Source organism: Pelecanus crispus, chromosome 14, assembly GCF_030463565.1.
Source record: "Pelecanus crispus isolate bPelCri1 chromosome 14, bPelCri1.pri, whole genome shotgun sequence".
Lineage (NCBI taxonomy): Eukaryota > Metazoa > Chordata > Aves > Pelecaniformes > Pelecanidae > Pelecanus > Pelecanus crispus.
The window spans coordinates 12,657,234-12,796,171 of record NC_134656.1 but is presented as its reverse complement, the minus strand read 5'-3'; the positions used below and the strand labels follow the sequence as shown (position 1 = coordinate 12,796,171).

The following is a 138,938-nucleotide window of genomic DNA, read 5'->3' as shown; positions in this document are numbered from 1 at the left end:
CATGGCATCCTCTGGCCCCAAAACCATATCTTCCTGCCTGCCTGGGCCAGCAGCCAGGTGACATGGGCAAAGCTGGCTCTGTCTCAGGGCAGGGGGAGGGACCTGTCCAGGCCATCACATGGAGATCTGCAGGCCCCAGGCAGCAGTTTTTGGGAGGATGAACCCCTCCTTGCCCTTGTCTCCACAGAGGAGCTGCTGCACTGGGCACAGAAGCCATCAGGTTGTGCAGGGCCATGACCGCTACCAGCTGAGAGGCACTCCATGCCTGGAGTTCTGTGCTTAATCAAGCCAATTAGCAATTTAATCATGTTAACAAACCAAGATAATTGCAGCATTATCAAATTAGCCAGCTGTATGGAAATGCCTGCTTAATAGCTGATAATAGCTGGTCCTGATGGAGGAGGGAGGGCTGTGATCTGTGACTAATGACCAGCGGGAGGTGTAATCAGGTTTCTCTGCCACCACACCAGCCCGGGCTGCCTTGGTGTGGGGATGGCTGGAGGAGTGCTGGGGCTCTGCCCCTGTCACCCCATGGCTTGTGTGGCACAGTGCTTCCTGCTCAGAGGGGTGGGTTGCTGTAAGGGTGGCAGAGATATTTTTTTGCAGGAGGACACTGCACTGGTCAGAAGTAATGTCTGATTTTACACTGCATTTGGCTGATGAGCTCCCAGCCCCTGTTCTGCCTGTCCCTGCTGGATCACCTGGTGTTTCCAGCCTCCCCTGGCACTTCATGAGCTCTCCAGTTATCTCTGTCCTCCCTTGGCTGAGCTGAGCAGAGAGGTAGCCTTTCACCATAGGACTTCTTCCTTCTCAGTGAATAATTTCCTTCTCACTGAATAATTTCCAAGTCTTTGCCTCCCTCCCTCCAGTTCCTCCATGGGGATGACCATGGAAGGACTTGTTCCAGCAGATGCTCTCCCCAGACTTGGCCTGGGAGTTTCCAGTGTCTGCTTTGGGTCATGTGAGATGTCAATCCCACAGCCAGAGGTTTCATCCTTCTATATTTCTGGGTGGTTTAAACATCTGATCAGTTCATGCTGCTCTCCAGATTGCCTTGCTGGTGCCCAGCAGTGGGGATCATTAGCTCAGCCCTTAAGCAGCAGCAGTGCCTGCACCAGATCCCTTTTGGGGAGTGCCTACAGGATGCTCCTCCTGGGTAGGGAGGTGCGAGGGCCTGGGAGCTGGGCTGCTTGTGGGGGTCTGCCTGGCTGGCAGCTGCAGGTCAAAGGAGATGGAGGCAAAGTGCCTCCTCCCAGCCAGCCACCCAAATGCTCATTTTCCCCTGTCATCCAGCGCTCACTAATTTTCCTCTCTGATCTCTCTAGTGCATGCAGAGAGACCAGACTCCTTTCCCAGTCTGGGCTGGGTCTGCTTGTTGAGAAGATGATGATGGGACATTGCAAGCCTGGCATCAGCTCCATGTAATGAGGTTGGGGAGGGGCTGGTGGGCACTGTTTGGCTGGGCATCAGCACAGACTGGTGATGCTCTGCCCCTGCTGTGTGCGGTGGCAATGCCTGGCTCTGCTATTGCACTGGGCAGATGCTGGGCAGGTCCCTCAGGCTGTGCACACTTCCTCCTGCTGATGTTTCTCAGTATTTCCTGGATTTTTGGCCCTGGCACTCAGCTGTACAAAAGTTACAAGAACCGCTTCGAGCTGTGTTTTTGTGCCCTGGCTCAAGGCTTTCCCAGGCAATTCTCTTCAGCTGAATTTCTCCCCCTGCCCCCCAGCTCAGGTTTGGTGAGGGGCTCAGCACCACTTGGGGTTTGGGTCTATGTAACCCATGTCCTCTGCCATCCAGATGTGACCCAAGTGGGGTACCCACAGGGAGGCTCTGCCTCCTGCATCCCCCGGGCAGGCAGGGTCAGTCCCCTTCCCACAGCGCTGCCCATCTCAGGGTGTGCCTGGGGACACACGCTGCTCTCCAGGGTCCCTCGCAGCCTGCCAGGAGAGTCCCCTAAGTTGTCCCATCATGTTTTATTCCAGCCCCGTCCCATCACCCTCTCCTCCTGGGGTTTGTATGCCTCTGGATGGATTTGCTCCCCTGAGCCAGCCCCTCACCACACTCTGGGTGTGCAGCCAGACTGTTTTCGTCATCTTCCCCAGGCAGAAATTCTGGAGTGAAAGCAGCAGTGGGAGCCTGGAGAGCAGGAGGAGGTGGGGAAAGGAGTGGCACATCATGAGCATCCCTGAGACAAGCTCCTTTATTTGTTAAAACAGCAGTGGGGAAGCAGAGGGAGAGGGCATGCAGGCAGCATGTAGCACTGTGCAGCAGCTGCCAGTGGGGTAGGCCTGGAGCCAAGGTGGTCTCTGAGCGTGGGCTGGTGGCCGTCCCCATCCTCCCAGGAGCTGGCATTGGGCAGGACAAGCTTTAGCAGAGGCATGGGCAGTTGGCTGGTGCCGGGGTGGCACGGGGATGCTAAGAAGGCCCTCGGTCTGTCCTGGGAGCAGGAGCTCACACTGGGGAAAGGGAGAGAAAGCAACAGGTTGGGTCTGGTGCTCAGAGTAACCCCAGCCCACATGTCTGGCCATCAATCACCCCACCAGCCTGACACTGGAAGGCTGTGGCAGCTGGACACAGCTCCCTGCCCAGAGCCACCATCACCATATACCCCCTCTGCTACCTTTGGAGGTGGGCACAGGAGGGTGGGGCTCCTGAGACCCTACCGTAGGAGATGGGGAGGGAAGGTGGGCGTGAGATGCACTTCCTCCCACAGAAGGTTTGGCAGCACTTCTTGTACCGTGGACAGTGCCGGTCGATGTAGCATTGGTTCGGTGGGTTGGCCATTGCGCAGGTGATCTGGACACGAGGGCAGGACCAGGCACTGCCTGCAAGAAGAGCAAGTTGTTTGCTCCAGGCTGCTGGCAGCTGAGGGGCCCTGGGGAGACGCTCCCCAGTAAATGCCCCCCTCCTCTCCTCTCCCATCCCCCATGATCCCTGCAAACACAGCTCCTTCCCAGCCCCTGTGCTTTTCCTCCCTGTACCTTATCCTAGGACATCTTGTACCTGTTGGCAGCTCTGTCCAGAATATGAGCATCCCCACCAGGAGGAGGGCGGCCACTGACTTCATGCTGCTGTGTCCCTGAGAGGTGTGAGTGTGGAGAGCTGGGGGACATTGACATTTAAACCCTTGGGGAAGATGGGGGTGGGGAATGGGGCTGGGCATGTGCCGATGTTTGTACTTTTTTTCCTCTGCCATTGCATTTTTTTCCGGAAGCCTTTTGCACAAGATAGAAATGGGATTGTTCAGTTGCTCAAAAAGCAGTTATTCCATTGCACAACTGTCCCCTGCAGCCACACCTGGGGCTGAAGGACAAGCCAAGGGGAGATGGTCCAGGGCATCATCCCCTAAGCAGGCTGGAGGCAGTGGAGCTGCTCTCTCCTGGGCATGCATGCTTCACCAGGAGAAACCATCATGGTGACCATGCTGTGTTGCCTTCTGGGGGCCTGTTATGTGGGTTTTCCTCAGTACCTGCTTCCATGTGGACCCATAAACCAAACCCGACAGCACGATCCAGATCAGCAATGGTCCAGCATGGGGCTGCCTGTGTCTTCCCGGGGATGATCCTCTGAGGTTTTCCCAGAAGAAACCTGCCACAGTGCCAAACCCTCCTGGCTCCTGCCCTGCTGGTGGTGTAAGCTAGTGTGGGGAAAGCAGCTTTGGCTAGGCCAAGGGTGAGCTTTCCCAAGCTCTGCGGGGGTCGCCTGAACCCTGGCATCTTCTCTGGGTGGCCGCTGCAATGTGGGAAGCAGGTTGGTGCTGGAAGAAAGTGTGTGGCCTCACTGGTGTAGGAGCATTTGCTCCATGCATCCCTGTTACTGGCCAAACATCCCTGGTGTGACTGAGCCCTAACCCTTTGATAGCTGTAGGGATAAGGGGCTGTAGTCCTTGCTCAGAGGACAAAGATCTCACTAGCCTTCAGGCCTCCATCTTCTCCCTCACAAGGAGATTGCACCCCCCTCTGGGCAAAGCTCTTTTCTTTAGGTGCTCTTGGGCAATGGGAAATTACTCCATTTCCCACCAATGGGTCAATGTCCCCCTCAACTTGTGCAACAGGTTCCTGGAGCCTTTCCTTGTGCTTTCTGGGGCTGGCAGGAACCCAAGCTGTGCTGGAAACAGGTGCTGGGAATGCCCCAGGAGGGGAAGTCACCCTGCAGCCAAACATACCGTGTTCCTGGAGAGGGCAGGTTGGGACAGCCCCTGATTTTGCAACTGGGCAGGGCAAGGAGCAATGAAAGCCCAGGCATCACCCCTATGTACTCCATGCAGCCCCCGAGCCCCCTGCCATTGCTCTGCCCCAGCCCTTGGAGCCCCCACTTTCCATCCAGAGCATGGTGGGCATCTCACCATAGCCCTCCCTGCTCTTACTTCCCTTCTCATGTCTCTATGTGCCACGTTAACGGGACCTTAACTTACTGGGTATCTGTTCATTATTGTCCAGTTTCCCTAATGATTTTGTGGCTGCATTTAGCTCTTTGTAAAATCATTTGGTAAATAACCAGCAGAGTATTTAGCCAACCCCAGTAGACTTTCTGGGCTGTGCACCAACAATTTAGCACTTTAATGAGAAATACAAGCATTGGACTAATTTTTAAGCAATCCTTTGGTGTTCAGCTGCTGCCAGGGCTGGAAAGCACAGTGCTGTGCTCCCAGCTGGTGCCAGGATCCAGCCAAGGTGGTGCTTGGGGCTGTACTTCCAAGAGAGGAGAAAACACCAAGGAGCAAGGCTTGGATTCAGCTGCAGAGAATGTGGTGGTGGGGGAGAAATCCATCTGAAGAACTTTTGACTTTTGCTTTATCCATAGCAAGTCCATAGGGGAAAAGTCTAAAATCTTCTGTTGCAAACTCCCACGGCATAACCCAGACCACAGCATTTCTGTGCACAGGACTGCCTGCAGTCCCCATCTTGCACTCTGCCACGTGTGCAGCACCCATTGCCCCAGGGTCCCACAGAGCCATCCCACACTGCTCATATTCTCCTCCTTGAAAAGCACTTTGTGAACCTCCTCCCCAGGCAGCAAGGCCTGAGCTGTGCAACGCCGAGGATGCTGCCGGCGGATGCTGCAAATTCCCAGCTGGACCAGGGCTCTCTGGTTTGTTTTACCCAGGAATGGTAAGGAGGGAGGCCAGCAGCTCCCAGTCCCCTGGCTCAGGGCTTGACCATGGCCAAGCCCCAGCCTTAGCAGGCTGCACAAAGCACCTGAGGGACAGCTTGTGCCCCATGAAGCAGCCTTCATCCTGTACCAGGTGATGCAATGCTTTCAGCCCAACGCCAAGCTCCATCCATCCATCCATCCGCAGCTCATGGCTGAGGATGCTTTGCTTGCCCCCGGACCCAGTCCACTGCCTCCGGGTGCCTGGGAGAAGGGGGTGCCCTCAGCCCAGCACACCCTCATTAGCGCTGGTGTCTGGTGCCATCTAGTGAAAAGCCATTAATGAGGTTCTGCAGGACTGCGCAGGACCAGATGTGATCCCGGGGATGCTTTCCCGAAAATCCCACCTCCGCCGTTGCCCAGCTCCTGCTGCGCTTCCCTCTGCCTCCCACCTCCTCTCTTGCATCACACCAATGATTTTCCATCCCCAAGGCCACACCATACTGCCAGTCCTCGTCAAGCCTCTCCATCTCACTGTCAGCCCAGCTCCACTTTGTCTAGAATCTCCCTTAATATTTGCCAAAATTACATTGGGCCAACTGAGTCTTATTCATGCCCTCATGCACCCGTGGGAGATGGGTTCCCAGGTGCCTCAGCACCCCTCCCCATGCAGCCAGCCAGGGAGCTCGGTGGCTCTCCCCCTTGAGCAGACGTATACTGGCACCAGGGCCACGTCCCCTGCGCCACTGACTTGGCATGTTCACACCCCCATAAAGCAGGTGCTGAGCTCCCCATGTTCCGACAAGTGCAGGCTCCAAAGCAAACACTGGGGACAAGTGATACAGTGCCTATGCCACACTGGCTCCCTCCAGCCAAGGCTGGTCTGCAGCATCCTGGGGTGCCCATGGAGCAAGGATTTTCCTGAAGGATTTTTGGAGCCCAAGGACAGCGGGCCTTTGAAAAAGCCCATTCTGACACAGAGATGCCTCCATGGCCCTGCAGCCCAGGCGACAGGAGAGGGACGTGTCATACCAATCTTCAGGGTGTTTATTGTCAGGATAGGAATTTCCATATTTAAAAGAAGTGTTTAAAAACAGCACTATCCTGCACTCAAAGTGAAATATATATACACACAAGTAGATATTTATAGAAAGAATTATTACCATTTTGCTATGTGATAAAAAAAATCAAACAAGATAATAACCAATTCCCAAACAATTCTGCCAAAACAGGGGCAAGGGGATCTGCCAATTCCTGCCGCCTGCTTTCCCACGGGTGCACACCTGGGCACCGTGTCAGGAGCCGGATGGGTGAGCTGGATGGCACGCATCCCCATGCACTGCTCGCAGAGCCGACCTCTCCCTGCCCCACCACTTGGCAGCAGATACTGAGATGGCAGAAGCTCTCAGGGTGTGATCACTGCAGGTTTTTTCTCTTGCAATGCAGCTTGTTGGGGGATGGGGGATGGGGGGGGGGGGGGGGGCTGTGCAGGGGCTGGTTCATCCCAGCCACTTTGGGAAAAGGCTGGGTGTCACATCTCCTTGTTCAAAGCCCAGCCTGCCCATGAAGACATCCCACCTCATCCCGGACCTGCCAGTTCAGAGGAATGAGGCAACAGCAGAGGCTGAACATCTTGGTTTTTGCAGCAGGGGTTTTTTGCTCAAGTTCTTTTTTGGTTTCTTTTTTAGGATTTTTTTTTTTTTTAAATACACTCTGCATCCTCCTTGGGATTTTGCAATACAAGAACAAACACCGATGCTTTATAATAACCTAGCAATAACAATACCACGTAGCTACTGCACATCCCCGTGCCCCATCTGAGCACTGCAGCACTGTGCAAGGATCACTTCTTGTTGGCAATCTCCTTTTCCAGGTCTTCAAGTCTGGCCGTCATCTGAGCAAGTGAACATGCTAAGGAAACAGCGTGAGCCGGATGGTCTGGTGCTGGTGGGCAAAGGGCTTTTTCCCCTTGAAGGAGCCTAAAATTTTCCCTGCTCCCGCTTATCCATCCCTTCCTTCCCTGTGTGCAGTCTGTCCCCAGGCTGCCCTGTACCCTGGCAAGTCCAGGCATCACCCCAAAGGATATTCTTCTCAGTCAGGCTCTGCAGGATGGCCACGGTGTTAGTCTGGAACTGCACCAGCGCCTCACACTCACACGGGCTGCGGATCTCCGTCTCCCCTTTGCCCTCCTCTGTGACCATGGGGGTTTGGGTGCAGTCAGAGGCACAGCCTTGTGGTGCCTGGCTCTCCCCTGCTCCCGCACAGCATGAGTCCCTTGTCCCTACAGCCACCCGCTGTAGGGCTGGGGGCTGGACCTGAGCCTCAGGGCTCTCCCATTTTCACCTCTTTTTCCAGCCTGCCTCCTTTTTCACCAGGCTGCATCCCTGCTAGCCCAGCGAGCTCACTGCCAGGCATCCCACCAGACATCCTGCAGAGCTGCTGCGCATGTGATCACAGAGTGCTGAGGACAGCCAGTGTGGAGCTTTGGTTTGCCTTCGAGCCTGCATGGGGGGGGGGGGGGGGGGGGGGGGGCTGACCCCATGTCTGCAGCCCCACAGGAGCCCCTGGGGGTCCCAAGAGCATTGGAGAACCCCAGCCTGCCCCAGGGCAGGGAGACCTTCACAGTAGCCCATTGTGGTCCTCCTGCACCCAGCAGCAGCAGAAGCACAGGTGTGGACAAGGAGACAGGCCATCCTCGGAGCTGGGGCAGCGTCCGTCAAGGCAGGGTGCGACCCCAGACTCTGCCCGTGCAATGGCAATGGGGCAGCCACTCACACGCCATCCCTTTTGCATTGAACCCCCCCCCACCACCACCTCCACCTTCTCCTTTTCCAATCCCTCCCTGAGATCCATCTCTATACCCACAACAGCCTGGTGAGATCAAGACACCCTAGGCTCACATCAGCCCAGCTCAGCCCTGGGGCACAAGACACAGGGTGACAGACACACAAACCACCCCACCAGCTCTGCAGGGAGAGGAGGGCTCCCCCGGCTCAGGGCTGAGCCCCCCGGTGTGGCCAGGGGCACCCACCTGGGCAGATGTTCAGCTTGAAGTTCTCCACAAGGTGGGTCATGGTGGTGAAGTCTGCTGAGTAAGAGAAGTGCTGCTCCACTGGCTCAGAGGCGATTGCTCTCAGCTCCTCTTCCACAGCCTTGCCAACACCCACGGCAAACATGACAATTCCTGCATGGCAAGGACAGAGCCTGAGCACTATGCCAGCCACCCCACATCAAGCAGCCCCAAACCCAGAGGGAGCAAAGCCAAGGACACAGGATTTCCCCTGTGCTTCCCAAATACACTGCAGGAATTTGGGAAGGAGAGGCAGGAGTGTGGCACCACCACTATGGTGCAGGCTGCTGCATGAAGAATGCTGCTCAGAGCACCCTGCAACCATGACAGAAGCATGTCTGCCCCTGCAGAGCCAGGCGGTGCAGCACCCCAAGGCTGGATGCTGCAGCCTCCCCCAGAGCCAGCCACCTTGAGGAACTATCTTGAGATTCCCAAAGCACTGCAATTTGCGGTTCCCTGGCCTCCCGCACCTGACTCCTTTGCTCTCCTGGCCCATTCGGAGATGTCGTCCTGGGAGCGCCCATCCGTGAAGATGAGCCCAATTCTGGGCACGCTGTGGGATAGAGGCCTGGCACCTTCCAGCTCAGAGAAGCTGTGCTCCACCATGTGTTTGAGGGCAAGGCCTGTCATGGTGCCTTTCTCCATGTACTCCACCTCCATCACCGCCTTCTTGATCTCGTCCGCGCTGTGGTACTTGTTGAGGGGGAACTCGGTGCGGACACGGCTGGAGTACTGCACCAGCCCCACCTGTGTGCCGTGGGTGGACACCTCCAGCAGGTCCACGATGCGGTTCACAAACTGCTTCACCAGTTCGAAATTTTGGGGCCGGACGCTCTTGGAGCCATCGATCACCATCACCAGGTCGACGTGCCCGGCCCTGCACTCTGCAGGCACAGTGGGGAGGTGAAAAGGGACTGGCTTGGCTGTGGGCACCGTCAGGGTGAAGATGCCCAGGGCTGGGGCACCACGTGGACTCCCTGGACCTGCAGCTGGAGTCAGGCTGGGAAGTGGGGCAAAGTGTGCCCAAGGGTCTCAGCCCAAAAACATCTACTGCTACTCCAGTGTCCCCTGAAAGTCCCTCCTAGGTATCCCTTTTCCTGAAACTTTCCTCAAAGCTCCTGTCTTCTGGGCCATGTCTCTGAGGACATGAGCCTGCCCCATCCCCACAGCAGACAGCTCTCCATCCTCTTCCAACCCAGCTCAGACAAAGTCCCATTTAGAACCCCAGCCTAGTCAGGTAAGCCCCTGCCAGGATCACAGAGCCCAGATGAGGAGGATGCCAAGAGCCGCGTCCCAGTACTCACTGCTGCACGCCTTGCCATCAGCCTGGAGCTGCTGGCCCTCGGGGCACACACAGTGGTAAGAGCCCTCGGTGCTCATGCACTTGAACTCGCAGCCATGATCCACACCATTGCAGAGGTTGGTGGCTGAAAGACAAGCCAAGGGCATAGTTATCCCCACCCAGGCAGGGTGCCCCAGGAGCAGCCCTTCCCCTGGGGACCAGGCAGGACAAGGTATCTGCTGTACACCGCAGCCTGTGCCACGCCGCCGCACTGGGACATACCCATGCAGGACCTGCTGTCGGGTTGCAGTGTGTACCCGCTGTGGCAGCGGCAGTAGTGCCCATTGGGGATGCTCACACACTCGTGCTGGCAGCTGTGGTTTCCAAAGCTGCAGTAATCGATTACTGGTGAGAAAAGGAGAAGGGTGGGCAGAAAGGGAAAGACAAGAGAAGAAGAGGAAGAGTGAGAAGCAAATGAAGAAGGGACAGGAAAGGAGAGGGACACTTACTAGTGCAGCTCCTCTTGTCCTGGTTGAGGTAGTAACCCACAGGGCAGCGGCACAAGTACGACCCACGAGTGCTAACGCATTGGTGCTGACAGCCGTGTCTCCCATCTGCACAGGCATCGATGACTGCAGGGGAACAGGACACCCATCACCCTCCTGTCCTGGTCTCCCTGGGGCAGCCGAGCAGGGACTGCTCCAGGGCTTCAAGGAAGCTCCCAACACCCTGAGACAAGTGGGAAAAATCCCGGGGTGGTGGCCAGAACCAACTAACACAGCTTTGCACTCAAAATACAGGGCCAAAACACTATGCACTTGGGCTGGGACATGCATCCTCTGGTACCCACTGCCTGAATCTCCCTCAAGTGACAGGCAGTTGTTTGTGCCCACGTGAGCCCCAAGTGTCCCATCCCAGAGAGGTGACCAGGATTTAGCAATTCTGAGCACCATCCACAGCCATTACAGACCCAGGAGGCAGTGTGCCCAGTGAATGGAGCACCCAGGCTGCTCCTGGCCTTGCAGGGTCCTCTGCTGCATTTCAGCTTCTTTTCATGAGACCTGTAACTACAAGTCCTCTACAAGAGTCAGGATAAAAAAAGGGTTTTTACGGGAACAGGTCTTTCCGTCCATGTTGAGCCTGTAGCCCGGGTTGCATTCACAGTAGAAGGAGCCAGGGGTGCTGACACAGCTGTGCTGGCAGCCATGTTCCTGCTCCACGCACATGTCCATCCCTGCAAGACAGAAAGGGCATCAGAATGGCCCACAGGCACGCTGGATGCGCAGGGACTCCAGCTCCAGCATGCACCCTGTCACTGTAGCTGAAGCCACCAGGATGATCTGCATGGCCCCGGCCCTTCCAGCCCCAACACTCACCCACTGATTTCCAGTGCACTGACACAGACACTGCACAGGGCAGGTTTCTGAACTGCCTCAGCTTTCAGATCTACCTTGGCACTAAATCAATGCTCAATATTAATTGATACTGTTGACAGCTTGAGCTAAGTAAGTGAAAGCTTGAGCTCAGCTGGAACATGCTGAAGGAGCCAGGTCTGTGTGTCTGTGGGGCCAGGAGCCTGCAGAGCTGGGCAGGAAGTGGGCAGCAGGGCAGGCAGGTGACAGGCAGGGTGTTGTAAGGAAAGGCATCAGGCACAGGAACACATCAGGGCCCTGGGGGGCAATATGTGGTCAGCCCTGGACCCCTGCCCCAGCAAGTAGGGACACACCATGACACTAATGCAGCCCTGCAGGCACGCACGTGCCCCTGGCTAGGAAACACTGCCTGAAAGAGGCTGGCAGCTGCCTTCTGCTCTTCAACAGATGCTAGAGAGCATGAGCAAGGTCTTGCCAGCCCACTGCAGTGCCAGGTGTCCGGCAAAGCCCACTAGCATTTGGCGGGGGGGCAGACAGGTACCACCAGCCTGTGAGCTCCCAACCCACATCAGCACGGCCACCGCATGAACCAGCCTCCTGGCTCCCAGCTGAGACCAGCCGGATGCTCCAGAGCAGCACCACACGGCCAGGGATTTATTAAACACAAATGTGCATGCAGCAGATGCCACACACGTGTCTGCGTAGGAGGAGACCCTGCTAGAGCCCTGTTGAAATGTATACAGGGCTCTGGGATGTGTCAGCCATCCCGGTCACACCCAGGGAAACCAGCTCCACATTGCCTGCTCTTCAATATTCCCATCACTGCTGCCGCAACATCCTGGCTTGGGGCAGAGCTACTGGGCACAGGCAAAGAAAAGTGCTTGCTTGCAATACTTTTGAAGCTCTCCTTATCTCACCCCAGCAGAGGAAAGGTGATCAAGAGGAAAGGCCATCTGTCCTGGCACCCCATCAGGGAGGTTGCTTCCCTGTCCACGCTGTTCCTAGCAAGGGCAGCAACCCCAAACACCCCTCTGAAGGTCATCTTCTAGCCTGGATGAGGAGCAGGCACCAGGGCAACCCCTGCCACCCCACAGCCCTGGGTCTCACCCACCACAGAGCTTGTCCTGGAACTGCTTTCCGAACTGCTGGATGAGCTCAAAGGACTCCACCAGGAAGACGTGCTCCTCCAGCGGCGGTGAGGCCATGGCCCGCAGTGAGTTCATGTCTGCTCGCTGGATGCCCACGGCATAGATCTCAATGCCAGCGTTCCGGGCCTGGGTGGCCACCTCGGTGACACGGTCCTGGGGCCGGCCATCCGTCACGATGATGGCGATGCGGGGGATCTTCTTGTGCAGAGGGCGTGCACCCTCCTGTGTGGTGAAGGCCACGTTCATGGCATACTGGATGGCCAGCCCCGTCATGGTGCCCTGGGCCAGTGGCACAATGCTGTTGATGGCCTTCTCCATGTCCGCCCGTGTAAAGAAGGTCTTGAGGGAGAAGATGTTCTGCACCTGGCTGGAGTACTGGATCACCCCCACCCGCGTGGCATTGGGGCCCACGTCCAGGCTGCTGATGATGTCCATCATGAACCGCCGCATGGTCTCAAACTCAAAGGGGCGGACGCTGCGGGAGCTGTCAACCACAAACACGATGTCCAGGGGACCTGTCCTGCACTTCAGGGCTGGAAGAGGGAAAAGAGATGGTTCAGCCTCATGGCTGCCTGTGGGGAGCAGGGCTGGGAGTGAAGACATCCACTGGGTGGCTGGAGGGGTGCTCAGTGGGGGATGGAGAGGCCAGGTCTGGGCAGCCCCCACAGACCAGCACCTTCCCAATGCCAAATAAACCCATGGAGGGTACTGGCAGAGTGGGGCAGGGGAGACATGCCCTGGCCATGGGGCTGTGGGGAAATGGCAGTGTCCCCTCCTCCCCGACACTGTCCCTGCAGCCAGACCCAGCTCCTGCTCCCTGCATTTTCTCAGCTGACAGCCCCAGAGGCTGCAGAAACACCTCTCTGTTGGCATCTGCCCTGGCAAGGTTTAGGCACAGGTTTAGGCAGCGGCAAATCAGAGCATTAAAGTGTAAAACAGCCCAGTGCCTCATGCTGTCCTCAGCAAGCTGCAGCTCCTATTCCAGACCTCTGCACCGCATGGGCTCCTGCTGCTGCGGTGCCAAGCATGAAAATACTGCTTTGGACAATTCTGTTCCCCCTGCAGCTCCAGCTTCCCCTGTTTTTTTACTGCATTTTTGCCAGTTTCTGCCTAAAACGAGGGCTTCCTTTGTTGGTTTTTTTTAAGGGCAGAAAATGAGACAGTGAAAAGCACAGCTAAGGGCATGCACATGGTGGGGATCGAGCCAAAGAGCCTCTCTTGGATGTATGGGTGCTATTTCCAGTGCAAACCAGGAGAGTGTTTAGCAAGTGAAATGCCAATGAATATATTTTGCTTGGCTTGTGTGTACCCAAGCCTGGGAGAATTTGGCCCTGATGGTAAGCAAACACTTTGAGTCCCCTTGGGATGATGCCCAGACCTGGGCTGTCATCTCAACTGCTCCAAAGGTGTCTGAGACATACCCACTCCTTTCTCCACTCAGTGCCTTCACTGTTTTTAAACTGGAATTGATTTAGCTCCCTCTGCCCCAGGAGGAGAGGCTGGTGCCCCTGGGTTTGCTTTGTCTCCATCAGGAGACCCATGGAGGGAGGGGGTTCCCCCTCATGCCTGTGCCTGCTGCCGAGGTCAGAGGCTGTGGGAAGGACAGTGACAAGTCCTGAGGCTCAGCTGTGCCAAGGCTGAGGATGTGCCTGGAGCACATGGCACCAGACCCACCGTGCTGGGGCCAGGCTTGGGCTCCCGTTCCCCTGGGCAGCACTGGGAAGTTCAGGTCCCAATGCCTGGGGGGATCCTCCATCCTCCTGGGGATGCCCACCAAGAAGCAGCATCAGGTCCCCCCACCTCAAGCAGCAAGTCATCCTCCAAGGGCTTCACTGCCCTGACTCACTTCTCTCTCCTGCAGGCAATTCCTACCAGCCAGGGCTCACCTGCAGGATTTGGTCTAGCTTCCAGTGTTGTCAGGAGAAGCAGGAGAGGGGCAACGGGCAGGAGCTTCATCATGGCTCTGCGAGACCACACGGCTCCGGGGCTGGGGGGACTCACTGCAGGGAGAAGATGATGTTGCAATCAGTGCTGAGGGTGCGCTGAGCCACAGGGCCATGCTCACCTGTGGTGGCTGTCCCCACACAGTGCCAAAGACCCTGAGCAGCAGCAGTTGTGACAGATCCATCCCCAAACTTCTCTGAACCCACATGGGAATTTTCCCATTCAAGGATTGGCAGTCTCAGCACAGCTAAATTTCATTACAGTAGCAATGATCTGCCAAAGGGTCTGATTTTCTGCTCTGGGTGGAGCTGGCCATCCAACAAGCCTTATTTTCACTTGCAAACCAGGCAGATGGGATGTTCAGCCAAATGTTTTCTCACTGGCAGTGCGGCTGCTCTCCACAGCCAGCCGGAGAGTGGGAAAGCTGCACCCGGGGATGTGGAGCACCAGCCCTCCTGACACTCCCTCCGCATGGCAATGTGCTGGGAAGAGAAGCCCCCAGATGAAATGCCGGCACAGACAAAACCTGCTCAGAAGATTCTCAAAGTCACTGGCAAAGACCATTTTCCAAGAAGCTCCATAAATTTATTCTCTGCCTTCTTCCAAACTACCTTTGGAGAGCAGGGAGCAGAAGCCTCTGCAGACACAGGGTGTAATGGTGCCTGTGCAGATGGGCTTGCACCTGTTCCTTCTGGGCACGGTTCTGGGTGAAGCACTGCCAGCCTGCTGCTCTCTTTCTTTGCATTGCCCCAGGGGACCCCGCTGCTCTGTTACCAGCGCTTTGCAGCTCTCTGCATCCTGCTGGCTTTTCTGAGGCATGCTCTGCACCCAGCAGTTTTTTCATGCATTTGAGGTGGGATAGTTGGGGGACAGATATTTAGACCAGTTACCCAAAAGCTCAGCTTGTCACTTGTCTCCCTCCCTGCCCACCTGTGTGTTGCCTTGCCTTTCCCTGCCCTTGCCTGGCTCCTGCAGGGACACGGATTTATTTGGTTTATTTTTATTCCAGCTCTGATTGGAAACCCATGTGCCCAAGGGGGGCACATGCCACAGTTAACACTGCTTCCCCTCGGAGACATGCAGTGTCATGACCAGGCACAGATACTGGAAGTGTGCTTTTAAAAAAAAGCACACGGAAATTCATTTTATTGGTAGTTATCAGCTGATATTTATTTAGCCCCAGGAGGTCTCACTTGTAATTCATCACCAGGGTTGCCATTTAATTGCTCAGTGGTTACGTGCAGCCCTGAACCTCATGTATTTGACAGCAGTAATGCCGATAATAGGTTTCACAGCTGCATCTTAAAATTGTCTCCAGACTCAGTGTTCACACCTGAAAAACAATATTGAAGAATTAGAAGGACAGAAGAGAGCTACAGGAGGAAACTGAGATCCAGGATACCAGTCTTAATGTGGGAGACACGGCCTTTTCCTGGGAAGCACGAGCAGCCCAGCCAGCCTGGGACATGGCAACATCACAGCGAGCATCGGGAGCTCCTGCAGAGCCACGCGGTGCAGGGGCCGGCAGGATCACTCCAGGCTATGGGGCTGAGGCAAGCATCATTTTGTGGCCCACTGGCAATGGCACCAGCCAGGAGCATGCAAGGTGCCTGTGGCCCCTCACAAGAGCACCATGTGCAAGCAGAGGAGCAAACAGCCCCTCCTATCCCAGCTTCATTTCCCCATTTATTTAGCAGATTCTTTTTCCAGCAATGCTTTTATTTTGGGAAAAAGCACTCACTAACCACTAAATATTCTGGGGACAGCTATGCCACCTATAACATTTGTGCAGCTCTCTGCTCTCCAAGCCTTCCTGCAATGGCAGGCTGGCATGCAGCCTGTGTCTCGCAGCATCCAGATAGCTTCAAAGCCAGCCCAGAGAGAGGAATGAGCTCTCGGGCCAGGAACCAAGGAGGAGAAAACCAGTTCAATACTGATCTATTTTTAACAGCATCTCAGCTTTGGATGAAGTCTTGGCACTCCCTGCGGCTGGAGGGGCTGATGCTGCCTGGACAGGGCAGGGCATGGCGGCTCAGCCATGTATCCAGCACCAGGCCTGGCAGCAGAGACCCAGGCTGGGACAGTGCCCTGGTCCCTGATTCAAGATAACACCCAGCTCAAGGAAGCAAAGTTGATGGGACAGATGCCCCCGAGTATCTCTCCCACCATCCTGTGCTGGGCAACTTGCTGTGCTACTCACTGTTCTCACTCCTCCAGGGCTGGCAGCACTGGGGCTGACTTGTAGCCCTGTGGGGATTTCCCCCACCCTGAGGGCTCCCTCTCCCTCCCAAGGCCCATGTCACCACCCAGGACCGGGAGGGAGACAGGTGGGAAGCAACCGGCTGGCAGGCAGGTGCTGCAAGGCAAGGCAAACACAGCACTGGCTGCAACGCCAGAGACCTTGAGATAACGCTGAGCTATAAAGGAAAAAAGGTCCAGGTGGGGTGAGCACTGCTGGCTGGGCAGGCTCAGCCAAACCCCGTGCAGCTGAGCCGAGAGGGACACTTGGACCATCTCCTGACCTTTCTGAGCAACACAAGAAGAAAACCAGCCATTGCTTGTCCCTGCTGAAAGAGATGCTCAGTACATGGCACAAAGAGGCTGACCAACGGAAGAGCCACATGTAAGGTCAGAAGGGTCAGCAATGATCCCAGCCTCCTCTTGACTCTCCTTGTGATCTCAGACAAGGAGGACATGGAGATGAATCCCCAGAGGCAAACAGGTAAGCGACCATGCCTTCCCTGGGCACCTTCCAGGGCGCTTGCATCCCTCCCTGCTCTGCCACTTGTCCGTCTGCTCTCCCTGCCAAGTGCTGAGTCTTGGGAAAAACAGCCGCTTCGGGTTTCAGCACAGCCTCCTTGGCAGCTCTCTCCTGGCTACAGGTTAACAGAAACTCTCTGAATATTACCCCTCTCATTCATCCACGCAGGTCGAAGCTGGGCGCATCCTCCCTTGGGCAAGCCCAAAGGACAGGGCATGGCAGGGAGCAGGGTGAGGGATGCAGTCAGCTCCGTACCCTCCTTGTTGTTACAGGGGTGGCAGCTTTATATACTGAATTGCAGAGGGGATGAAGCAGATGGAGAAAGAAAGGGTGAAAAGCTCATGAGATGTCAGTGCATTGACAGGCCAGGAAAAGCCCCAACCATATTGTCACAAGGAGGAAAGCAGGTTGTGGACCATGGCTATGGAGTCATGAGCCAGGTCTCAGGTACAACCACATGCAAGATTTCATACATCTGGGCACATCAGCTGTTAGCTGAGATTTTTTGTTTACGGCAAAAGCCACACAACTCCAGCCACCTGCCTGGGCTTGGCAGACCTTTGGCACGTTGTGGGAGCAGCAGCAGCAGCTCTGCGCTGGCTCCAGACCCCACAAGAAGCCAGGACAAGGGATCGCCATGCATTGCAAGGAGTGGGGCACAGCCAGGGGCCTCTGACTGAGCACACCGTTACACAACATGAGAAAAGTCGGAGGGCTGTCCCATGCAGTGTGCCCGTGCGCAGGAGGGGCATGCACGGCAGGGGTGCCTGGCACTGATGCCACATGTGCTACCAGCTAATAGCACGTATTTGTGCTGGAAACCTTGGCTGATGGTAGAGTAGATGTTCCTGAGACTCACCTGCCCTGCCTGCCCCTCCAGGTACCCTGTTATGTTGTGCAGGGCTTTTCTTTGCAGAGACCCAACCAGGCAGTTTTGGCAGGCAATAATTCAATTCCCACATCAGTGTTATTTGACAAAAGTGTCAAACAAACCCCAAAATAGGCTCAGGAGCCTGGACACAGACTCCTAGGACACCAGAGTCCTGCCAGGACAACAGCAGAAAGACAGCAAGGGCTGGCCTCAGGCTGGAGGATGGGGAGACAAATTTTCATGTCCTCAGCAGGACAGCAAGTCATCCTTCAGGTCCATGCCCGAAAGGCTGCCCAAAAAGTGCACGTGGGACCAAGAGAGGATGACCAAAGTGTGTCTTGCCCCAGGCACGGGGGACAATGAAGCAACCAGAGCTACCTGGAGAGATGCAGACAACTTACATCAACCTGGAGGGACATCTTGATGTCAGATTTTGCTGTGGAAACCCCCAATGGACTGCTGGCATGTTGTCCATATATTTGCAAGACCCTCAAGCTGTGTGAATGGATGAGGCCCGGGACAGCCCTGGAGCTGGATCCACGCTCTCCTGGAAGGTTGCCCAAAGGTTGGTTTCTCCTAACACAATCCACAATCTCAAGGTGCTCCCTGCCTGCAGGTGCACAGCTCTCAGCAGTGCCTCTGCTGCCTGTGGGCACTGAATTCAGGACCATTTTACAGGCAGCGTTGACCTTGTACTCAATCACAGATCCAGCAGCTCAATGCTTATCCTCCACAGCAGCTGGGTGATGAGTTGCAAATCCCACAAGAGAGGACAGCAATGCAGTTTTCAGAGCAAGGAAGAGTCAGGGAGAATAAGCACATCAAGACCAGGGAAATGGCAAGAATTTCCAGCCCAAAATGGTTTTATCCCCCCTTTTAAGGACTGATGTGTCCTTGGTTCTTCCTAAACACATGTGAGGGAGAACAAGAGCAGACTCTTTCCAGGACATCACAGTACTCTCCGGTTACAATGCTATGGCAGCTATACTGGGCCAAGTGCCACCTGGAAGGACTCATTGTTTGAAAAATAAGGCTGTATTTCTCAAACAGCTCATCATGGCTCCAAACCCAACAGGAGCAAATCGGCAGGAGTGCTGTAACAGGAAAACCTTGCTGGATGCAGACGAGACTTCTCATTCTCTCCCCTTGCTCCCCCAAAAAGCCAATTCTCCATTTTATGGGGCCCACTCCTGCACTCACTACGACTAGCATATTCACAGGGAGGGCAGGAGGAAGTCCAGTTTCTTGTCCAGGTCCATTTGCAGGCTGAGTGACTGACATCTTTGTCTTACAGCACAGGGACTTAACATCATACAAGTCCCAACAGGCTTATATTATGAGATGACATTTGAAGTCCCCTTGGGAGGGAAATGCTGTGTGTAGCAATGGACAGAGCATCCCCTTTTAGATGTTCTCCATGACAGCACATGTAGTCTTCCTCTGCCACCAATGTTTCTCTAAAAGACCTCCCAGTGCTCTGCAACTCAGCTAGGAGGAAAGCCTCTTACCCAGCCAGCCTCTGCACTGAAACACGCTATACCTGGGCTGCTGCGGCAACAGCTGGCAAGAATAAATGACACATTCACTTGCAAAACAAGTTAAAATAATCAATATGTCATTTAAATGCTTGCTCTGTTTAAACACGGCCTTTCGAAGCACGTATTAAAGATCTAGCCAAGAGGAAAACATGGTCAGCCAATTCCCCTTGTTCAACTAATCATGTCAAGAGATGGCTCCTGTTTCAGGACTGCTGGTGGCATTTCTCTGTTCTTCTCTGTCCCACTCAAGACCTTAGGCTGCATTTGTCTCCTGAGCTGCATGACAGTCAAACTCAGCCCTGCTCCTAACTGGTATTTTAAGCGAAACTGGAGGGATCTTGGAATACGTTTAGATTTTTGATGAAGAGTGATGAACAGGGGAAAGGCCCACCTTACTGACTCTCTTTAAAAAGCAAATGCTCTTCTGCAAACAGGCCCCTGGAGGACAGCTCAACTGGGCCAAGAGACTTCAAACTTTGGAGAGAAGGAGGTCTGGGCCATCCAGAAGCTGAGGCAGCAATCCATTGCCCAAGTTCTTGTTCTAGAAGGAAGGTGTTAGAGAGCATTTTTTCCCCAGAAATATGCATGTTCAACCACAAAGGAAAGAGAAATGTCCCAGAGCAGCTCCTGGGCTGGTGCAGAGTTTGTCAGCTGAGGTCCTGATGCAGCAGAGCCGGTATCTCTAAGCAATGAGATTGACAGTTACCAGCAGGACGTCTGTCTCCTGAATCTGCTAGGACCAATATCCCCAGCTGACCTCCAGCAAGCTTACACAGCACAGACAACCACAGAGAGTGCCTGCTATTTCAGCCCCGCAATCATACATTCATTGCCTGACCTCCTTCTCTAAATCTTTATATCATATTTCTCACTCTGGAGACGTGACTCAATGTGTTGGCATAAGGAAATATGCCAGGAGAATATTCTTGTGTCTCTCCCCTTTATCCTACCCATCCTGCTACGTATTTAATTGAAATAGCAGAAAGCAAGGAGCTTTTGGCAGCTGCAGAAAAGCACACAGAGACTTTTTGGCCCTCCTCAAGACACAAAAGCAAGCCGGTTGAATTCTTTGTTTAGGTACTTTTCACAGGGAGAACACCAAAGGTAGCACAGGAAACTTCTCCCACCTAACTTCACAGCTGCCACGTCCCTCTGACAGCAGGATGGCAGGAGAACTGCTGTTCCAGGGCCAGGATGCCATCAGCCCATAGGAGATGCACCAGAGAAGAACTTCCACCAGCGTCACAGTGGCCTGTGGCCTCACTTCTGCCCACACTGACGAGCAGGTGCCTTGGGGACCCTTGTGCTTCAGCATCATCCTGTTGTTGTCAGCACACACAGATGCTGTGTGGAAACCTCCTGCAAGACCTCCCCAGGGACTCAAAGCAGCATTTGAGGCCATGGCTGAGGACCATTTGACCTCAGCCTCACCCCTATGTGAAGTTAGCCCTTTCTGGTCAACCTGTGAGCAACTAGATGAAATCATCTAATTCCGTTGCCTTTACCGAGTTCTTGCCAAAGGTGCCTACAAGGTCTTTGCTTCCAGGACAGATCAGGGAACAGTCCAAGTTTGCTTCACTGAGGCTTTCAAGCCTTATGAGGCTGTCCAAGGAGAGTCCTACAGCATGGCATGAGAAATCAGAGACCAGGAGTGTCAAAGCCTCTTTCTCAAGTCTGTGGGAAGCCTGTGGCAGAGCCAGGACCTGGGCTGGCTCTCCCACCTGCATCCTGGGATGACGGCACAGACCCAGCCAGGGTGAAACAAGGGCACTTCAGACAGTCAAGAGAATGTCCAGATGTGCTTTAGGGAACCAGGCATGGGGTGGCCACTCTCAGCCTGTCATCTGCCTCAACAACTTGACATGAGAGGTTCAGCAGATGACAGGAAGAGCAAAATGGAGGAGTGGTAGTGAGATTGCTGCCTGGCATTTGAGTGCAGACTGAAATGTTTTGTGTCACTCTCATCCTGGCTGGTACTGTTAAAGCCAAAGCAAGATGCTGTGAAAACAGAAAAAGAACAAGGGGGATGTCTAACGTGACGCTTTGGGGAAGCCATCCAAGTCCAGCTGCAAGTGTAGGAGCTGTGAATACCCAAAGGCAGGGGGTTTTTCCACCTTTTTCAGCTTGTGGACCCTGCTAATTTTCCAGCCAAGACACAGACTCTTGTACAGTGGGTTACCGCTGCTGTCAACAGATCTGCTCCTGCTGATTCCTGCCATAGACCATGGACTCCTGCAGGTCTGCAGACTGCAACTCAAAGACTCCCGAACTTATACGTTGGCAATCAACCAGCAAAGCAGCATGACACAGCCCAGAGACTGGAAGGCTGAAGTCTGGAGAGAAACCAAGTTACTGCCACCTCTCTGCAAGGGACCACAGCTGATCCCTATAGATTTCCCTGATGGGCACCAGAGGGACCAGGTTAGTGATGGATTCATGTGTGCAACCAAGGGCTTGCAAGGCGAGAGATCAGAAATTTGTGGACAAAGAGACACAGGCAAAGGCAGAAAGTTGCTAGGGAAGGAGTAATCTAGCCTCCAGTAAAAAAACACCAGGAAGGACAAGCTGCTTGAGAACCAGAAAAGCTTCAGACACAGGATCAGGCACAGCAGCCTGGGGACTTTCCATGTGGAAACACTGCCATAGCTGTGCACCAGTCTCTGGAGTCTCCTGAGCACCTGCCTGTACCCTCTCCTGCTTTAACAGAGCTGTTTTTAAACCCTTTACATTTAGCCAGGACTGGAGAGAGAACCAAAGCCTTCTAAGTGCTAAAAGTGTTACTTGACACCTAAAGGTACATCTGTGCTGCAAGCACCTACAGAAGGGTGACTCTTGCCAGCCCGCAGCAGGTAACAGAAAGCGCAAAGTACAGGTCCCTATGCCCAGCTGCTCAATGGAGCCCTTATGGCAGCTGCGTGAGCTTCCTTCCAGCCAACGGAGCCAAAGTGATCAATTTGCTACTGTTTGGGCCCAAAGTGGAGAAAACATGATTACTGAGAGGTAATGACAAGTGGCAGGAGCCGCTCAGCCTCTCAGCACGGCTGGAGGAGATGTGTGTGACATCTAGCACAAAGAGTGACTGACTGGTTCTGGGGGAGTAGCTGATTTTTATAAGTTTTTTTATAAGTTTCTTTATAAGCACCACTCAATCTTTTTTTTCCTGTGCTGCTTCTAGGTTCCATTTATTCACTCACAGTAGGGCTTGTCTGTAATTCACATGTGCATGTAGATACAAACACTACCTATCTCCCCCTCCATGTTCCAGCCCTATTCATCAAGCATTTGTAAAGGCATTTTATGAGGGCTGAGTTTTTAAGGAGGCAGGCACACTGCTCAGAAAGCAAACAAAGGGGCCCCTATTGGAAACTTTAAAGATGTTTAAACAAAGGCTTCTCTTGAAAACCTTTAACCCCTAATGCCAACCTCAAGGGAAATGCTATGTTATGAGCAATTGGAGCACAAACATCTTCTGTGACCACACATTGCCTACAACGGGCTGCCTTGTTGGCTTCATCTTTTCTGTTTGCTACCATTGCCAACAAGGGCAGCTCCCAAGGCCATCTTGTACTAATACTGTAAAATTTCTTTAATTTCTTCAAGAAAAAAGGAAGTTACAACTTCCACAAAAATTAACAACCGCTTTTTCCAGTTGGATGCAGCAATACTGCCTGCTTCGATGGAAAATGTTGGTTTACTACAAGCACCAAGATCTCTTGCATGCCTTCCAGATCGGAATTTGTATTTTGGATGAGGCCAAATTTATCCATATCCTGGTGGCAAATATCAGGGCCAAGATCCAAGAGCAGATTTCCCCACACACTTTTTGCTGATATCAAATGCCAATCTACTGAATCCCTGAAGAGGTCACAAGAATCTGCTTGTGAAATTCAGTTTCTACCTGTTACTGAGAACCTGCACGCTCACTGCCTGTGATTAATTGTTCCTGTTCTTGGAAAAAGGAGAAACAAAACCCCTTTACTATCAAGAGATGCTACAGAGGGTCCCACAGGGAGGACTTCATAGTAACTTTATAAATAAACTGGGGTTTAACTGAAGCAAAAATCCTATGGGTTTAAGCAGAACAGGTAAAGTTGTGTGCCTTGTCTCAGGGTCTGGGCTTTGAACAGGCTCCTCTCTTAGTATCCTCCCCCCTCCCAGTCCCACCGCACACATGTGGTGGCTTCCTTCAAAGTGGGACAGTCCCATTTCCCTGCCAGCCTCCTCACCAACACCAGTGCCTGCTCTGGAGCCCTGCCTCCCAGATGGATTCGGCAGCTCTCTGCACCACAGCGAAGGCTGTCCTCGCAGAACGAGGGGAAAAAACCCCAGTGGCTCGCATACCACCACATCATGTATCTGCTCAGCTCCACTTATCTCGGATGGCTGCATGTTAGCACAAATACGATGAGTGCAGAATAATGTGATTTTCCAAACAAGTTTTCCCATGTAATTGCTTGGAACAGAAGTGCCCAAAGCTAATTTTCCCCTGTGAACTGGTTGGAATTACAAGCCAAAGGTGGGTGATTGCTTGTGCGAACATATTTATGAGTATGCACAGACCCAGTTTTCCAGTCGTGCAGAAACAGTGCATAATGAACTTAGGGCACAATTTTAAGCTTATCTTTTTGCAGGATCTCGATCTCCTATTGCTCAATACGCCTTGCCCAGGTGTATCAGACCTTATTATCCTCTGCTAAAAGAAATCCTCGATTGTATAAGCAGGAACCTGCCCGAAAGCTAGGCAAAAGGTGAGCAGAGCAGGCAGACTGCAAACTGAGCCATCCTGACAGTGGAAAAGAGTTCACACCAAGAGACAGAGCAGGGTACCATGCCCTCTTACAGCCCCACCAAAACGTACTCCCCAGCGCAGCATGCTCGGGAGGGCAACCGCTGGCACCGCTGCAGAACAAGACGGTACAGAGGAGGGCTTCAGGAGCGCTCCAGCCGACAGCTTTTGGGAATAAAACTCATGACAAAGGCTCTGCTCTTCCTCCCCAGGCTTTGCTTTCTGCTCTTCATGCCCAGGATCGCTGCTCCCCTCGCTGCCAGCCCCATTCCAAGGAAAAGCCCCCCCGGAGGCTGCCAACCCGCCGCGGCAGTGCTCGGCGCTGCGCATAGCATCGCGGCTGAGCCCCGCCGGGCTGGGGCCGGGCTCACCCTCACCCTCCTCCTCTCCCTTCCCTTCCCGCAGGGGCGGCGGCACCCGCGGAGCCCCTCACTCACCCGTGCCAGCCGCCGAGCCGCTCTCCGCCGCGCTACTGGGTCAGGTACGGCGGGCGCGGAGCTGCGCGTGGCGGGGCGCAGCGGTGCGCGGTTCGGTGCGCGGTTCAGTGCGCGGAGCGGTGCGCGGAGCGGTGCGCGGCGGCAGCAGCGCTGGAGGGCGGCGGGGCCCCGCGCGGGATTTAACGGGGCGGGGGGAGGGGGGGGAGGGGGAGGAGGAGGGGGGCGGCGGGGCGGGCACGGCCGCCGCGCCCCGGCCCGGCCCCGGGGCAGCGCTGAGGGGGGGTCCAGCCGCCCGCCCAGCGCGGGGGTGCCCGCGGGCTCCCACCTCTCCCCGCCCCGCGAGTCGTGTCCGTGCAGGTGCCCACGGGAAGCGGGAGCTGCACGCGGGTGGAAACGGCGATCGCGGAGGTGTGCGGCGGCATCGGCATCGGCATCGAGCTGCTCTCAGGCCGGGATTATTCACAGCCCTTGCCTGCGAGGAACTCATCAGCCAGGGAGAGGCTTGCTTTCTTTTTTTTTTCTTTTTTTTTCTTTTTTCCCTTTTTTCTCTTTTTCTTTCTTTTCTTTTTTTCTTTTTTCTTTTTTCTCTTTTTCTTTTTTCTTTTTTTCTTTTCTCTTTGTTATATTTTTCTGTTTCTTTTTTTCTTTTTTTCCTTCCCCCCCCCCCCCCCCCCCCCTTTTTTTCCCCTTCTTTCATATTTCCCCACTGTGGGAGTGCACCTGGGAGGCCTGTAAACTCAGAAAGTCCTGGAAAAAGGAGAGTCCAACCTTAATATCCTGTAGTGGCTGCAGTGTGGGCAGGTGGGTTTGAACCAGGGAGCTGCAGACCAGAGCTCTTGAGGGCTCTAGAGCCTCAGGTTGAGCTTCCAGCAAGAAGGTCAACTGATGTGCTTGACTGTAGTGATGGACATCATCAGCAGAGGCTTCTTAGACACCCTGGAATAGACCTTCCCAGCCCTACACCTCTTTTCAGCACTAACATCGGTCTAGTGGTGGTAGGAACCACCTTTAGTGCTTTATAGGACTGCATTTTAGTGCTTTAACAGCACTTTCCCTCCTCTTGGCACTAACATCAATGGCTACATGAACAGCACAAGGAGACTACAGTATATCTCTCACACTATCTGAATTTTCTAGCAGATGAGCCAATACTGCATTATCAAACTTGGGCATTTTGAGGGCGTTGGTGCTGCTGGGGCAGGCACAGGGCAGGCGGGAACAAGCCTGGGGTGACCACCCCAGCTGGCCCCCAGTCCCTGACAGAGCTCACCACCGCAGGGTTTTTGTGCTTCCTGTTCTCAGCTGGTATTTGCCTTTGGTGTGGTCGATAAATCCCCCAAGTCCTGAAAAGGCTGAATTTCACTTGTGTGTGCAGTGAGGAAATACAGGATTTATAAATACCCATGCATATACAAGGGCTTGTGGGTTGGGTTGGTCTGGATTAAAGGAGGTATTGAAAAATGAGGGAAGCCAGAAACTACAGGCTTCTCATTTCTGCGATTTCTAATGGCTTTTCCTTTTGCATAAACATTGCATTGACTCCATACCCAAGAGCATTGCAGGCATTTTCTCCCCTGCTCTGTACAAAATATAACCCAGACCTCTAAAATGGGTATTTTTTATTAGGATGTTTGGTTTCCCCAAGCCCAGGAAAGAACAATTGCCCTCTATGGCAGCAAGTCCCCAGCAAGCTGCAGGGCAGCCATCTCCTGAGCAAGTCAAATGGCAACTCCTTTGTGGGGGAAAAGCAGCAAATTAAATCTCAGCACTTGAATTCAGTTATCTGCACTCAAGGACAGCGTGACCATGAGTTACAGTTCTTGTATAAAGAGCTAATTTGAAGACCCAGTTCCTAAACAATAGCTGACGGGATTGTATTTTGGTCTCCTGAGTTGGGTACTTTCATTCCCAGGGGACCAAAAGAATTGGATCCCTTCCTCCACAGACTGAACCAGTGAATGTCAGCGAACTGGAAAGCAGCAGTGCAGAAGGCAGTTTGCTTCTCCTGGTGCCCATAAAGTGGTTTTTCTGCTCCTGTGGTCACACAAGGGTGACACACGGTGTTGTGGGATTTCCCAGCCTGATCTGCCCTCACAGAGCAGTGATGTGGGGACTAGGTTACATCCCACACCATGAGCATGGCTGTCTCAACGGGGACATGCAACCCAGTTCAAGGGAAGGCTGAGCTGAAAAGGCCCCTTGCTTGGGTTCTGCCCTGTTTGCGACACAGGCAGGAGCTGTGCCTGCAGCAGGGTGGTCACCCAGGGCGGCAGCCTGAGCAGAAAGGCAGGATGCCGCGAGTTGCAGTGCTCTGCTGTGGGAGGTAGCCGGCGATGCACAGCCCTGCCCAATGCACCAGGACCGAGGAAGGAGAAAATGCATTTCCCGGCTGGAGGCAGGACAAAGCATTGATTGAGGCCTCCCACACTTCCTGCTGGGAAGGCAAGGGCTAATTTTCAGCTGTGGTGTTAAACATCAACTCTCCTAAAATCAGCAATGTGACTGCAGGGTCCAACCCTACCAAAGCCTCTCAGCACCTGCCTGGTTTGGTTCCCCTGCATGCCCACATAAAACAGCCTTTCACAAGATGGTCCAGCTGTGTGTCTCCTGTGAAAAGCACACAGGGCACTCCTCCTTTTCTGCTTTGTTCCCCATGGATGAGGGTGCAGCAACACAGCTGCAGCTTGCAAATACGCATGGGTGCCCTGGGTCTGTCCCACCTCCAACACCAAGGCAGAGCCACCTCAGAGATGCATCTCTGCACCTCAAAGCACATTCACACCCTCTCCCGAGGCACATCCTGACCTAAAGAGAGGGAAAAGCCTTGGTGGTAAGCGATGCCAGGCCAAGCAGGGAAGGGGAGAGGCTTACAAAACTCAGTGTGGGAGAAAGGTGGTGGCTCGCCCCTTGCTCTCAGCCCTGCTTCCACATAATGCCTAACTGTGTGCAAGAGCAGTTGAGTCCCAGCTGAGACCTCAGGCTCTGAAAAGGAGGCTGTTAGCGTGAGCTCTAAGAGCCTGGCCCATGCAGTGCTGCTAACATGACACTGAACTAACACTGCACTACAATCAAAGCATTTTAATAATTTAATATAATAAATGTCAGAAGGAGTGAATAATTCTCTGTAACCCTGAGGAGGCTGTAGGTGCCAGAAGGAGCCAAGTGGGTATATTGAGCTGCTTTAGCAATAGCCCTTTGACTCTCTGAAGGTAAATTTAAACCAGATGATGGATGCTGGGTGGTCGCCTCAGTGGGCAGAATGGGGAGCACTGTTCAAAAATGTGTCACTGAAACAATTTAGCCCCAAAATTTGGAAGGCAATGGCTGCAGAGAACAGACAAAGAAAAAAAAAGTTTCTCAGTAGACGTTCCTCCAGCTAGACATCAAATCTGAAGAACTGTGGTCTGTTTACCTGCCTTTGGCATGTATGTTCTCACTTTAAGCAGTAAATAGCATGTGGATAATTATTCCAGAAGGCTCTTTAATAAAGCTCTGGGCAGTAACCCACGTGCCTCTGGTATTATGTACGGATGGCAGGGAGCAGTGATAACCCACGTGCCTCTGGTATTACATACGGATGGCAGGGAGCAGTGATACCGGCACAAGCCTGGCCCTGCCCTGAGCTGGTGCTGCAGGAGGCTCAGCAGAGCAGGCATTGCTGCTGGCCATGCTGTCAGCACATGTCTTAATTCACAGGTTTGGGCAATTTGCTCCTGAACACTCCCTGCCGCTGCCTGGCCTTGGTACCAGGCTGTTCCTTACTCTGCTGATGGGTTAATGGGAGAGGCTCCCTCCAGCAGTGCCCAGGACAGCAGCTCCGTGGGGATCAGTGCTTCCCAGGCAGACCCCAAGCTATACGGATGGGCACTGGTGAGCATGTCAGTGCTGGTGGGTGACACTGACAGGGATGGAGCATGTGTCCCTGCAGGTGAGACATGAGCAAGGACCCAAAACTACACTCCTCATTTTGCACTGAATACTGAACGATAAGACTCACCAAGAAAAAATTCACACACACAACCTGGTTCTCCCCTGCTCTGTGCCCATTATCTCTGACAAACTGAGGGCAAAATGCTATTGAACAGAGCCAGGAAGGTTTAGTACTCATTTTTCACCATGTTGTATTAGCATAAAAGAATTGCCAAGGTCAGGCCAATGGATAGCCTTTTCCATATTTATCCTGATCACAATTACTAGTTCCTTAAAAAATAGACTTTTGCAGAGAGATTGCCAAATGGTGCTTTTAGATGAAGGGAAAAATAGCAAAGGCGGATCAAAGTTGAAATCACAGTATTGCTTGGCAGCGAAGGAGTGAGACAGCTGCAGATTGCCATTATGGAAAAAGATTAAATAACTTTCTTACAGGATCTCTTTGGCTGTGCAAAGATACAAACCAGTCAGTAGATAGTCCTGCTGAAAAGCTTCACTCCAGCCTTTCTAAGTAACTCAGAGAGGGCACTGGTGGGATACTGGTTGGTAAAGCTCAACTTCAGCATGCTGGAGCAGGAGTCTCCCAGCCCCGCAATGGAGGGTGGGAGGGAACAGATCCAGCCTTGGCAGGGAAGCCATTAAGGGTGATCCGAGGGTCTGTCTGGCAAAGGAGCTATGGCTGGCTTGCTGTGAGTGCTGACTGGGGCGAGCCGTGGCTCATCCCAGAGCTGTGTGCTGGCAGCAGTGCTGGGGCTGCCACAGGGAGAAGAGCTCGGTAGCAGTGCGTGCAGTGCAAGCCATGCTCTGCAGTCAGGAACAGGCTTGCCGTGGCCATAAAACATTCATTTCTCAGACACAGAATGGCAGCTAATGATGTGAGTGACACTGGCACCAGCTGTAAATCTGATTTTGGCAGAGCTCTGTTCATTTATGCTTGCTGGTGATCTGGCTAACACATCCAGGATGAAGAACTAAGAACAAGGAGGGCAGGAGATTATATTGCCCATCTAAGAACCAAACACAGCAGTGATGGGAAAACCTGTGAAGTGCAAAGCATTAGTTCCCATGGGGCTACCAAGAGGAGACGCTGGATAAATATTTGATTGTATGGGAGACATGTTTGTCTTCCACACACAAACAGGAGAGCATCAGCTCAATCCACAATGTGGGAAAGCTGGAAGTGAAGGCATATAAGTTTAAGGCTAATTGTAACATGGGTCCTAGAAGCTGTAAAGGACACAGCCTCTTTAAAATACACGTGTTGCCCTGGGAAGAGCAAAACTGGCTGATGAACTCTTCTAAAAGGCTGCTTGGGTTGGCAGTCATTCTGCTTCTCTCCCTGGGAGCTTTCTTTGGCCTCTGAGCCCAGCACGAGCTCACCATAGCCTGCCTTGGGGTGCTTGGCAGGACCAGATTTACCTCTCTTCACACATCTGATCATTTATGCCCTCAATTGTTCTCCATTTCTAGCCCATTTAAGAGGAAGAGAGACTGTTTTTAATGGGGATGCTCCACTGCATACCTCTTGCAAGAATTTCACTGGGTGGCCATGGCTGATGCCCCCCATCCTCACCGCTTCTCCTCCGAGCAATCCCCCTGGCACTGCTTGCAGTCCCTGGCCACTTTCTCTTGGTGGTTCAGCAGTGTGTTTGCAGCTGTGGTTGGGGCTTTCCAGCCTTCTCTGGACACTGCTGTTTCTGTCTGTCTCCGATGCAAGGCCATCGCTGTATGGAGAGGTCATGAGTGACCCCAGCAGCCTTGGGAGAGTCAAGAGCCAGAGCGTAAGCTAGTTTCCATGCAGCTTGCTTTCTCCTGAAGATGCTGGATCTGGTTTGGGTCTGCTGCTCATCCAAGTGGGTTCAAAATCATCCCCTGAGCATGCAGAGCAGAAACACAGAGCTTTTGTCCAAATATCAGCAGGCACAAACACCCCTTTGGAGCAAGTCAAGGGAGCTCAGCACATGGAATAAGTAAGCTCAGGCTTAAGTCAAGTCCTTTTCATAAGCAGCCAGGCTGGGTCCCCTTGGTAGGAGCAATTTCTCCTGAGTGTGCCCAGCTGCCATATCCCAAACATGGGCAGATGTGCCAGTGGGTGAGCATGTCAGTGCTGGTGGGTGACACTGACAGGGATGGAGCATGTGTCCCTGCAGGTGAGACATGAGCAAGGACCCAAAACTACACTCCTCATTTTGCACTGAATACTGAACGATAAGACTCACCAAGAAAAAATTCACACACACAACCTGGTTCTCCCCTGCTCTGTGCCCATTATCTCTGACAAACTGAGGGCAAAATGCTATTGAACAGAGCCAGGAAGGTTTAGTACTCATTTTTCACCATGTTGTATTAGCATAAAAGAATTGCCAAGGTCATTATTCCTTGTCCTGTCACAGCAGGCCTCACTAAAAAGATTCTCCCCATCCTTCCTATAGGCCCCCTTGAAGTACTGAAAGGCTGCAATAAGGTCTTCCCGCAGCCTTCTCTTCTCCAGGCTGAACAACCCCAACTCTCTCAGCCTGTCCTCATAGGAGAGTTGCTCCAGCCTTCAGATCATTTTTGTGGCCCTCCTCTGGAGCTGCTCCAAACAGTTCCATGTCCTTCTTGTACTGAGGGATCCAGAGCTAGACGCAGGGCTCCAGGTGAGGTCTCACCAGAGCAGAGTAGAGGGGCAGAATCATAGAATCATAGAATCGTTTAGGTTGGAAAAGACCTTTAAGATCATCCAGTCCAACCATTACGCTAACATTACCAAGTCCATACTAAACCAATTAAACCAATTAAGGGTAGACTAAACCATGTCCCAAAATGCCATGTCTACCCATTTTTTGAACACCTCCAGGGATGGTGACTCCACCACCTCTCTGGGCAGCCTGTTCCAATGCTTGACTACCCTTTCCGTGAAGAATTTTTTCCTAATATCCAACCTAATCCTCCCCTGGCACAGCTCTTGTTCTATCACTAACTACTTGGGAGAAGAGACCAACACCCACCTCACTACAACATCCTTTCAGGTAGTTGTAGAGAGCAATAAGGTCTCCCCTCAGCCTCCGCTTCTCCAGGCTAAACAACCCCAGTTCCCTCAGCCACTCCTCATAAGGCCTGTGCTCCAGACCCTTCACCAGCTTCGTTGCCCTTCTCTGGACATGCTCCAGCACCTCAATGTCTTTCTTGTATTGAGGGGCCCAAAACTGAACACAGTATTCCAGGTGTGGCCTCACCAGCGCCGAGTACAGGGGGACAATCACCTCCCTGCTCCTGCTGGCCACACTATTCCTGATACAAGCCAGGATGCTGTTGGCCTTCTTGGCCACCTGGGCACGCTGCTGGCTCGTGTTCAGCCGGCTGTTGACCAACACCCCCATGTCCTTTTCGGCCAGGCAGCTTTCCAGCCACTCTTCCCCAAGGCTGTAGCATTGCATGGGGTTGTTGTGACCGAAGTGCAGGACGCGGCACTTGGCCTTGTTGAACCTCGTACAGTTGGCCTTGGCCCATTGGTCCAGCCTGTCCAGATCCCTCTGCAGGGCCATCCTATCCTCGAGCAGATCTACAATCCCACCCAATTTGGTGTCATCTGCAAACTAACTGAGAGTGCACTCAATCCCCTCGTCTAGATCATTGATAAAGATATTATCACCTCCCTCCACCTGCTGGCCATGCAGCTTTTGATGCAGCCCAGGATGTGGTTGACTTTCTGGGCTGCAAGCGGCACACATTGTTGGCTCATGTCCAACTTTTCATCCACCAATACCCCCAAGTCCTTCTCCGCAGGGCTGCTCTCAATCCCTTCATCCCCCCCAGCCTGTACTGATATCGGGGGTTGCCCTGTCCCAGGTGCAGGACCTTGCACTTGGCCTTGTTGAACCTCATGAGGTTCACAGAGGCCCACCTCTCCAGCTTGTCCAGGTCCCTTTAGATGACATCTCGTCCTTCTGGTGTGTCAGCTGCACCACTCAGCTTGGTGTCGTCTGCAAACTTGCTGAGGGTGCACTCAATCCCACTATGTCATTGATGAAGATGTTAAACAGCACTGGTCCCAGTATGGACCCCTGAGGGACTCCACTTGTCACTGGTCTCCATGTGGGCATCGAGCCATTGACCACGACCCTCTGGACAAGACCATCCAGCCAATTCTTTATCCACTGAACAGTCCACCCCTCAAATCCATATCTCCCCAATTTAGAGAGAAGGATGTTGTGGGGGACTGTGTCGAACACTTTACAGAAGTCCAAACAGATGACATCCATTGCTTTTCCCTTGTCCACTGATGCAGTCACTCCTTCATAGAAAGCCACTAGGTTGGTCAGGCAGGACTTGTCCTTGGTGAATCCATGCTGTCTGTCTCGAATCACCTCCCTGTCTTCCATGTGCTTGAGCATAGCTTCTAGGAGGATCTGCTCCACGATCTTCCCAGGCACAGAGGTGAGGCTGACAGGGCGGTACTTCCCAGGGTCCTCCTTTCTTCCCTTTTTAAAAATGGGTACAACATTCCCTTCTTCCAGTCACCAGGGACTTCACCTGACTGCCATGACTTTTCAAATATCATGGAGAGTGGCTTGGCAACTACATCAGCCAGTTCCCTCAGGACTCTGGGATGCATCTCATCAGGTCCCATAGGCTTGTGCACATTCAGGTTCCTCAGATGGTCTCAAACCTGATCTTCCCTTACAGTGGGAGGGGCTTTACCCCCCTGGTCCCCATCTTGCAGTCCATCAACTCGGGAGGGGTGAGGAGAGGGGTTGCCAGTGAAGACTGAGGCAAAAACTTTATTGAGTACCTCAGCCTTCTCCTCGTCTGTTGATACTAGGTCACCATTCTTATTCATCGGGGAGGGGGGCGGGGTGTGCTTTCTTTAACCTTCCTTTTCTGGTTGTTATACCTGTAGATGCCCTTGTTATTCTTTACATCCCTTGCCAAATTCAGCTCCAGCTGCACCTTGGCCTTCCTGACCCCCTCCCTACACAACCAGGCAGCTTCTCTGTACTCTTCCCAGGACACCTGTCCCTGCTTCCACTGCCTATGCAGTTCCCTCTTACTCTTTAGTTTGACCAGCATGTCTCGACTCAGCCATGCTGGTCTCTTCCCTTCCTTGCCTGATTTCTTACACCTGGGGACTGAGAGCTCTTGCACTCCATGGAAGGTGTCCTTAAATATGTGCCAGCTCTGTTCCATTCCCCTGTCCCTGAGGACCGTTTCCCAGGGGTCCTTCTGACTAACTCCTTGAAGAGCTGGAAGTTTGCTAAAATTTAGGGTCCTGACTGTACTCCTCACTTTTCCCATGGAGTGTGAACTCCACCAACGCATGATCGTCGCAGCCCAGGCTGCCTCCAGTCTTGGCATCACCGATGAGCTCACTTGCACTGGTGACCATCAGGTCCAGCATTGCATCCCCTCGGGTAGGGGTGTCTATTACGTGGCTTAGGAAGTTATCCTCAGTGCATTCCAGGAATCTCCTGGATTGCCTACAGCTCACCGTGTTGCTTTTCCAGCAAATGTCGGGGTGGTTGAAGTCCCCCAGCAGGATGAGAGTCTGCAACCGCGAAGCCTTCCGGAGCTGGAGGAATAAGGCTTTGTCAGTAGGCTCCCCTTGATCAGGTGGCCTGTAGTAGATACCAACCACAAGGTTCCCTTTGTTGCCTCTGTCTCTGATTCTTACCCATAAGCTTTCGACCTGCTTATGGCTATTCTTCAGGGACAGCTCTTCACACTGTATTGATTTCTTTATGTAGAGGGCAACGCTTCCACCCCTCCTTCCTCACCTGTCCCTTCTGAACAGCCTGTGGGCATCGATAGCCACTTTCCAGTCATGGGATTCGTCCCACCAACTTTCAGTTATGGCAATCAGGTCGTAGCTTTCTAGTAGCACAGTAGCTTCCAACTCCTCCTGTTTGTTCCCCATGCTGTGTGCATTCATGTAGAGGCATCTCATCTAGGCTGTTGGCCGTGTTGCCTTCTTAGTGGAACATCCCTTGTTTCCCTTGAGGTGTTTCATGGAGGTTTCCTTTGTTAGCTCCTACTACCTTAGGAGTGCCCAGCTCACCTCTGCAAGACTTCAACTGTGCTACAGTGTCCTCAGCACGCCTCTTGGCAACAGGTTGAGGGCTTATAGTAGCACGCCGTCCCTCTAACCATTGTGTACCATCCCATAGCTTGTCACAGGCAAGCCTGGTATGTTCCCCTTCCCCCTTAACATCTAGTTTAAAGTCCTGTCAATGAGTCCCACAAGCTCCTGAGCAAAGACCCTCTTTCCCCTTTGAGAAAGGTGGCTCCCATTTGACGCCAGCACGCCTGGTGCTGTGTAGGCCATCCCATTGTCAAAAAACCCAAAGTTATGATGGTGGCACCAGCCACAGAGCCATGTATTAAGAGATTGGGTCCGCCTGTTCCTTCCAATGTCACCTCCCACAACTGGAAGGAGGGAGGAAAAGATAACCTGTGCCCCAGATTCCCTCACTAACCGTCCCAAGGCCCTGAAGTCTCTTTTAATCACCCTTGGGCTACACACTGCAACTTCGTCACCACCCACGTGGAAGAGCAGTAATGGGTAGTAGTCCGAGGGCCATAGCAGGCTGGGAAGTCTCCTGGTAGTATCTCTGACCTGGGCTCCTGGGAGGCAGCAGACTTCCCTATGAGGAGGGTCCCCCCAGCATATTGGACCCTCTGTTCCCCTCAGAAGGGAGTTTCCTACAACTATGACCCTTCTTTTCTTCCTTGTGAAGGTGGTAGTAATATGGGGGGTAGGTCTTTGTGGTCTTGGCGACTCCTCTGGTGTAGATGGATCGACACCCACATCATCCATGGACTGGTCCTCCACATCTAGAGCCTCATACCTATTGTGCAGAGGCACCTGGGGAGTCATTGTGGGCAAGGAAAGGGTTCGCTTGTTGCCCCAGTTGTGGACTTGTTTCCACTTGTTGCTTCCCTTTAAGACTCTGCCTACATCCTGGTGGGGGGAGGATACTAGAACCCTTTGGTCCCAGGCTTTCTCTGGTGGCTGTTGCCTGTTCAGGTTTCTAGGAGGTCAGAGCGTGGTTCCACCAGCCTATCTCCTGCTCAGACTCCCTGATGCTTCATAGCCTGTCTACTTCCTCTCTTAGCTCTGCCACCAGGCCAAGTAGATAGTCCACCTGGTCACAGCATACACAGCTGTTCCCTCCACTGCCATCTGTTCCCAGTGCAAGCTGGTGGCAGTCCCTGCAGCCGGAGACCTGGACAGCTGTGTGTTTCCCTGGGAGCTCAGTCTGGGTAAATACATCCTTTCTGGCTAGTGCAGAGGATATAGCCTTCCACTGGCTTCTTCAGATAGGCAGTCTCACCTCTTCTGAAAGCAAGTCAGCACCACAAAAGGTCTCCCCAGTAGACACCCCATAACTCTCCCCTGTCTCATTCCCCAGTTCTTGCACATGTGTCCCAGGTGTCCCTCAGGCTTGGACCCACCTCATCTCTCTCCAGCCAGTTAATGCCCAACCTACTAAGTTAGTAGAGTTAAATGCTGGGTGCATGGGAACTCCTTCTAGTTAATAGAGCAGAAAGAATCAGCAAAACCACCCACCTCTTATGTCTCAGAGAAAAATGCAGCTATTTTCACCCAACAGCCCTTGCAGAAGCCAACAAGCAGCTCCTCCTTGCATGACAGCTCCCCAGCTGCACTCACGGCTCAGCAGCATCATTTCCCAACTCACCAAAAAGCCATACAGCAACAAGCACATCAGGTGGAAAAACAAATTAATAATTGGGGCACTGCCAGCATTGTGTGGGACTGGAAGTCTTAGAAATGCGCGTTTCAGAGCTATAAACGTAGTGCCCTGTGTGTGTTTGATTGAAAACTGATGAAGCAGTTATTCAGTTATCCAAACTTCATATTTTTCAGTGCCAATCCCAGTCTTACAGCAGCTGGGATGCTCTCTGAGCTCCAGTGCTTTCCAGTGGGAAAGCCTCTCCACCTTCCCCACCCATCAGGCTGGACATGGAGGGTGCTCCAGGCTCCCTGCTCGGCATAGAGCTGGTAGGGCAAGGCAAGGAGCCTGGTTCTAGTGTTACAGTGCTGGGGGACCGCTGTCTTGTAGATCCAACCCGTACCAAACCAACCTGCTTCGAGACAGTGTGCGGAGGTACCTGCAACTGCCGGCAGACCAGACAGTATTGATACTGCATGCCAAAGTTGCACAGAAGTCATACGGCAATGAAAAAAGGTAGGACATGGCTCAGGCTTCTCTGATAGCACTTCCAAACCCAGCTACCTAAAGCTCAATTTCTCTTTCTACCTCGCTAGATTTCTCTGATTTAAGCTGGTGAAGCAAATGATTTTACATATCCCCTCTCCATCCATTCATGACCTCTTTGCATCTAAAACTTCTGTTTAGTCTTGAACTAAGGATATTAACCCCCCACCTGCATCCATCCCAGTTAGATATTCCCAATGGTTAAGTTCCACCCGTGATGTAATGGAGATCAGAAAGATGAAGTAAAAGAAGGAAATAAGCTATTCAAGAAGAAAAAGAAGAAAGGTTAGTGTTGTAAGTGCTCTGGAAATGTTGTCTTAAAATCTAAATGGCCACAGCAGGGACTGGGGCTTTTCCATCAATGCCCAATGGTCTACAAAAAGCTGCTATTTTTGAAAATCTTTCCCACACTGCAAAAACACCTTGAGGTTCTGGCTTGAATCTCCAAAATTGCTACTCCTGGGCAGTGACATCAGACTGTGGTAGTGTAATATAATTAATACTCCATTAATCCCTGTGATATAAATAATCGTCCGTTATTACCAAACGTGGAGTAGCTATGAGGGGACAAGCTCTACCTCTAAGGCATAACCACACCCAGACCCCAGTGACCCCAGGAGACAGCTCTAATCTGGGCTGGCTGTGCCTGCAAAGTCCTCATCACATCCAGCCTCCTGCCAGGGGCTGCTGGTCCACAGGTAAAGGTTTTATTTCAGGATGGGTTCTCCCAGCCAGGAGGGAAGCCCCCGTATTGCTGAGCTTTCAGAAAGAACAGCCTCCTCCCCCTGCTCCAGACCCCATGCAAGGGATGAGCATGAATATCAGATGCCAGATCTGGAGAGGGAGAGAAAACCAGCACAGAGCTCTCAGCTTAATGTTTAAAGGTGCTGATGCTGTTTTCCTTGATGGTGGGAGCCAGGGGCCTGTGCTGTAGATGACTTGTTTAAATAAACCTGTACCCAGGACTTTATGGCTCTGAAATATCCACCTCCATGCACCGGTGTTTTCTCGGCTGGCACTTTACCTAGTATCAATAGGGGATGAATTTGCACCATTCACACAAGTGCAAAGACAGTGGAAACCCAAATAAAACACAGGAAAATAGGTTTCCAAAACCCTGGCTATAAATTTATTTGCATTGGGCTCCAAATCTGGCTGTGAATGCAAACTCTGTTCCTGACCTGCTGAAACTCCCACATGGCAGGCAGGCAGAGGCAGGGGGTCTGATCCACCCTTGGTTCTGGGCAGTAGGGGGCTGAGGCACCCTGTCTTCCCCTCCTGGGGCTGTCCCATGGCCAATGGGCCCATGGCCACTGATAGATGTAGCAGACACCCGGATGCTGCGGCTGGAGGCAGCCAGTGCAGGGCAGAGAGGCTGAGACAGCTTCTTCAGCAGACCCCAATTCCTCCAGCCAGCCCTGCCCGCAATACCCAGCTGGGGGGTCCCCAGCCGCTTGCTGCAGCACCACGTACTTCCCAGGGTGCAGGGTTGCTCCTGGCACCAGCGAGCCCTGAGTGAAGGTCTCTACTCTCAGCACAGTCATCCTGTCACCCCTGAGCACCTTTTCTGGGTGCTGAAGTGCAGTAAGAAAATGTCGTCTCTGCAGGTTTTTCTGCCCCCCACCTTGCGTTTACCTGAGTGGGCCAGGATGGAAGTTAAAACAGGAGCAGATAAAAGGTAAGCACTGGGTGGCAGCCCTGGACCTCTCCTCCCTCCCTTCCCATGCCACAGAGAGCTGCCCTCCACCTCCACAAAGGGGAGAGTGACCCAGTTGATTTTTTCTTTGCCCCCCAAACTCCTCTTTCCCCCTTGAGGCTGAGCCCTCTGCGGTCCAGACTCAGGGAGGGCTGGAGCCTGGGCCAACCCACCATCCCAGGAAGAGCTGAGCCCACACCTATGCCTGTGTGGGGGATGGAGGGTGCTTCTCCCCATGTCTTCCAGCCAGGGACCTGGGAGAGGACAGTTTTCAGGTGTGCGGGTATATGGGGCTGGACAGCATGGGAAGCAGCCTGATGGAGACCCAGAAGCTCAGCTTCGAGGAGCAGCCAGATGCGAAGGTAGAGCCTGATGCTCCCCAGGGCTGTGCAGTGGCACCCCATGGGGACCCTGATAATGCACAGGCTGGGCTGTCCCTGGTGTCACCCCAAGCACTGGGATGTCACATCATCCCCTTCCTCGGGATGTCATAGTCCTTCCTTCCTAGCCACTGGTCCCCACTCTGCTCTGCCATCCTGTTGTGGTACGGGTGGCAGCCCAAGCAGCCAGGCAGGCTCTCCTGCCTTGCAAAGAGTCCCATCTTTCTTTGGCTTCATCTTTTCAGGTCGACAGCCCTGTGGCAGGCAAGCTGCCCAAATTTGCACAGCCCTGGTACCTTCTCCTGATGACCAGCACTACTGCTTATCGCAAAATGAAAGCCCAGTCTTTCCTGTGCAGATAAACAGCTAAAAAAACCCCTGATCGATCCCAAAGTTCAGAAGCTTCAGCAGACCTCTGGCATTTTTTGATAGTGGGAAAAAAGAAGGAAAAGCATTATCTGGGGTCCCTGAAGAGCACAGGGTCTGAGTCGGGCCAGAAACCTTACAAAAAGAGCCTTTGTTGGCAGTGCTTGTATTGCTGCTAAGGCACAGCGTATCAGCCAGGATGGCAGGAAACCATAAACCCAGGGTGATTTTTCATGTTATGTGGGATAAATCACATGTGAACATTCATTTCCATGAGGAATTCTGTGCCCCCTGTATAAGTAAAGCCTCTGCTGATCCCCAGCTCTTCATTCCACCTGTAATAACATCTCTGGTCGTTTCCCCCTTTAAATGGACCTGGGGCTCTTTGAAAGGGCACTATTATGTCCTTGCGGGGCAGTGAGGAGGGTGAGGAGGGCAAGGAAAGCTGGCAGGGCTGGGCTGGAGCTGCTAGCAGCCTCTCTTTGCCGTTGGCAGGGGTTCGGCTGCGCCAAGGCGCTGTACATCTCGGATGCAGACAAGCGCAAGCATTTCCGCCTGGTCCTGAAGCTCTTCTTCAGCAATGGGCAGGAGATTGGCACTTTCCACAGCAAGCTGATCAAGGTCATCTCCAAGCCCTCGCAGAAGAAGCAGTCGCTGAAGAACACGGACCGTGTGTACAGGGATGGCTCTGTGGGGAGGAAGGTGGGCATAAGCCCAGGGTGGGATGCTGTCTGAGCGCTCACAGACAGCTCACAAACTTGGCTCTGGAGTGGTCCAGGCTGGACCCAAAGCCCATGGGCATCCCCAAAAGAGGGGGAATGTATCTGGGTATATTGATGTGTCTTTTCTGAAGGGTTCACCCACCACAATGTGTAATGCCCTGATGCCAACATGCTCCTCACTCTGCAGGCTTCACTTCTGAAAAGCCCAGCTGGGCTGGCACTCACATACAGAGAAAGGCAGCCAGGGGGGTGCTGGTTCCTGTTGGGCTGGTTACACCCATAACCAGGACTTGTCCTCCCTTGGCTTGACAAAAGCCATAGTTCAAGCCACATGTGGACCTGGCAAGCACTAACATAACCACCTCTCCCAACAGTCTGCATCTCCTCGGGCTCCAAAGTCTCCCTCTTCAACCGCCTGCGCTCCCAGACCGTCAGCACCCGCTACCTCTCTGTCGAAGGGGGAGCCTTCATCGCCAGTGCCAGGCAGTGGGCAGCCTTCACCCTCCACCTGGGTAAGAAGCCTTGTGGGGCCACTGATGCCAGCCATACCCAGGGCTGGCTGCCTCCAGCCCTGGCTCTCCCTCCATGCAAACCCAGTTCTTGGGGGTGAAAGGGGTGGGAATTAGCCTGGGGATGCGGGAACCTGGCTCAGATCTCACCTCTGCCTGGTGGTCCTGGTGTATCTCTGGAGCCGATGGCTGTTTCCCACTGGCCTTGAGGGTTGGCATCATGTCCTGAGAGCACACAGGCTGTACCAGTCTGAATGCTCACAAATCCAAGCAAGTAACTTGCCTGGAAGAGGCCAGAGCCCAGAGCATCCCTGCCCATGCTGTCTCCAGTGGTGTCCCTGCAAGGTACCGCATCCCAGTCCCACTCTCCCATGCTGGGCTCCCAGGGAGCGGTGGTCTCTGCAAGCAGCAAGCACCTGCAGAGCAGAGAAAGCAGTAAGAAAGCACCAGGAGCATGGCCAGACTATCACGTAGCAAGGCAGTGCAGGTTGGCCTGCTCCCTGGCTGCTCAGGGCGGTGACTCTGCCTGTCTCCTTCCCGGCAAGCCGATGAGTGCTGCACCTGGAGTGAGTTCTCCCTGCAGGAAGGGTATATCCGCTACGGCTCTGTGGTCCAGCTTGTCTGCACAGCCACCGGCGTCACCCTGCCTCCCCTGGTAAGCCTCCATCCCTGCAGGTGTCAGGCACATAGACCTGGCTGCTCTGTGCCTCTGGGTGACAGGTACCATCCCTGGGATGATGCTGCCGCCCTGCAGATCATCCGGAAGGTGACGAAGCAGTGCGCCATGCTGGACGTGGACGAGCCCATCTCCCAGCTCCACAAATGTGCCTTCCAGTTCCAGGGCAGCGACCGCATGTACCTGTGTCTCTCCATGGAGAAAGTGATCCAGTTCCAGGTACAGCAGCGTGAGGAGGAGTGAGGACTCCTGGGATCCTCCTTGTTATCTCTCCAGCCTCCTCTGCGTTGCTGGTGTCTGGGGAACATGTCACCAGGAGGGGTCTTCCAGCAAAGGGGGGTTTCATCCAAATTAAAGACAGAATCACTGCAAAGCCATCTGCCTCTGGCTTGCATGCTTTGGAGGGGACATAGTCATCAAGGTCTTTGCAAAGGCATCATGATCCCCATTTCCCAGCAAGCAAAGTGGAGGCACTGTGTCACTTGCTGGAACTGAGATACCAGGGGCAGAAGCCAGGTGTCCTGGCCCTGGTCCCCTGCCATGCGTACTGCGGTGTGTTTGGAGCTGTGACACTCTCCGCAGGCATCTCCCTGCCCAAAGGAAGCCAACCGGGAGCTGCTGAACGACGGCTCCTGCTGGACCATCATTGGCACCGAGACAGTGGAGTACACCTTCAGTGAGAGCCTGTCCTGCATCCACGAGCCCGTCAGCCCTGTGCCACTCATCACTGCCCTGCAGGTAGGCATAGTGCCAGCCACCAGCCACCCTGGCCTGCCTCTGTCATGGCTCCTGCTGCGGAGCCCTTGCACCCGCAGTCAGCATCTCCTGGTTTTGGGATGCTGTGGGAATGCCCAGGTCTGGACTGCTGCTATGGGGATGGGACACACAGGCAGAGCATCCTGCAGCAGAAGGAGTCTGGCTCATTCTACCACCTAACACACTGCCATGCACTCTGCTCATCACAGCTCACAGGTGGCGGGGATGTGGCCATGCTGGAGGTGCAGGGGGAGTATTTCCATGCACACCTCAAAGTCTGGTTCGGAGATGTGGAATCAGAGACTATGTACAGGTAATGTGGCTGAGGGGGCCAGGGAGCAGGCAGGGAATGGCAGCTGGGTTTGGGCAGTGCTGGGCAGCTCTGGGAGGGATGTGACTGCCGACCTTGGGGACAGGGGCACTTGCACTGCCCATTCTGTGGGACCAAGCATGAACATTGCAAGGAGAGGCAGGGATGAGTCTGGCTGGTGCCTGCAGGCTCTAGATGCAGTCTGGGGATAGCAGTGGGGAAGGGACATGGGAACCTTGGGGGCTGCAAGCAACCCTGGCAGAGAGGAATGGAACACTGGGGAGGAGAGGGGAAACTGGCTGGAGGCTTCACGCTGAGCTCCAGGCTGGAGGAGACATGCAGGCACTCACTGCTGGCTGCTCCTGCACCAGGCCCTCCTGGGTTAATGCATGTTAATTCATCCTGAGTACGCTCAACGGGCATGTGCAGGTCAACCAGGGGATCAGGCCCAGCCAGCATGGGTTCATGAAAGGCAGGTCCTGTCTGACCAACCTGATTTCCTTCTATGACCTGGTGACCCACCTAGTAGATGAGGGAAAGGCTGTGGATGTCATCTACCTGGACTTCAGTAAAGCCTTTGACACCATCTCCCATAGCATTCTCCTTAGGAAGCTAGTAACTGATGGCTTGGACGGGCATACCCTTCGCTGGGTAAAAAACTGGCTGGGTGGCTGAGCCCAGAGAGTTGTGGTGAATGGAGTTAAGTCCAGTTGGCGACCGGTCACAAGCAGTGTTCCCCACAGCTCTGTTTTGGGGCCAGTCTTATTTAATATCTTTATCAATGATCTAGATGAGGGGATTGAGTGCGCCCTCAGTAAATTTGCAGATGACACCAAATTGGGTGGCAGTGTCGATCTGCTCGAGGGTAGAATGGCGCTGCAGAAGGATCTGGACAGGCTGGACCAATGGGCCAAGGCCAACTGTACGAGGTTTAACAAGGCCAAGTGCCGCGTCCTGCACTTCAACAACCCCATGCAACGCTACAGGCTTGGGGAAGAGTGGCTGGAAAGCTGCCTGGCCGAAAAGGACCTGGGGGTGCTGGTTGACAGCTGGCTGAACACGAGCCAGCAGTGTGCCCAGGTGGCCAAGAAGGCCAACAGCATCCTGGCTTGTATCAGGAATAGTGTGGCCAGCAGGAGCAGGGAGGTGATTGTCCCCCTGTACTCGGCGCTGGTGAGGCCACACCTGGAATACTGTGTCCAGTTTTGGGCCCCTCAATACAAGAAAGACATTGAGGTACTGGAGCGTGTCCAGAGAAGGGCAACGAAGCTGGTGAAGGGTCCGGAACACAGGCCTTATGAGGAGTGGCTGAGGGAACTGGAATTGTTTAGCCTGGAGAAGAGGAGGCTGAAGGGAGACCTTATCGCTCTCAACAACTCTCTGAAAGGATGTTGTAGTGAGGTGGGTGTTGGTCTCTTCTCCCATGTGGTTAGTGATAGGATGAGAAGAAATGGGCTCAAGCTGTGCCAGGGGAGGATTAGGTTGGATATTAGGAAAAAATTCTTCATGGAAAGGGTAGTCAAGCATTGGAACAGGCTGCCCAGAGAGGTGGTGGAGTCACCATCCCTGGAGGTGTTCAAAAAACGGGTAGACGTGGCACTTTGGGACATGGTTTAATGGGCATGGTGGTGTTGGGTTGATGGTTGGACTGATGATCTTAGAGGTCCTTTCCAACCTTAATAATTCCTAGTTTTTACTTTCATTAAAAAATAATCCAGCCCCCAAGCCAGGAAACATGAAATTATTACTCTACCCTTAATTGGCGTAGTGGTGGACTTGGTAGTGTTAGGTTAATGGTTGGACTGGATGATCTTAAAGGTCTTTACCAATCTAAATGATTCTATGATTCTATGTTTTCCTCTCCTGCGCTGTTCCCAGGAGCCCCAAGTCCCTCATGTGTGTTGTCCCTGACGTCTCTGCCTTTGGCAGTAACTGGAGGTGGCTACGGTACCCCATCACGGTCCCGCTCTTGCTGATCAGGGATGATGGCCTCATCTACTCCAGCTCATTCACATTCACCTACACCCCAGAGCAGAGCTTCATGCCAGGGCAGCAGGTCCTCTCGGATGTCCCCCAGGACTCAGACAAATTACTTGACAGCATCCATCAGGAGTTCACCAGGACCAACTTCCACCTCTTCATGCAGAGCTAGCAAGCTGGGTGGGCAGAGGCTCAGCCTCACTGCTGGCCCTGGGGAAGGGGAGCAGCCTTGAGCCGTGCCAAGGACCCCCGTCCAGGGCTTGGGGTGGCCCCACCGAAGGGTCCTCCTCATGCATGGAATGCCCACCATGTTACTGTGATTTGCTGACTTGTCTCTTCTTCATGGCAGCATCTCACCCTGCTGAGATCTCACATGAGCACATCAATAAATCAGGCTTCAAGGACTCCTTACTGATTCAATTGCTTCACAGTTTACCTCCCACACTGACACAGAGCATCACAGCTCCCTTAATGTCTTCAGGCCATATATCCAAAGGCCAGGAGGGACAGGGATGATGAACAAATGTGACCTTAAATGTTATTGACCTATACCAGGAATCCCTGCATTGCTTCTGTGCTTTTCAGTAATGAGGAGCTGATTTCCAGCAGCCAAATACTCAGTACCAGATGGTTTGGTTTTTTATTAGAGGCCCAAATGGGGTTATTTCAAATGTAAAAGGGAAAAAGAGAGAAAGAAAAACTTCAGTATGAAACACAGTCCCTTCCTATCTGGTGTGGCTCTGCCAAACTCTGTTGCTTTACACACTTACACACACACACAAACACACACACAGAAATTGCAGTGCTGGCATCAGCAGGAAACTGCTGATCTAAAGATGCCATAAAAAGAAGCTGGGTTTCTTGGAGCTGGACCCGAGCGTTACGCAGAGTGGGTCTTACAGCTTTATTTAGTCTTCAGATCTCCGTGGCATCAAAAGGCCTGTGGTGTACCTGGAAACCTGCTGGTTTGGCAGTTCTGAGCTGGGTTTTGAAACAACCCAACTGCCAAACCCACAGAGTTGTTTAACACACACTGAAGTCGGTGGCAGGGGAGTAGGGGAAGCATGGTGCACCACAACTCACAGCATCCCAGGAGCATGGGGCACCTAGCCCCCCACAAGGGCATCCCTGGCTCACCACCTGCCTTACCTGCATGTTTTGTGCCATCCACCGTGTTTCAGACACTGGCACCGCACAGACCAACAGCCCCAGCATGCAGCTTGTCCTTGGTCTGGCCATGTGCATCCCCTGCCATGCTGCAGCTCAGGATGCTGAATTCGGGGCTGCAGGGGACCAACAGCCTCACACCACCCAGCATGAAGACGCATGGTGATGCCTAGTGTCTTGGCGCTCCTCCCTCTGCAGCTTGTGCATGGTCCCAGCTTCCATGGGACCAAAAGAGCTTGGGTCTCTGGGGTCCTAACCTGGGCCTTCCCAGGGGGCAGCACCTCCCTAAACTCCACCAGGAGATGGGGTTCCTTCTTCCCCAAACCAGGAACCTCACAGAAGGCAAAAAGCTCTTGGCAGATACATCTGTGTGCATCTGGAGCTGCAGCTACTGGAGGAAAAACTCAGGGAGAATATTAGAGTGCATGGCAACAGCCAAGGGCTGGTGGAGGAAAGGGCTGGAGGACAGAGGAAGCATAACCACGTGAAGATCCACAGGGGGTTTCAAAAGGAAGCAAGTCCCTCGAGCAGGAGGCAGGTCCCTGTGCGCTCATTAGGTGTTGGGAGCAGCGGTACAAGACCTTACTGCTCCCATTCTTGACAAATGCTCGAGCATCTTATAGAGGTGCTGGGGGCAGCTGGGGCTTCCCCTGTGTGACAGCCACTTGGGCCACCCCATCAGCCCATGCTTACCAACCTTTATGCTCACCTCCCCAGCAAATCCACCCTGGCCCTAACGTAACTGACGATGAGATGCAAGAAAAATCCTTTAATCAACCTGAACAGAGGATCCCTCATATCTCCCCCAAAAGCATTTCCCCCCATCTCATTGGGGAAGGGCTGGAAAGCAGTGAAATGATGGGCCTTTCAGTTTCTGTCTGCATCCCACACAGGCACGTCTGCAGCCCGCGGGCTCCTCAACCTGCTCCCCTCCCTCAGAGGCCAGGGCATAATTCATATTTTATGAATGGAAAGCACCCTCTGCTATATTTAGCAGCAGCCCGGTCCTGAAGGGCAGAAAGAGCATTGCTTACTGACTTCAAGGGCTTGGAACAAGCCTGCCTTGTTATGTTTACAGTGCAGTGCTTTGCTGGAGAGGCCAAGAAAGCACCGAGTGGCTCATTCTTGAAGTCTGATGGATTAAGAAAACAGCTGCAGTAATTCAAGTCACATGGGGAAAGGGGAGAGGCAGCGGCAGGCAGGCTGGGGGGCCTCAAGAGGCTCCTGCCTTCCCCCAACCAGCCATGGGCTGCATTTAATCTGCTTTTCACAGCAGGTCCTGCAAATGGAAACGAGGAGCTTTGCAGCTCCTGGAGGAGGCACTTCGCTGCCACAGGGAACATATGCTCTGCATCACGGTGGAGGAGCTGGTAGCATTGGCAGAGCTGTTTATTTGCATAATCACTGATTAACACAAATGTCTCGGACAGGTGCCAAGCTATCCAGCTGTATGTTCTCACTCACTTGTGAGTTGGCAGTGCCTGTCTCTGCCAGATCCTATAATAACCCAATGCATATTGGGGAAACACCGTCCCACCGGCTCCAGTGAGCCAGGCTGCATGCTCAGAGCTGGGCTGCCTATTGGAGCCCGTCTGGCAGCTCTTTTCTGTGCTCCTGAGCTGTGCACGGAGCTTTTCCCCGTCCCCAAGGCAGCCAGAAGCATGGTTATAAAATGAAGCATGAAGAAAAACCTTCACATGACTCCAAGAGCTGGGGATTTAGGAAAAGTATCAAATGCTGTGGGGATGCTTACATTGCGTTGCATGAGCATCCCTGGGCAATGGCGAGGCTTGAAGGCAATGGGGGTCCCCTGCTCCTGCCGGGCCAGGGTGCAGCTGGGGCTGCCCAGAGCCCCACCATACCAAGGAGCCATTTCAGGTCCCCGAGGTGAGCATACCTTCAAAAACATCAAGAAGAAAATAAAATCCTGGCTTTCCCTCTGTGAAACTATATCCCAGAGGAACAGGAAGTCTAGTCTTGGCCTGTCTCCCTTTCTGCCTGGGCTGCGCGGCACTGTCCTAGCCATTTGGAAGCAGAATTGCTGCCATCTAGTGAGCCCAGCCACCAGCACCCTGCCTGCTGAGCACCGCCACATTCATCACACTGCCTGTGCCCATACTGCCCAGAGGCTCAGGCCAGCTTGGGAGCTGCACTGGGTGCTGAGGATCGCCTGGGCATCTCTGGCCATCCCCAGGGGACATTTTCTGCCCAGCTCAGAGGATTTGGCTGGTTTTTTTAAACAGCCATTGCATTGCATTTTGCCCCAGACCATACAGCAGGTTTCCCGATGAGTTGGTTGAGTGTTTATCGGAGAGCAGAGGTCAGCCGTGGCACACAGGACTGCAGGGAATGTCTCTTCCCTGCTAACCCAGCCCAAATCCAGCCCGGTGACACCGTTTTTTGGCACTGAGGCAGCCAGTGGGATGGCTTGCTTGTAGGGCAATTTGCAACCACAACTGCAGAAAGACCAGAAAAACTCTGGTTACAGGGGGGTTTTGCATCCCCCTGAGCATGAGGGGTGGGCGGAGAGGGGCAGCTGGCCAGGGGGCTGTAAGGAACCAGGCTGTCCCATGCCAGGGCAGCTCAGCACCAGCAGGCTCACTGCCAGGCCTGGATACTCTTCCCCAGCTCATGTGATCCAATGAGGTGTTTGCCTTGGCAAGGGCAGCCCAGGGCAGGTCCCTCTGTTGCGCTGTGGTTTCATAACCTCCCCAACACAAGCATGGTCAGGGCAGTGGCAGCACTCCCACGTTCCTACCCATCCCATGTGGAGGAGCACTGCATGGCAGGTGAGCATCACCAGGGACCTGGCATCAGGATGAGCTGCTGCAACCAGCACCAGAGACACAGGGCAAGCAGGGCCTTCCCACCGGAGCAGCCTGTCACCCGCAGCCCTAAGTCCTTTGCCTGAGGCTGTCCGTGTCCCATGCCCCCACGCAGAGCCTCCAGGTGGTCCAGCAGGGGCCCATGGCCCAAGCTGCTTGGTGTAAATATCTGTATCACCAGCCCATGAGAGCAGGGAATGCGGGGATGCTGCTCTGTCCACCAGCCAGGGGAAAGGTACAGAGCAAAACCTCTTTCCTGGAAACTTGGTTCCCCTGGGGCTGATGCCCAGGGCTGGTGCAGTGCGTGAACAAGACTTGGCCAACAAGATTGATCCAAGGGGCCAGTTACTGCATCATAAGCCAAAAAATCCCCCTCCCTACCGATCCCTTGCAGTGGTCCGAGCCCGACCTGCAGACCCCAGTGTGGTCCTATTACCCTGAGCATGCCTCCAAGGGCACCCCTGGCCTCAGCCCAGTGCAGTCCTGTGTATGGGGCCATAGGTTTGGGCAGTGCCCAGAGAACCTGTGCTGACTCTATCCTTTTTCTGATAGGGCTATAAATAACCCAGCTGGGCGGCAGGATGTAAAACAATGCCAGGGCCAAAATAAGCTGAGTTGGGTCACTGAGGAATTACAATTATCTGCTCAAGAGACTCCAAGTGCATCAGGAACTGCCCAGGCGTGTGGCCCTGCTTGCCAGACTCTGAAAAAAAACCCAAATTGCGTTAAGGATGGAGCGAGTCAGAGACACTCACGGGTACCTGCATTGCCAGCAATGCCAGGAACGGGTATTACTAGCCCCTGTCCCAAGATGGGCTGTTCAGGTGCAGAGACCGCCACACTTCTGTGCCCACAGCTCCAGGTGCTCAGCCCTTCCCATGCAGCCAAAAAGTCTGTGGAAAATTTGGTTTCCTTTTTTTGTTTGTTTGGGTTTTTTTTCCTTTAAAACAAGCTGAAAACAAGCTCACTCCTGGCAAGCTCTGGACTCCCTGCAGCCCAGGGAAGGACTGAGCCTGGGGGCCAGCAGCATCCTGCTGGGATGCAGGGCTGGACCACTGCCCCAGGGCTGCAGCCGGGACTTGGTGGCCAGATTAGGGGTGCAGGGTCAGCACTGGACACAACTCCCCACTGCCAGCCCCATGCTGCAGCACTGTCGGGGGGCCCAGGGAGCTTGGTTAGCAGGGACAGGATGGAGGGAGCTGGTAACCTGCTTTCATTCCCCTTTCAAAAGAAACACACAGATAGTTTTCTCAAGGTTCACTGGGGAAGGAAAGTGTATGTTTAAACAGCTAAAATAAACAACTGGGCTTGAAAAACACAGGCCTGATTTCCATACACCGTTGCTGTAATTAGGCATGCAAACCAGGCAGACAGTTACAGTTGTTAGGATCAACCCTGAGAAAGAACCAACTGGGTGCAGCTCCCTCCCCATGAGCCCAGTGAGGACTCGGTGTCCATGGAGCCGCTGGCAGAGGAGCTGAGCAGCACCCCTGGGTGCTCCTCCGCAGCCCCAGAGCTGTTGGGCTCAGTGCCACCCCAGCGTGGCTTTGCTTGGAGCACTGTAGGGAGCAGGCAGCACCATGCAGTGTGCCAGCACCCCGGTTGCATGGTCATGCTGGCTACAAGCGCCCCTGTGCCCCCTCCCCTGCTAAATCTGGCCTCCTGCCCTGGCTGGCTTGCATTGGGACAGCTTGGGGATGAAGCCCCAAACTCCCCGACTAGTGCCCCTCACCTCTGCGTCAGGCCTGGCCCGGAGAGCCCGGTCTGGCAGGTCTCTGCAAAGGGACCAGGGCGTCAGGATAGGCAACAGGCTCTGCCAGGAGCAGCAGCTAGGAGGAGAAGCAGCAGCTGGAGGGCTTCAACCTCACAGTGATGTGTCCTTGCTCCCTACAACTAGAACAGGGACCTGGCCCCGGCTGCAGCCCCAGGAAGCACTGGGATTTCAGGGTGTGGGCTGAGCGGCAGACACAGGCTGGAAAAAAAAGACAGAGGGAATGAATTGCTACAGCTTCGATGTGTCAGCACAGTTCAGTCCAGTACAAAGAGAGAGGGAGCCTGGCCCTGGGAACCTCCCCAGGGAGCGGGGCTGCTGCAGCCAGACCCTGATTGCCTCCACTGCTGCCTGACAGTCCCTGACTGAGCTGGGCTGCAGCAAGTCCCTACGAATAGGGCTCAGCCCTGCCACAGGGCCAGGCACCACAGTACAGGGGAGCAGTACAGTGGCTTTAGCCCTTCGCACATCCACTCCCCGTGGGGACGCTTGGCATGGTCTCCTCCGCCACACCTGTGTGGGACCAACAGGGGGCCCTCAACATGCTGCTCATGGGGGGCCATCTGTCCTGACCCCGCACGGAGGGGCTGCCAGGAGCCGTCTGCCTGAAAGGGAGCTCGCAGGGGCTCCTACATGTGGGACAAGACATCAAAGGGGCAGAAGAAAAGGCGCTTTATTAAACCCACTCTGGCTTGCAGCTACATTAACAGCAGCAGATCAGTGCTGAGAGGCAGGGGGAGATTTGCTCTTTGCTTTCTGCCCTGGGGTGCACAACCAGGAGCATGGCTCCAGGTGAGGAGCCCTCCCACCCTGGCCATGGCTCCCAGGAGAGCTGGGGGTGCACCCAGGGTTTGTCCCCATGCCACTACCTAGCATCACTGGGCCCACTGGCCTGCCTTTGCTGCTGTGCATGGTCACCATCCCCTCACACCCCGCTGAGAGCCAACATGCGTGCATGCGTGCAGCCCCCTGGGGGCTGTGCTGGGCGGAGCAGGCAGGTTTGAAGGACTCTGTTCCCCTGTGTAATTATACCTGAGTGGGGGAAGAGAAATGTGATGAAAATCCCTCGCTGGATCTTTCTGACAGGAGCCAGGGCATTCAGCCACACAGTGGCCCCACTGTTCCCTCACGTGTGCCTGGAGCTGTCAGCCCACCTCCTGCACCCCCCCACTTCCCCAGAATAACTAGCCCATGATTAAAAACTGGGTCTTCTCCCTCCACAATGTCAACACTCGGCAAAATGCCCCAAACCTCCCTCCTGCCTGGGGCTGGCAGGGTGATGCGGCAGTGGTAAGGGCAGCGCCCATGGGTGAGCTGGTGCCTTTTGGCACTGGGAGCACCCCCAGCACCCTGAGCCCTCACACCAGCCCAGCTGGGCAGAGCCATGGCAACATCTGCACTTGTGTCCATCCCTGCCCATGGAGGTCTGGGGACATCCAGCCCTTGCCCTGCCCCACATGGCAATGCTCCTGCCCTTGGGATGCAGAGCAGCAATGGACTTGCAGCTGCAGCAAACTGGTTTCCAACAAGGAACTGGTGGTACGGCTGCTTGACAGGGCAGCAGCAGGGGAGAGCATGCCAGCCTGCCCCTCATACTGGTCCCAGCAGGTTGCCTTCAAAAGTAGGCAGTCCCAAGCTCTGGCTCTGCATTCAGCGCTGTGCGTCTTCCCGAGACCATGCAAGGAGACGTGCACGAAGGAGCCCCAGCCATCACCTTCCTGGAAGCCCCAGGAAAGGCTGAAGGGGAGGACCAGGGTTCTGGATCACCTTTGCCAAGGATGGACTTGCAAAACAAACCTGCAATGAGCCCAACAACCTCAGCAGCCTTGGTGGCCAGATCCTGCATAAGCACTGCCCGGGCTAAAGACACACAGGGACTGGCTGCTGGCAGACACTCAGCAACCCACACATCTGGCTGTCTTGGCCATGCAGGCAAGCACCCGGGATGAGGGGCCACCAGCCCTAGGCGAGCTTCCCATCCCTGCAACCAAAGGGAGACACACCCACAGAGCTCAGGATGGCCCGACTCAGCTTCTCTCCTGCAGCAAAGCACACAACAGGGATGCTGAGCCAAGCCAGCATCCCTGCCCTGGAGATCCCCAGGAGTTTGGGCTCAGCACCGAGCCATCACCTCCTCCTGCCCTGAGGCTGGGGGTCCTGGCTGGGAGCCAGGCTGGCTCCACCACACCCTCTATGATGCTTAGCACAGCCCTCGCCCTGGGCTTGCTGGTGGCTCTGGGGACATGGCTCCTGGAGCTGTGAATGCAGCAGCTCATTGCAGCACACTGACCCCAGGCTGGGACAAGCAGGGGGTCCCACTGAGCACAGGGTGGGCCTGGGGGAGCTGCTGGGGCTGCCAGCACCTGCTGTCCCTGCAGCCCAGCAGGACCCCCATGCTGGGTGGTGGGTTCCTCCATGAAGCAGGCTGGCTGGCACCCTCCAAGCCCCCTTTCTGAGCAGGGCAGCCCTGGCTGCCCCGCGCTCGGCACAGCTGCAGGTGGATTTTTCTTGGGTGAGCTCCCAACACCATGGGGTCACACCAGGCATACAGGAGCTGCTCTCCCAGGGTTCATTCCCCACCATCAAGCTCTGCCTCATCTCACTGCACTGATCAGATACACCTCCACTGCAGTGACCCTGCGTTATTAAGTTTAATCTGTTCCCAGGATGAATGTATCATTACAGCTTTTCCCACCTACACTTTTCCCAAGCCATCAGTATTTTAGGATGGCAGGAGAAATCCCTGCCCCTTCTGGTTTCCATGTGGGGCAGGGGATTTGCATCTCCCTCTGCTCTGCTGGGGAAAGGGAGAGGGGAGGGCACATCCCCACGGTGCTGGCGTGGGAGGAGGGTGCTGGTGAGCCTGGGTGCTCTCCCTGCATGGGCTGCAGTATGAAGCATAGCACAGTCTGATCATCTCCAGATGCAAAACAAAGTGGGTCCTTACATCGGGGGGTCAGGGAGTGCTGTCAGGGAGGTGCTGCCTGTCCCAGCCTGGCTCATCCACCATGGCTCAGCAGTGACTCGGGCACAAGGTAAGCTCCCAGGATGCTGTCCTGAGCTCCTGAAACACATAGCCCACGCACCCACAGGGAAAGCCATGTCAGCACCTCGCTGGCCCTTGCTCAGCCTGAGCACCTCCTGCCACACAGCCACTCTGGGGGTCCCCCTTTCCCCCGGGCTCACACTGCAACTCCCCTTCCTCCCCAGGTAACCAGCTGCTATGGATGACCATCCTCCATCTGCTGCAGTGTCCAGCTGTGTGCTGCTCCCCCCCCTCCCGCAGCAAAGCCCCACAAAGGCTCTTTTAATGCCTTTTGCAGGGGACTGCTATTTCCCTGTGGGTCCCAGATGCCTTTCAGAGCCCAGGCCACCTCTATAAAGCTGCCCATGAGCTTTGGCTGCAATAGCTGGGACAAAAAGTGATATAGCTAATGCCTCGATAACGCTTTCTCTGAATCATTCCCATAAGGAGCACAAGCCTGGGCTGGGGAGCACCCCAGGAAGTGCTCACTCTGGTCTGAGGAGTCAGGAGCTGATGGCACCTCCAGGTGAGAAACTGTTTCAGTCCCTCCTCCCCATTCCTGCCAAGAGCTCAGGGCCTTTAGCTGCACTGAGCCTCTTGCAATGCACTAGAGAAAAAGAAAAAAAGAAAAAAGAAAAAAAAAAGAAAGAAAACAAGAAAAAAAAAAAAGAGGACAAACCTCTTAGCATCTGGCCAGACTTCCTACAGCATTAGCATCATTGCAATTCTCAGTCCCGCGTCCGAGATCGCTGCCTGCCGAGGAATTCCCACCCGCGCCGGGGTGCCACGGCCGTGCAGCCTGGAATTAGCAGAGAAGCCCCCGCCCCTCCCAAAAAAAAAAAAAATCTGCTCCCCGGTGGGAGCCGAGGGGAAGCGAGGGCGGAGCACCGCCAGGCAGCGGGGGCCCGGCCGTGGCGGGAGAGGTTTGCCCAGGAGATGGCAGCAGACACAGGGCGAGCGGGAGGGAACGGGCCCCGGGAGCCGTGCCGGGGGCGGGGGGGATATCACGGGTGGGCCCGGGGTGCTCGGCCGCGGGGCTCTGCGAGGGCTCCCGGGAAAACGGAGCTGGTGAGCAGGCAAGGGGGCACGGGTAGGGAAACCAGGCAGGCAGCGGCAGTCCAGAGTTTGCAGTCGAAAGCCAGAGCAGTGCTGCTACCCGCCCAAGTGCAACTGCTGGTGCAAAAAAGCCACCCTCCTCATCCATGGGGTGTTTCTTGATAGCCTGCATGGGCAATGCTACTCCATCCCATGGCAGCGAGCATCCCTGCTTCCCTGTTCCTCAGAGTCTGTCCAAAACACAAGCCTCGAGGAACCACTTTGGTGTGCGTGATGGGCTCAGCACCCCAAAGACACCAGACCTTTGGGCAGCACAGCCTGCACCAGAGCTGGCACCGAGCAAGATAGGACAGAGGAAGGCGAAGGAGGAGCTGGAAGGTTTTAGCCCCCAATGGTAGGAACATCCCTGCAGCGAAGGGTCAGCCGCACCCAGCAGTAACGAAGGAGGAAGGTTTTCACCCAGCAGGCCCCAGCCCAGAGGACAACCTGCCCTGTTACCTCCTGCACAGCCTCGGCTCACCCAGCCGACCAGGGACTCCAGTGACCCCCACCAGTGCCCTCCAGCCCCAGAGGGCAGGGGAGGGCTGTACTGGGACCTGCGTCCCCTGGGCTCTCCCTGCTTGCCCTGTCCCCTGCCTGCAGCCACGGGGAACCCAGCTGTGCACCCTGCTCAGCACCCAGCTGGTGGGGGCATACTCATGGGAAACACTGTGTCTCTGAGGACCAGGAATTGTCCCTCACAGACTCCATGGTCTCTGCAGGCAGCCTGGGTGTCCTGCCTGGAGAGGTGGCTGCCCTGTGCTCTGACCAGAGGGTTAGAGGTGGTGGGGACAGGCACTGCAAACACCAACACCATTGCACACCATCTCTGTGACCCATTTTGGCACCTCTCTGGCACACAGCGTGGCACAGCGCTACAGCTCACCCTGCAAAACAAGGGACCCAAACACCCATGAACTCCACCTCAAAACCCCCCTGGAAGCCATAAAGTAAAGGGGATCAGCAAGGTCACGCTTCACCTTCCAGCTCCTCTGCTCATTCCCCCCAAGCCTCTCATGCCAGGCAGCGTTTGGGAAGAGCTGAGCTGCCCCTGGCCACTCATCAGTATCCAGGAGGGTTCCAGCTATATTCAGGCCAGGTGGAGAAGGTCCTCAGGGTTTTGATTTTAAAACCAGAGCAGCACTAGGAGGAAAAACAACTGAGTGTCATCGCAGGGGGCAGAGCTGAAGACCAGGAATTCACAAGGTGTAAGTGCCAGTCACCCCTCAGCTAACACCAGATACAGGCAAGCTCGCTGCAGAGGGCAGAAAGGCAGACGGACAGAATGGTGACAAATCCATCCCAGGAGCCATGGCTCTGCAAGCACAGGCAGGCAGCCAGGCTCACGCTCCGGGGATTTGCAGAGAATCCGTCCAGATTGCTTTGCAAAAACAAGGCACTTTTACACCGAGGGTGGTTTTGGAAAGTACACGGGATTCTTGCAACCCACAGATTAAGCCGAGGAGAGAAAGAAAGGAGAGAAAAAAAAAAAAAACCAAGAAAGAAAAAAACCCCCAAACATACATTGCTCCAAGAAGCAGATCCGAGAACCTGTCACAGCCACATGAGGCGTAAGAACATGAAGATCACAGGCATATGTCACTGGTCACTGACAAACAGCAGCTCCCACAGAGCAAAGATCAGCCCTGCGAGCACATGGTTTATTCTTGGTACCAGAAGCAGATTCTCAGAGGACCTTCAAGAGCACACTGGTGACGGACCAAAGAACAAGTCGCAGAGCAAGTGTCTTCTACTCCCTCACCCCCAAGGGAGCCTGTGTACTAGTCCTAATTTGTTTCCTCCATCCCTGCTAATCCTAACCATGCACAGCAGGAGTTCCCACCAGGGAGAAGGGAATTAGATTTTCTCGAGGACAATAAACCATTTAAATACAGCACTTCTTAGGAGACTCAGCACTTTTCCTAGTGAGCAGCCCTGCTCTCCAAAGAGCGTACCCTCTCCCACACGCCCGGGGAGACAGAGATGGGTCCCATCCCTTAAGAGCACCAAGCTGTTACAGCAGAGGGGCTTGGAGAAGCAGCAGCTTCCTCCAGGTCTTGCTTAAGAGCTGCGGTAGTCCAAAATGGCATGAAGTCACCTGCGGACTTGCTCCCATAGTAGTTGATCCCAGGGAAGCTGAAACAGCTCTACTCCCACTTGAAGGCCCACACGTCAGTTAAACAGGGTTGGCTTGAAACTTGGTAGAGCAAGACTCTCTGCACGATTCTATGACATTGTACCCCTGTGTTTGAGGGTACAGGAATGTGCTGCTGTCATCAGGGGACATGCACAATCCCATCTCTTACCCCCCTCTGTCCCTCCTGGCTGCAAGGGGACAGCCCTCTCTAAGTGTCTTCACAAAACTGATCACCAGAGAAAGGATGGACTCACCTCCTTGTGTCATGCTGTATCTGCTTTACTTGCCTGGAGGAGCTTCAGTAGCTCCAGAAACCCAGTGACACTGGTCCTACAGGAGGTGGGTCAGATGCTGAAGATGGTTCGGGAGCAGCTAACAAAGCCCCTTTGAGCTGCAGGCCACCACCAAGGCAGATCCCAGCATGCTTTCCCCCTTTGGTAAACCAAGGAGTTACACAAAAATGAGCTCCCTGTTATGCAGCTCCCAAAAGCAATTTCAGATCAGAAACAGCCCAAAAAGCCAGTTTTAGAAAGTACCAGTTTATTGGGGGGGTGGGGGGGTGGATAAAAATCACTAACAGTGGAAAATCCCCAAGAGCAATTACACAAGAGAATCTAAATATCCCAAGAAGCAGATACCACTCCTGCCTTCCTGGTAGTGCTGTCCATAGGCAATAAAATCTTCCCTCTCCTTCCCAGTCTACAGTGAACTCTGTGCAGTTTTTAGAGCCTCCCAGAACTTGCAGTTTCCCTCAACACACTTGTACTGAGACCAAGTGAGTGAGTCAGCCTGGAGGAGGAGCCTTGGGAAAAGTTCTCTCACACCCTCTCACACATGGCTCCCCTGTGATCTCCACTTCTCCTGCCTAGCTCTGAGAAGCTGGCTGAAGCTGAATTTCTTCGTTCTATCACTTCTACCAATTTAGCCTCAAGCCTACAACAAAGCCTCAGTAAGGAGGCTTCAGGAGTCGATGAGATTTCTAAACAGCCTTTGCAACTGTCTAGTTTTGTGCTGCCTACCCAGTTACACAGTTTAGGGACCCATACTCAGATTAAGAGAGCTGAATTTATCTTTTTGTCTTAAACCACACCAGATTCAGAGAGCTGCAGTAGGACACGACTTGCACATAGTTCTGTAATGCCTTCCTGAAACAGCGGCACTGGACATGCACATTACCCTTTGCTCTAGGAGCACTGGGGGAATTGGTCTAACTCTTAGTAGAGGTAGGAGCTATGTACATGATGTATTAAGAAAAGCCCACCACAGGAGGTTCAGTGCTAGCCGTCTATGAAACCTCAGTGGTCACAGCCGGGAGCTGCTGCCAAGGCAGACTTCTAGCTACCAAAGCCAGCCTTCTGCAAGAGGCAGGTACTTGGCAGAGTACTGCAGGGGACTCTGCAGCACAGCCAGCCCCCAAAACAAAGCGTTATTTTCTCCATACTGCGAGCTTCCAATGCTTGCTTCACAAAGCAAGCCAGAACAGAGATGGGGACCTCTGCTCCAACTCAGAGGATCAAATCTGGCACATGACCTACTGCAGCCTGCTTCCAGGCATGGCCTGGGACACAGCTCAGGCCGTCCCCAGCTGCCTTTCCTAGCACAAGCCCAATTGCACTCTAGACAAGCCACTGGACAAACAGCAGTACAAATAAGATCAAGCCTCTTACACACAGTAAAGCTGCTGAAGAATTAACTCCATCCTTTTCACTCTTAACTGTATATTTCTCAGTAATATTTATAATATATAGCTCTATAGGACTGATTATAATACATTACAGGCTAGAAGTACTCTCGTCTTTTGCCTACTTCAATCATATTATGCAAAATTGCATTCATACAGAATAATCCTATAAGTTAGTGCCTTGAATTTATAATTAAAATTCACAGAATAAAGCTTAAATAGTTTTCACAGAGACTCATTATATTAGTGTTTTGCATAAGAAGGATAAAAGTTACCAAATGAGAAAAGCAGACATTTCAGAAACTATAAATAATTCTTTTAAAAAAAAATCCTAAAAAATTTACAGGAAAACCATAAATATCTTTTACCCTCTACAGTAGCTGCTACAGAATTAGGAGAAACCTGTAACACACTAGCTAACTCTGCTTCGGTTCAGAATATGAATCATATAAAACAACATCTCTAGTGAAATGCCCAGCCAAAGGAAACACAAAGGGATTGAAAAAATAAATCTGAGGAAATTAAAAAAGTAGATTTTTTTATTATTTCAAAACAATTTCTACAAACTTTATATAAACATTAGGCTATTTTCTTTAAATTTTTTTTATAACAAAATCCTACAAGCAATCCTTAAAAAAAGGTAAGATACTGAAGGCAAGGAAAGGGTGTCATCACAGCCGAACAAAACTGGCTGTCCTGATTTCATGGACTAATGACCCTTGCCTGGGGCCAACAGGAAGAGACAGAAGCCTCCTGGGGAAGACATTCCCATAGGCCCTTTATGGCATTCAGGGATTTTAAGCCCCCACAGGCCTTTTACTCCCCGATAAGGCAACATTATCTGTAGTGTAAGAGATTCATAAATAGTTCTCCACAAAAATGCTTCACATCAACAGCCTGCTGCAAGACATCTATTAGCAAGGTTTATAAAAAAAGCCATCTTCTATAGAAGCAGCCAATCTGAGCACAGCACACTGGATGCAAACACACGGTGTTTGCTTCCATACAGTCTGTTTTGTGTTTATATAATCTCTATAAAACCAAGCAGAAAATTTGGCATCTTTATTCTTTTTACACTGACTTAGGGGTGGGGAATATATACACTGAGGGGGTTTTTTCAGACTCTTTGTATTTCATTGGGCCCTTGTTAGCTGAGCAGGATGGGAAGGGTCATGTAGGAAGTTTGTTTTTTCTTGAAGTCACTTTGAAATTTAATCCAAAAAGAGCATTTGTTCAGCACATCTCATCTGAGGGCACAGTGTTGCCAAACAGTCTGTTTGTCCCTTGATGGGCACAAGGTGCTGCTGAGGTTTAAGCATAGAACTCATTTGTAGGGGCTTTCTTGTAGATTGGTTTCTTCCCAAGGTCGTAACTGCCTTCATCTTTTTTCTTCATGCGATAGACTAAGAGGAGGATCAGGAAGACAGCAAACAGGAGGCCCACCGCCCCTACTGCAATGAGAGCTGGGGAAGAAAAAAAGAAGAGCATGAAGTCTAAACTCCTGTCCAACTCCAAACCATCAGCTACATCTCAAAATCTGCTTCAAGAGTATCAGAGTCAGTGCTGTCCATGTGCCGGTCATCATACGCGCTGGCATTTCCAGCAACAGCAGATGTTATTGGAAAAGGCCAGAAATTGCTTTCAATCCGACCACAGAAAACCGTCTCCCATAATATTCTCCTTGGGAAGCTGGCAGCTCATGGCTTGGATGGGCATAGCCTTCGCTGGGTAAAACCTGGTTGGGTGGCCAAGCCCAGAGAGTTGTAAATGGAGTTAAGTCCAGTTGGCGGCCAGTCACGAGTGGTGTTCCCCAGGTCTCTGTTTTGGGGCCAGCCTTGTTTAATATCTTTATCAATGATCTAGACGAGGGGATTGAGTGCACTCTCAGTAAGTTTGCAGATGACACCAAGTTGGGTGGGAGTGTCGATCTGCTGGAGGGTAGGAAGGCCCTGCAGAGGGACCTGGACAGGCTGGACCGATGGGCCAAGGCCAACTGTATGAGGTTCAACAAGGCCAAGTGCCGCGTCCTGCACTTCGGTCACAACAACCCCATGCAATGCTACAGCCTTGGGGAAGAGTGGCTGGAAAGCTGCCTGGCCGAAAAGGACATGGGGGTGTTGGTCAACAGCCGGCTGAACACGAGCCAGCAGCGTGCCCAGGTGGCCAAGAAGGCCAACAGCATCCTGGCTTGTATCAGGAATAGTGTGGCCAGCAGGAGCAGGGAGGTGATTGTTCCCCTGTACTCGGCGCTGGTGAGGCCACACCTGGAATACTGTGTCCAGTTTTGGGCCCCTCAATACAAGAAAGACATTGAGGTACTGGAGCGTGTCCAGAGAAGGGCAACAAAGCTGGTGAAGGGTCTGGAGCACAGGCCTTATGAGGAGTGGCTGAGGGAACTGGGGTTGTTTAGCCTAGAGAAGAGGAGGCTGAGGGGAGACCTTACAGCTCTCTACAACTACCTGAAAGGAGGTTGTAGTGAGGTGGGTGTTGGTCTCTTCTCCCACGTAGTTAGTGATAGGATGAGAGGAAATGGGCTCAAGCTGCCCCAGGGGAGGTTTAGGTTGGAAATTAGGAAAAATTTCTTTACGGAAAGGGTAGTCAAGCATTGGAACAGGCTGCCCAGAGAGGTGGTGGAGTCACCATCCCTGGAGGTGTTCAAAAAACGGGTAGATGTGGCACTTCAGGACATGGTTTAGTCTAGTCTACCCTTGACTGGTTTAGTGGTGGACTTGGTAGTGTAGGTTAATGGTTGGACTGGATGATCTTAAAGGTCTTTTCCAACCTAAATGATTCTATGATTCTATATGTTCCACATTAACCAGTTTGTGTTAATTTTTTCAGTTTAGTGCAAGAAAGAAATTTTGACAGAAAGACATCCTCCCTGCATGGAGACAAAACAAAAAAAACCCACCCAAAAAAGCCCACCACAACCCACAAACAGCATCAACTCCCAGAAAATGGTATAGCTCTGATTTGAATGCTTTGTTAACTACCTGTGTGAGCACACTCTGGGGACTCTCTATTTCAATTATACAGAACATCCCACTACCAGCACCACATCCCTCCAAAAACCACCCCAACAACCAAAAACCACAAACCCACAAAAAAACACCAAGATTTTCTCTCTCCTCACACCAAGGGTGGCCACAAGACTTCTGTGAAGTTTATCCTTTGCTGTGACACCTACTCATCACACTAAATCAGCTTCTTTGTTAGGTGGCCTTGGAATCCACTCTTTCAGTCACTCCTGCAACTGGGAGGATGGCTGCAGGTCAGCAAGATGTGCCGAGATTTGTACTCCAACCATCAGGCCAAGTGCTTAATGAAGCATACCTCGAGACAGATCTGTCCCACATGCTGAGGGGAAGCCCGTCGCTTGGTTTTGCTCTAGACAGAGGTACTTGGATTCATATCAGTTGACTAGGTGTTCAAATCCCTTAGAGGGGTTGTTTGGTTCCTGGCAAGGCTCAGGAAAGGCAGGACTTGGGCAGAGGTTAGAAGGAAAATACCTGCATTTGATATGAAAGTCTGACGTCATTGATTTATGGCTAGATATGCCTCTTGTTGAGGAAGTATCTGGGTGCAGAGCAGCTGCCACATGACTTGTGTGGGCACTTAAGCCAACAGTCAGCTGGCAGGCTCAAAACCAAGCTGTTTACCCCAGCAAGGCAAGCAGTAGGCTCTTCTGCTGTTTAAGGACTAGAAGGCAGAAGTGACCCGCTACAGGTAGTCACAGGGTACTGCATCTCACTCCCCTCTGTCAGCAGGAACTGCTCCCCAGAGAAACAGGGAGCAATAGAAGCCATTTTGATTCACAGTATTAATGATTTATCAGGACAAGGTGGAGTATTACCTGTAAGGACTTCTGTTCTTTCAAAGATGCTGCTGTTGGCTGTGCTTGCCATGGAGATCTTGTTGGACAGGTTCTCTTCAACAGGTACGGCTTTGTCTGGAATTATTTCATTGTCCACCATTGTGTTTTTCTTCTCACCTTCTATCTTTCTCTCAGTATCTCCAGGGATATAGTTGTCAGATATCTACAGAATATAGACAAACCACACCCATGAGTAAGCAGCACGCAGCCTACCTGGGTGTACAGAGAAAAGAAAGTTTGCTTAGTGCATTACAAGTACACTGTTCCTGCTCATGCGGGTAGATTCATCTTGATGCCACATCTTGCAGGGGGAAGGGTATTCAGAAAGCTTCACAGACAGACCAGAGTAGCTACATGTTACTTAAAACATCCAGAGGCAATACTTACCACAGGAGTATCCATGGTGGTCAGATATATGGCATCTTCAGAGTCTGAGTAGTCTGCAGGGGGGTAAAAAAAAAAAGAGATGATGACACTAAGCCTTCCTCTCATTACATGCCATTTTTAAAGAATTTGGACACTTCCCACAATACCAGCAACTGCAGACAAATTAAGACTCTTGTTCTCTGCTGACTACAATTCCCTCTTATCTGTTAGTACTTTTGCCATTTAATGGCTTTGATCGCACAAGACCATGAGACGGTAATCTTAAAACAAACACCTCTCACATGGGAGGGGTCTTCAGCTGGATCCACTGGCCCCTGCTGCAAAGTATCAGGAGCTGCCCTGCAAAGCCGGTCTGCTATAGCTTGCTAAGCTAATGCCAGTGGAGGGCAATGCTCACACCACCCATCCCTAAAGGATAGTTCGCCACCCTCTAGTTACCAGATCTGCCCAAACACGTCAGGCACTTATTTCAGCACTTGTTCTTTCCTTTTTAGAGAACAAATGTGCACATAAAGGGGACATCGAGCTACAGAAACTCGTTTGGGCAGGGAACTTTGCATGTCACACAGAGTTCACTTGAACACCAGTTAGTCCTTTACTTTGTTTGGCCTCAGCTGAGATACTAACTTTAAGCCTTTTAACACTGCCTCAACAACAGATATTTTCTTTTAATTATTATTTTTATTTTTTAAAGTTTATTGGAAGTTCTTTGGAGTTCAACAGGAAAGGGATCCAGCTAGTGCAATGCCTTTTCATTTGCAGTAAGACAAGCTTGGCTGGACTCCATCTGTCCTCCCTGAGTGATTCAACATCATGGTACAACCACTTTCACTGTTCTCATCTGTGAGTGTCTATGATTCACACAGCTTTCTCATCTCCACCTGACACTGTAGTTCCCTCTGGAGCTCTGGCTGTCCACTTAGCCCATCACTCATGGGCTGGTGCTGGAAGAAATTTCACAGGATCAACTGAGGCAGATCCATTTACCCCCTTCCCTGCTTACCTCCAGATCCAGATGACTCATCTATATCTAACCCATCAGAAGTTAAGTGAGGCCTGAATTCACCAATGTCTTCATCATCTGGCAAGTCTCCAGAGGCAGGGTAGCCAAGCCATTGGGCATCTATGGTCTCAGTTTCTCTCACCTGTAAACAGGGGTGGAAAAGTGTTAAGTATCAGGCAACTCCTCAGAAGCATTTTGCACAAGGTCAGGAGTTCAGAGCCTGTGCTGAGCACATCACTTCCATCAGAAGAACATTAAATGCTGAACTTCCTCTCCACCAAACGCATTATCTTTATCATCCTAGAAATAGCTGAATTCCCCTAGAATTTCTCGGAACAGAAGTGAAAGCCAGCCTGGGAGGGGAATTTCCTGAGGGCTACAGATTCAGGAGGTTCATTTGAACCCACAGGGTGAAAATAAGACAAGATCTTGGTCAGGAGTTTATAGCAAAAGCATTTGGAAAAGCAGTACCTTCAAGTTTGTGGTAAGGGGGGATTTGGGAGGACTTGCTATTCCCAGAGAAAAAGCCTGGCACCTACAGGTCAGTTTTTTTGCATAGCACCGAAGTCTCACGCCCAGGCAATTTGTTGCTTCTTATATTGAAAACAAACCTATTTTATCACCCAAGGGTTAAAAACCGGTCTGTCAGTTCAGCTGAATTGCAGTGCAATATAGTGTGATGTTCAAGAGAATTTAGTATCAAATAATGACTTGCCTGAAGGAAGAGCTTTCCCTGCCTCACCTCTTAAAACACATGTAAACAAACAAGTCTGTAAAATGAAGTCCCAGTCCCATGGCCCAATGACTGCAGTTACAGACCCACATTAGCAAAGTGGCAGGCCAGCCTCCCAGAGAATCAGCTGTTTAGCCAGAACAGCAATTTACACCCCAGAACTCATTTGCGCTTGGACCTTCAAGGAGCCACAAACTCAAACGTCCTATCCTCACCAAGGTTATGCAATTTCCCCAGAACTATTTGTCCTCACCCCACAGCCCTGGGGCAAGCCCCAGTGAGGGTACCACAGGTATGAGCTCTCCCGTTGCTCAACACCAGCCCACAGATTCCAGCAGCTCCAGACGCTTCCACAGCCATGAAGTCATCGCCATGGTGGGGGACTCGACCCCTTCCCCCACAGCAAGAAGCACAATGCAGACTGATGGGTCCCATAGGTGGGGGCTAAACTGTCAACATTTTTTCATGCTGTCCCCACAGAAAGACTGGGAACATGTTCCCTGGGTGTCTCCTAGGACTTGGGCTCAAGTCCTGAAGTTTTAACTACCCAGAAGTGCATTTTTAGTGTGTTCCACAGTCCTGCACATCTGAGGGCATGGTACAGGTTTACCATGAGCTACAGGCTCACCGGGGGTGAAGATCAGAGACTCACAGGGACAGTTAGAGCTGGGTGGCACCACCCAAGCCCCAGTGCTTGCTGCTTCACTAGGGCAGCAGCGAGATCCTGAGCAGCTGGGATCCGCCCTCCTGCTCACCCAGCCAAGTGTGACCCATCCCACAGTCCAGAGGTGACACCAACTGACAAATCATATCCGCTATTGATCTCACAAGCAAAGGCCAACAATCAGCCACAAGCCATGTGTCAGCTTCCTCTATCCACAGCCCCAGCCCTGCTTCCAGCCTAGATTTCCCTGCCCATTAGCATACTGGATTTGCCACAAACAGGGCCTTGTGGTCAGGACAAGATGATTCTCATTTTGCATAAGGAGCAGTGGCTACTAGATGTGCTTTTCATTAGCTTATTGAAGCATCTTTGGTTTTCTCATCACCTCTGCTGGAGGATAACCAAATGAACAGCCCAGAGGGCATGAAGTGCTGAGGCCAGCTCTCCTCCCAGACCCGCTGCCTCCACTCTGCCTGAGCCTGGCATTAGCTGATAGGAAGGGGGCTGGGGACGAAGACCAGCTGGGAAGAAATCTCCTCCCGGCCTCGAACCAGGCGTTCCTAATGTTATGGATCACTCGCTCCAAGGCAAATTCATTTCAAGATATGCAAAACCCACCCAAAGCCAGAACCTGCGACAGAAACTGCTGCCAGCACGCAGTAGCTGTTCTCATGAGAGCTTCTGACCATTTCATCAAGGGGCAGGAAGAGCCCGATTCCCGTCTGCTCAAGCTAGGGCACCAGGGCTGGGAAGCACATTTGCTGCAGATCCGTATAACCCAGCTGCCGTGCCAGGGTAGATCAATGTTGGCAAGAGCACTCCTGTGAGCCACACCCCTGTGCCAGCTCATGCCATACTTCATGATGAATCACAGCCAGCTGATATCCTAACGACTGTGGCTCAAGAAAAAACGCATTGAGGCCAGAGTATCTGGACAGCAGGCTGGCCTCACCAGATCAGCCCAGCCATGAGCAAAGCAGTAGCACACAGCCACGGTGATTAGTAGACACGGTGGAATGCACCAGGTTTGGCCATCAGAAAACCCTATTTAAATCAGGACAGACAGTGTTTACAAGCCAGAGGACATAACACGGAAATTACTGACTCACAAACATAATTAAGATTATATGGGCACATTCCCTGAACTCCTTCTTCATCATCCTCTTGAGTAAGGACGGGGAAGTTCCTGGAAGCCACAAGAGCTTCTCAAACCATATGGGAAACTCTTCTTGTGGGCAGTGAGCCTCATTTTACAGATTCATCTGTCAGGGGAGTTAGAGGGCTGCTGGGCACCTCTATACCCTCCAGGTTTCAAGACATGCTCTCCTAGAGAGCAGGCTCCTCCTGGGAGCTGGGGCATGGGCAGGCTGGGAAGAATTAACACTGGAGTGCTGTGCTTGAAGGGCAGGTCTGGAGCAGGCACATTCCTCGCATAGGCAACTGTGAGAGAGCACACAGACACTTTCAGAGACTTAAAAGCAAGGGCTGCCAACTTCCCAAGTGCCACATAAATAGCTCCCTGGAGAATTAAATACTGCATCCCTTTCCAAAAGGATTCACTCCTCCCTACAGCTCTGCTACCAGGTGAAGAGGCACCACGGAAGGTGCCCATGTTTCCCCTCAGCTGGCAGCCAGCAGCCAAGAGGAAAAAGCTAGGAGACAACTGCAGGACAATGGGCAGCCCTTGCCAAGTTGTCTCTGGCCACATTCAGCTTAACATCTTCTGCAACTGTCAGTTGGAGAAAGGCACCGGTGCTGCCCAGAGTCTGCTTTCCACCACCTGTTATCCCAGCACTGGAACTGGGCCAGGGACTTGCTGGGAGAGTCAGACTGGGCAGCTGCACAGCCCCACCTCGCCCTGGCAGCCAAACTCAAGCCCTACCATTAATATGCTCCTCTCTTAGGAGGGGGTCTGTAGAGAAATCAACCTTTTCTGCAGGAGCCTAGTTCCAGGATTTCTTCCTCATGTTAAGCGGTTTTATCCCCAGTAAGCACAAAGGGGGATTAACCAACATGCTGGGGAGCAGAAGCTTTTCCTGCCTGCCAGTGGCCAAAAAATAAGAGTTTATTCCCTGCCAAACAATGAGCACGTCAGGCACGTGAACTATGAGCGTCATTCCTGGAAAAGCCAGGCACAGAGGTCTCATGTTTGAGCCTGAGACAGGCTGCACTACGGGATGAAGTCAGACACTGCTAAGTTCAGGCACAGGAATCACACTCCAGGCATGGGCTTGCAGCCCTGCTGTACTCTATCCCTAGCCCACCCCACTCCATTTCATGCTCCTGGGGCCTTCACTTACAGCCCCAGCATACCATTAGCCTCCTCTCAGAGCAAGAACCTCTATTTATTGAGGCAGCAAGCAAAGTTTCTGTCCAATGTGTGCATTCCCCCAGCCGCTGGCTAGCTCTGGGAAATAATAGCTTGCCTGCCCCAGCCCACACATCCTCACCACAGCCTTTGCAAACTCTTTAAAAACAACAACAACAACAAAAAATTATGTTTTGGGGCAGAGACAAAGTTTTCCAGACACGGACCTAGCTTTTACGGCTGGCCCTTGTCTCTGATCAAACACACCAGAGTTCATTAAAAGCTTCTTTGAAGGGTCACAGCCAGCAAGCTACAAAGGGAGTCAGACCTGCAGAGACTTGGGCAGCCAAAGCGCAGGGAGCTCTTTATCAAGTTTATCACTTTGGCATGGAGACCCAGCATTCACTCCTGTGCCTCTCTCCCCAGCCCTGTGTACACAAGTCTAGGAGTAAACTAGCAAGGTGAGAGTCAACCTTTCCCAGACAAAAGCATGTGGAGCTGGGCCAGCCTGGGAGGTGGCAGAAGAGGGAGCAGAGGTGCAGACCTGTTAACTCTTTGTAGCCTGCAGGGACAGATAAATGCAAGTGGCTCTTGGGGCTTTTGTCAGGGGTTCTGTACTAGTGGACAGTTGTATGGCTCACCTCCCAAGCAGTATTACACAAAACATCTTTCCCAGACCTGTGCTGTTATGGGCAGATGTCACTTCTCGGAGCCTGGTTATTAAGAGATCATTCTCACAAAGCCACCACCCTGGTTCTCATGCTGTCCTGCATCATGAACCAAAGAGCACAGAATCCAATGGGGCCTTTCCAGTGCAAGGATGCAAAGCTCTGTAAACCACCAGGCCTGAGAGAGGGGATTTCCATACAGTTCACTTCCACCGAGCTCCTGCAAGAGCACACAAACCAGGAAGGTTTTAACACTCATGCAAAGTGTGCAAAGGAGCAAGGGTGGGAGGTGAGCTCACCCCCTTGAAGCATGCCAGTCCCCCAAAACCAGGAAAGCAGAGGACCCACACAGCACTGGAAACAGGGTGGCTCAGATTGGTGCAAGTCAGCCAAATAGAGCTGACCTCCAAGGGATGGAGGCACACAGCGAGGTAACAGGCAAAGACAGGTCTATCATGCCATCTTAATAAGCATTAAAAGTAAAGTTATTAGAAGCGACATGAGCTTCCAGCAGAGGCAGCTCCTACCAGACTAGTAAGGGAAGGGTCTATTTTTCCCGCCAAACCACCCTTTACTCCCTCTCTCCTCCCTCCATGCTCCAGCTCGGGGGGGGGGGGGGGGGGGGGGGGAAGTAATTTTTGTCCTGAGAGCAAAAGCAAATATCAGTATTTCATTCTAGGTCACACCTAACTCGAACACATCAGCTGCAGTAAAAAAAAATCCACTTGGTATCCTCCAAGCACGAGCACAGAGAGTTAGCACATTTTACCTCTGTCTTGTTCCTGGTCAGTCTGTCCCACACAATTTGCAGCACACGTGGCCCACACTGGCCTCTGTGCCAAGGAAGAGAAGTTAAACAGCTCCCATTCAGGCACATGTGTCTGTTTAGTTGCATGACAGGCTCACCTCGAGGCTTCCAGACACAGTTAAATACTACTGTGCCTTTGCTCAACACTTTTCAAGCAGTCCTAGAGCAGGACCACAGGTAGAGTGGCTTTGGGCAAAGCCAGCTTTGCCCGTCTCCTCTCCGACAGCCACTGTACAGGTGCACTCCCATCACAGTGAGCTGCAAAGGTAAATCCATAACACCTCTGAGGACTAAGGGGGAAATCAGAGACCAAGGCTTGCAGGTAGCTCCTGGCTGGCAGCAAGAGATAGCACTGCATCTCCAGTACCCCAGGACCAGTTATTGCATGTTACCTCTTTGTGCCTCTTATCAAAGAGGAAAAAAAACCACATTTATTTTTTTAATTGTGCTCAGTAATACAGGCAGTGAGTGAGCAGGGTCTGGCTTAATAAGACAGAGCAAGAGTGACATGCAGGCTGATGAACTGTTCGACTGGTAAGACAGTCACTCATTCAGGGTGACTTAAGAGAAGCATCCCCAGTCCCTGTCCAACCAGGTATCCATCTCCCTGCAGCCATATAACCAGTCCTGTCTGCTCAACTCTCAGCAGCCCACGTGCTATGTGGGGGCAGGCGCAGCAATGCATATCCAGCACTAACACAGCCCCAGCCTGGGTCACTCCCCCACTCCCTGTGTGATTCTGTAAGCTGTGTCACTGCAAGCAGCTCTCCTGGGGGCTCATGCGGCAGCAGAGGTATAATCCCCGTGACAATTACACCGTAATCCTCAGCTCTGCAGAGCAACCGGCTGTCACGGGTGCCTCCCCTGCAGTAGGGATGAATCCTCCCGGGCTCTGTTTGCTGAAAATAGACTTCCCAGCACTTACAAAGTCAAACTTCAGTTACCTTTTAACTCACGTGCATTTGCTTACACACAGCCTGCTCTCTTCAGACCACACCTTACACGCAAGCCTTTCAGGCCATGCCGTGGAAGCAAGCAGGAGGACGGAGAGATTACAAAGGAATGAATTCTTGTTTAACTGCTCTTGCCTGATTATCAACTGTCCTGGTTTCGGCTGGGATAGAGTTAGCTAGAGTTAAGAGTTAGCTGGGGCTAAACCACGACATCAACCAAGAGCAAAGCCATAAAGATTGAGTCCTTTGCCAGACAGGCACTTGCTGGGATCTGTTTACTGCAAGGGTGGCAAAATAGCTGCTCTAAATACTCAATGCCCACCTCCAGAGACCTACAGAGCCCAAGCAGGAAGGAGAGGACTGCTTCCCCCCTCCAGCTAGAGGAGATAAAGCTCAGCAGGCAGTTGTGGATGGCTGTGTGTCAATCACTTGCCCTGAAGCAAATAAAGATAAGGTTCAGAAGAAAACTGCAGGAGGGGAAAGCAGGAGCTCTCACGTGACTCAGGAGGAAAACAACTGCAGCAGGGCCTTTTCGCACCCTTGGAAAGGTTCTCCCAGTCACAGGCAGCAATACACACCTAGCTCATAAAGAGATTATATTTTTGTGGTAGTTACAAACCTGATCGTAGGTATTTCCTACCCAGGGCTCAGCTCTGAAGTTGAAGAAATCTATTTAAGGTTAAAAAAAGGATTCCGTTTTTCTGGCTCACAACTCACTCAGAGTTACCCTAGTCTATACCAAGGGGCTTCTATTGCATCCCTGTCTGTGGAAGAAAAAAAAGGATATGAAGGCTCCAGCAAAGCAGCTTTTAGATCAAGGATGATTTCTCATGCTGATACTTCATGCTTGGGATATTTCATGTATCATATTTCCCCCTCACTGCCCTTTCCTAGAATACAGCTATTTCCCTGGACACACACACACAAGCAGAACTTCCACTTGGCAAGAAACATGACATGCATTTTGGGGATCTTTCTGCTACCTATTTAGAGTTTTGCTCTGTTGGCAAGCTACCAGCAAAAATTGTAGCAGTGGAAGCTATCGGCACAAAAGCACGAGATGGAATATCCGTGCCACTCCACTATCAGGCTATACCCATGTAAGCATTTATACAAACAAACATTTCAACAGCAGAGATTTTCCTAGTTAGCTACAGCAACAGAGGTTGGGCTTTTGGGGGGTGGGTTCTTTTGTTTTTTAATAGAGACATTCCTGACTTCTGCAGAGGCTGTCTTGGCTTGGGCCCAGAAAGCAGCAAACACAGCATGTGCTATCGGGGATAATGCAGCTGTACTTTGGGAAACCTGTCACTCCTGGGAGCATTTCCCTCTCTTGGAGAGCTCTGGACTCCTGGCCAGGCTTCCTCCCCTCTCCAAGCAAGGGGCGAGCAGCTGGCAGCAGTTTTCCAGCACTCCCTGATGACACCTCTGCACCCGCACTGTCACAGACAGGAGTGGAAGGAACTCAGGTATTGTTTTGGTCACTCCTTCCTTGGCTCTGCAAAGCCTGCACTCAGCTGGACTAGCAAGTTGTTTAGTAACCAACACACAGGACTCCTCATACTCAGCCTCAGGAAATTTAGAATTAGTGCCAAGAACAGCCCGCACATAAACAGTCTCCTGCAAGATCCTGGCTCCAGAATCTGCTCCACTGCACACTGTGGATTTGCAATAAATATTTATCTGTCTGGGGAACAGAGTCTTCCAAGCCAAAGTTAGTGACAGCAGTAAGGACTGTATTTACATATGGGGGAAAGTAGAGTTTCTCTGTTTTTAAAGAGGGAGACTAGCCCACAAAAGAAGTTTCTGCCATCCTCCTAGCACCATGTTGGCCAGGATCCCTCCCTCCACCTATGGGTCCCACTCCTCTCCAGGCCAGTGCAGCAGCACCCCATCACGCCAGGCACCCCCCTTCCAGCCATGCTCCTCTCAGTCACCCTGCCTTAAGCACCAAGATTTCTGGCTATTGTGCCATGCAGGCCATTTCAGTGCAAGTCCAAGGCAGGCACTTTCACAGTCACGAATGCTAGTTAACATTTCTTTTTATTGCTACAATTTGACTGCAATGGTAGCTAAAGGGCAGGGTGTGGGGTTAGCTTCGCAGCAAGGTAAATGGAGCAAGGCCACATTGCTTTGTATTCAAGTTTTACAGCAGACAGCAGCAGTTTTAGTTGAACTGTGGTGGAGATACCTTTTCCCCTTCAGCAGCTAAGGCCGAGCAACATCAGAAGAGAGAAATCCCTCCCATGGCAGGCTTTGCTTTCCCTGACAGAACACAATTTGTTTAAGCAAGAAGAAACCTTGTTTTTGCTTGACATGACACTAGCTGCTTGGGTAGCAGTGCTATGGGTCTCCCAGTCTCCTTCCGGCCCCAAGGAGTGTCTCTCTGAGATTTTAATTAACTGAGATTTTAATTTACTGCTTTGATTTTTAAGTTATCCCAATAATTTGTCTAACAGCCTCGTGGCATTTATAAGCAGAGTCTTAGCCCCAAAGGATTTAAGGATAAAACTGACAAGAGTGCATATTTCCAGCAAAAATAAGACTTTTAGAAGTGTATTTTTGAAGTCAGCCAGCCTTCAGAAATTGAGAGGGACACAGCTACATTTTGCGTGTTTTCCCCTCCTACGCTGACATTTTCTCCACATTCAGTATTAAGTATTTAACCCACTCTTTTGAGGCTTTCTGCTCCTTTAGCTTGCTTTGAACGCTTTCAGTCATTTCAGATAATACTGCTGCTTTCCTTTCCCCCCCATGCAACTCTCATTTCCAACTTTATCTGTCTGAAGATGCAGCAACCATGGAATTACCACAGCAAGTTAGTGGCTGCTCAAGACAAGGCCATTTTCTGATCTGCCTTTGCCAACACCAACTCAGCTACTGGCAGCAGTCATGTCAGAGCCTGATAGGGTTTTGCCCGCTATAGCCACAACCCGAGGCAGATCAGACAAGAGGTAGCAGTGAAGGCACTCTGTGCCAGAGGCAGCACAGACCATCTGCCAAGCAGCACTAGCTTCACTTGTGCCTGGTTTTACCTGGGATAGAGTTAATTTTCTTCCCAGTAGCTGGCATAGTGCTGTGTTTTGGATTTAGTATGAGAATAATGGTGATAACACACCCATGTTTTAGATGTTGCTAAGTACTGCTTATGCTAGTCAAGCACTTTTCAGCTTCGGCAGGTGGTGAGCAATTGCATTGTGCATCACTTGCTTTGTGTATTATTATTATTGTTATTATTACATTGTTATTACTACTACTATTTTACTTTATTTTGTTTCAATTATTAAACTGTTCTTATCTCAACCAGGAGTGTTTCTCACTCTTACTCTTCCGATTCTCTCCCCCATCTCACTGGGGCAGGGGGAGTGAGCAAGCGGCTGCGTGGTGCGTAGTTGCTGGCTGGGGTTAAACCGTGACAGCCTGTCACCCCTTTTCTAACACCATAAGAAGAGATCCACCTCTGTGCTGCAGCACCTCAGAAGTCTGAGTCATTGCTTTGGGTAATGGGCCAGGGCTGTTACTCAGATGGTGACAGCAGTCTCTGGGAGCTGCGAGGTCGAGCAAGTGCCAGAAAGCACTGTGTGACTGCTGTGAGTCAGGGCTGATGGCGATACAGGGCAGAGCTGGTCAGAGCCAACAGCATTTACTGGACAACCATTCAGGCACACGCTTAAAGGGGGGGGGGGGGAAGTCTGAACTAATCCAGAAGTGCAGCCCTAACAGGTCATTAATGTAGGATCTTTTATAGCCCCTCAAAGCAGTAACTTAGGACAAGTTAAACTCTTTAACTAGGCTGCCCTCTCTATTCAGAGCCACCAAGCCCAGTTTCATCACAAGAATGTCATTCTAGTGCAAATCATCCAAATCCTTAAATCTAAAGCATTTGCATTCCACCGAGTCTCAAACAAACAGCCACACATGCTTCGCAACAGCAGCCTGGAGGTCAGGAGTACTGCAGGGTTTGTCCCCACCGGTTTTGTAGTGCTTCAACTACATTAGCTTCTAGTTGGAGGCTGCAAAAGCAAAACAACCCTGCTATTGTTACAAGGCATAAAGAAACAAGCTGTACTGAGTGAAGGAGGAGAATCTAGCTGCAAGGATCTAAGAGCAGGCTGAAGAGGATAAATGTTAACTGAAGAGCAAGGAAGTGTCTTGAAAGATGGACACTCCGTTTTGTCTAGCTGAAGTGATAGCTGGGGAGTTCTGTGGGATCAGCAAGCCACAATAACTTAAGTTGACTTGTAAGATTACTTGATTAAGTCACTTACGTTGGAGACCATAGAACCACAGTTATCATGCTTCCTTTGTTAATACAGTCACTATCACCAAACTAAAAAAAAAAAAATTGTTTTAAAGACAAAGCCCATCAATCCATCCATTTGAGGGAGAACAACTTAACACACACAAAACACAACACAACCTAGTGTTAATTTACAGCCAGCCAAGTGGATTCAAGCTGCCAGCACATTTTCAACAGAGCATTTACCAGCACCAGGAGTCGGGGGGGAAGGGGAAGGGGAAGGGGAAGGGGAAGGGGAAGGGGAAGGGGAAGGGGAAGGGGAAGGGGAAGGGGAAGGGGAAGGGGAAGGGGAAGGGGAAGGGGAAGGGGAAGGGGAAGGGGAAGGGGAAGGGGAAGGGGAAGGGGAAGGGGAAGGGGAAGGGGAAGGGGAAGGGGAAGGGGAAGGGGAAGGCAACTGCAGGAGCTGTGCTGACGTCTGCATGCCCAGCCAGCCAAGTTCCCTCATCACTCTCAAACTCAAGTTAGCAGCTTCCAGCTTCGTGGTGGAACTGGGGCACAATATCAAGAAGGCAGTAAGCCACCACAGGAAAACCATAGCAAGGTCACACAGGCTCCACTTCAGGCATTTTGAGAAAAGCAGCAAATGGCCTCCCCACCCCAACCATTCAGACAGCTTAAGGCAATAGTAAAGCCATTAACAGAGGGTTGGATGAGAGGGGAAGAAACATAGAAGAAAACATTTTCACGGTAGAGGCCTTTGCAGGACCTTGAAGTGCCAAGGCCTTGGGAGACAACAGCAGAAGGGGCAGGAAAGAGAGCAATCATGTTGGCTAACAGCCTCAAACTTCGTAGAGTGAATGAGTCTCTGGTATTGTGAGTCTGAAAAAGTGACAGGTTCAGCCCCGATTTGCCTCTTGCGTAAGCTGTTTGGGAAATTGAACCACAGGAAAGTGCTCTCCAGCATGGGAGCTGGCAGGCACTTAGGACAGATGAGAATTGGGCAGCAGCGCTGTTTCCCTGACTGTGCCCCAAGCACTGCAGGGGTGACTGCTCCCACACATGTCAGTACCTCCACATCTAGTATGGACAAGGTGCTGGGCTGCAGAGAGACCGTGCACCCCTGAACTCCCACCCCATGAGCTGTGCATGCAGTTCAACAACATACAAGGTGCTAGAAAGACTATGTCTTTCTATACGTTACAGGCTTTTCATCTCGATAGCCAGCTCTAGGTTCGGTTACCAGAAGTCATGGGCTCCTTCCCTTCAGGACTAAGGGACATCACCACAGACACTAATTTTGCTGTTCTGTGTTTTAAGGAGGCTGAAGCAAAGGAAGGATTTGCTCTACATGTTCAGCTGCCCCACGAGTTTGCCAAGTCAGTAGGTAAAATAAAGTAAAATGTGCAGATAGCAACGTCTTGATTTGATTGGGAGGGACAGATGAGAAACTGGGCAAAGTGCAGAAAGAACAAGCCTCTGGGATCAATGGCAGCAGGACAAGCCAAACTGGTTTTAACATTAATAATGCTGCACTACTTTCCAAACACAGCTATCATCAACAAGACACCAGCTTTGCCAATCAGGAGGCCTCCAAGCATGATTGCTTTAAACCAGCAAACAGAGCTCACAAACAGCACAAAGCCTCTCCCTGAGCAATCCTCTGTCAGCAGCTTCTGGGTTGGATTTCTGCTTGTCTACACTGCTGGGGATGCACACACACGATGTGGTGCTGCATGGAAGCGTCTTCTGCTTACTTCAAGGCAGAAAAGTAGGACTGCTGTAACAAGCTTGCAGCCTGTTAGCACTGCTACCATGCCGCTGAGCTCAGGGTACTCAGAGCCAGCCCTCTTGCAGCTCATACACAGGAACAGCCCAAGCCTGCAGCAGGCAGACACCTCTGCTGCAGGGGAATACCCCTTGCTTCCCTCCTGTGCTGCCAGGGGTGCTTTTAGATGCTAAAAGCACCAGGCGAGCCCAACAATGCTACTCTGCCCAAGCAAGGCAGACCTCAAGTCCTTCACCAATGCTACTGATCCCATGTCTTGGCTGCGCTGGTGGCTTTCTGCCCATCCCCACGTGCAGGCCCCTAAAGTGACTTCTGCAGGAACCCCACCCTCACGCAGCACAAGCAGAGGGGAGCGCCCTGCCTGCAGAGGGGAGCGCCCTGCCTGCATAACCTTTGCTTTCTACAGCACTTGACCAGAGAGGACCAGGGAACACCAGGAGAAGTCGGGCTTCAGCTTGAACCTCCCCCCACCCCACAGGAACAAGACACAGACTCACACAAAGCTGCTGGGCTGTTGTAACACAACCCACCCACAGCCTAAGCACTAACGTCACACTTCGGCACTTCAGTAATATTCCCCACCCTCTTACACATCCAAGATTGCTTCACACGGAGAAATCCCATCTACACCAGAAAGCCATGCAAGGGGAAAGGAGCCAAGGCATTTTTGTTTGTACAGGCCTGGGGAAATTCTCAAGCACTGAATCACTCTCAAAATCCATCCTCTTACATAAGCACAAGAATTACAATCCCCGTTCTTGTTAAGAAACAGCTACCTGTCTTCACCCTGCCTGCACAGAAAAAGAGTGCCACATGCTGTGCAGCCCTGCACATTTTGGCAGTGCTATTGAAAAAAATATAATATGGGAGGAGCACCAGCAGAACTCTCCCAAACAGTGCATCATCCTCAACTCCTCCTCAGCAGCCTGTAACCCAAACAATTTGTTTGGATAAGGCTTTATAGTAGGCCAGTGTTACTTCTCAAGCATACACTCCATCTTAGGTAGCTTAAATGATACAAATACTCCATACAAGTTCTATATAAGGATTTACAGGATACCTCTGTGCAAAATTTATTGTCTTTGCAGAAATCCGATGCTTGCAGACCACTCCATTCCCCATGGTCACCAAGTTGCATTTCATACCAAACACAATCAATGCAACTTCCAGATGCTGTCTGCCCCAAAGGTTTGCCCTACTAGTTTGGGCCAGTTCTCAAACGAACGATTCACACGCTTAATAACAGGGATAAAGACACCAGATTACAGTAAAGTGGATTTGGGCTGATTGGTCTTAGCAGAGAGTAGCCAACAATTACTACAGATGCTCTCTGTGGGAGTGTTTCTACTCCACAACCAGCAATCTCCCAACCCCATGTTCCTCTTAGAGAGCAACCGAGCAGCAGAGCCTTATCAGTTCTGATCTGCCCACCCAGCCTTCAGTTCAGAACAAAGCAATGTGGCTCATTAAACCTAGCTTTGAGAACCCCCGATCTCCTGCAGTTACCTTCATCTCAGCAGCTCTGCCCCGACTGCACTATCAGTGAGATGGACACATACAGCAGGGAAGGCAGAATCCTCTGCTTCACTGCAAAGATCCCACGTGTGCCTGGCTTAAAGCATCCAAACTGTTTCCCCCCATTATATAATTAAAAGACTCTTAAACCCTTCATGGTAATGCATCATTTTTCACTCCCATGTGGAAGCGAGGAAGGTTTGATACACATAGAAAGACACCAGGTACCAGCACAACCAAACTCAGGTAAGACTGGAAAGCCTACCCAGGCACTGTAATGTATTGCACGTATCTAACCCATCACACATTCACAATAAAAGAGGGATTAAAGGACTTAAGTCCATGACCAGCAGTTGGATATCAAAGCTGTAATGGAAAGCAGTTCATTTCTCTCACATACCCTTGTACCCTGTACTGCTCTAATTCCACCAGCCCTCATTACAGAAGAGCAAGACGAGGCTCACCAGTGCACAGGGAGGAGAAAGAGATACGTGAGGAGCGGCACAACTGCGGGTGCACCTAGTGACACAGCAAAAGGTCTACATGGGACATGACTGGGCCAGGACAACACTGCTCTGGCATCAAACGGAGGAGGCAGCACGCAAGCCAGGAAGGAGGCAGGGGATCCGGAGGAAGGAATGGGAACTGCCCTGTTACCATTAACCCATTTTGCCCCCCCTTCCCCGGAGAAAGGCAAATGGCCGGGGGCAGATCACCAGGTGGGTAGCGGTGGCATCATCTCTCAGGCTACTGGCAAGTGGGACCCCCCGCAAGTGCACCCCCAGCCGAGAGCCATGCAAAGACCCACGGCCCGGCGCGGCGGAGAGCAGCTGGGTCACCCACCCCAGGCACCAGGAACATCCTTCCCTACCGGGGTGCGCGGGCGGTGGGAGAACCCTTCCTCTCCTCCGGCCCGGCGGGACTCACCGACTCGGCAGTGGCGGCTTGCAGGAGGAGGCCGAGCAGCAGGGCAGCGCCGAGCACCGGCAGGACGCGGGGTAGCGGCATGGCTGGGCTGGCCGAGGCGGGGCTGAGCGGTTCTCTACAGCCGACGGCGGAGCGGGCGCTGACCCCAGCCGCCGCCGCTGCATTTATAGGGACGGCGCAGGCCCGCGGGGGCGGAGCGCCGCTGCCGACCGCCCCGCCGGGAATGCCCGCGGCCCCCGCTCCCCATCCCCGGCAGGATGCGAGGGGGCTGCGAGCTGCCCCGCACCGGCATAGGTATCCCCGGCCGGGCGGCGCCGGTCTCGCCGCGGGAGCCCGGGCACCGGGCGGCACAAGGACCTGGGGACACTGTCAGGTTGCTTTCGAAACACTTCAGCCCTGCTGTGGAACCCGGGGGGGAGCGGGCCGGGCTCTTACTGCGCGGGTGCGGAGCCTGCTCTGCACCGCCTGTGTCCCCCTTACAGCCCTCGTGGCGACAGTCACTAACTTGGGGGGAGAAGGGGCAAGGGGGCGGGGAGAAGGGGAAAGTTTGCCAGTTGGTGTTAGTAAGCACTGGTTTGCATCAGGTTAGGACCTGATCTCTTTACTTTTAGGTTAATAACAGCTATCTTAAAATGCATTTCCCAAAATGCATAAGCACTTGTTAGTGAAACCACCCTGTGCTGTGCAGGGGTGGCTGTGATTGTTACCTTTCCCCCATTTCTTAATTCCATGTGTAGAATATAAAGCTCTTAGTTTCAGCACCTGTGGTCTAAGGTAGGAGTGGGATCCGTGGTACATAGCTGATGTGTGAGACTAGGAACTGGAATCACTCAGTGCCTCTCTTCAGCCTCCATATGTCAACTTTAATTACTCTTCTACATGATTCCCTTGAAATGTTTCATGGTTTTCCCAGTGCTTTAATACTGAATCTCTTATTTCCTGGACAAGTCCCTGAGCAACCTGATCTAACTGGACCTGCTCGGAGCTGGGAGTTGGACTAGATGACCTCCAGGGGAGAAAGGGAAAGGCAGGGGGCAGGCACGCAGTATCTGCTTTTACAGCATTCCACAAGTGACAGTCTTACATTTACAGAAAACCAAGAATAACTTTCTGTGACTTGCAGCATGTCATCGCTGCGGTTATCAGGCCGGGTGTTACATCACAGGGTTTTTGGAGGTGGAAAACGAAGCTGCTCAGTCCCTTTTCTCTGTAAGTGGCAAGTGCAAAAAACCCATACAGATAAAGAAGGGAAAAAACCCAACAGCACAGTTTAACTATTTCTGGTTTTCTTCTCTCATTAATAACTTTGCCTGATCGTGAAAATTTGCTTGAAGGCATCCATTTCAGCCCCTTAACAACCCAAGGTGCACCTGAACTACCAATACAGGTACGCCCTCTGCATCAGTCCCTTGTTCACACTGCAGTCATGTCAGTTTGAACTTGGGCTCTAGTTTGTAGAGAATAAAATATTTTAACAGGGAAGCAATGCACAGACTACAAAGCATGTGTGCCATGATCCCATCTGCCAGGTACAGATGCAAACTCTGCTAGATCTGTTTCTCAGCCCACTCCAGCACTATAAAGCTATCCCGAGAGACCTTGTAGCCTTCCCCCTGTCCCACCTTAACGTGCTAACCCTCAAACAAAAAAGATGGCTAAGGTGAAGCAACCTTCCTAACTGCCTGTTCCTTTGTGAAGAAATAGGTACAGAGGGTGCAAGCTGAGGTCAAGAGGTCTCCTCAATGTTTCTTAGGACCATGCCAGCAGGAGAATCTCCTGAACTGGCTGTGGAGCCAGTTAGCATAATATGAAGTGACAAGGAGTTCTGCTTGGAGTTTAAAAAACATAAAATAAGATCTCAAGACAGCATACATCCAGGTAAGGGTAGGAACCAGCCTGGAGGAGGCTGTGGTAGAGTTTCCTGTAGCACATGACCCTCTGTGCTCAGGACAGCAATATACTAACCCTCTAGTTCACCTCAGCATCAAAGGCCACAAAGGACATGAGGGAGGGATCTGTGCTGTGGGCTAGATTACTGCCCTTCCTTACTACCCTTGCTTCATCACACAGAAGAGCTGATGAAAGTCACTCCTGGTGCAGCCGGGGAATCCAGCTCCAGTGAGTCTGCAGCTCTGCACACCCAGCAGAGGTGGGCAGCAGAAGATGGAGAGGAAAAAGAGCACATGGGCTAGGTTGAATGTGCAAAGACTGGTCCATACCATGACAACATCTGCCAGACAGGAGACAGCCTCAACAGCACAAGGTGGTCAGAAGCATTCTACTCCTCACTAACCCTCTAAATGGCACCTGTATTTGTGTACCTGTGGCCATGACCCCTCTACGCCTCTTTCCAGGTAAAGCAGCCACCACAAAGATGCTTTCAAAAACAGCTGTCTGTATTGTGGCTACAAACACTGCTAACTTGCCTGTTAACTTCCTCTTCAAACAAGCACAATACACCATACTCCTCGTGGTTGTCATACCCCTCAACACACACCCCCTCCACCAAAAAGTCCCCCTGCATGGCACAAGACGCCATTTTCCCTTGTAGGGAAGTTCTGCTTTGACAGAATGGAGAGGAGCCAGTCTGCTTATCTGGCCCAGGGACCACGCACATTGTCCAAAGTCACACCCACATGCACAATCCTTCAAGCAAACTGATAGAAATCTTGCGCTTCTGGAGACAGAAGAGAAAATTAAACTTGACCCTAATGTATTTTCCAGCCCTGAGAACAAATTTACATAATTTTACCAATGACATTTTCAAAGTGCATTGTGTAGATCCACCTCCCTCACACGCAGACACAAACACACAAACTTTCTACATCTGCATCTCAAGAGAATTCATATGAGAGGAAATGCAGCCACAAAAATCGTAATACAGTTCTGTAAACCCATGACATAACATAGCCTGCTTCATTTTGCCCTTCAAATGTCCCCTCCCAAAATGTTGACATTGTCCTCTCTCTGGAATAATGCAGAAAAATTGTGGGTATTATGACATTCACCAAGAGTGCCAGGACAAATGGGCCCAGAGAGAAAAAATGCATAACTGAAATGTACTTTTGAACATGAAATGAAACATCACTACAAGTGAGAGAAGCAGAAGAAAAATAAAACACACATTAAGCCACACATTTGTTCTGGGCAATGAATTCTCACGTTCAAGGTATGTCAGTTCCCTTCTCCATTTATAAATTGCAGTTGGCAGAGAAATAATGTAGGCTGGCCACCATCGTTCCTAACTCAGTGTTCAACAGTGAACAGTTACCTAACCCTTGCGTTGAAAATAAAAATAAACACCTGCCAGTTCCCAACACATGACACAAACATCCTGGAAGTGGAATGGAGCATCCAAATACAACGCACTTGGAGAGTGAGGGAAATCACATTTTTATGTGACACAAAGAAATGTCTAGATAATCTTGACAAGACTACAGGCAGAGCCCTGTTAGACAGTTTGAGATCATCAATGCTACTGCACTGGCCAGGAAAAGAGATTCTTCAGCCAAGGTCAGTGCAGTTCCTACAGGCAGATTTTAAAATGAACTTAGAGCAGGATTCTTAAGCACTAAGAAACCTTAAGTAGAGTTTTAACAAGAATCTCGACTCCCAAAGTCTGTTCAGTATGCTGACCTCTTTGGAAAAACACATCTGCACACTGCATGGGTAGAGGAAGAGGAGCAACTGAAAACTCTCATCCTGCATTTTGAGCTACTTAACACTGAGTTATTCTGGAAATGTATAATCTTAGCCTTACTGTGCCACCTTGGCAAAGGCCACCTTAGCACAAATCCTACCTGCCTGGCAAGAGGGAAACGAACCCCAGCAAAGGTCAGTTCAGATAGCACTGCCCTTTGTACATCAGCTGGTAAAATATGGATCACCTAAATAAACAGCTTCCTGTTTTAGGCAATGATTCCTGAGGAGGAAAAACAATACCATCCTATACAGCCGTTTCTTATGGAAAGAATCCCTGGCTAAACAGGGAATTCTTTTTCCACGCTCCTGATAAAGAAGTGACCACGATAGTTGCATGTGATCTGGGTACATTCTCAGGGCATCTGCTATGTCCTGGGCATGTCACCACTTCCTCTTCCACCTGCTGCTCTTCATCACCATGCAGGTGTCATGCACAAAACAGTCAGCTGGTTAAAAAAGGACATTTTAACCAGAAGCCAGGCAAGCAGCACCTAGTATGGCACCCTAGAAAGCATAATCTCTGTGTTTCGACATCCTTTTCCCCTTTAACACATCTTTCCTCCATAGCCATCTCTGAATTTCATTTGAACTAAAGAGGAAGAAAACAAAAAACTGAAAATGCCACTTATTTCCCAAAAAATGTTTGCTTTTCAGGTCCCCTTTAAACCTTTCCCACAGAGCAGGGATGTGGGGTGAGGCTCCCTGTGGGAAGAACACCGTCTCTTCCAGGAGAAGGACATGGTCACTTCAGCTGGAGCAGCCTAGAGAGGAGGGAGAGCTGAATTCGAGAGCACAGATGAGCAGACATGACCATGCAACATGCCATCTCAGAATCAGCCAGGAAATGAATTCACTAACCGGGCTGCAGCTGACTTGGAGCACAAACGTCTTTGTGCCACGGTGCTTTACTGCATCCGTGCTAGTGTGCTGCCCGCACAAGGCAGAAGGGAGCCTCAACTCACACCTCTGACATGACTGCTGCTGTGCTGATGCCTTCAATTGCAGGGCAGCAACCAAGCAGGGAGGAGTCTCAAATTTGGAAGGAATTGGAGTCAGCACCTCCCAAAACACCAGCTCATATCTTGTGATCCCAGGGACTATTGGATACATCAAGAAATATTGTTGCTGATGACTTTGGCTGTGGAAAGACACCCAGCAATTATACCAACAGTCCTACCAGGGCTTCTGTTAAACGAGCTTGGAGTTTTAGCCAGCTATGACTAAACAACCACAATTTTTGCTGGCAAAGGATAAAGTCAGTCCTATAAAGCTTGAAAATGAAAGAGGGAAGTGCAAATTAATACCTAAGTGGTGGCTTGCATGTCTCAGAGAGCCAAGGACAGCAGCTTTCAGGAAAGGAAAGCAATTTCTACCAAGAGTTAACAGAGGAAGTGTTGAGTCTCACAATTTATGCTCAGCAACATGCTGGCAGCAGACAGCCCTGAGAGGGCCGGTATTTTCCCACGTTTGTTTCTGCACTGGCGAAGGCTGGTAAGCTTCTGCAGAGATATAGTCTCTGAAGGCCCAAGGCAGAACTCAGCAGCAGTGGCCCACATCCGCTGCATGCCGTCTCTGCCTTGCACAATCCTTTCTAGGAGCGGCAGGTCTGGGAAAAGGGAGGAAAATCTGTCAAACCTGCCTCAGCGCAGTGACATCCACAGAACGAAGAAGGGAAAACACACAGCAAAGCTGCACAGGGAACTTCCCATACGGGCACATGGAAAAAACGTCACAAGAGAATGTCAGAGATCATAATCTGAGTTCCCATAGCTAGAAATATTCCACACCCACAACTGATGTAAGTCTACCACCTCCCATAAAACCTGGGTTCCCCTTTTGTCCTCCTCCTTCTCCTCTCTTTTCCAGGTAACAAGAGCTCTGTGACAACTCCCCCGTCCACCAGAGCAGCCCGGAGGTGCCTCCTCTCCTTTTTCCAGTGAAGAACTTATCTCCAAAATGCTCCGCTATCCCACACAGCCTTGGGGCTTTTACTATTCAGTTAGTGACAATTCTCACATCCCAAGCTAAGCAACCAGGACAGCTTATTGAGGTCACTAAATGAACCCCAGCAGCCAAGAGCAGATGACAGAGGGTATACAGCTGAGCACGAGGGACTCTGGCACCTGGCCATTTCATGAAGCATGAAAAGAACAAACCACCACATAAAAGAAGAAACCTCCCAGAAGAAGCCAAGCTCTACACAGGACCAGCCCTGTAATGAAAAGGTCTTGCCAGGGCATACTAGGACTCATAACAACATCTTGATGCCCTGTGCCCTAAAGCTAAAATAAGTACAGCTGGGTAGCAGCTACTGCCAGTCTTGGTGCCTGCAGGAATTGGCCTAGAGATGAAAGGAAATATCCCAGGACAATAATTTTGTCTGTGTTTGGGATCTGTGTCTTTATAGCAAGGGCTCTTCAGCCAAATTATTGAATCCACTGAAACAACCCCAGATCAGCCCCGTGCTGCAGGAGACAGGGAAAGCCCAAAGCACAACAGCATAAGAAAGAGTCGGGTGCTGATCACCGGGCAGACAGCGCACAGTGCAAACCCACCGCCGACAAACTTTTCCCATACAATAAATGAAGTAAGTGGTGAGACCTCCCAGGAAGATCGCTACCCTCCGCAGGCTGTCCGGTCTGCACTCAAGGTGCTCGAGGGCGATGCCTCAGCCCCTGCCGAAGGCCCAAGCACTCACAGCAAGGCCTGCCAAGGGCTACCACCGGCCCTGCACGGAGCCGGGCCGCGTTAACCGGCGGGCTCAGCTCCCCGGGGCCGACCTGCGGCCCGGCGTCGGGCGCTTACCTGCCTCGCAGCGGCGGCGGAAGGCAGCGGCGGCCCCACCCTGGTGACCCCCTGCCACGGGGCCGGTGCCGCCGCCCGGCGTGTCGCGGCCGGCACGAGGTCAGAGGGCGAGGGTCAGGGCGAGGGGGCAGCCCTGGGATCCTGGGAGGCAGCGCCGGGCCCTCCGCCGCGCCAGGGGGCGCTGCCGCGTGGCCGTGGACGCCACTTCCGGCGCGCTGTGGCGGGCGGGCGGGCGAGCGAGCGATGGCGGCCCAGTTCCGCAGCTACGTGTGGGACCCGGCACTGATCGTGGCGCAGATGGTGTTGCTGCAGGCGGGCTACTACAGCTCGCTCGGGCTCTGGCTCGCCCTCCTCGGCACCCTGGGCAGGACCGGGCCCTCCCTTCACCAGGTCTTCAGCGACGAGGTGAGGGCGCAGGCCCGCCCGGGCCCCCGGGGAGCCGCCGTGGGCACAGGCCCCTGTGGCGGGGAGGCTTTGCTCGGGGGCTCCCCTGCGGCGAGACAGACCCTGCTCCTCGTGTAGGCATTCCTCGGTATTAGAGACAGCCCCCCACCATAGGTAGCACCCCGGTATAGAGACAGACATTCCCCCCCCTCCCCCCATGTAGCTGCCTCCCAATATAAAGACAGACCTGCTGTCTGTGTAGGTGCCCCTAATATGGAGGTAGACCCCTCCCTTTGAATAGGTGGTACCCCCCGTATAGAGACAGTACCTTGCTGTATAGGTGCCACCCCCCAGTATAGAGACAGACACCCTGTATGGGTACCCCCAGTATAAAGACAACTGTCCTCCCCCACAGGTGACCCCTGTATGGAGACACACACAATCCATACCCTGTTTAGGTGGTGCCCCTCAGTATAGAAATAGACTTGTCCCTTTTCTATAGGTACCCCCAGGCAGAGGGACAGACTTCTTAGAAGGACTGCGGTAATTGCTCAGGCTCCTCTTACGGATCATAATCAGCACAGGGCAGCGACAATGCAGCTGGTCCACAGGATGAGATTACGTGCTGTGGGCTGTGATTTGTGCTGTGGTTTCCTACTAATAGTCCCATGTAGATTTTAGGCTTCTCAACCCCGCCTGGGAGGCTCTCCATGATGGCTTTCATCCTCAATGCACTCACCTGGTAAGTCAGCAACTAGCTGGAGCACCTGTGTCTCGGTTCTTTCTTAACATTAAACTTTAAGAGAATTCAGCGTGACCTACTGCCTCTCAAAACACCTCCCAAAAGCCCTGTGCCTGGTTGAGTATGTCTGCTGAGGGCAGTTGGGAACTGCTGACTCCTGACTTGCTAGATCCTGGATGAGTCATTTCACTGCACTGCCTCAGTTTCCCAGCTGGGAATGAGATTTGCTTCTGTGAGAGATTTTACTGAAAGTTAGAATTAATGGATCTCAGCAAACACTGATCTATAAACAAGAGTGTATTTTGTCCCTGCCACTGGGCAAAGATTACTGGGGGAGAAAGTTTAAAAATTCCTACCTAGCTCTCCACACTAAAAGCTCATTTCCCTGCCATCATATAATTAAAAAACAGTAAGCATATAAGTCTTGCTGCAGCAGCTGGGAGAGAGGTCAGAAACAACCTATCATTAAAACATTCAAGAAGTTTTAAAACAGCTAAATAAGGAGCACTGACAACTGCTGATAGCTCTTGCTGTATCTCCTTTTCCATAAGCACAGAGCAGTTTGTTATTAATCTCTGTCTTTATTTTGCAGTGCTCTGGGCTTGCTGTACTTCATCCGCCGAGGAAAGCAGTGCCTGGATTTCACAGTCACAGTTCACTTCTTCCATCTTCTGGGCTGCTGGGTTTATAACTCGCACTTTCCCTCGACCCTGACTTGGTGGCTGGTGCATATTGTGTGCACTGCACTGATGGCTGCAATCGGGGAGTACCTCTGCATGAGGATAGAACTCAGAGAAATACCCCTCAATTCTGCCCCCAAATCCAACGTATAGACTCGCTCTGGCAACAACATGTTGCATTATGTCATTGTTTCCAGCACAAGTGCATCTAATGTCTGAGAATCATCACTGAAGAAGCACAGCAGGTCTGTTTAGAATTTTTTCCTTTTTTGGTTTTGGTTTTGTTTTTTTTTTTTTGGATCTTGGTGACTGCATGAGTGTGAGCATCTCCTCTGGCATCAGCTGAAAACAGGGGAGGAGCAAATGTTTATTTTGTTAACACAAAGCATTTAATATGACTTTAGGGTGAGTGTGCTCTTAAACTCTTCACTCATGAGACTGTTAAAAGCCAGGTAGCAAAACTTGATGCATGAGGAGCATCTGGAATTTAACAAATGTGGGAGTGCCCTGTATGGGTAATGCAATGGTCAGCCCTTCTTGCAGGACCTGGTGCACTGAGCAGTGGGGCTGGGAGCTGCTGCTTCTGATCTGTAACTTGTTTGGGCTTTGGTTGGAAAAAAAAGTCAAGGAAGTGAATGGATGGGGAGAAGGAAAATAGTTGTACTTACCAGAATCACCAGCTGAGACCCTAAATAACCTATAACATTAAATGGGTTTGTTTGCTGTTTCCATGTTTAATAGATAGAGATGTCAGACAGCAGTTTGCTGAGGAAATCTTTTGTAATAAAAATATTATGTTGCTGTGAGTGTGTTAATGATTCTCCTGGGAAGCCAAGCACTTCAAGAAATACCATGAATGTCTGTATCATGGCAACAGAAGGATATGGCCAGAAAACACATAGCTGTAAGATGCCCACTGTCTAGGGCACATAAAATTTCCTACAATAAATATTTCATACCTCTGCTCTGAAATGAAGGCATCAGTGAGTGCTGTCTTGGTAGCCAGCATAATCGTCACTTAAGGAGTGTCAGCAAGCCAGGGTCTCTGCATCCCATTTGTATTATCCCTGGAAGCATTCAAGGTCAGGTTGGATGGGGCTCTGAGCAACCTGATCTAGTTGAAGATGTCCCTGCTCATTGCAGGGAGGTTGGACTAGATGACCTTTAAAGGTCCCTTCCAACCCAAACTTTTCAGTGATTCTGTGTCCAGCCTGAGGCAGGAGCTGTCCAGGGGAAGCCTGCAGAGGTGTCCTGGAGCCACACTGCTGTTCCCACTTGTCTGGGTCTTCCTGTCAGGCTTTATAAGTCTAGCAACAGATCTGATCTGGTAGAGGTGATGTTTAGTTAAGTGAGAGACGGCTGCTTGTTTCTCAAAATAGTAGGATGTGCCTTTATTATTTAGAGGCACTTCAAATATACATCACCTGTGGACAGGCAGGGACAACACCTTACCGCTGAGGGGCTAAAGCTGGATGATTCCTCCAGATCCCACAGCCCAGACAAGCAGACCTGCATCCTGCCTGGTGTCCACTGAGGGATGGCCAGTTTTTGCAATCCCAAATAAGGGCAAAGCCAGTTCTAAAGACAGATTTTTCTCCTGTGTGTAGCATCTTGTTGCAGTAACTCTCCTTTGTATGTTAATATTTGTAAGTGTTAATTTGCATAAATTATTTGCTAATTCAGCTTGTTGAAAAGCAGTGGGATGATTTGAGATGCAGAAATTGATAAACCCTTTGAAGCTGCTCTTTTGACTTTTGTTACTGGGGGAGTTGTATTTCAATTCCTGCTCACATATTCAGATACTGTAAATTGAGGCAGGATAACATCCTGATATTTTAAATACTTGGCAGGTCTGCCACAGAGGAGGCTTGTCAGTTACATTTGCTTAGAACTTTTTATATTCTGAGATTTCATCAGAAATTTCACCAGAACCTCTTCCTGACCAAAACCCCTTTAAGCACAGTTTTAGAACAGCAGCAGTCTTTCAGAGGGAAAAGTTTACGCAAGTTTTTTTCTGGGCAGGAGCCAACGCTTGCTGGAGGGCTGCCCAGAGGTCATTTCCTAGGGCTTCCCCTGCAACTCTGTTGTGCAGGCAGCAAGACAGTTTATCCCTTCTCAAAATCTGCTTGTTCCTCATATATAGGGATACTTGCCTACCTTCCAGTCACCTTCAGCCTCGATACAAACTGGTCTTCTTGTAGGTGCCAGTATCTCCTTCAGAAAAGAGCAGTGAGTGTGCTGTGATTGGGATCAGGGTGCAGAGCAGAAGGCATGCTCTGCCTCAGGGCTGACAAACACTGGCTTGCTATCAGTTGTATTTTAAGACCCTTTCAGGGTCATTTTGTCCTGTCCTGCTTTTTGTTGCTATTCTTGAGAAAGAACATTCCAGTCCTGCACAGAGAAATTTTGCAGGTTTAATTCAAGGCTTAACACCACACCAACGTGCAGCATGAACTCCTGTGTTCTGCAGGGGTGGTCTTAAGGCAAATGTGAGCTAGAAGACTAATTACAGTCAATACGAGAGACCAGATGGAGAGCCACATTCATCCCATTTCTTAAAGGAGAATGGGCAACTGATCCCAGTGTTGCTGTGAGACCATATTAAAGAGGTGCTATCTTTGTTCCCCTGTAAGAACAGGGATGAAAAATTGGGACCAAGGAACACTTGCCTCATTACAGCTTATCTCGTATTCAGAAAGTAGCTGCTTCAGCAGCCTCCCTTGCGGGGGCGGTGAAATCTGGTACAGCTTTGTGTCTGGAGACCCTTGGAGCAAGGCCACAAGACCAACCCTTGACAAATGTGGATTTAACACTGAGGCTGTGGGACATCCAACAAGCTGCACTGCATCAGCATGAAGTGTGCTGTAGGATTAGAAATTCTTTCTGAAAGTCTGCTTACTTTGCCTTTGAGGACTGAATCTGTATATTACCTTTTCTTTAAAAAAAAAGGAAATTACTCTAATTGGCCTAGTCATAGGGGAAGTTCTGCTAAAAATAAAATACTGGTTGAGGAGGGAACCTCTAAAACTCATCACTCCCATACTGTGAGACCTAATTTTCACTCACATGTTTTCAGTCAGATTTAGGACTGCCTTTGGCTTTAAAAAAAAAAAAAATTGCTGCTCCATACCTGAATGGTGGCAGATGGTCTTTGTTTCTTAATGAATTTTGGGGTTTTGTGTGCAATAGAGTTGAGGGATTTGCTTCCAGGGAAAATTCTCCCCAACACCTGCTCTTCTTAGAGACAGTGGTAGTGTCAGCTAGCCTTTACATCCATGGTTTTGCAAAAAGAAGACTTCTTGGAGATCTCTGCTGAGACTTTTTACATTCCCCTTCCCCAAAGCTGTTTAAAAGTAGAAAATTTTAACAGAGAGGGAGATGCCAAATCCAAAGAGAAGCTAAGGGTTGTGGGATTTTGGGGGACTGTGCTTATTTGTTTTGAGGATTGTGCTTATTTGTTTTTCTAAAGGCATTAAACACCTATTCTAAACAAAGGGCACATACAGGATTTGGATCCAAGACTCCAGCCTTTGTTGTACATGATACCCACCTGCTTCAGCTTTCCCCAGCTACAGGCCACAGGCAGGAGAAGAGAGAATGGGGAGAGGGGAACAGGCTCAAACAGCATATGCTGCTGTTGGAGCAGAATAAGAAGAAAAACTGAAGCAGCCGAGTGGTTCACTCCAGGTTCTGCAGTGCTCTGGTTTACCCTTTCTCCACTGCATATCTTAACGCTTTGTGCCCGAGATGCAGAGTACATAAGTAACAACTCTGTAGAAAGCCTGGGTGCCTCGCACTGAAGTGCTGTCTGAACACCAGCTGCTTCTCCCTGATTTATTTCTTGGAATTTGCCTCAATTTATTCGTTCCCTCCTGCTGCTGCAGGAGCTGAGTGTTAAGTGATAGGGAAGGTAAGAGGAATAACATGTGAATGCCAGAGGAGAGCAGCATGACCCATCATTAAAAAGCCCACCACAACTGTTGGTAAATCGATCCTTTGCTGTAGAAGAAGCTTGCCCACATCCCTGTAATGCATCCAGTAGGATCTCTGGGGCTAGCAGGGCCCCAGATCCACTGCTCAAACCGTAAATCACATTTTCAGGTTTGGGGACACAATTTCAGAACCTCCTGTTCCATTTACAGCTGTTGGTATCTACTGCTGTGCTCACTCCCACAGCAGGCAGCACTCAAACCACCAGTGCGAGGTCCTTGTTCAACGTTTCTCAGGACCATGGGGAGCCACAAAGCTTACCCAGTTCTGCACAGGACTGTCCTTCACTGTTAGCAGCTGCCTGCCCCTACTGAAGACAAAGCAAGTGCCCTGGTAAGGGGCCAAACAATCTGTGAAAATAGCCAAAGTGATGTGTGACACATCTAGGAAAGTCAGGCTGAAATACCCTGCTAGTTAAACACAGAAATTTCATATCTGATGAAAGACAGCTGGGTCCCATAATTTGAACATGGAGCTCACCACCACATCCAGCTGTTGAGCCCTGATTCAGACTATGATGAAAACCAGCTCCTTCCCCATTCCAGAGTGGCAGTACCACATGGAAAATGCATTAGAAGCAGTAGAGAGTGCCATCAGGACTCACTGTACTTCCTCTTAGCAAGGAACTGGCCTGAGACCCTCACAGGAACAGGTTGCAGACCCACAGTGGGTCACCATGGCTCCTATGGCCCTGCGCAGCCAGGCAGGGCACACAGCTACATTAGCATCCTTAAAACACAGAACTGCCTTGTGCTGCCCAATAATGTTGTGTTTTTCTAACACAGCCAGAAATCACTTGCAAGCACCTCTCTATTGCAAATACTTTCATGCTTGTACTGAAGCTGCAAAACTAACAACACTCTGAGCTGCAAAGGCGACAAGAAAACACTGTGCTATCAAACAAGAACCAGGACAAATAACTTTTTCCATGCTGTAGGCTCTACAACAAACTTTAATACTCTGGAATTACACACTGCCACCCACAGAGCTGCTCACAGCTACCCTGGGGAAAGCTTTAAAGCAAGAGAGTTGCTATAAATCCTTTTTGTCCTGCTAGCTTGACACTCCCTCTACCCCCAAATATTTTTGCCCTCTATTCCCTTAGAAAAGGGGATTGCACATAACATGGGAGTCACTCAGGAATCCAGATGTGTGCAAGAGAAGTCATGCACCTATGATTATTCTTCAGCAGGGGTTTCACCATGTCCTCAAAGAAAAAAGGCCAGTACAGGGCAGTAAGGACTCCTTTCTGCCTTTGAAGGATATACACCATCCCCTGCACCTCACAAATCAGTGGTGAAAATGCCCATATTGTTTTCAGTGTTCAAATCAAAAATCTAGAGGAAAGAGTCAGCAAAGTAAACAGGTTTCCTTCCAGTAGCCATACAAGAATGCAAAAGAATCCAGCATTCACGACCAATTTATCATTTTCCCCAAATCCTCTGCCCTGTATCTACAAGTTCCCAAATTCTGCAGTCAGCCAGATCTGCATCTGTGCCTTGAGGCAGAAGGGCATTATCCCAAATTACACAGAAATAGCAAAACCCAGGAGATGTTGCCAAGCTCTTCCAAGTCTCATGGGCGCAGGATGGCGGCAAGTGTTCGCTGAGCACTGCACAGTGTATTCCTCAAAGGTTTGGAAAAAAGATCAGAAAGATGCCATGGCACATGCTGCCACCACCTTCGTTGTGATACTTACAGAGCTGCAGTTTATAAGTTCAGCCAAGTGATGATGAGGAGGATGTTGAGGACAGAAATGTTGGGAACGTGGGTCCAGGCAAAGCTTTGGGCCATGCTGGGGCTGCAGAGGTCAAACAAGCTGCCTTGAAATTTGATTTTTCGAGACTCCCTTCTCAGCATCTCCCAGACAGCTGTTGCTTCCTTCTGGCACTCCCAGAGCGCCATCAGAGCACATGTGTGAAATTCATCCCAGTACCTGCAGCCAGGGGAGACACCACACCATCAGTCCTTTTGCAGTAGCACAACACCAAGGAGCCGGGCAGAGCCTTGCTGCCCTGAGCCCACCCTTCGAGCAGCAACAACCTTGGTATTTTGTCATTCCCTCCTTCATCACCCAGAGCATCTTGGCTAAAACTCCAAACCTCAAAACACACTGAGATTATTTAATGCTTCCCCCCCGCCCCAGAAGTCAATAAAATCTATTATTTTCCATCAACAAACATTTCCCTTTGGCATCAAGTACCCCAAGTATCTAAAATGGGCTGCAAACAAAGGCCCAGCATGTTTCATTCACAGCTTTCTCCAAGCTGAGTCAAGGGCAAAATGTGAGCACAAAGCAAGGAGGATGACATCTCCCACAGACTGTCGCAGCTTTATAACTAAGGTATGGGCAGAGGCAGGAGGAGTTATTCAGTATGTTCTCACTAGACATTTATCTGCTGGGTATTACCCTGTGCAAGGAGAAGCTGTTCAATGGAAAGAGGCTCCTGGGGAGCACCAGGGAAAAACAAGACAGGCAAAGATAACCCATGGTCCTCCAGGAATAAACCGGGAGCTGCTCACTGAAGCAGCTGGTTGTCTCCCCTGGGGATGGCAACTTGGATGGGTTGGGTTGGTTTGGGTTTTTTTTTTTGGGGGGGGTGGTTTTTTTGGTTTTTTTCAGATCCAGAGCTAGAACCAGGCAGGGAAAAACCCTGGCAGAAATGGGGCTGAAAACCACGGTTCCCAAGAGGACTCTCCCAGGAGGGGCACAGTGGACACCACCATACCAGTCCAGCAGGCTGGAGCCAGAGCCATGCCGGATAATCCTGCTGCTGTATATATCCAGAGCAGTATCCAGCCTGCCAAGGCTTTATCCCCTCCCTGAGCTCCTTCCTTACCTTTGGTGAAGTGCAGTGGCTCTGAAGAAGCTGGTTTTGAGCTGTTTCCAATGACCTCCCTGCCCACAGGTGTCAAGCTGAGCGGGGAGGGGTGGGCTCCACCTGTCCAGGGACAAGGACAGCAGGTACCAGGCTGGGCCACGTCCCACCATGTGGTATGGGGAGGACCAGAACAGGCACCCCGCCTGAGGTTTTTTTTTGGCTGCTAAGCATGGGAGGATTAGACTGTGTACCGGACTCCCCAAAAGCTCCTGTAGGTGCTGCTCTGTGACGGGGAGGGCACCCACAGCTGGCAGGCTGCTGTGTGCACACTAGCATGTCTGTAAGTCCCGACACAGCTGAATTCACAGGTGAGGTCTCCATTTTGTAGGTACAAACCCACAAAATAAACCAGCAGGAGCTTGAAAGTCTCAGCAAATGCCACGAGCCATCCTCTCCTCTGGAAGTGGTTTCTCTCCAAAAGAAAAGCTTCCCCAAGGGACAGGTAAGGTTCTATGCCATGCTTGCTGCTAACTTTCCCCCCATAACTTCTTTCAAAGAGAGTTTCTTTTACCTGCAAAGAGCTTTGCAAAAGCATTTCATATTGCAGCTTCTTTGGAGCAACACCATGCCCTGGCACCCGATGCCAGGGCAAGGCAGGGATCAGCCATGGACAGCATCCCTCTGGGTCCCAGCCAGCTCCCCAGCCTCTGCCAAGCTCGCAGCACCAAGCAACTCACACCCTGAGCCATCCTCCTGCCCTTCCTTCCCCTCCACCTCAGTTTTGCTGTCCCCGCCTTAGCTGGGGCTGGGCACCACCTCCAGACCATAATTTAACTGCAAGCTGGAGACTGCCTAGAGGACAGAAGCAATTGCTCTGCCACCTTCCCTGTCCCCACCAGGACACCAGGCACACATGCCATGCCTCAGGAAGGAGAAGCAGTCCAGCTGGCAAGCAGGGACCCTGCGCATGGGAAGGGGGTGGTTTGGTTTTGTCCAAGTGCCCTGTGCTGGAGACGACATCTTGCACAGGCACACAGACCTGAGCACTCTACTTAGTTTTCCTACCAGGGCTTATGTCAGAACACCAGCTGTGAGGGAGTTCATTAAACCGAGTCACTGTGGCAGAATAAATGTCCCCAGATAATGAGAAAAGCTGGTGCCAACCCAGGTAACCTCCCACACTAGCTCCCAAGCTGCAGCAGCAGCAGAAGGCAGTTCTGCCAGGTGAGGGTTAAACCTGGCCCATGCCTTCAGGCAAAGGACAGCTGGGGGATGACAGCTCCTGCCTGGTTCTGCTTTCAGCCTGAATGGCAGTTCCCAATGTTTCACCCTTCACAGCCTCCATCTACTCAGGCAGGCAGGCCAGCTCTGGGGCTGCACTGTGCATGCAGAACTGAGATGCAGCCAGTCCCATGCTGGCTCCCAGCTCCATATCCATCCCTCACCTGTGGTCTTGGAGAGGTGACCACAGCATGAGGAAAGCAGACGGCAGCAGAGAAAGCTAAGGGTTAAAGGCCAATAATTCAGAAATATCTCCTGGCAGGAAGCTGGGACATCATCACCTTTTTCCTCCAGCCACAGCAAGCACAGCTAGCTGTGCACCAGGACCGGCAGGAGAAGCTAGCACGTTCTTGAAGGTGCAGAGCCCCAGCCCTGCCGGTAGGGAAGATCCCAGGACCTGTTCTTTGCTGTTAGTGCCCCAGAACCTGTAAGAAAAACCTTATCTCACACATTTCATGTGAGTTTCAGCAGAGGAATCACTCCTCTGGCAGTCAACCACAACACATACTGGGCTGTGTGCTCGTTTTTTTTTCTGATACCAAGAAGCCACATGTTCAAAAGAGTATATATTACAGCCCAAAGCAGAGCAGTTCCCATTTCAACCCAGCTTTCAGCTACATCCCAGAGAGGATTTCCATCCTGAGCTAGGCTGTCCTGTGGAGAAGGGAGAAGAAAGAGCAAGTCACAGCCAACCTGCCATCAGCATATTTGCTGGCAGGGGAATGCACAAAGAAAAAAACCAAAAATTTAAAAATGTGGGCTAGTTAGTTTTCTGTTCTCCTTGAGCAAAATAGTTTTGTTAAAGTGTTTTCCACTTCTGGCAACAACCAAAGTTAAGATATTTCAGCTGGGGCAGGTGGGAGGGCTGGGGACGCTCTGCTCACCTTTGCAGCAGCACCAGCTCCTCATCCTGGCTTGCTCAGAGCCCAACCTGCCTGCACCAGTGTCCCAGATGCCCCTGGCCCTGCCACAGCCCCTACAGATGTCAGCCAGCTGTGTCAGTGCTGTGGAGCAGGTCCCAGAGCCTCCACCCCACCCCTAAGAGCAATGCCTTTCTCTCCCAGGGTGGTTTTCAGCAGCTTGGAAAGCCTGACCTGCGGGACACTCAGCCCTCCTCATTGCCCTGGCAGGTTTACTCCACCCCAAGACACATGGGTTTTCCCTTAATCACTGTCTTGTGTTTCCTTGTAACTCCTTTTCACTCCCCACAACTCACTGCTGGGGACACACAGCTGCCTCCATTTATCTCCACAAACATTTTATTTCCACCTTTCACTGCCCCACCTGACCGCTTCTGCTCATTTGCTTTTTAAGCAGACCTCTCCCCAAACCTACCCAACACTACCCCTTGTTACCCAACTCTTTTACTATTATTTCAGTTCTGCTAAAGTTAACATCCTCCCAACACCATCATCTCGCAGCACTTGCTACAAACTCATGAAAACCAGCGGGGGGGAAAACTCAGCCAGAAGGACGAAGGGTCTCAGCAGGGAGGGAGAAGGCTTAGTTTGAGCAGCAGGAATTAACTCGAGGCCAATTGCAGGCTGCCTCATGCAGCACTGGCCTTCAGGACAGCCTGGACATACACAAGTCACTGTGTGAAACCTGGGTGTCCAGGGGAGCCTTTCCCAGGGGGCAAAGGGAGTTGGGTCCCACCACCAGCCCTGTTCCTCCCTGCTGCGGGTGTGCAGGGTGTTACAGTAGAGTCCTGGGGGCTGGAGCTATTGCTAAGGGCCAGGGATGCAAACTCCAGCTGGAGCCATGTAGCAGACAGATGGATGCATGGAGCTCACCAGGTCTGTCTGAAATCAGAGCAAGGTGGGGAGCACATGTGCATGTACAGCAGGATCCAGGAGAACAGAAGAAGAGTTCAGACAGCGACACCTGGCATCTGCCAAAAAGACACGCTGGCTGTGCACCACAGATAACCAGCCAACCCGCCCTCCTCCAGGGACCAGCCCCATGGGGTGGGACAAGCAGGGGTCCCAGCACGCGGGACGTACTCACCCACAGACTCGGTGTAACCCCTGCAGCTCGATGCCATCTGCCTCTTCATACATGGTCATGCTTTCCCCCAGCTTGAGGACGCAGTCCGACAAGCCTTGGTAAACGTTGCCACAGGCAGTGCCCGATGCGAGCAGCCCAGCCAGCTGTCCTGCCAGCCACCAAGGGGGTTCCTGTGAGCACCCAGACCTTTGGGGACAGAGCCCACCCCCCTCCCAGGGTGACGTGGGCAGCCCTTGGCCACTACAGTGCCAGTGCCACCTGGGCACAGTGAGCTCCCCCTTCCATGCAGGACGCACAGGAGCCTTGCACCGTCCCTTGCCTGTGTCCAGCCCTGCCTGCATCTGCAGAGAGCCTGAAAGAGCCCCTCTGCCAGGGCAGGGAGGCCGTGCCGGGGCAGCCAGCGCCAGCACCCACGGCCCGGGGCGGAGGACAGGAACAGGCGGGCGCGGCACGGCCAGCTCAGCACCGGCAGCCGAGACCCACCAGGGAGCCACCGGGACCCACCGACCCAGGAAGGAGGGAGGGGACCCCGCATCGCCCCCTCCTGGACACCCCAGAGGCCACCTGGGAAGAGGCCCCTTCCCAGCCTGGGCACCCCAAACCCCCGCCTGGGCACCCCCAGCCAAATCCCCGCCCGGGCAGCCCTACCCAGGGTGACGAGCAGCACAGCCGTGCCCCGCCGCTGTCCCATCCCGCCGCCGGCTCCGCCCGGACTCGGACTCGGACTCAGGCTCCTGCTCCGCTGCTGCCCTTACCGCTGCCTGTAACCCCAAGGGCTGGCAGCACTCCCCACCCACTCCCGCCCGCCTCCATGGGGAGGGGGCATAACCCGGGCCGCCACTAATGAGCTGCTTTGGCCGTGGCTAATTAAGGAGGAGGCTGGGCCGCGGCTAATGAGTGCCCGAGGACAGCCCCGTGCCTGCACCCTGCAACCCCGGCCCCTGCACCCCACACCCTCGGCCCCATCACACCCCATGACTCCCTGGACTCTGCACTCCTGGACCTCAGAGCACTGCATCTGCTCGGGATTCTGCCAGCACCTATGGCTCTCCACACCCTGCACCCACATCCTGGGACCCTGCACCCACGGACCCTATGGCACTCCTTCACCAGCACCCTTTCCTGAAATCCCCCCACACTCTCAGCCCCGCAGGCTGCGCTGGCCACTCCGTGTGTCACCCTGAGTGGGGAACAGGAGCCGGTGCTGCTGCCAGCAGTAGGAATCCGGGCAGGGCAAGGATTGCTTTCCTTTGGGTTTAATCTCTTATAATGGCACAGGATAAAGCAACATAGGACGTGAAGCAAAACCCTGAGCGTGTGTCCTGGTTTTGGCTGGAATAGAGTTAATTTTCTTCCTAGTAGCTGGCATAGTGCTGTGTTTTGGATTTAGTATGAGAAGAATGCTGATAACACACCGATGTTTTAGTTGTTGCTGCGTACTGCTTATGCTAGTCAAGCACTTTTCAGCTTCCAATGATCTGCCAGGTGCACAAGAAACTGGGAGGGGGCACAGCCAGAATAGTTGATCCAAACTGGCCCAAGGGCTATTCGATACCATATGGTGTCATGCTCAGTATAGACACTGGGGGGGTTGGCCGGGGAGCAGCAGTTGCTGCTCGGGGACTGTCTGGGTATTGGTCGGTGGGTGGCGAGCAATTGCATTGTGCATTACTTGCTTTGTATATTATTATTATTATTATCATTATTATATTGTTATTATTATCATTACCATTTTACTTTATTTCAATTATTAAACTGTTCTTATGTCAACCCAGGAGTGTTTCTCACTCTTACTCCTCCGATTCTCTCCCCCATCCCATTGGGGTAGGGGGAGTGAGCAAGTTGTGGGCTGCGTGGTGCTTAATTGCTGGCTGGGGCTAAACCACGACAGCATGTGTACGTGTGTACTTAAACATCAGCACCCACAGCTACAAAACCACCTCCCTTGATCCTGGCCCAAGCCATTCCCAATGTTGTCATAGCCTTCAGGGGATTAGCTGGGATTTTGCACCTTTACGGCCTGATCCTGGCTCTTGCCCCATGAGTCCTTTTTCGTTTCCTCCAGCAGGAAGGTGAGCAGAAGGATACCTGGTGGCTTTGATGGCATCGCTGCAGGGGTCGGTCACTTCAGAGCTTGCCATTTGCTGGTGACAGCTTTGCTGTTAGGGACAGTACTCTCCAGCAGCCCATGAACCCTGCTGGTTCCCAAAATGGACAGGAGCTCAGGGCAGTGAGGTGGTGGTGGTTGTGCTGCCAGGATGAGAGGAGTGGGCACCTTGTCCCTGCAGCAGGGCCCACTCGCCCCAGCCCCAGGCACAGAGCCCGGCCCCACCTCACGCAGACTCCAGCCCCATGCCTGCCTCTGCACCCCGAAGCTCCTTACTCTGCGCAGGTGGCTTTTCTGCTCCATACTGCTCAGCGGGCAGGGCTGAGCTCCTATGGCTCCAGCCTGGAAAAGAGCAGAGGAGGCACCAGCTCAGGCTCTGGGCAGGACCCAGCTGCTCCCAGTGAGCATCACTCCAGCACGAGCCTGGGGTGCCCTGGGCTCCCACAGGGACATGTCCCTCCGGGCAGAGATGCTCGATTTCAGCAGGGGATGAGCAGCCCAGAAGGGCTTCTCCCAGCCCATGGCATTGCAGGGGTGGCTGGAGAGCATAAGCCAAGATCCCGGGCCCCTGAGCTCCCCAGAGCAGGGACCCCACCCCGCGCCATCCCCGCGGTACCTGCTCCAGCCTGCCTGGGCAGTGTGGGGGGGCACCCCTCCGTGGAGCGGGACTGTACCTCTGACAGCACAAGCGTCCTCTTCCTCTGGGCCTTCATGATGCCACCCAGGTGGCAGCACCAAGATGGGGACCAAGGCACTGGCAGAGGAGAGAAGGGCTGGGTTGCGTGTCCAAGGCACCAAAGGGTGGAGCAGGGGAGAAGGGCTGTGATTTGCTCATCCTAGGGCACTGGCAGTTGCAGCTGGAACATGGGCCATGACATCATACCTGTGACACGGGAGCTCAGGTGCCAGCTGTGCAGCAGGGGATGGAGGCAACCCCCAATAATGCACAGGGCAGCTTGATACATACATACCCACCAAAGTTAATATTCCCAACAAATAATACTTCGATGCAGCTTTAAGCGGTTCTTCCTAACCATCCTGTCATGCCTGGCAGCCATCCACACCCCTCGGAAAGGTTTTTCTCCAGCTCTCTCATGCAGTAGCTGAAGTTTATCTCATACTTCATGGACGACCCTTTCTATCCTCTGCTCTCGGTCTGCTTCTGGACAGCAAGTGGTGCTGACCCGTGCCCATGGACCTTTCTTGAGTGCTGAGCACATCATTTAAGGGCATTCTGTTTTGCAGGGCTACCCGGGCTGCTTGTTTTCCCTCCAGCTGTAAGGCTGGAATAGCGTTGCCCATCTCTGCTGTGGCAGCAGATCTAATTCTGACAGCCCTTGCTAATCCTGATGCCCCAGCCAGAGGAGGAATGCTCATTGAAACTGCGGGAAGCCAGTCTGGCATTGCAGACTTTCTTTGGGACGCTGGGGCAAGTTGTGCCCGTCCTTCCTAAAGAGGTTTGCATGTATGGAAATGCAAATGGGGAAAACCTAAGCCATCCTCATGTACAAGTGCCAGCCCAACCACCAGGCGGCACCTTCTGGCCCTTGGCCCACATACCCCTCATCATCCTCCATTCCTTAAGGTCTTATCATATAACAGTTCTCACGGATTAGTAGATGACCACAGTTGTACCATAACCCCAAAGGCAAAACCCCAGAGCAACTCCTAAAAGCACTCGACAGGTTCAGGTGATACCAGCAGGGTCATCACAGTCTATTTGCAGGGCTGGAACTCGTCCTTCTGGTGAAGTTTGATCCCAAGCAGCTCCTGCAGACCATCCAGCCCTGCTGTGACAGGTGATGCCCTCTGCGTTGGCTCTGAAGATGGTGGGACACTTTGACGTTGGGCAGCGTGGGTCCAGGTGAGCAGCCCTTGCCCATGGCTGCAGTATCAGGAGTTCCCAGTGCCTGGTCAGGTCCCTTCCAGTGCAGCCGAAGGGCGGTTTGCACTGTCACACCTTCATGGAGACCCAGGCTCATTGTTTTTTGGGGGGGGGACAGACATCAAGCGGTGGGCTCTGGTAAAGCTTCTTCCAGCTGCGTGTGGAAAGGCCTTCTGCATTTCATCGATACCTGGCACTATTTCAGGAAAGCATTCTCTGTTGCTGTTCAGGTTGACCTCATGGGAGCTCAGGTGCTGTGTCAGATGGTCACCTGGGGCTGCCCAGGAAAGTCTCATGAGGTAACAGCCCATGTTTTCTATTCACACTGCTTCTCATCTCCATCACTGGGGGAGGGAGCACATCCAGATATGTGAGGCCAGTTTCTCTACAGGTTTTTACCACTTTCATTTTAACATCGGGAATTTTCCCTCTCTATGGCCACAGGGGATTGGGTGTGATGGGCACAAGGACACTTCGGGTCTACCTGTAGGGCTGCCCACATTTTCTGCGTTATTCATCCAGTAAAATGGGTCCCCTTCTTGGTCTCTAGTGCCAGGGGAACAATAAACCCAGGAATTAGCACACTCTGCAGTTTTGCAGGAGTTTGAGCAACCCCACCTTCTTCAGCCTTAAAAACCTCCTCTCAGTCAGTGGGGGCTGACCAGCCAGTTTAGAGCAGGATCACTAGAAACTGAAATTTATAAAGCAAAGTTCCTGCTGCTTTGCTGGATGAGCCTGGTGTCCCCAGCTCTGCAGTGGTCTGGGTGGGGTCTGTACCTTATCTTACCCCTTCGCTGGTGAGGGATTCAGTGGTGGCACCAAAACCGTCACCTGCCCCCGGGTTGTTGTTATTCCTAAGAGCATGATCTTTTAAGGACCCCAGAATGTCCCAGCTCCTTAGGGGAGGAAAACCCCAAAACAATCACATATCTCCCTGGATCAGAGAATTAACCTGAGCACCCTTTGAGATAAGGATCTCTTGTGGCACTGGCTATCAGACTGGCTGACCCCAGGCTGTCCTGTCCAGCCACCTCTGGTTTACAAGCAGGATGGTGTGTGCTTGTGCAGGGAGAGTTGCATTTCCACCAGGTCCATTATCAGCAGGGTTCAATGATGTTGGTTCCCCTATCATTCACCCATTTCCCCTGTAACACTTGGTCTGCTACTGGGCAACTGTGCATTTCCCTTTTCTACCCAATTCTGCAGAAACTTGGATCCTCTCGGGCTCCCTCCCGCTTCACAGCCAATACCATTATCGATTCAGTAGGCAGAAGCCATTTGTTACTTACAGGAGCTCTCATATATCCTTTGGTGAGCTTCTCATCTCCTCATCTCCCAAACTACAAACCCCAGTCCCCAGCCCTGCAGTCTGAGCCATTCACACCTCCTGGTGACCTCCTAATGCTCTGGAAACATCTTTTAGATCCAATTGATCCCGCCTCCAGCCGCAGGAACCCACAGCAAGTGGAAACCACAACTCTGCAAATGCCACATGTGCCCAAAGCAAATGCAAGGCTAAGACAGAGAGCTTGGGTCTGAACAAACACAAAAAAAAATCTTTATTTACAGAAAGGTGCTTCAACACAAGAAGCTGCAAATCTTCCTCTTGGAACGTCCCCTCCAGCTCCGCCAAGCCCAGCATCTCCGTCAGCCCTGGAAGAAAAGCAAGCGTCACCACCCTTCGGCTAATGAGCAGCACCTTGCCAGGCATAGCTGCGAGGTCCCAAGCTGGCTCAGCACCAGCAGCTGCTTCAGGTTCGGGTTCATCCTGATGAGGCATTAGGTTTGCCACAGCACTGGGCTCATGCTGGGGAGAATGGGAATCTGCTGCCAGTGCTAAGCCCCATCTGGGCTTAGGCTTAGGCTTGGGTTGCCTGGCCCCAAGAAATCCCTCCCTTGCCAAAGCGGACGGGTGCTCAGGGCAGCGCGGTGGTGGCGGTTGTGCTGCCAGGACGAGGGGAGCAGGCGCCGTGTCCCTGCAGCAGGGCCCACCCGCCCCAGCCCCAGCCCCGGCCCCAGCCCCGGCCCCAGGCTGGCAGCAGGCGACCCAGCCTGACTGTGGGCGGTGGACAGGGGGCATGTGCCTGTCCTGCTGCTGGTGGATCTGTCTCCATTTCCACCTCTGTATGCATTTCCATCTCACCACCCAGCTCCACCTCCACCCGCACATCCACACTACTGGCAGATGCCTCTGCAGACTCCAGAACGAGGTGGCACATCCTAAGCCAAAAGCCAAGCAGAAAAGTGCACGCAGGCAGGCCCTGCCCTGGCCAGCCAAGCAGAGACTTGGGGCTGGGGTCTTGGCAGCCCTGCCCTCTCCCAACACTGGGGGAGAGCCATGGAGTGATGGGGCCCCTGGGCACGTCCCCAGCAGGAGCAGGCTGGAGGCTGGGAGGCTCCTTCACCACCAGCACCCACCAGCACTGATGGGCCAAGCGCCTGCAGCCGCACGATCCTGTACTTTGTGTTCTTCAGCAGCTTGGGGAGTGGCAAGGTCTTGCAGATCTGCCGGAGCAGAGAGGGCATGGGTGAGCGGCCCTGCTCCCTGCCTCATGGGGCTCAGGGCACAGAGCCTGGCCCCACCACATGCAGACCCGGGCCCAGTGAGCATCCGTCCAGCACGAGCCCAGGGCGCCCTGGGCTCTCACAGGGACGTGTCCCTCTGGACAGAGATGCTCGATTTCAGCAGGGGATGAGCAGCCCAGAAGGGCTTCTCCCAGCACATGGCCTTGCAGGGCTGGGTGCAGAGGGCAAGCCAACAGCATCAAGCCCTTACACCTATGGTGTGCGAGAAATAGCTCGACATTTGAAAACTCAGAGCTGGTCTCTGGCGAGAGTGAGCATGAGTTAGACAGTGTTGGAACCATTAGTGGTCAAGGCAAGCACACAGTCCGAGTGTGTGGATGTGAAGGAGCACCCAAGGGAAGGTGAGTAGCAGCAACAGCATTAAGCCCTTACCCCTATGGTGTGGGAGAAATTGCTGGACATTTGGAAAATCGGAGCAGGACTCTGCTGAGAGCGAGCATGAGGGAGTGTCGTGGATTAGCCCCAGCCAGCAATTAAGCACCATGCAGCCACTTGCTCACTCCCCCTGCCCCAGTGCGATGGGGGAGCGAATCAGAGGAGTAAGAGTGAGAAACACTCCTGGGTTGACATAAGAACAGTTTACTAGTTGAAAGAAAATAAAGTAAAATAGTAGTAGTAGTAGTAACAATACAATAATAACAATAATATATACAAAGCAAGTGATGCACAATGCAATTGCTCACCACCCGCCAACCAATACCCAGACAGTCCCCGAGCAGTGATCGCTGCTCCCCGGCCAACCCCCCCAGTTTCTATACTGAGCATGACATCATATGGTATCGAATAGCCCTTGGGCCAGTTTGGATCAACTATTCTGGCTGTGCCCCCTCCCAGTTTCTTGTGCACCTGGCAGATCATTGGAAGCTGAAAAGTGCTTGACTAGCATAAGCAGTACGCAGCAACAACTAAAACATCGGTGTGTTATCAGCATTCTTCTCATACTAAATCCAAAACACAGCACTATGCCAGCTACTAGGAAGAAAATTAACTCTATTCCAGCCGAAACCAGGACAACTTCCCGTGCCTGTGCTTTCACAGCCCACCAAAAACTCACGCTCTGTGCTTGCCTTGCCTCCAAATGGTGCAAAATATTACTCCCTCATGCTCACTCTCAGCAGAGCCCTGCTCCAATTTTCCAAATGTCCAGCGATTTCTTCCACACCATAGGGGTATGGGCTTTATGCTGTTGCTTGTCCTAAGCTTTGCTCAGCTGCGCTTTCACAGACCCACAAGCACTGGGGCTCTGTGCTTGCCTTCCTTCTGGTCCTAACTCTTTCTCCCTCATGCTCACTCTTAGCAGAGTCCTGCTCCGAATTTCCAAACATCCAGCGTTTTCTCCCACACCATAGGTCTAAGGACTTAATGCTTTTACTGCTCCTCACCTTCCCTTGCCAGCGCTTTCACAGCCCCACAAACACTGGGGCTCTGCACTTCCCTTGTCTCATAACATTCCCAACACTCTCTCCCTCATGCTCACTCTCAGCAGAGTTCTGCAAATGTGGGGATTGTTAGGAAGCAAGGGAAGGGCAGAGCCCGAATTTTTGTGGGGCTGTGAACGCTCAGTCAAGGGAAGGTGAGGAGCAGCAAGAGCATTAAGCCCTTACATGTATGGTGTGGGAGAAGTCGCTGGACATTGGTAAAACTGGAGCAGGGATCTGCCAAGAGTGAGAGAGAGAGAATGAATGTGGGGATGGTTGGGAGGCAAGGGAAGGGTAGACCCCAGTGTTAGTGGGGCTGTGAAGGCTAAAGCAAGGGAAGGTGACGAGAAGCAAGAGCTCTAAGCCCTTATACCTGTGGTGCAGGAAAGTCACTGGACATTGGCAATATCAGAGCAGGGCTCTGCCAAGAGTGAGAGAGAGAGAGAGAGAAACTGGGGATGGTTAGGAGGCAAGGGAACAGCAGAGCCCCATTATTTGTGGGGCTGTGAAGGCTCAGCCAAGGAAGGTGAGGACCAGCAAGAGCATTAAGCTCTTAACACCTATGACATGGGACAAATCGCTGGACATTGGCAAAACTGGAGCATGGCTGTGCCAAGAGTGAGAGAGAGATAGTGAGAGGGAATGTGAGGATGGTTAGAGACAAGGGAAGGGAAGAGCCCCCGTATTTGTGGGGCTGTGAAAGCTCATCCAAGGGAAGCTGAGGAGCAGCAAGAGCATTAACCATTACACCTATGTTGTGCAAGAAAACGCTGGACATTTGCAATATTGGAGCATGGCTCTGCCAGCAGTTACAGAGAGAGAGCCAATGTGGTGATGGTTAGAAGTCAAGGGAAGGGCAGAGTGCCAGTGTCTGTGGGGCTGTGAAGGCTCAGCCAAGGGAAGCTGAGGACCAGCAACAGGATTAAACCATTACAGCTGTGTTGTGGGAGAAATCTCTGGACGTTTGCAATATTGGAGCAGGGCTCTGCAAAGATTTAGAGAGATAGAGGGAGAAATTTGGGATAGTTAGGAGGCAAAGGAAGAGCAGAGTGCCAGTGTTTGTGTGGCTGTGAAGGCTCAACCAAGGGAAGGAGAGCAGCAGCAACAGCATTAAATCTTTACAACTATGGTGTGGGAGAAGTCACTGGACATTGGCTATATTGAAGCAGGGCTCTGCCAGGAATGGGGGGGGGGGGGGAAGAGAGAGAGAGTGGTGATGGTTAGGAGGTAAGGGAAGGGCAGACTCCCAGTCTTTGTGGGTCTGTGAAGGCTTAGCGAAGGGAAGCTGTGGAGGACCAAGGCATTAAGCCCTTACACCTATGGTGGAGGAGAAGTTGCTGGACATTTGCAATATTGGAGAAGGGCTCTGACAGGAGTGAGAGAGAGAGAGAGAATATGGGGATGGTTGGGACACAAGGGAAGGGCAGAGCCCCAGTGTTTCTGGGGCTGTGAAGGCTAAGCCAAGGGAAGGTAATGAGCAGAAACAACATTAAGCCCTTACAGTTATGATGTGAGAGTAATCACTGCACGTTTGCAATATTGGAGCAGGGTGTCTGTTGAGACTGAGAGAGAGAAACTGGGGGTGGTTAGGAGGCAAGTGAAGGGCAGAGAGCCAGTGTTTGTGGGGCTGTGATGGCTCAGCCAAGGGATAGTGAGGATCAGCAAGAGCATTAAGCCCTTACAACTATGGTGTGGGAGAAATTGCTGGAGGTTTGTAATATTGGATCAGGGCTCTGCCAGGAGTGAGAGAGAGAGAGAGAGAATGTGGGGATGGTTAGGAGGCAAGGGAAGGGCAGAGTCCAAGTGTTTGTGGGGCTGTGAAGGCTCATCGAGTTGTAGGTGAGGAGCAGCAAGAGGATTAATACCTTATACATATCGTGTGGGAGAAATCGCTGGATATTGGCAAACTTGGAGCAAGGATCTGCCAAGAGTGAGAGAGGGAGTGAATTTGGGGATGGTTAGGATGCACGGGAAGGGCAGAGTCCTAGTCTTTGTGGGGCTGTTAAGATTCAGCCAATGGAAGGTAAAGAGCAGCAAGAGCATTAAGCCCATATTCCTATGGTGTGGGAGAAATGACTGGACACTTGAAAACTTGTAGCAGGGATATTCCAAGAGTGACATAGAAAGAGAGTATTTGGGGATGGTTAGGAATCAAGGGAATGGCAGAGTTCCAGTGTTTGAAGGACTGTGAAGGTCCAACCATGGGAAGGTGAGGACCAGCAGCAGCATTAATTTCTTACACCTCTGGTGTGGGAGAAATCACTGGACGTTTGCAATATTGGAGCAGGGCTTTGCCAAGAGTCAGAGAGAGACAATCTGGGGATGCTTGGAAGGCAAGGGAGGGGCAGAGTCCCAGTGTTTGTGGGGCTGTGAAGGCTCAATGAAGGGAAGGTGAGGATCAACAAGACCATTAAGCCCTTACAGCTATGTTGTGGGAGAAATCTCAGGTTGTTTGCAATATTGCAGCAGAGCACTACAAAGAGGGGAGAGAGAGAGAGAGAGGGAGAAATTTGGAATAGTTAGGAGGCAAGGGAAGAGCAGAGTACCAGTGTTTGTGTGGCTGTGAAAGTTCAGCCAAGGGAAGGTGAGGAGCAGCAAGACCATTAAGACTTTACACCTATGGTGAGGCAGAAATCGCTGCACATTTGCAATATTGGAACAGCGTTCTGCCAAGAGTGAGAGAGAGAGAGAAATTGGGGATGGTTGGAAGGCAACAGAAGGGCAGAGCCCCAGTGTTTGTGAGGCTGTGAAGGCTCAGTAAAGGGAAGCCAAGGAGCAGGAAGAGCACTAAACACTTACACCCATGGTGTGGGAGAAATAGCTGAACATATGCAGTATTGGAGCAGGGGTCTGCCAAGAGTTAGGGAGAGAGAGAAAATGTGGGGATGGTTAGGAGGAAAGGCAATGGCAGACCCCCAGTGGTTTTTGGGATGTGAAGGTGCAGCCAAGGGAAGGTGAGGAGCAGGAAGACCATTAAGCCTGTACACCTACAGTGTGGGAGAAATCACTAGACATTTGCAAAATTGCAGCAGGGCTCTGCCAAGAGTGACAGCTTAATGCTCTTGCTCCTCCTCACCTTCCCTTCACTGTGACTTCACAGCCCTACAAATACTGGAGCTCTGCCCTTCCCTTGCCTCCTAACCACCCCCAAATTCTGTCTCCTTCTCTCACTCTTGGCAGAGTCCTGCTCCACTATTGCAAACGTCAAGTGATTACTCCCACACCATAGGTGTAAGGGCTTAATGCTCTTGCTGCTCCTCACCATTCCTTGGCTGATCCATCACAGCCCAACAAACACTTGGACTCTGCCCTCCCCTTGCCTCCTAACCATCCCCACATTCTCTTTCTCTCTCACTCTCAGCATAGCCCTGTTGCAATATTGCAAACTTCTAGCAATTACTCCCACACCATAGGTGTAAGGGCTTCATGTACTTTCTGCTCCTCAGCTTCCCTTGGCTGAGCTTTCACAGTCAAAAAAACACATCCACTCCGCCCTTCCCTTGCCTCCTAACCATCTGCACATTCTCTCTCTCTGTCTCACTCTTGGCACAGCCATGCTAAAATATTGCATATATGTGATGATTTCTCCCACACCATAGGTGTAAGGGCTTTATGCTCTTGCTGCTCCTCACCTTCCCTTGTCTGAGCCCTCAAAGCCCAACAGACACTTGGGCTCTGTCCTTCCATTGTTTCTTAACCATGCCGACATTCTCTCTCTCACTCCTGGCTCAGCCCTATTCCAATATTCCAAACACCCATCGACTTCTCCCACACCATACGTGTAAGCGCTTCGTGCTGTTGCTGCTCCTCACCTTCCCGTGGCTGAGCCTTCACAGCCCCACAAACACTTGGGCTCTGCCCTTCCCTTGCCTCTTAACCATCCCCACATTCTCTCTCTCACTCTTGGCTCAGGCCTGTTCCAATATTTCAAACACCCAGCAATTTCTCCCACACCATAGGTGCAAGCTCTTCATGATGTTGCTTCTCCTGAGCTTCCCTTGCCTGTACCTTCACAGCCCAACAAACAGTGGGACTCTGCCCTTCCCTTGCCTGTACAACTGTAAAGAGCTCAATGCTTTTACTGCTCAAGCCTTCCTGTGCCTGCGCTTTCACAGGCCAATAAAAACTAGGGCTCTGTGCTTGCCTTGCCTCCAAACGGTGCCAACACTCATGCTTGCTGTTTCCAGAGCCAAGGGAAGGCAAGCGACAGCAACAGCATTAAGGTCTTACACGTATGGTGTGGGAGAAATCGTTGGACATTTGCAGTTTTGGAGCAGTGCTCTGTGAAGACTTACAGAGAGAGAGAAAAATTGGGGGTGCCTAGGAGGCAAGGGAAGTGCAGAGCTTGAGTGTTTGTGGGGCTGTGAATGCTCATACAAGGGATGCTGAGGAGCAGCAACAGCATTGAGCCATTACAACTGTGGTGTGGGAGAAATCGCTGGACAATGGCAAAACTGGAGCAGGGTTCTGCCAAGAGTGAGAGAGGGAGAGCGAATGAAGGCATGATTAGGAGGCAAGGGAAGGGCAGAGTCCCGGTGTATGTGGTGCTGTGAACTCTCAGCCCCACAAACACTGGGGGTCTGTGCTTGCTTTTCCTTCCTTCTGGTCCCACCACTTTCTCCCTCATGCTCACTCTCCACAGAGCCCTGGTCCAATTTTCCCAATGTCCAGCAATTTCTCCCACACCATAGGTGTAAGGGCTTAATGCTCATGCTGGTCTTTACCTTCCATCAGCTTTGCTTTCACAGCCCCACACAGACTGGGAATCTGTGCTTGCCTTGCCTCCTAACGATGCCAAAATTGTCTCTCTCATGCTCACTGCCTGCAGAGCCCTGCTGCCAGTTTTCAAATGGCCAGAGATTTCTCCCACACCATAGGAGTAAGGGCTTAATGCTGTTGCTACTCCTCACCTTCCCTTGATTGCGCTTTCACAGCCCCACAGACACTGGGATTCTGTGCTTGCCTTGCCTCCTAAAGGTCCCAAAAATGTGTCTCATGCTCACTGTCAGCAGAGCAGTGCTCAGAGTTTCGCAGTGGGAGAAATTGCTAAATGTTTGCAATATTGTAGTAGGGCTCTGCTGAGACTGAGCAAGAGTGAGAATGTGGGGATGGTTAGACAACAAGGGAAGGGCAGAGCCCCACTCTTTTTGGGGCTGTGAAGGCTCACCTAAGGAAAGCTGAAGAGCGGCAAGAGCATTAATAACTTATACCTCTAGTGTGGGAGAAGTCGCTGGACTTTTGTATTATTGGAGCATGTCTCTGTCAAGAATGAGAGAGAGATTGGGGATAGTTAGGAGGCAAAGGAAGGGCAGAGTCTGAGAGTTTGTCAGGCTGTGAAGTCGCAGCCAGGGGAAGGTGAGGAGAAACAAGAGTATTAATTCCTTAAAGCTATGGTCTGGGAGAAATTGCTGGACATTTCCAATATGAGAGTAGGGCTCAGCTGAGAGTGAGAGAGAAAGAATGTGGGGATGGTTGGGATGCTGAAGACCAGCAATAGTATTAAACCATTACAAATATGTTGTGTGAGAAATCGCTGGAGGTTTGCAATATTTGAGCATGGCTCTGTGAAGAGTAAGAGAGATAGAAGGAGAAATATGGGATGGTTAGGAGGCAAGGGAAGAGAAGAGTGCCATTGCTTGGGGGATGTGAAGGATCAACCAAGGGAAGGTGAGGACTAGCACCAATATTAAACCGTTACCACTGTGTTGGGGAAGAAAACGCTGGATGTTTTTAAAATTGGAGCAAGGATCTGACAAGTGAGAGAGATTGGGTTAGGATGCAAGAAAGGACAGAGCATGAATTTTTGTGGGTCTGTGAAGGTTCAGCCAATGGAAGCTGAAGACCAGCAATAGGATTAAGTCTTTATAAATATGTTGTGCGAAAAATCACTGGACGTTTGCAATATTGGAGCATGGCTCTGCGAACAGTGAAAGAGATAGAGGAAGAATTATGGAATGGTTAGGACGCAAGGGAAGACAAGAGTCCAAGCGTTTGTGGGGCTGTGAAGGCTCAACGAAGGGAAGGAGAGCACCAGCAACAGCATTAAGCCCTTACACATATGGTGTGGGAGAAATCACTGGACATTGACAAAACTGGAGCAGAGCTCTGCTGAGAGTGAGAGAGAGAGAGAGTGTGGGCATGGATGGGGGACAAGGGAAGGGCAGGGTGCAAGTGTTTGTGGGGCTGTGAAGGCACAACCAAGGGAAGGTGAGGCCCAGCAACAGCATTAAGCCCTTACACCTATGGTGTGGGAGTAATCGCTGGACGTTTGCAATATTGGTGCAGGGCTGTACCAGGAGTGAGAGAGAGACATTGAATGTGGGGATGGTTAGGAGGCAAGGGAAGGGCAGAGCCCCAGTATTTGTGGGGCTGTGAAGTCGCAGCCAAAGGAAGGTGAATACAAGAAACAGCATTAAAACATTACAACTATGTTGTGGCAGAAATCGCTTAACATTTTTAAAATTGTAGCAGGGCTCTGCCAAGACTGACAGAGATAGACAGCAATTGCAGATGGTTAGGAGGCAAGGGAAGGACAGAGTGCCAGTGTTTGTGTGGCTGTGAAGACTCAGCCAAGGGAAGGTGAGGAGCAGCAAGAGCATAAAGCCTTTACCCCTATGGTGTGGGACAAAATGCTGGACATTTGCAATATTGGAGAAGCACTCTGCCAAGAGTGAGAGAGAGAGAGGGAGAAAGTGGGGATGATTAGCACGCAAGAGAAGAGCAGAGTGCCAGTGTTTCTGGGGCTGTGAAATCTCAGCAAATGGAAGCTGAGGAGCAGCAAGTGCATTAAGGCCTTACATGTAAGGTATGGGAGAAAGTGCTGCATGTTTTTAAAATTGTAGCAGTGCTCTGCCAAGACGGTGTCAGAGAATTTGGTGATGGTTCAGATGAAAGGGAAGGGCAGAGCCCCAGTGCTTGTGGGGCTGTGAAGGTGCACCCAAGGGAATGTGAGGACCAGATAGACCATTACAACATTCCAAATATCTAGTGGAGACATCGCTGGACAATTGTAATATTGAAGAATGTCACTGCAAAGAGTGACAGAGACAGGTGAAATTGGGGATGTTTGGGATGGAACGGAAGGGCAGAGTGCCAGTGTCTGTGTGCTTGTAAAGCACAGAGCTGCGGTGTTTTGGAGGCTGCGAAAGCGCAGCTATGGGAATGGGAGGGTGTCGTGGTTTAGCCCCATCCAGCAAATAAGCACCATGCAGCCACTTGCTCACTGCCCCTACCCCAGTGTGATGGGGGAGAGAATCGGAGGAATAAGAGTGAGAAACACTCCTGGGTTGACGTAAAAACAGTTTACTAGTTGAAATAAAGTAAAATAGTAATGATAATAACAACAATATAATAATAATAATATACAAAGCAAGTGATGCGCAATGCAATTGCTCACCACCCACCGACCAACACCAAGACAGTTCCCGAGCAGCAATCGCTGCTCCCCGGCCAACCTCCCCCAGTGTATCGACTGAGCATGACTCCATATGTTACGGATAACCCTTTGGCCAGTTTGGATCAACTATTCTGGCTGTGCCCCCTCCCAGTTTCTTGTGCACCTGGCAGATCATTGGAAGCTGAAAAGTGCTTGACTAGCATAAGCAGTACGCAGCAACATCGAAAACATGGGTGTGTGTTATCAGCATTCTTCTCATACTAAATCCAAAACACAGCACTATGCCAGCTACTAGGAAGAAAATTAACTCTATTCCAGCCAAAACCAAGACAGAGGAGCAGCGAGAACAATAAGAAGGAAGACCTGCGGTGTGGGAGAAATGGGAGGACGTTTGCAATTGTCTGGCAGGGCTCAGTTGCTTGTGAGAGAGATTTTTCTACTCGATAGGTGCAGCGAAACACAGAGAGGCAACGTTAGTGGGGCTGTGAAGGAGCACATGAGGACTACCGTGGACTCGCAAGAGCGTTAAGACCTACCACCTACGGTGTGGGAGAAACGGCTGGCCATTTGCAATTTTGTGGCAAGGCTCTGCCAAGAGTGAGCCAAAGGTATCACTGCAGCAGAGAGAAGCAAGGCAATAGGAGAGAGCCCGTGTTGACGGAGCACTGAAAGTGCAGCAAAGACAATGTGAGGAGGAGCGAGAGCATGAAGCCCTCGCAGCTATGGTGTCGGGGAAATCGCCGGACGTTTGCACTTGGGGAACGTCTCTCTGCCGAGAGTGAGCGAGAGCTTGACAATGCGTGTGTATCGGGAGCGCTGGGAGGCTAGGCAAGGGCAGATCCCCAGGGTGCGTTTGGCTGTGAAAGCGCTCGCAAGGGAAGGTGAGGAGCAGCCACAGCTCTAAGCCCTGAGAGCTACCGTGTGGGAGAAATCGCCTGACGTTTGCGCTTGGGGAGCTCCTCCGTGCCCAGAGCGAGCCCGAGACTGCGTGTATTCAGAGTGCGCGGAGGGAAGGCAAGCGCAGGTCACCGTTGTGCGCTACGCTGCGAAAGCGCTGGCAAGGGAAGGTGAGGAGGAGCGAGAGCTTTCCGCGCTGGTACCTTTGCCGTGGGAGAAATCGCCGGACGTTTGCAGTGTCGGAGGCGGGCTCTGCCGATGGTGAGAGCGAGAGCGAGTGTCGGCAGGGTTCAGAGTCAAGCAAGGACGGAGCGCCGCTGTGCGCGATCGGCAGAGCCCTGCTCCGACACTGCGAACGTCCGGCGATTTCTCCCACGGCAACAGCGCCAGCACTGAAAGTTCCTGCCGCTCCCCACCTTGCCTTGCCAGCGCTTTCGCAGCGTAGCGCACAGTGGTGAACCGCACTCGCCTTTCCTCCAGGCCCTTCGAATACGCGTTCTCGAGCTCCCTCTCACTCTCGGCAGAGAGCAGCTGCCGAAGCGCAAGAGGCCAGCGATTTCTCCGCACAATAGGTCTAAGGGCTTAGTGCTGTTGCTGGCCCTCACCTTCGCTTTGCCAGCGCTTTCACAGCTAAACACGCACCGAGGATCTGCCCTTGTCTTGCCTCCCGGCACTTGCCAATACACTTTCTCAAGCTCCCCCTCACTCTCGGCAGAGACCAGCTCCCAAAGTGCACACGTCCGGCAATTTCTCCCAGCCCGTAATTCTAAGGCCTTGGTGCTGCGAAAGCGCTGGCACGGGAAGGCGAGGAGCAGCATGAGCTTTCAGTGCTGGCCCCTTGGGTGCGGGAGAAAGCGCCGGATGTTTGCAGTGCTGGAGCAGGGCTCTGCCGATCGTGAGACAGAGGGTGGGCAGTATTAGGAGCCGGGCAAGCCCGGAGCCCCGTGTGCGCTTGGCTGTGAAAGCGCTCGCAAGGGAAGGTGAGGAGCAGCCACAGCTCTAAGCCCTGAGAGCTACCGTGTGGGAGAAATCGCCTGACGTTTGCGCTTGGGGAGCTCCTCCGTGCCCAGAGCGAGCCCGAGACTGCGTGTATTCAGAGTGCGCGGAGGGAAGGCAAGCGCAGGTCACCGTTGTGCGCTACGCTGCGAAAGCGCTGGCAAGGGAAGGTGAGGAGGAGCGAGAGCTTTCCGCGCTGGTACCTTTGCCGTGGGAGAAATCGCCGGACGTTTGCAGTGTCGGAGGCGGGCTCTGCCGATGGTGAGAGCGAGAGCGAGTGTCGGCAGGGTTCAGAGTCAAGCAAGGACGGAGCGCCGCTGTGCGCGATCGGCAGAGCCCTGCTCCGACACTGCGAACGTCCGGCGATTTCTCCCACGGCAACAGCGCCAGCACTGAAAGTTCCTGCCGCTCCCCACCTTGCCTTGCCAGCGCTTTCGCAGCGTAGCGCACAGTGGTGAACCGCACTCGCCTTTCCTCCAGGCCCTTCGAATACGCGTTCTCGAGCTCCCTCTCACTCTCGGCAGAGAGCAGCTCCCGAAGCGCAAGAGGCCAGCGATTTCTCCGCACAATAGGTCTAAGGGCTTAGTGCTGTTGCTGGCCCTCACCTTCGCTTTGCCAGCGCTTTCACAGCTAAACACGCACCGAGGATCTGCCCTTGTCTTGCCTCCCGGCACTTGCCAATACACTTTCTCAAGCTCCCCCTCACTCTCGGCAGAGACCAGCTCCCAAAGTGCACACGTCCGGCAATTTCTCCCAGCCCGTAATTCTAAGGCCTTGGTGCTGCGAAAGCGCTGGCACGGGAAGGCGAGGAGCAGCATGAGCTTTCAGTGCTGGCCCCTTGGGTGCGGGAGAAAGCGCCGGATGTTTGCAGTGCTGGAGCAGGGCTCTGCCGATCGTGAGACAGAGGGTGGGCAGTATTAGGAGCCGGGCAAGCCCGGAGCCCCGTGTGCGCTTGGCTGTGAAAGCGCTCGCAAGGGAAGGTGAGGAGCAGCCACAGCTCTAAGCCCTGAGAGCGACAGTGTGGGGAAATCGCCTGACGTTTGCACTTGGGGAACGTCTCTCTGCCGAGAGTGAGCGAGAGCTTGACAATGCGTGTGTATCGGGAGCGCTGGGAGGCTAGGCAAGGGCAGATCCCCAGGGTGCGTTTGGCTGTGAAAGCGCTCGCAAGGGAAGGTGAGGAGCAGCCACAGCTCTAAGCCCTGAGAGCTACCGTGTGGGAGAAATCGCCTGACGTTTGCGCTTGGGGAGCTCCTCCGTGCCCAGAGCGAGCCCGAGACTGCGTGTATTCAGAGTGCGCGGAGGGAAGGCAAGCGCAGGTCACCGTTGTGCGCTACGCTGCGAAAGCGCTGGCAAGGGAAGGTGAGGAGGAGCGAGAGCTTTCCGCGCTGGTACCTTTGCCGTGGGAGAAATCGCCGGACGTTTGCAGTGTCGGAGGCGGGCTCTGCCGATGGTGAGAGCGAGAGCGAGTGTCGGCAGGGTTCAGAGTCAAGCAAGGACGGAGCGCCGCTGTGCGCGATCGGCAGAGCCCTGCTCCGACACTGCGAACGTCCGGCGATTTCTCCCACGGCAACAGCGCCAGCACTGAAAGTTCCTGCCGCTCCCCACCTTGCCTTGCCAGCGCTTTCGCAGCGTAGCGCACAGTGGTGAACCGCACTCGCCTTTCCTCCAGGCCCTTCGAATACGCGTTCTCGAGCTCCCTCTCACTCTCGGCAGAGAGCAGCTCCCGAAGCGCAAGAGGCCAGCGATTTCTCCGCACAATAGGTCTAAGGGCTTAGTGCTGTTGCTGGCCCTCACCTTCGCTTTGCCAGCGCTTTCACAGCTAAACACGCACCGAGGATCTGCCCTTGTCTTGCCTCCCGGCACTTGCCAATACACTTTCTCAAGCTCCCCCTCACTCTCGGCAGAGACCAGCTCCCAAAGTGCACACGTCCGGCAATTTCTCCCAGCCCGTAATTCTAAGGCCTTGGTGCTGCGAAAGCGCTGGCACGGGAAGGCGAGGAGCAGCATGAGCTTTCAGTGCTGGCCCCTTGGGTGCGGGAGAAAGCGCCGGATGTTTGCAGTGCTGGAGCAGGGCTCTGCCGATCGTGAGACAGAGGGTGGGCAGTATTAGGAGCCGGGCAAGCCCGGAGCCCCGTGTGCGCTTGGCTGTGAAAGCGCTCGCAAGGGAAGGTGAGGAGCAGCCACAGCTCTAAGCCCTGAGAGCGACAGTGTGGGGAAATCGCCGGACGTTTGCACTTGGGGAACGTCTCTCTGCCGAGAGTGAGCGAGAGCTTGACAATGCGTGTGTATCGGGAGCGCTGGGAGGCTAGGCAAGGGCAGATCCCCAGGGTGCGTTTGGCTGTGAAAGCGCTCGCAAGGGAAGGTGAGGAGCAGCCACAGCTCTAAGCCCTGAGAGCTACCGTGTGGGAGAAATCGCCTGACGTTTGCGCTTGGGGAGCTCCTCCGTGCCCAGAGCGAGCCCGAGACTGCGTGTATTCAGAGTGCGCGGAGGGAAGGCAAGCGCAGGTCACCGTTGTGCGCTACGCTGCGAAAGCGCTGGCAAGGGAAGGTGAGGAGGAGCGAGAGCTTTCCGCGCTGGTACCTTTGCCGTGGGAGAAATCGCCGGACGTTTGCAGTGTCGGAGGCGGGCTCTGCCGATGGTGAGAGCGAGAGCGAGTGTCGGCAGGGTTCAGAGTCAAGCAAGGACGGAGCGCCGCTGTGCGCGATCGGCAGAGCCCTGCTCCGACACTGCGAACGTCCGGCGATTTCTCCCACGGCAACAGCGCCAGCACTGAAAGTTCCTGCCGCTCCCCACCTTGCCTTGCCAGCGCTTTCGCAGCGTAGCGCACAGTGGTGAACCGCACTCGCCTTTCCTCCAGGCCCTTCGAATACGCGTTCTCGAGCTCCCTCTCACTCTCGGCAGAGAGCAGCTCCCGAAGCGCAAGAGGCCAGCGATTTCTCCGCACAATAGGTCTAAGGGCTTAGTGCTGTTGCTGGCCCTCACCTTCGCTTTGCCAGCGCTTTCACAGCTAAACACGCACCGAGGATCTGCCCTTGTCTTGCCTCCCGGCACTTGCCAATACACTTTCTCAAGCTCCCCCTCACTCTCGGCAGAGACCAGCTCCCAAAGTGCACACGTCCGGCAATTTCTCCCAGCCCGTAATTCTAAGGCCTTGGTGCTGCGAAAGCGCTGGCACGGGAAGGCGAGGAGCAGCATGAGCTTTCAGTGCTGGCCCCTTGGGTGCGGGAGAAAGCGCCGGATGTTTGCAGTGCTGGAGCAGGGCTCTGCCGATCGTGAGACAGAGGGTGGGCAGTATTAGGAGCCGGGCAAGCCCGGAGCCCCGTGTGCGCTTGGCTGTGAAAGCGCTCGCAAGGGAAGGTGAGGAGCAGCCACAGCTCTAAGCCCTGAGAGCGACAGTGTGGGGAAATCGCCGGACGTTTGCACTTGGGGAACGTCTCTCTGCCGAGAGTGAGCGAGAGCTTGACAATGCGTGTGTATCGGGAGCGCTGGGAGGCTAGGCAAGGGCAGATCCCCAGGGTGCGTTTGGCTGTGAAAGCGCTCGCAAGGGAAGGTGAGGAGCAGCCACAGCTCTAAGCCCTGAGAGCTACCGTGTGGGAGAAATCGCCTGACGTTTGCGCTTGGGGAGCTCCTCCGTGCCCAGAGCGAGCCCGAGACTGCGTGTATTCAGAGTGCGCGGAGGGAAGGCAAGCGCAGGTCACCGTTGTGCGCTACGCTGCGAAAGCGCTGGCAAGGGAAGGTGAGGAGGAGCGAGAGCTTTCCGCGCTGGTACCTTTGCCGTGGGAGAAATCGCCGGACGTTTGCAGTGTCGGAGGCGGGCTCTGCCGATGGTGAGAGCGAGAGCGAGTGTCGGCAGGGTTCAGAGTCAAGCAAGGACGGAGCGCCGCTGTGCGCGATCGGCAGAGCCCTGCTCCGACACTGCGAACGTCCGGCGATTTCTCCCACGGCAACAGCGCCAGCACTGAAAGTTCCTGCCGCTCCCCACCTTGCCTTGCCAGCGCTTTCGCAGCGTAGCGCACAGTGGTGAACCGCACTCGCCTTTCCTCCAGGCCCTTCGAATACGCGTTCTCGAGCTCCCTCTCACTCTCGGCAGAGAGCAGCTCCCGAAGCGCAAGAGGCCAGCGATTTCTCCGCACAATAGGTCTAAGGGCTTAGTGCTGTTGCTGGCCCTCACCTTCGCTTTGCCAGCGCTTTCACAGCTAAACACGCACCGAGGATCTGCCCTTGTCTTGCCTCCCGGCACTTGCCAATACACTTTCTCAAGCTCCCCCTCACTCTCGGCAGAGACCAGCTCCCAAAGTGCACACGTCCGGCAATTTCTCCCAGCCCGTAATTCTAAGGCCTTGGTGCTGCGAAAGCGCTGGCACGGGAAGGCGAGGAGCAGCATGAGCTTTCAGTGCTGGCCCCTTGGGTGCGGGAGAAAGCGCCGGATGTTTGCAGTGCTGGAGCAGGGCTCTGCCGATCGTGAGACAGAGGGTGGGCAGTATTAGGAGCCGGGCAAGCCCGGAGCCCCGTGTGCGCTTGGCTGTGAAAGCGCTCGCAAGGGAAGGTGAGGAGCAGCCACAGCTCTAAGCCCTGAGAGCGACAGTGTGGGGAAATCGCCGGACGTTTGCACTTGGGGAACGTCTCTCTGCCGAGAGTGAGCGAGAGCTTGACAATGCGTGTGTATCGGGAGCGCTGGGAGGCTAGGCAAGGGCAGATCCCCAGGGTGCGTTTGGCTGTGAAAGCGCTCGCAAGGGAAGGTGAGGAGCAGCCACAGCTCTAAGCCCTGAGAGCTACCGTGTGGGAGAAATCGCCTGACGTTTGCGCTTGGGGAGCTCCTCCGTGCCCAGAGCGAGCCCGAGACTGCGTGTATTCAGAGTGCGCGGAGGGAAGGCAAGCGCAGGTCACCGTTGTGCGCTACGCTGCGAAAGCGCTGGCAAGGGAAGGTGAGGAGGAGCGAGAGCTTTCCGCGCTGGTACCTTTGCCGTGGGAGAAATCGCCGGACGTTTGCAGTGTCGGAGGCGGGCTCTGCCGATGGTGAGAGCGAGAGCGAGTGTCGGCAGGGTTCAGAGTCAAGCAAGGACGGAGCGCCGCTGTGCGCGATCGGCAGAGCCCTGCTCCGACACTGCGAACGTCCGGCGATTTCTCCCACGGCAACAGCGCCAGCACTGAAAGTTCCTGCCGCTCCCCACCTTGCCTTGCCAGCGCTTTCGCAGCGTAGCGCACAGTGGTGAACCGCACTCGCCTTTCCTCCAGGCCCTTCGAATACGCGTTCTCGAGCTCCCTCTCACTCTCGGCAGAGAGCAGCTCCCGAAGCGCAAGAGGCCAGCGATTTCTCCGCACAATAGGTCTAAGGGCTTAGTGCTGTTGCTGGCCCTCACCTTCGCTTTGCCAGCGCTTTCACAGCTAAACACGCACCGAGGATCTGCCCTTGTCTTGCCTCCCGGCACTTGCCAATACACTTTCTCAAGCTCCCCCTCACTCTCGGCAGAGACCAGCTCCCAAAGTGCACACGTCCGGCAATTTCTCCCAGCCCGTAATTCTAAGGCCTTGGTGCTGCGAAAGCGCTGGCACGGGAAGGCGAGGAGCAGCATGAGCTTTCAGTGCTGGCCCCTTGGGTGCGGGAGAAAGCGCCGGATGTTTGCAGTGCTGGAGCAGGGCTCTGCCGATCGTGAGACAGAGGGTGGGCAGTATTAGGAGCCGGGCAAGCCCGGAGCCCCGTGTGCGCTTGGCTGTGAAAGCGCTCGCAAGGGAAGGTGAGGAGCAGCCACAGCTCTAAGCCCTGAGAGCGACAGTGTGGGGAAATCGCCTGACGTTTGCACTTGGGGAACGTCTCTCTGCCGAGAGTGAGCGAGAGCTTGACAATGCGTGTGTATCGGGAGCGCTGGGAGGCTAGGCAAGGGCAGATCCCCAGGGTGCGTTTGGCTGTGAAAGCGCTCGCAAGGGAAGGTGAGGAGCAGCCACAGCTCTAAGCCCTGAGAGCTACCGTGTGGGAGAAATCGCCTGACGTTTGCGCTTGGGGAGCTCCTCCGTGCCCAGAGCGAGCCCGAGACTGCGTGTATTCAGAGTGCGCGGAGGGAAGGCAAGCGCAGGTCACCGTTGTGCGCTACGCTGCGAAAGCGCTGGCAAGGGAAGGTGAGGAGGAGCGAGAGCTTTCCGCGCTGGTACCTTTGCCGTGGGAGAAATCGCCGGACGTTTGCAGTGTCGGAGGCGGGCTCTGCCGATGGTGAGAGCGAGAGCGAGTGTCGGCAGGGTTCAGAGTCAAGCAAGGACGGAGCGCCGCTGTGCGCGATCGGCAGAGCCCTGCTCCGACACTGCGAACGTCCGGCGATTTCTCCCACGGCAACAGCGCCAGCACTGAAAGTTCCTGCCGCTCCCCACCTTGCCTTGCCAGCGCTTTCGCAGCGTAGCGCACAGTGGTGAACCGCACTCGCCTTTCCTCCAGGCCCTTCGAATACGCGTTCTCGAGCTCCCTCTCACTCTCGGCAGAGAGCAGCTCCCGAAGCGCAAGAGGCCAGCGATTTCTCCGCACAATAGGTCTAAGGGCTTAGTGCTGTTGCTGGCCCTCACCTTCGCTTTGCCAGCGCTTTCACAGCTAAACACGCACCGAGGATCTGCCCTTGTCTTGCCTCCCGGCACTTGCCAATACACTTTCTCAAGCTCCCCCTCACTCTCGGCAGAGACCAGCTCCCAAAGTGCACACGTCCGGCAATTTCTCCCAGCCCGTAATTCTAAGGCCTTGGTGCTGCGAAAGCGCTGGCACGGGAAGGCGAGGAGCAGCATGAGCTTTCAGTGCTGGCCCCTTGGGTGCGGGAGAAAGCGCCGGATGTTTGCAGTGCTGGAGCAGGGCTCTGCCGATCGTGAGACAGAGGGTGGGCAGTATTAGGAGCCGGGCAAGCCCGGAGCCCCGTGTGCGCTTGGCTGTGAAAGCGCTCGCAAGGGAAGGTGAGGAGCAGCCACAGCTCTAAGCCCTGAGAGCGACAGTGTGGGGAAATCGCCGGACGTTTGCACTTGGGGAACGTCTCTCTGCCGAGAGTGAGCGAGAGCTTGACAATGCGTGTGTATCGGGAGCGCTGGGAGGCTAGGCAAGGGCAGATCCCCAGGGTGCGTTTGGCTGTGAAAGCGCTCGCAAGGGAAGGTGAGGAGCAGCCACAGCTCTAAGCCCTGAGAGCTACCGTGTGGGAGAAATCGCCTGACGTTTGCGCTTGGGGAGCTCCTCCGTGCCCAGAGCGAGCCCGAGACTGCGTGTATTCAGAGTGCGCGGAGGGAAGGCAAGCGCAGGTCACCGTTGTGCGCTACGCTGCGAAAGCGCTGGCAAGGGAAGGTGAGGAGGAGCGAGAGCTTTCCGCGCTGGTACCTTTGCCGTGGGAGAAATCGCCGGACGTTTGCAGTGTCGGAGGCGGGCTCTGCCGATGGTGAGAGCGAGAGCGAGTGTCGGCAGGGTTCAGAGTCAAGCAAGGACGGAGCGCCGCTGTGCGCGATCGGCAGAGCCCTGCTCCGACACTGCGAACGTCCGGCGATTTCTCCCACGGCAACAGCGCCAGCACTGAAAGTTCCTGCCGCTCCCCACCTTGCCTTGCCAGCGCTTTCGCAGCGTAGCGCACAGTGGTGAACCGCACTCGCCTTTCCTCCAGGCCCTTCGAATACGCGTTCTCGAGCTCCCTCTCACTCTCGGCAGAGAGCAGCTCCCGAAGCGCAAGAGGCCAGCGATTTCTCCGCACAATAGGTCTAAGGGCTTAGTGCTGTTGCTGGCCCTCACCTTCGCTTTGCCAGCGCTTTCACAGCTAAACACGCACCGAGGATCTGCCCTTGTCTTGCCTCCCGGCACTTGCCAATACACTTTCTCAAGCTCCCCCTCACTCTCGGCAGAGACCAGCTCCCAAAGTGCACACGTCCGGCAATTTCTCCCAGCCCGTAATTCTAAGGCCTTGGTGCTGCGAAAGCGCTGGCACGGGAAGGCGAGGAGCAGCATGAGCTTTCAGTGCTGGCCCCTTGGGTGCGGGAGAAAGCGCCGGATGTTTGCAGTGCTGGAGCAGGGCTCTGCCGATCGTGAGACAGAGGGTGGGCAGTATTAGGAGCCGGGCAAGCCCGGAGCCCCGTGTGCGCTTGGCTGTGAAAGCGCTCGCAAGGGAAGGTGAGGAGCAGCCACAGCTCTAAGCCCTGAGAGCGACAGTGTGGGGAAATCGCCGGACGTTTGCACTTGGGGAACGTCTCTCTGCCGAGAGTGAGCGAGAGCTTGACAATGCGTGTGTATCGGGAGCGCTGGGAGGCTAGGCAAGGGCAGATCCCCAGGGTGCGTTTGGCTGTGAAAGCGCTCGCAAGGGAAGGTGAGGAGCAGCCACAGCTCTAAGCCCTGAGAGCTACCGTGTGGGAGAAATCGCCTGACGTTTGCGCTTGGGGAGCTCCTCCGTGCCCAGAGCGAGCCCGAGACTGCGTGTATTCAGAGTGCGCGGAGGGAAGGCAAGCGCAGGTCACCGTTGTGCGCTACGCTGCGAAAGCGCTGGCAAGGGAAGGTGAGGAGGAGCGAGAGCTTTCCGCGCTGGTACCTTTGCCGTGGGAGAAATCGCCGGACGTTTGCAGTGTCGGAGGCGGGCTCTGCCGATGGTGAGAGCGAGAGCGAGTGTCGGCAGGGTTCAGAGTCAAGCAAGGACGGAGCGCCGCTGTGCGCGATCGGCAGAGCCCTGCTCCGACACTGCGAACGTCCGGCGATTTCTCCCACGGCAACAGCGCCAGCACTGAAAGTTCCTGCCGCTCCCCACCTTGCCTTGCCAGCGCTTTCGCAGCGTAGCGCACAGTGGTGAACCGCACTCGCCTTTCCTCCAGGCCCTTCGAATACGCGTTCTCGAGCTCCCTCTCACTCTCGGCAGAGAGCAGCTCCCGAAGCGCAAGAGGCCAGCGATTTCTCCGCACAATAGGTCTAAGGGCTTAGTGCTGTTGCTGGCCCTCACCTTCGCTTTGCCAGCGCTTTCACAGCTAAACACGCACCGAGGATCTGCCCTTGTCTTGCCTCCCGGCACTTGCCAATACACTTTCTCAAGCTCCCCCTCACTCTCGGCAGAGACCAGCTCCCAAAGTGCACACGTCCGGCAATTTCTCCCAGCCCGTAATTCTAAGGCCTTGGTGCTGCGAAAGCGCTGGCACGGGAAGGCGAGGAGCAGCATGAGCTTTCAGTGCTGGCCCCTTGGGTGCGGGAGAAAGCGCCGGATGTTTGCAGTGCTGGAGCAGGGCTCTGCCGATCGTGAGACAGAGGGTGGGCAGTATTAGGAGCCGGGCAAGCCCGGAGCCCCGTGTGCGCTTGGCTGTGAAAGCGCTCGCAAGGGAAGGTGAGGAGCAGCCACAGCTCTAAGCCCTGAGAGCGACAGTGTGGGGAAATCGCCGGACGTTTGCACTTGGGGAACGTCTCTCTGCCGAGAGTGAGCGAGAGCTTGACAATGCGTGTGTATCGGGAGCGCTGGGAGGCTAGGCAAGGGCAGATCCCCAGGGTGCGTTTGGCTGTGAAAGCGCTCGCAAGGGAAGGTGAGGAGCAGCCACAGCTCTAAGCCCTGAGAGCTACCGTGTGGGAGAAATCGCCTGACGTTTGCGCTTGGGGAGCTCCTCCGTGCCCAGAGCGAGCCCGAGACTGCGTGTATTCAGAGTGCGCGGAGGGAAGGCAAGCGCAGGTCACCGTTGTGCGCTACGCTGCGAAAGCGCTGGCAAGGGAAGGTGAGGAGGAGCGAGAGCTTTCCGCGCTGGTACCTTTGCCGTGGGAGAAATCGCCGGACGTTTGCAGTGTCGGAGGCGGGCTCTGCCGATGGTGAGAGCGAGAGCGAGTGTCGGCAGGGTTCAGAGTCAAGCAAGGACGGAGCGCCGCTGTGCGCGATCGGCAGAGCCCTGCTCCGACACTGCGAACGTCCGGCGATTTCTCCCACGGCAACAGCGCCAGCACTGAAAGTTCCTGCCGCTCCCCACCTTGCCTTGCCAGCGCTTTCGCAGCGTAGCGCACAGTGGTGAACCGCACTCGCCTTTCCTCCAGGCCCTTCGAATACGCGTTCTCGAGCTCCCTCTCACTCTCGGCAGAGAGCAGCTGCCGAAGCGCAAGAGGCCAGCGATTTCTCCGCACAATAGGTCTAAGGGCTTAGTGCTGTTGCTGGCCCTCACCTTCGCTTTGCCAGCGCTTTCACAGCTAAACACGCACCGAGGATCTGCCCTTGTCTTGCCTCCCGGCACTTGCCAATACACTTTCTCAAGCTCCCCCTCACTCTCGGCAGAGACCAGCTCCCAAAGTGCACACGTCCGGCAATTTCTCCCAGCCCGTAATTCTAAGGCCTTGGTGCTGCGAAAGCGCTGGCACGGGAAGGCGAGGAGCAGCATGAGCTTTCAGTGCTGGCCCCTTGGGTGCGGGAGAAAGCGCCGGATGTTTGCAGTGCTGGAGCAGGGCTCTGCCGATCGTGAGACAGAGGGTGGGCAGTATTAGGAGCCGGGCAAGCCCGGAGCCCCGTGTGCGCTTGGCTGTGAAAGCGCTCGCAAGGGAAGGTGAGGAGCAGCCACAGCTCTAAGCCCTGAGAGCGACAGTGTGGGGAAATCGCCGGACGTTTGCACTTGGGGAACGTCTCTCTGCCGAGAGTGAGCGAGAGCTTGACAATGCGTGTGTATCGGGAGCGCTGGGAGGCTAGGCAAGGGCAGATCCCCAGGGTGCGTTTGGCTGTGAAAGCGCTCGCAAGGGAAGGTGAGGAGCAGCCACAGCTCTAAGCCCTGAGAGCTACCGTGTGGGAGAAATCGCCTGACGTTTGCGCTTGGGGAGCTCCTCCGTGCCCAGAGCGAGCCCGAGACTGCGTGTATTCAGAGTGCGCGGAGGGAAGGCAAGCGCAGGTCACCGTTGTGCGCTACGCTGCGAAAGCGCTGGCAAGGGAAGGTGAGGAGGAGCGAGAGCTTTCCGCGCTGGTACCTTTGCCGTGGGAGAAATCGCCGGACGTTTGCAGTGTCGGAGGCGGGCTCTGCCGATGGTGAGAGCGAGAGCGAGTGTCGGCAGGGTTCAGAGTCAAGCAAGGACGGAGCGCCGCTGTGCGCGATCGGCAGAGCCCTGCTCCGACACTGCGAACGTCCGGCGATTTCTCCCACGGCAACAGCGCCAGCACTGAAAGTTCCTGCCGCTCCCCACCTTGCCTTGCCAGCGCTTTCGCAGCGTAGCGCACAGTGGTGAACCGCACTCGCCTTTCCTCCAGGCCCTTCGAATACGCGTTCTCGAGCTCCCTCTCACTCTCGGCAGAGAGCAGCTCCCGAAGCGCAAGAGGCCAGCGATTTCTCCGCACAATAGGTCTAAGGGCTTAGTGCTGTTGCTGGCCCTCACCTTCGCTTTGCCAGCGCTTTCACAGCTAAACACGCACCGAGGATCTGCCCTTGTCTTGCCTCCCGGCACTTGCCAATACACTTTCTCAAGCTCCCCCTCACTCTCGGCAGAGACCAGCTCCCAAAGTGCACACGTCCGGCAATTTCTCCCAGCCCGTAATTCTAAGGCCTTGGTGCTGCGAAAGCGCTGGCACGGGAAGGCGAGGAGCAGCATGAGCTTTCAGTGCTGGCCCCTTGGGTGCGGGAGAAAGCGCCGGATGTTTGCAGTGCTGGAGCAGGGCTCTGCCGATCGTGAGACAGAGGGTGGGCAGTATTAGGAGCCGGGCAAGCCCGGAGCCCCGTGTGCGCTTGGCTGTGAAAGCGCTCGCAAGGGAAGGTGAGGAGCAGCCACAGCTCTAAGCCCTGAGAGCGACAGTGTGGGGAAATCGCCGGACGTTTGCACTTGGGGAACGTCTCTCTGCCGAGAGTGAGCGAGAGCTTGACAATGCGTGTGTATCGGGAGCGCTGGGAGGCTAGGCAAGGGCAGATCCCCAGGGTGCGTTTGGCTGTGAAAGCGCTCGCAAGGGAAGGTGAGGAGCAGCCACAGCTCTAAGCCCTGAGAGCTACCGTGTGGGAGAAATCGCCTGACGTTTGCGCTTGGGGAGCTCCTCCGTGCCCAGAGCGAGCCCGAGACTGCGTGTATTCAGAGTGCGCGGAGGGAAGGCAAGCGCAGGTCACCGTTGTGCGCTACGCTGCGAAAGCGCTGGCAAGGGAAGGTGAGGAGGAGCGAGAGCTTTCCGCGCTGGTACCTTTGCCGTGGGAGAAATCGCCGGACGTTTGCAGTGTCGGAGGCGGGCTCTGCCGATGGTGAGAGCGAGAGCGAGTGTCGGCAGGGTTCAGAGTCAAGCAAGGACGGAGCGCCGCTGTGCGCGATCGGCAGAGCCCTGCTCCGACACTGCGAACGTCCGGCGATTTCTCCCACGGCAACAGCGCCAGCACTGAAAGTTCCTGCCGCTCCCCACCTTGCCTTGCCAGCGCTTTCGCAGCGTAGCGCACAGTGGTGAACCGCACTCGCCTTTCCTCCAGGCCCTTCGAATACGCGTTCTCGAGCTCCCTCTCACTCTCGGCAGAGAGCAGCTGCCGAAGCGCAAGAGGCCAGCGATTTCTCCGCACAATAGGTCTAAGGGCTTAGTGCTGTTGCTGGCCCTCACCTTCGCTTTGCCAGCGCTTTCACAGCTAAACACGCACCGAGGATCTGCCCTTGTCTTGCCTCCCGGCACTTGCCAATACACTTTCTCAAGCTCCCCCTCACTCTCGGCAGAGACCAGCTCCCAAAGTGCACACGTCCGGCAATTTCTCCCAGCCCGTAATTCTAAGGCCTTGGTGCTGCGAAAGCGCTGGCACGGGAAGGCGAGGAGCAGCATGAGCTTTCAGTGCTGGCCCCTTGGGTGCGGGAGAAAGCGCCGGATGTTTGCAGTGCTGGAGCAGGGCTCTGCCGATCGTGAGACAGAGGGTGGGCAGTATTAGGAGCCGGGCAAGCCCGGAGCCCCGTGTGCGCTTGGCTGTGAAAGCGCTCGCAAGGGAAGGTGAGGAGCAGCCACAGCTCTAAGCCCTGAGAGCGACAGTGTGGGGAAATCGCCGGACGTTTGCACTTGGGGAACGTCTCTCTGCCGAGAGTGAGCGAGAGCTTGACAATGCGTGTGTATCGGGAGCGCTGGGAGGCTAGGCAAGGGCAGATCCCCAGGGTGCGTTTGGCTGTGAAAGCGCTCGCAAGGGAAGGTGAGGAGCAGCCACAGCTCTAAGCCCTGAGAGCTACCGTGTGGGAGAAATCGCCTGACGTTTGCGCTTGGGGAGCTCCTCCGTGCCCAGAGCGAGCCCGAGACTGCGTGTATTCAGAGTGCGCGGAGGGAAGGCAAGCGCAGGTCACCGTTGTGCGCTACGCTGCGAAAGCGCTGGCAAGGGAAGGTGAGGAGGAGCGAGAGCTTTCCGCGCTGGTACCTTTGCCGTGGGAGAAATCGCCGGACGTTTGCAGTGTCGGAGGCGGGCTCTGCCGATGGTGAGAGCGAGAGCGAGTGTCGGCAGGGTTCAGAGTCAAGCAAGGACGGAGCGCCGCTGTGCGCGATCGGCAGAGCCCTGCTCCGACACTGCGAACGTCCGGCGATTTCTCCCACGGCAACAGCGCCAGCACTGAAAGTTCCTGCCGCTCCCCACCTTGCCTTGCCAGCGCTTTCGCAGCGTAGCGCACAGTGGTGAACCGCACTCGCCTTTCCTCCAGGCCCTTCGAATACGCGTTCTCGAGCTCCCTCTCACTCTCGGCAGAGAGCAGCTCCCGAAGCGCAAGAGGCCAGCGATTTCTCCGCACAATAGGTCTAAGGGCTTAGTGCTGTTGCTGGCCCTCACCTTCGCTTTGCCAGCGCTTTCACAGCTAAACACGCACCGAGGATCTGCCCTTGTCTTGCCTCCCGGCACTTGCCAATACACTTTCTCAAGCTCCCCCTCACTCTCGGCAGAGACCAGCTCCCAAAGTGCACACGTCCGGCAATTTCTCCCAGCCCGTAATTCTAAGGCCTTGGTGCTGCGAAAGCGCTGGCACGGGAAGGCGAGGAGCAGCATGAGCTTTCAGTGCTGGCCCCTTGGGTGCGGGAGAAAGCGCCGGATGTTTGCAGTGCTGGAGCAGGGCTCTGCCGATCGTGAGACAGAGGGTGGGCAGTATTAGGAGCCGGGCAAGCCCGGAGCCCCGTGTGCGCTTGGCTGTGAAAGCGCTCGCAAGGGAAGGTGAGGAGCAGCCACAGCTCTAAGCCCTGAGAGCGACAGTGTGGGGAAATCGCCGGACGTTTGCACTTGGGGAACGTCTCTCTGCCGAGAGTGAGCGAGAGCTTGACAATGCGTGTGTATCGGGAGCGCTGGGAGGCTAGGCAAGGGCAGATCCCCAGGGTGCGTTTGGCTGTGAAAGCGCTCGCAAGGGAAGGTGAGGAGCAGCCACAGCTCTAAGCCCTGAGAGCTACCGTGTGGGAGAAATCGCCTGACGTTTGCGCTTGGGGAGCTCCTCCGTGCCCAGAGCGAGCCCGAGACTGCGTGTATTCAGAGTGCGCGGAGGGAAGGCAAGCGCAGGTCACCGTTGTGCGCTACGCTGCGAAAGCGCTGGCAAGGGAAGGTGAGGAGGAGCGAGAGCTTTCCGCGCTGGTACCTTTGCCGTGGGAGAAATCGCCGGACGTTTGCAGTGTCGGAGGCGGGCTCTGCCGATGGTGAGAGCGAGAGCGAGTGTCGGCAGGGTTCAGAGTCAAGCAAGGACGGAGCGCCGCTGTGCGCGATCGGCAGAGCCCTGCTCCGACACTGCGAACGTCCGGCGATTTCTCCCACGGCAACAGCGCCAGCACTGAAAGTTCCTGCCGCTCCCCACCTTGCCTTGCCAGCGCTTTCGCAGCGTAGCGCACAGTGGTGAACCGCACTCGCCTTTCCTCCAGGCCCTTCGAATACGCGTTCTCGAGCTCCCTCTCACTCTCGGCAGAGAGCAGCTCCCGAAGCGCAAGAGGCCAGCGATTTCTCCGCACAATAGGTCTAAGGGCTTAGTGCTGTTGCTGGCCCTCACCTTCGCTTTGCCAGCGCTTTCACAGCTAAACACGCACCGAGGATCTGCCCTTGTCTTGCCTCCCGGCACTTGCCAATACACTTTCTCAAGCTCCCCCTCACTCTCGGCAGAGACCAGCTCCCAAAGTGCACACGTCCGGCAATTTCTCCCAGCCCGTAATTCTAAGGCCTTGGTGCTGCGAAAGCGCTGGCACGGGAAGGCGAGGAGCAGCATGAGCTTTCAGTGCTGGCCCCTTGGGTGCGGGAGAAAGCGCCGGATGTTTGCAGTGCTGGAGCAGGGCTCTGCCGATCGTGAGACAGAGGGTGGGCAGTATTAGGAGCCGGGCAAGCCCGGAGCCCCGTGTGCGCTTGGCTGTGAAAGCGCTCGCAAGGGAAGGTGAGGAGCAGCCACAGCTCTAAGCCCTGAGAGCGACAGTGTGGGGAAATCGCCGGACGTTTGCACTTGGGGAACGTCTCTCTGCCGAGAGTGAGCGAGAGCTTGACAATGCGTGTGTATCGGGAGCGCTGGGAGGCTAGGCAAGGGCAGATCCCCAGGGTGCGTTTGGCTGTGAAAGCGCTCGCAAGGGAAGGTGAGGAGCAGCCACAGCTCTAAGCCCTGAGAGCTACCGTGTGGGAGAAATCGCCTGACGTTTGCGCTTGGGGAGCTCCTCCGTGCCCAGAGCGAGCCCGAGACTGCGTGTATTCAGAGTGCGCGGAGGGAAGGCAAGCGCAGGTCACCGTTGTGCGCTACGCTGCGAAAGCGCTGGCAAGGGAAGGTGAGGAGGAGCGAGAGCTTTCCGCGCTGGTACCTTTGCCGTGGGAGAAATCGCCGGACGTTTGCAGTGTCGGAGGCGGGCTCTGCCGATGGTGAGAGCGAGAGCGAGTGTCGGCAGGGTTCAGAGTCAAGCAAGGACGGAGCGCCGCTGTGCGCGATCGGCAGAGCCCTGCTCCGACACTGCGAACGTCCGGCGATTTCTCCCACGGCAACAGCGCCAGCACTGAAAGTTCCTGCCGCTCCCCACCTTGCCTTGCCAGCGCTTTCGCAGCGTAGCGCACAGTGGTGAACCGCACTCGCCTTTCCTCCAGGCCCTTCGAATACGCGTTCTCGAGCTCCCTCTCACTCTCGGCAGAGAGCAGCTGCCGAAGCGCAAGAGGCCAGCGATTTCTCCGCACAATAGGTCTAAGGGCTTAGTGCTGTTGCTGGCCCTCACCTTCGCTTTGCCAGCGCTTTCACAGCTAAACACGCACCGAGGATCTGCCCTTGTCTTGCCTCCCGGCACTTGCCAATACACTTTCTCAAGCTCCCCCTCACTCTCGGCAGAGACCAGCTCCCAAAGTGCACACGTCCGGCAATTTCTCCCAGCCCGTAATTCTAAGGCCTTGGTGCTGCGAAAGCGCTGGCACGGGAAGGCGAGGAGCAGCATGAGCTTTCAGTGCTGGCCCCTTGGGTGCGGGAGAAAGCGCCGGATGTTTGCAGTGCTGGAGCAGGGCTCTGCCGATCGTGAGACAGAGGGTGGGCAGTATTAGGAGCCGGGCAAGCCCGGAGCCCCGTGTGCGCTTGGCTGTGAAAGCGCTCGCAAGGGAAGGTGAGGAGCAGCCACAGCTCTAAGCCCTGAGAGCGACAGTGTGGGGAAATCGCCGGACGTTTGCACTTGGGGAACGTCTCTCTGCCGAGAGTGAGCGAGAGCTTGACAATGCGTGTGTATCGGGAGCGCTGGGAGGCTAGGCAAGGGCAGATCCCCAGGGTGCGTTTGGCTGTGAAAGCGCTCGCAAGGGAAGGTGAGGAGCAGCCACAGCTCTAAGCCCTGAGAGCTACCGTGTGGGAGAAATCGCCTGACGTTTGCGCTTGGGGAGCTCCTCCGTGCCCAGAGCGAGCCCGAGACTGCGTGTATTCAGAGTGCGCGGAGGGAAGGCAAGCGCAGGTCACCGTTGTGCGCTACGCTGCGAAAGCGCTGGCAAGGGAAGGTGAGGAGGAGCGAGAGCTTTCCGCGCTGGTACCTTTGCCGTGGGAGAAATCGCCGGACGTTTGCAGTGTCGGAGGCGGGCTCTGCCGATGGTGAGAGCGAGAGCGAGTGTCGGCAGGGTTCAGAGTCAAGCAAGGACGGAGCGCCGCTGTGCGCGATCGGCAGAGCCCTGCTCCGACACTGCGAACGTCCGGCGATTTCTCCCACGGCAACAGCGCCAGCACTGAAAGTTCCTGCCGCTCCCCACCTTGCCTTGCCAGCGCTTTCGCAGCGTAGCGCACAGTGGTGAACCGCACTCGCCTTTCCTCCAGGCCCTTCGAATACGCGTTCTCGAGCTCCCTCTCACTCTCGGCAGAGAGCAGCTCCCGAAGCGCAAGAGGCCAGCGATTTCTCCGCACAATAGGTCTAAGGGCTTAGTGCTGTTGCTGGCCCTCACCTTCGCTTTGCCAGCGCTTTCACAGCTAAACACGCACCGAGGATCTGCCCTTGTCTTGCCTCCCGGCACTTGCCAATACACTTTCTCAAGCTCCCCCTCACTCTCGGCAGAGACCAGCTCCCAAAGTGCACACGTCCGGCAATTTCTCCCAGCCCGTAATTCTAAGGCCTTGGTGCTGCGAAAGCGCTGGCACGGGAAGGCGAGGAGCAGCATGAGCTTTCAGTGCTGGCCCCTTGGGTGCGGGAGAAAGCGCCGGATGTTTGCAGTGCTGGAGCAGGGCTCTGCCGATCGTGAGACAGAGGGTGGGCAGTATTAGGAGCCGGGCAAGCCCGGAGCCCCGTGTGCGCTTGGCTGTGAAAGCGCTCGCAAGGGAAGGTGAGGAGCAGCCACAGCTCTAAGCCCTGAGAGCGACAGTGTGGGGAAATCGCCGGACGTTTGCACTTGGGGAACGTCTCTCTGCCGAGAGTGAGCGAGAGCTTGACAATGCGTGTGTATCGGGAGCGCTGGGAGGCTAGGCAAGGGCAGATCCCCAGGGTGCGTTTGGCTGTGAAAGCGCTCGCAAGGGAAGGTGAGGAGCAGCCACAGCTCTAAGCCCTGAGAGCTACCGTGTGGGAGAAATCGCCTGACGTTTGCGCTTGGGGAGCTCCTCCGTGCCCAGAGCGAGCCCGAGACTGCGTGTATTCAGAGTGCGCGGAGGGAAGGCAAGCGCAGGTCACCGTTGTGCGCTACGCTGCGAAAGCGCTGGCAAGGGAAGGTGAGGAGGAGCGAGAGCTTTCCGCGCTGGTACCTTTGCCGTGGGAGAAATCGCCGGACGTTTGCAGTGTCGGAGGCGGGCTCTGCCGATGGTGAGAGCGAGAGCGAGTGTCGGCAGGGTTCAGAGTCAAGCAAGGACGGAGCGCCGCTGTGCGCGATCGGCAGAGCCCTGCTCCGACACTGCGAACGTCCGGCGATTTCTCCCACGGCAACAGCGCCAGCACTGAAAGTTCCTGCCGCTCCCCACCTTGCCTTGCCAGCGCTTTCGCAGCGTAGCGCACAGTGGTGAACCGCACTCGCCTTTCCTCCAGGCCCTTCGAATACGCGTTCTCGAGCTCCCTCTCACTCTCGGCAGAGAGCAGCTCCCGAAGCGCAAGAGGCCAGCGATTTCTCCGCACAATAGGTCTAAGGGCTTAGTGCTGTTGCTGGCCCTCACCTTCGCTTTGCCAGCGCTTTCACAGCTAAACACGCACCGAGGATCTGCCCTTGTCTTGCCTCCCGGCACTTGCCAATACACTTTCTCAAGCTCCCCCTCACTCTCGGCAGAGACCAGCTCCCAAAGTGCACACGTCCGGCAATTTCTCCCAGCCCGTAATTCTAAGGCCTTGGTGCTGCGAAAGCGCTGGCACGGGAAGGCGAGGAGCAGCATGAGCTTTCAGTGCTGGCCCCTTGGGTGCGGGAGAAAGCGCCGGATGTTTGCAGTGCTGGAGCAGGGCTCTGCCGATCGTGAGACAGAGGGTGGGCAGTATTAGGAGCCGGGCAAGCCCGGAGCCCCGTGTGCGCTTGGCTGTGAAAGCGCTCGCAAGGGAAGGTGAGGAGCAGCCACAGCTCTAAGCCCTGAGAGCGACAGTGTGGGGAAATCGCCGGACGTTTGCACTTGGGGAACGTCTCTCTGCCGAGAGTGAGCGAGAGCTTGACAATGCGTGTGTATCGGGAGCGCTGGGAGGCTAGGCAAGGGCAGATCCCCAGGGTGCGTTTGGCTGTGAAAGCGCTCGCAAGGGAAGGTGAGGAGCAGCCACAGCTCTAAGCCCTGAGAGCTACCGTGTGGGAGAAATCGCCTGACGTTTGCGCTTGGGGAGCTCCTCCGTGCCCAGAGCGAGCCCGAGACTGCGTGTATTCAGAGTGCGCGGAGGGAAGGCAAGCGCAGGTCACCGTTGTGCGCTACGCTGCGAAAGCGCTGGCAAGGGAAGGTGAGGAGGAGCGAGAGCTTTCCGCGCTGGTACCTTTGCCGTGGGAGAAATCGCCGGACGTTTGCAGTGTCGGAGGCGGGCTCTGCCGATGGTGAGAGCGAGAGCGAGTGTCGGCAGGGTTCAGAGTCAAGCAAGGACGGAGCGCCGCTGTGCGCGATCGGCAGAGCCCTGCTCCGACACTGCGAACGTCCGGCGATTTCTCCCACGGCAACAGCGCCAGCACTGAAAGTTCCTGCCGCTCCCCACCTTGCCTTGCCAGCGCTTTCGCAGCGTAGCGCACAGTGGTGAACCGCACTCGCCTTTCCTCCAGGCCCTTCGAATACGCGTTCTCGAGCTCCCTCTCACTCTCGGCAGAGAGCAGCTCCCGAAGCGCAAGAGGCCAGCGATTTCTCCGCACAATAGGTCTAAGGGCTTAGTGCTGTTGCTGGGCCTCACCTTCGCTTTGCCAGCGCTTTCACAGCTAAACACGCACCGAGGATCTGCCCTTGTCTTGCCTCCCGGCACTTGCCAATACACTTTCTCAAGCTCCCCCTCACTCTCGGCAGAGACCAGCTCCCAAAGTGCACACGTCCGGCAATTTCTCCCAGCCCGTAATTCTAAGGCCTTGGTGCTGCGAAAGCGCTGGCACGGGAAGGCGAGGAGCAGCATGAGCTTTCAGTGCTGGCCCCTTGGGTGCGGGAGAAAGCGCCGGATGTTTGCAGTGCTGGAGCAGGGCTCTGCCGATCGTGAGACAGAGGGTGGGCAGTATTAGGAGCCGGGCAAGCCCGGAGCCCCGTGTGCGCTTGGCTGTGAAAGCGCTCGCAAGGGAAGGTGAGGAGCAGCCACAGCTCTAAGCCCTGAGAGCGACAGTGTGGGGAAATCGCCGGACGTTTGCACTTGGGGAACGTCTCTCTGCCGAGAGTGAGCGAGAGCTTGACAATGCGTGTGTATCGGGAGCGCTGGGAGGCTAGGCAAGGGCAGATCCCCAGGGTGCGTTTGGCTGTGAAAGCGCTCGCAAGGGAAGGTGAGGAGCAGCCACAGCTCTAAGCCCTGAGAGCTACCGTGTGGGAGAAATCGCCTGACGTTTGCGCTTGGGGAGCTCCTCCGTGCCCAGAGCGAGCCCGAGACTGCGTGTATTCAGAGTGCGCGGAGGGAAGGCAAGCGCAGGTCACCGTTGTGCGCTACGCTGCGAAAGCGCTGGCAAGGGAAGGTGAGGAGGAGCGAGAGCTTTCCGCGCTGGTACCTTTGCCGTGGGAGAAATCGCCGGACGTTTGCAGTGTCGGAGGCGGGCTCTGCCGATGGTGAGAGCGAGAGCGAGTGTCGGCAGGGTTCAGAGTCAAGCAAGGACGGAGCGCCGCTGTGCGCGATCGGCAGAGCCCTGCTCCGACACTGCGAACGTCCGGCGATTTCTCCCACGGCAACAGCGCCAGCACTGAAAGTTCCTGCCGCTCCCCACCTTGCCTTGCCAGCGCTTTCGCAGCGTAGCGCACAGTGGTGAACCGCACTCGCCTTTCCTCCAGGCCCTTCGAATACGCGTTCTCGAGCTCCCTCTCACTCTCGGCAGAGAGCAGCTCCCGAAGCGCAAGAGGCCAGCGATTTCTCCGCACAATAGGTCTAAGGGCTTAGTGCTGTTGCTGGCCCTCACCTTCGCTTTGCCAGCGCTTTCACAGCTAAACACGCACCGAGGATCTGCCCTTGTCTTGCCTCCCGGCACTTGCCAATACACTTTCTCAAGCTCCCCCTCACTCTCGGCAGAGACCAGCTCCCAAAGTGCACACGTCCGGCAATTTCTCCCAGCCCGTAATTCTAAGGCCTTGGTGCTGCGAAAGCGCTGGCACGGGAAGGCGAGGAGCAGCATGAGCTTTCAGTGCTGGCCCCTTGGGTGCGGGAGAAAGCGCCGGATGTTTGCAGTGCTGGAGCAGGGCTCTGCCGATCGTGAGACAGAGGGTGGGCAGTATTAGGAGCCGGGCAAGCCCGGAGCCCCGTGTGCGCTTGGCTGTGAAAGCGCTCGCAAGGGAAGGTGAGGAGCAGCCACAGCTCTAAGCCCTGAGAGCGACAGTGTGGGGAAATCGCCGGACGTTTGCACTTGGGGAACGTCTCTCTGCCGAGAGTGAGCGAGAGCTTGACAATGCGTGTGTATCGGGAGCGCTGGGAGGCTAGGCAAGGGCAGATCCCCAGGGTGCGTTTGGCTGTGAAAGCGCTCGCAAGGGAAGGTGAGGAGCAGCCACAGCTCTAAGCCCTGAGAGCTACCGTGTGGGAGAAATCGCCTGACGTTTGCGCTTGGGGAGCTCCTCCGTGCCCAGAGCGAGCCCGAGACTGCGTGTATTCAGAGTGCGCGGAGGGAAGGCAAGCGCAGGTCACCGTTGTGCGCTACGCTGCGAAAGCGCTGGCAAGGGAAGGTGAGGAGGAGCGAGAGCTTTCCGCGCTGGTACCTTTGCCGTGGGAGAAATCGCCGGACGTTTGCAGTGTCGGAGGCGGGCTCTGCCGATGGTGAGAGCGAGAGCGAGTGTCGGCAGGGTTCAGAGTCAAGCAAGGACGGAGCGCCGCTGTGCGCGATCGGCAGAGCCCTGCTCCGACACTGCGAACGTCCGGCGATTTCTCCCACGGCAACAGCGCCAGCACTGAAAGTTCCTGCCGCTCCCCACCTTGCCTTGCCAGCGCTTTCGCAGCGTAGCGCACAGTGGTGAACCGCACTCGCCTTTCCTCCAGGCCCTTCGAATACGCGTTCTCGAGCTCCCTCTCACTCTCGGCAGAGAGCAGCTCCCGAAGCGCAAGAGGCCAGCGATTTCTCCGCACAATAGGTCTAAGGGCTTAGTGCTGTTGCTGGGCCTCACCTTCGCTTTGCCAGCGCTTTCACAGCTAAACACGCACCGAGGATCTGCCCTTGTCTTGCCTCCCGGCACTTGCCAATACACTTTCTCAAGCTCCCCCTCACTCTCGGCAGAGACCAGCTCCCAAAGTGCACACGTCCGGCAATTTCTCCCAGCCCGTAATTCTAAGGCCTTGGTGCTGCGAAAGCGCTGGCACGGGAAGGCGAGGAGCAGCATGAGCTTTCAGTGCTGGCCCCTTGGGTGCGGGAGAAAGCGCCGGATGTTTGCAGTGCTGGAGCAGGGCTCTGCCGATCGTGAGACAGAGGGTGGGCAGTATTAGGAGCCGGGCAAGCCCGGAGCCCCGTGTGCGCTTGGCTGTGAAAGCGCTCGCAAGGGAAGGTGAGGAGCAGCCACAGCTCTAAGCCCTGAGAGCGACAGTGTGGGGAAATCGCCGGACGTTTGCACTTGGGGAACGTCTCTCTGCCGAGAGTGAGCGAGAGCTTGACAATGCGTGTGTATCGGGAGCGCTGGGAGGCTAGGCAAGGGCAGATCCCCAGGGTGCGTTTGGCTGTGAAAGCGCTCGCAAGGGAAGGTGAGGAGCAGCCACAGCTCTAAGCCCTGAGAGCTACCGTGTGGGAGAAATCGCCTGACGTTTGCGCTTGGGGAGCTCCTCCGTGCCCAGAGCGAGCCCGAGACTGCGTGTATTCAGAGTGCGCGGAGGGAAGGCAAGCGCAGGTCACCGTTGTGCGCTACGCTGCGAAAGCGCTGGCAAGGGAAGGTGAGGAGGAGCGAGAGCTTTCCGCGCTGGTACCTTTGCCGTGGGAGAAATCGCCGGACGTTTGCAGTGTCGGAGGCGGGCTCTGCCGATGGTGAGAGCGAGAGCGAGTGTCGGCAGGGTTCAGAGTCAAGCAAGGACGGAGCGCCGCTGTGCGCGATCGGCAGAGCCCTGCTCCGACACTGCGAACGTCCGGCGATTTCTCCCACGGCAACAGCGCCAGCACTGAAAGTTCCTGCCGCTCCCCACCTTGCCTTGCCAGCGCTTTCGCAGCGTAGCGCACAGTGGTGAACCGCACTCGCCTTTCCTCCAGGCCCTTCGAATACGCGTTCTCGAGCTCCCTCTCACTCTCGGCAGAGAGCAGCTGCCGAAGCGCAAGAGGCCAGCGATTTCTCCGCACAATAGGTCTAAGGGCTTAGTGCTGTTGCTGGCCCTCACCTTCGCTTTGCCAGCGCTTTCACAGCTAAACACGCACCGAGGATCTGCCCTTGTCTTGCCTCCCGGCACTTGCCAATACACTTTCTCAAGCTCCCCCTCACTCTCGGCAGAGACCAGCTCCCAAAGTGCACACGTCCGGCAATTTCTCCCAGCCCGTAATTCTAAGGCCTTGGTGCTGCGAAAGCGCTGGCACGGGAAGGCGAGGAGCAGCATGAGCTTTCAGTGCTGGCCCCTTGGGTGCGGGAGAAAGCGCCGGATGTTTGCAGTGCTGGAGCAGGGCTCTGCCGATCGTGAGACAGAGGGTGGGCAGTATTAGGAGCCGGGCAAGCCCGGAGCCCCGTGTGCGCTTGGCTGTGAAAGCGCTCGCAAGGGAAGGTGAGGAGCAGCCACAGCTCTAAGCCCTGAGAGCTACCGTGTGGGAGAAATCGCCTGACGTTTGCGCTTGGGGAGCTCCTCCGTGCCCAGAGCGAGCCCGAGACTGCGTGTATTCAGAGTGCGCGGAGGGAAGGCAAGCGCAGGTCACCGTTGTGCGCTACGCTGCGAAAGCGCTGGCAAGGGAAGGTGAGGAGGAGCGAGAGCTTTCCGCGCTGGTACCTTTGCCGTGGGAGAAATCGCTGGACGTTTGCAGTGTCGGAGGCGGGCTCTGCCGATGGTGAGAGCGAGAGCGAGTGTCGGCAGGGTTCAGAGTCAAGCAAGGACGGAGCGCCGCTGTGCGCGATCGGCAGAGCCCTGCTCCGACACTGCGAACGTCCGGCGATTTCTCCCACGGCAACAGCGCCAGCACTGAAAGTTCCTGCCGCTCCCCACCTTGCCTTGCCAGCGCTTTCGCAGCGTAGCGCACAGTGGTGAACCGCACTCGCCTTTCCTCCAGGCCCTTCGAATACGCGTTCTCGAGCTCCCTCTCACTCTCGGCAGAGAGCAGCTCCCGAAGCGCAAGAGGCCAGCGATTTCTCCGCACAATAGGTCTAAGGGCTTAGTGCTGTTGCTGGCCCTCACCTTCGCTTTGCCAGCGCTTTCACAGCTAAACACGCACCGAGGATCTGCCCTTGTCTTGCCTCCCGGCACTTGCCAATACACTTTCTCAAGCTCCCCCTCACTCTCGGCAGAGACCAGCTCCCAAAGTGCACACGTCCGGCAATTTCTCCCAGCCCGTAATTCTAAGGCCTTGGTGCTGCGAAAGCGCTGGCACGGGAAGGCGAGGAGCAGCATGAGCTTTCAGTGCTGGCCCCTTGGGTGCGGGAGAAAGCGCCGGATGTTTGCAGTGCTGGAGCAGGGCTCTGCCGATCGTGAGACAGAGGGCGGGCAGTATTAGGAGCCGGGCAAGCCCGGAGCCCCGTGTGCGCTTGGCTGTGAAAGCGCTCGCAAGGGAAGGTGAGGAGCAGCCACAGCTCTAAGCCCTGAGAGCGACAGTGTGGGGAAATCGCCGGACGTTTGCACTTGGGGAACGTCTCTCTGCCGAGAGTGAGCGAGAGCTTGACAATGCGTGTGTATCGGGAGCGCTGGGAGGCTAGGCAAGGGCAGATCCCCAGGGTGCGTTTGGCTGTGAAAGCGCTCGCAAGGGAAGGTGAGGAGCAGCCACAGCTCTAAGCCCTGAGAGCTACCGTGTGGGAGAAATCGCCTGACGTTTGCGCTTGGGGAGCTCCTCCGTGCCCAGAGCGAGCCCGAGACTGCGTGTATTCAGAGTGCGCGGAGGGAAGGCAAGCGCAGGTCACCGTTGTGCGCTACGCTGCGAAAGCGCTGGCAAGGGAAGGTGAGGAGGAGCGAGAGCTTTCCGCGCTGGTACCTTTGCCGTGGGAGAAATCGCCGGACGTTTGCAGTGTCGGAGGCGGGCTCTGCCGATGGTGAGAGCGAGAGCGAGTGTCGGCAGGGTTCAGAGTCAAGCAAGGACGGAGCGCCGCTGTGCGCGATCGGCAGAGCCCTGCTCCGACACTGCGAACGTCCGGCGATTTCTCCCACGGCAACAGCGCCAGCACTGAAAGTTCCTGCCGCTCCCCACCTTGCCTTGCCAGCGCTTTCGCAGCGTAGCGCACAGTGGTGAACCGCACTCGCCTTTCCTCCAGGCCCTTCGAATACGCGTTCTCGAGCTCCCTCTCACTCTCGGCAGAGAGCAGCTCCCGAAGCGCAAGAGGCCAGCGATTTCTCCGCACAATAGGTCTAAGGGCTTAGTGCTGTTGCTGGGCCTCACCTTCGCTTTGCCAGCGCTTTCACAGCTAAACACGCACCGAGGATCTGCCCTTGTCTTGCCTCCCGGCACTTGCCAATACACTTTCTCAAGCTCCCCCTCACTCTCGGCAGAGACCAGCTCCCAAAGTGCACACGTCCGGCAATTTCTCCCAGCCCGTAATTCTAAGGCCTTGGTGCTGCGAAAGCGCTGGCACGGGAAGGCGAGGAGCAGCATGAGCTTTCAGTGCTGGCCCCTTGGGTGCGGGAGAAAGCGCCGGATGTTTGCAGTGCTGGAGCAGGGCTCTGCCGATCGTGAGACAGAGGGTGGGCAGTATTAGGAGCCGGGCAAGCCCGGAGCCCCGTGTGCGCTTGGCTGTGAAAGCGCTCGCAAGGGAAGGTGAGGAGCAGCCACAGCTCTAAGCCCTGAGAGCTACCGTGTGGGAGAAATCGCCTGACGTTTGCGCTT

At 53.9% G+C, this 138,938-nt stretch overlaps 5 protein-coding genes and 1 long non-coding RNA gene across 6 annotated transcripts; 2 read left to right on the top strand and 4 right to left on the bottom strand.

Annotated features, from left to right (window-relative positions):
- Nucleotides 1-2,187: 2,187 nt before the first annotated feature.
- LOC142594924 (uncharacterized) lies at nucleotides 2,188-3,090 on the bottom strand. The gene is made up of 3 exons (XR_012831635.1): nucleotides 3,007-3,090; nucleotides 2,667-2,828; nucleotides 2,188-2,459 (listed from the first exon to the last, which is right to left on the bottom strand). It is a non-coding gene; the product is annotated as an uncharacterized LOC142594924 (long non-coding RNA).
- A 3,847-nt stretch (nucleotides 3,091-6,937) lies between these two features.
- On the bottom strand, nucleotides 6,938-13,926 carry MATN4 (matrilin 4). Its single transcript, XM_075721215.1, has 10 exons — nucleotides 13,854-13,926; nucleotides 11,931-12,500; nucleotides 10,558-10,680; nucleotides 9,956-10,078; nucleotides 9,729-9,851; nucleotides 9,469-9,591; nucleotides 8,635-9,048; nucleotides 8,126-8,278; nucleotides 7,181-7,285; nucleotides 6,938-6,996 (listed from the first exon to the last, which is right to left on the bottom strand). The coding sequence occupies exons 1-10, from the start codon at nucleotides 13,924-13,926 to the stop codon at nucleotides 6,938-6,940; spliced, it is 1,866 nt and encodes a 621-aa protein (XP_075577330.1).
- A 21,934-nt stretch (nucleotides 13,927-35,860) lies between these two features.
- On the top strand, nucleotides 35,861-44,020 carry RBPJL (recombination signal binding protein for immunoglobulin kappa J region like). Its single transcript, XM_075721364.1, has 11 exons — nucleotides 35,861-35,943; nucleotides 36,298-36,423; nucleotides 38,061-38,131; nucleotides 38,396-38,511; nucleotides 39,391-39,565; nucleotides 39,992-40,129; nucleotides 40,672-40,781; nucleotides 40,881-41,021; nucleotides 41,385-41,540; nucleotides 41,768-41,871; nucleotides 43,747-44,020. Exons 1-11 carry the CDS (start codon nucleotides 35,861-35,863, stop codon nucleotides 44,018-44,020), a joined length of 1,494 nt encoding a protein of 497 aa, XP_075577479.1.
- A 14,050-nt stretch (nucleotides 44,021-58,070) lies between these two features.
- SDC4 (syndecan 4) lies at nucleotides 58,071-83,973 on the bottom strand (the record flags this gene model as incomplete). Its single annotated transcript, XM_075721363.1, has 5 exons — nucleotides 58,071-59,012; nucleotides 61,403-61,586; nucleotides 61,811-61,863; nucleotides 62,814-62,955; nucleotides 83,923-83,973. Coding segments are annotated over 5 exons (582 nt in total), but the record flags the coding sequence as incomplete, so codon positions are not given.
- Nucleotides 83,974-84,165: 192 nt separating this feature from the next.
- Nucleotides 84,166-86,711, top strand: SYS1 (SYS1 golgi trafficking protein). The gene is made up of 3 exons (XM_075721243.1): nucleotides 84,166-84,327; nucleotides 84,981-85,048; nucleotides 85,641-86,711. Exons 1-3 carry the CDS (start codon nucleotides 84,166-84,168, stop codon nucleotides 85,879-85,881), a joined length of 471 nt encoding a protein of 156 aa, XP_075577358.1. The 3' UTR covers nucleotides 85,882-86,711.
- A 4,717-nt stretch (nucleotides 86,712-91,428) lies between these two features.
- On the bottom strand, nucleotides 91,429-96,519 carry LOC104029609 (neuritin-like). The gene is made up of 3 exons (XM_075721019.1): nucleotides 96,477-96,519; nucleotides 95,829-95,976; nucleotides 91,429-91,654 (listed from the first exon to the last, which is right to left on the bottom strand). Exons 1-3 carry the CDS (start codon nucleotides 96,517-96,519, stop codon nucleotides 91,429-91,431), a joined length of 417 nt encoding a protein of 138 aa, XP_075577134.1.
- Between the last annotated feature and the right edge of the window lie 42,419 nt (nucleotides 96,520-138,938).

Excerpts from the sequence above, each read along its gene's own strand:
- MATN4 (XM_075721215.1), bottom strand. The coding sequence starts at position 13,926 with ATGATGAAGCTCCTGCCCGTTGCCCCTCTCCTGCTTCTCCTGACAACA. Across the intron at positions 10,079-10,557 it reads GGACGGAAAGACCTGTTCCC|TCATCGATGCCTGTGCAGAT; the intron begins GTAAAAACCCTT and ends GTTCCCCTGCAG. Across the intron at positions 9,049-9,468 it reads TGATGGCAAGGCGTGCAGCA|AGTGCAGGGCCGGGCACGTC; the intron begins GTGAGTACTGGG and ends CTGTGCCTGCAG.
- RBPJL (XM_075721364.1), top strand. The coding sequence starts at position 35,861 with ATGACAGCTCCCCAGCTGCACTCACGGCTCAGCAGCATCATTTCCCAA. Across the intron at positions 35,944-36,297 it reads TACAGCAACAAGCACATCAG|ATCCAACCCGTACCAAACCA; the intron begins GTGGAAAAACAA and ends GCTGTCTTGTAG. Across the intron at positions 36,424-38,060 it reads TCATACGGCAATGAAAAAAG|GTTTTTCTGCCCCCCACCTT; the intron begins GTAGGACATGGC and ends TCGTCTCTGCAG.
- SYS1 (XM_075721243.1), top strand. The coding sequence starts at position 84,166 with ATGGCGGCCCAGTTCCGCAGCTACGTGTGGGACCCGGCACTGATCGTG. Across the intron at positions 84,328-84,980 it reads ACCAGGTCTTCAGCGACGAG|ATTTTAGGCTTCTCAACCCC; the intron begins GTGAGGGCGCAG and ends AGTCCCATGTAG. Across the intron at positions 85,049-85,640 it reads ATCCTCAATGCACTCACCTG|TGCTCTGGGCTTGCTGTACT; the intron begins GTAAGTCAGCAA and ends TTTATTTTGCAG.
- LOC104029609 (XM_075721019.1), bottom strand. The coding sequence starts at position 96,519 with ATGGGACAGCGGCGGGGCACGGCTGTGCTGCTCGTCACCCTGG. Across the intron at positions 95,977-96,476 it reads TGTGCTGCTCGTCACCCTGG|GACAGCTGGCTGGGCTGCTC; the intron begins GTAGGGCTGCCC and ends GGTGGCTGGCAG. Across the intron at positions 91,655-95,828 it reads GGGTTACACCGAGTCTGTGG|GTACTGGGATGAATTTCACA; the intron begins GTGAGTACGTCC and ends CCCTGGCTGCAG.